This window comes from Anguilla anguilla, chromosome 8 (assembly GCF_013347855.1).
Source record: "Anguilla anguilla isolate fAngAng1 chromosome 8, fAngAng1.pri, whole genome shotgun sequence".
NCBI classification, from domain to species: domain Eukaryota; kingdom Metazoa; phylum Chordata; class Actinopteri; order Anguilliformes; family Anguillidae; genus Anguilla; species Anguilla anguilla.
Window position 1 is genome coordinate 25,662,184 of NC_049208.1, and position 107,065 is coordinate 25,769,248.

Sequence of the window (107,065 nt, forward strand, 5' to 3'; positions counted from 1 at the left end):
GGGCAATTACACAGAAAAGACAAACTGCAGATTAGGCTTAAAATACCAATTTATTACTTTGCACAATAACACAATAATCCCTGCAGCCTAAAAAAAATTCTTTAAAAATGTCACAAAGCGATGCAGCAACTGATTGGGTGCCCTCATAGGAGGGGCCAGAGACAAGCTCCACCCCTCCACAGCAGGTCAGAAAGGGTACCTCGTATTGCTATTGGACAGTCACATAGCTGAGAACACTAGAAAAAACATTACAGAGTTAAACACCAGTATAGGGACAAATAAAATTACAATAAACATTGTCAAATGTATAGCAAACAAATCATTATATATATCAAACAGGGATTTTTTAAAAAAACATGCTCTCTTGAAATTGGGGCACAGAAAGACTGGATAAAAAGTTTCGAGAGGTAATCCCGTTGCCGTGGGCCCCCAGGCCAGGCCCAGCTGAGAGGAAGTGCGGATGTGCGGGGCCAGCAGGGCGGCGCCATAGCACAGGAGGGCCCGAGAGAGCGGCGGCGCTACGAGCCGCCCCTCCCCCGGGGCGCGGGGGGCCGGCCTTCGCGTTCCCGCGCGTGAATAAAGTACCTCGTTTGAGTTGGGGCTCTCACGCGAAGGCCGGCGCCCCGCCGACGGGTGGCCTGCGCCTCCGTTACTGACATGTGTGTAGGAATTTAAAAGAGGTCTTAGAGACTGGACAATATTGCTATCCTAAAACAGTCTCACTAATTCATCAACGTATACAAAAAATCTGAATCATTTTTCCTCATTTCCCGGCTCCATAAATAGTCTAACAGCTTTAGGACAATACTCTGGCATGCAGGCGAGCAAAGTCTAAAAGTTTCTTTTTTTTTTCCCTCAAAAGTCTAAATGTCTACTTCACCAAATGCACATTCCCACTGATTGATACAAGCAAAAAACAAGTACGGGGGTAGAAAAAGAAAAGAAAAACATCAATAGGGATCAGACCAACAGCCACGTCAACAGAAAAGAGTTATAGCTTCTCATAATTTCCAAGATTGACTGGGTTAATATTGCTTTGTAATGATGTGTAAGACTGGAATTATTGTCACTGCGCTGATTAAAAGATAGCGCCCCCTCAAATCTCCGTATGTCACGGGTACACAACCAAGGAACCGGTCCTTCACAGGACCAGGGTAAGAGCTGGGCTTTCACACTCTACCTGTGTTCCAGCCCTCTGCACGGAAACCCCACTCAGATCAGTGCCACCGTTTCAACAGGCCCGCCCTAACCCCGCCCCCCCGCCCTGTTACCGCGTGACCACACAGCCCCCGCCTCTCTGCCTCAGCTCCGCCTCCCAGCACGCACGCGCTCACCCCCCCGACAGGCAGGCGCTCAAACTCATTCATAGCAAACCTGCTGCTTCAAAGGTGGTTTATTACAAAAGGGTTTCCTGTGAGCCGCCCCCCCGTGACGAGGAGCGCGTGCCGCCCGCCGGCCCGCCACGGCAACCGGGAAGGCAGAGGGGGAGGGGCTTGTAGGGTCACGCCCAGGTGGGGGTGTCCCCAGGTCCTAGGGCAGTGCTATGCTTTGTCACCAGATTGCTGGTTAAAAAAAACATTTAAAAGAACCCCCCCCAAACGCACACCCTTTCATAGATTTACATGTTGAAATACACACAAACAGTAATTAGAAACACGCTTTATGCCTAGGATTCAAATCACTGACTACCACATGTGGTTCGCTGCCCCTCGCTCCCCACGCCCACTGCCAGCAGCCCTCACGTTCCTCTCCCAACCGCGATTGTCATTGGGTTTCCATTCTGTGACCCCACCCACAGTCACAGCGCAGGAACAAACCAGCCAATCCACACGCTCCTCACCGTAGATAGATAAACACTGTTCTAGTGAAGAGGAGAGCCATGGCTCAGCCCTATTTATCTATGGCTGCAGATTGTACAAAATCACCACTAGCACCTTACCCATACCCAGGGACTGCGAATTCACCAGGAACCAGAGGAACCGATGACAGTGTGTCGTTGGGGAGTGGGGAGGGCACTCAAAAGTGATGCCTCCAATTACAAATAAAAAACACATGCCTCCCCCCTCCCCCCCCCCTTCCCACCCTTTCAACTCAACAGTCACCACACCATAGCCTGGCCTGCTCACTACATCTACTTACAATAAAGAATCATAATAATACCAACAACAAAGATAATCTACTCTAACAACAGTTAAGATAGCCACAAACGTTTTATATTAAACTCTTACAAATCTGGTTTTGTTTTTATTTATAAATGCATAAAGGTAATAAAAGGAGAGGACCCTCCAGTTGTTAGTCTGGCCTCCCTCGTCAGTGCTGTAAAATGGGTGGAGACTAAAGGGATGGGGGCGGGCTTGGCAGGGACACACACCTCCTGCGGAAGGCCCGTCAGCCTGAGCCAATTCAAACAGGCTCCGCCCAAACAGTTGCACCGCCCCCTTTATCCCTCCCCCGCCGGCCCCCCGCCCCACCCTACACAGGCCAGAACACGGACGCCGTTACTGCTACACACAACCACGAGCTCCAGCGAGCTGGTGGAACTGTCCACTTAAATTTGTTTATATAGATGTGTATAATTATATATATGTATATAAAAACATTAAATCTGAGGCATTTACAGCAGTTAACTCCTAGACCTTCCTTTACAATTCAGTGGCCCGCCATGAAATGCACACGCACGCACGCGCACACACACACACATACGCGCAAACACGCACACACACACGCACGCACACGCACACACACACGCACACACACTCTCTCTGCACAAAACGGGAGACTAATAACGGGTGTGGATAAGCAGGTCACCTCGCTTGTAAAAGACAAGAAAGGAGAGTTAAAACACAATCACAAAAAAAGAAAATATATATATGTGTGTATATATATATATATGAAACTCATTATCAACCGTCTTCCCCTCAACATGCACAACCCAAACCCATCCACAAACCCCAACCCCCATCCCCGTCCCCATCCCCATCCCCATCCCCATCCCCATCCCCATCCCCATCCCCAGACAGTGTGATTGTTTGAGCCCATTTGAGCTTGAGGTAAAAAAGAAAAGGACAGTCCTGGTAAGCTGCTAGAATGAGAGCTGTCTGTTATACTGGCTCCCGTTTGCTCATGCTCAGTGTGATACAAAAAAAAACAAAAAACAAAGATATTAAACTTAAACTTAAAAATGGCTCAATGTGGTTTTTTTCCCCTCTGTGCATCAGAAACCAAGGGTCTCTCAGTGCCTCTGAGAATCCTGGGATTGCTGGTAGGAGGCGGCTCGACTGGGACCGGCCATTTCTACTGGACAGATGACCGGGTCCTCTGGCTTCGCAACCGCTTTGGTGCAGAGAGAGAGAGAGAGAGAACAGAAAAGAGAAACGGGCAGAAAGAGAGAGAGAGAGAGAGGGAAAGCAGGCAATGACAGAAAGGAAGATGAGAGAGAGAAGAGCACCCTCTGCTGGTGGTGTTGATCAGGCGAAGTACATGGTGTGCTGGGTGTCATAGTGAATCTGCACCGCCTTGGCCAGAGCCTGAGGATCCCGTCCATTACTCTGGCCCGAAACATGACTGCCCTCCGCACTGTGGAGAGAGAGAAGGGGGGAGTGTGTGTGAGGGGGGGGGGTGAGAGAGAGAGAGAGGGGGAGAGACAGGGGGAGAGAGAGAGAGAGAGAGAGAGAGGGAGAGAGAGAGAGAGAGAGAGAGGGAGAGAGAGAGAGGGGGAGTGAGAGAGAGAGAGAGAGAGAGAGAGGGGGAGAGAGAGAGGGAGTGTGTGAGAGAGAGAGAGAGAGAGAGAGAGAGGGGGGGGGGGGGGTGGCAGGGAGAACAGCAGGGGCAGAAAGTTGTAAAAACAGCATCGCAAACGCGAGACATTTTCCTTAAGGCCATGAAAGTGTAACCCGGTGCACCCCAGCTAGGCCCTTCAGCCACTCTCAACCACACTAAGACCCAGCCCCGGGAATAAAGCAGCGCTGTGTGGGGAAAGAGTGCTTTACTCCCGCGGGTGTGACCCCGCCCCCCCACGCCCCCCACACCCCCCACACCCCCCACACCCCCCACGCTCAGCGGCTCACCTGTCGTGGTCCTTGTCCACCAGGTGGTATCGGGCGCGGAAGGCGACGAGGCGGGCGTAGTAGGCGGGGGCGGGGATGGAGACGGAGCGGGTGCAGCGCACGTAGGTGTGGCACAGCTGGTAGGTGAGCAGCTGCAGCTCGTCCGCCGTGAAGCAGTTGTCGTCCCAGAGGACGTGGTAGTGCGAGGGCCGGCTGGTCCCCTGGGCAGAGGAGAGTCACGCTTCAGCAGGGCCCCCCTCTCAAACGCCCCACTGCACTACAGCACTCCAGACACACTGCACTACAGCACTCCAGACACACTGCACTACAGCACTCCAGACACACTGCACTACAGCACTCCAGACACACTGCACTACAGCACTCCAGACACACTGCACTACAGCGCTCCAGACACACTGCACTGCAGCACTCCAGACACACTGCACTGCAGCACTCCAGACACACTGCACTGCAGCACTCCAGACACACTGCACTACAGCGCTCCAGACACACTGCACTGCAGCACTCCAGACACACTGCACTACAGCACTCCAGACACACTGCACTACAGCACTCCAGACACACTGCACTACAGCACTCCAGACACGCTGCACTACAGCACTCCAGACACGCTGCACTACAGCACTCCAGACACGCTGCACTACAGCACTCCAGACACGCTGCACTACAGCACTCCAGACACGCTGCACTACAGCACTCCAGACACACTGCACTACAGCACTCCAGACACACTGCACTACAGCACTGCAGACACACTGCACTACAGCACTGCAGACACACTGCACTACAGCACTGCAGACACACTGCACTACAGCACTGCAGACACACTGCACTACAGCACTGCAGACACACTGCACTACAGCACTGCAGACACACTGCACTACAGCACTCCAGACACACTGCAGACACTCTCACATCACAGCACCTGCAGCTTCAGGCACACACCAGTGACTGGCATGCAAATCACAGGAGGCACCAGGCCAGCCCCTTAGTGCAGAGAGAGGGAACTGCACAAACGGCTCCACGTGCTGAAGACGAGGAGGTTACAGGAAGTGCTGCTCACCTGTATCCCTGCGTGGCTGCACAGGTAGAAGTCAAACTCGGAGGGGTGCGTGATGGTGCTGTCCACCGTGGTGCCGGCTGGAACGTTCCCGCTCTTACCCACCTGCAGGGGGCGACAGAGAGCGGTGAGCCGCAGCAGAGCTGACCCTCAGCACACCTAGCCTGTGAACAGGCGGCTAACTTCGCTAACACTGCAGCCCACAGGCCAAACTCAGTATAAAGGAGGAGCTACACTGCAGCCCACAGGCCAAACTCAGTATAAAGGAGGAGCTATACTGCAACCCACAGGCCAAACTCAGTATAAAGGAGGAGCTACACTGCAACCCACAGGCCAAACTCAGTATAAAGGAGGAGCTACACTGCAGCCCACAGGCCAAACTCAGTATAAAGGAGGAGCTATACTGCAGCCCACAGGCCAAACTCAGTATAAAGGAGGAGCTACACTGCAGCCCACAGGCCAAACTCAGTATAAAGGAGGAGCTATACTGCAGCCCACAGGCCAAACTCAGTATAAAGGAGGAGCTACACTGCAGCCCACAGGCCAAACTCAGTATAAAGGAGGAGCTACACTGCAGCCCACAGGCCAAACTCAGTATAAAGGAGGAGCTATACTGCAGCCCACAGGCCAAACTCAGTATAAAGGAGGAGCTACACTGCAACCCACAGGCCAAACTCAGTATAAAGGAGGAGCTATACTGCAACCCACAGGCCAAACTCAGTATAAAGGAGGAGCTATACTGCAGCCCACAGGCCAAACTCAGTATAAAGGAGGAGCTACACTGCAGCCCACAGGCCAAACTCAGTATAAAGGAGGAGCTACACTGCAGCCCACAGGCCAAACTCAGTATAAAGGAGGAGCTACACTGCAGGCCACAGGCCAAACTCAGTATAAAGGAGGAGCTACACTGCAGGCCACAGGCCAAACTCAGTATAAAGGAGGAGCTACACTGCAGCCCGCTGGCCAAACTCAGTATAAAGGAGGAGCTACACTGCAGCCCACAGGCCAAACTCAGTATAAAGGAGGAGCTACACTGCAGCCCACAGGCCAAACTCAGTATAAAGGAGGAGCTACACTGCAGCCCGCTGGCTAGGACAGGACCGTGTCCGCCGCACAGCGCCCCGGTCAGGGCAGCCGCGCAGCCCATGGGTGGAGCTGGGAGCCTCACCCGCTCCGCCTTGTCCGAGCAGAAGAGCCGGGTGTGATGGCGCTTCTGCACCACGATGTAGGTGATCCCCGGCCGGTAGTCCTCCTCCAGACTGATACACGCCTTCCTGATCGCTATCAGCTCCGGCCACGCCACCTGCACCCGGAGAGGGAGAGAGAGAGGGGGAGAGAGGTAAAGCAGATGGAGAGGGAGGGGAGGGAGGAGAGGGAGAGGGAAGAGAGGGAGTGGGAGAGGTAAAGTAGAGGGAGGTGAGGGAGGTGAGGAGAGGCAGAAGCGCAGCAGCAGATAGAGGTAGAGGGAGGTATGGGAGGTGAGGGAGAGGGAAGAGAGGGAGTGGGAGGGAAGGAGGTGGTGAAGGAAAAAGATGAGAGAGGGAGGTGAAACAGAGCGAGGTAGAGGGAGGTGAGCGAGGTGAAGGAGGTGAGGAGAGGCAGACGCTCGGACTGAAGGCCCGTGCCCCTCCCCCAGGCCGGCGGCCCACCCCGGCAGACCCACCTGCTTCATCTGGCCCTCGGAGACCCCGCCCCGGTAGTAGATGATGCGCGTGGGCTTGAAGCGGGTGGACTTGTAGAACTGGATGAGCAGCTCGCGCACCATGTTGGTCAGGTCCTGGATGACCTCCTGGCTGAAGAGCTGCTCCTGGGACAGGTCCTGGCGGGACGTCTGCACGCGCACCGTGGCGCAGTAGCGGCTGGGGTGCCCGTCCATGCTGCCCACCACCGCCGCGATCGAGGGCTTCTTCCCGTCGCCCGCGGGGGGGTGCGTCACGTCCGCCCCCAGGAAGATCACCGGCTGCTGGAACACCGAGGGCCTGGAGGGGGGCGGGAACGAGACGCTGTGACATCACCGTGACATCACAGCCTCACGCCTACCGATAGCATTCAGGGTCTTAAACGCGGCCTCAGGCCGGCGTTCTCCCCGCTGCCCCGCCCACCCCTCTCCCATGCCCGCCCGCGTGCCCACGCCCACCTCTGATGGGGCACCAGCACGTTGTTGATGCCGCCCAGCTTGGCGTTGATCTTGAGGCAGAGGTTGGACAGGGTCTGAGGGGAGGTCTTCACCACGTTCTTCACCTGGACGCACTGAGTGGCCATTCCCAGGAGCGTGTCTCCCACCCGCTTCACCTCGGCTGGGGGGAGGGAGAGAGAGAGAGAGAGAGAGAGAGAAACGCTTTGAGATTTCAGCAAACCCCAGAGCAAACCCAGGCCCCGCCTTTTCACCCCATCAACAGACAGGTCTGCTGCACACAGCAACCGTTTCTCTTGCAGCTCCATCCCAAATACACAATTACAGCAGACAAAAACAAACTCAGAGAAAAAGCAGAGAGATGCCTGGGTGGGACAGTATCAAGAGGATCAAAGTCATTCCATCATCAAAACATGCAGAGGTAAACCTTATACCCTTTCAATAATACTAAAACTAATTCATCATTAGCACCTGGGCTGCGTGAACATTAAAAGTAAGCTACCTCATCATTCCACAAGATGGCACTGCGCTTACTACACTCCTCTATTGGCCAAATCTTATTTCAATAATCAGTTGATCAGGCCAAGGTAGCTTTCAGGGACAGGTAGGCATGCGTCTGTGTCAGAGGAATGACAGCATAACCCTTAACGTGCATTCAGGCTGTCTTTACACATCCCCACGTCCCCCCTGCATTAGCCCTGCGGAGCACAGCTCCTCGCCCCTCACCGTAGACGGGAGTCTTCCCCGGGAGGATGACCACGATGAGCTGCAGCCCCACGTAGGACATCTTGAGGTGCTTGAACATGGGCTCCACGCTGTCGGCCCCCTGCGCGTACTTGCAGAAGCAGGGCTGGCCCTGGATGGGCATCCCCGCGTCCTTGGAGATCTTGCGCAGCTGGTCCGTGAAGCTCCTGGAGGCAGAAGCGCACGCGGGGCTGAGGCAGGGGAAGGGAGTGGCCCCCGCAGAGCTGGAACGGGGCGCAGCACACGCAGGGCGCACGCTAACGCAGCAGGCCAGGCGCTTAGCGTCAGTCAGCCAGCACAGGCACCACAGTGTGATACAAGCAGCTTCCTGAGAGCTGAAACACAGCCACGCCTCCCTGTGCAACCGCACGGGTCCTCACTCTCAGTCTGAGAGCATCTCAGCATCGGGTTCATCTGATAGCACTCATATCAACAGAGAGAGGCCAGGGGAAAGAGGGAGAAAAGAGAGGGGGAAAGGGGGAGAAAAGAGAGGGGGAAAGAGGGAGAAAAGAGGGGGAAAGAGGAAGAAAAGTGGTGGAAGGAGAGAGAAAAGAGGGAGAATGAACGAGAAGAGCGGAAAAGAGGGAGAAAAGAGGAAAAATGATGGAGAAGAGAGGGGGAATGCGGGAGAAGAGAGGGGGGAAGGGGGAGAAGAGAGGGGGAATGGGGAGAAGAGAGGGGGAATGGGGGAGAAGAGAGGGGGAATGGGGGAGAAGAGAGGGGGAAGGGGGAGAAGAGGGGGAATGCGGGAGAAGAGAGGGGGAATGCGGGAGAAGAGAGGGGGAAGGGGGAGAAGAGGGGGGAAGGGGGAGAAGAGGGGGAATGCGGGAGAAGAGAGGGGGAATGCGGGAGAAGAGAGGGGGAAGGGGGAGAAGAGGGGGAAGGGGGAGAAGAGAGGGGGAAAGCGGGAGAAGAGAGGGGGAATGCGGGAGAAGAGAGGGGGAAGGGGGAGAAGAGGGGGAATGGGGGAGAAGAGAGGGGGAATGCGGGAGAAGAGGGGGAAGGGGGAGAAGAGAGGGGGAAAGCGGGAGAAGAGAGGGGGAATGCGGGAGAAGAGAGGGGGAATGGGGGAGAAGAGGGGGAGAAGAGGGGGAAGGGGGAGAAGAGAGGGGGAAAGCGGGAGAAGAGAGGGGGAATGGGGGGAGAAGAGAGGGGGAAGGGGGAGAAGAGGGGGAATGCGGGAGAAGAGAGGGGGAAGGGGGAGAAGAGGGGGAATGCGGGAGAAGAGAGGGGGAAGGGGGAGAAGAGAGGGGGAATGGGGGAGAAGAGAGGGGGAATGGGGGAGAAGAGAGGGGGAAGGGGGAGAAGAGGGGGAATGCGGGAGAAGAGGGGGGGAATGCGGGAGAAGAGAGGGGGAAAGGGGGAGAAGAGAGGGGGAAAGGGGGAGAAGAGAGGGGGAAGGGGGAGAAGAGGGGGAATGAGGGAGAAGAGGGGGAATGAGGGAGAAGAGAGGGGGAAAGGGGAGAAGAGAGGGGGAAAGGGGGAGAAGAGAGGGGGAAAGGGGGAGAAGAGGGGGAATGAGGGAGAAGAGGGGGAATGAGGGAGAAGAGAGGGGGAAAGGGGGAGACGAGAGGGGGAATGCAGGAGAAGAGAGGGGGAATGAGGGAAAAGAGAGGGGGAATGCGGGAGAAGAGAGGGGGAAAGCGGGAGAAGAGAGGGGGAAAGGGGGAGAGACTCACTTGAGCAGGTCCTCTCTGCACTGCTTCTGAGGGGCGAAGCAGGCGACGGCCCACACCTTGATCTCGATGCCGGCGTAGAACTGCTTCCCCCTCATGTCCCACACGCCCTGATTAGGCGTGGCCACCGTTTTGTTCTGCAGAGAGAGTCCCTGAGCTCTTAGTGAACCCCACCGCTGCGCCCCAACACCAGACAGCAAACCCCACCCCAGCCCCCTCCAGTGCACTGCATCTAGAGACAAGCAACACCCAAACCCCCACCCCGCCCCCACCAACCCTAATCCCCCACCTCAGTTAGTCAGTCTCTAGATGCATTGCAGCAAGAGGAGAGTTAAACAGCAAATTAAAAAAACAGACCATGTACACATTTCTCCTAAGGCCCACACCCCATGCTGCAATCCCCACCCGCACCACACACACTGTATAAAACACCATATACGCTGTGCAGCTAACACTACAATTCTATCTCTGTTACAGTTAATGTCCATCATAAGTCTGACTGTACGCCACAGAAAGGCAGAAAGGAGCATTACACAAACACAAACAGGTGCTTTTTCAGTGACGTTGCCTGCAGCAGATGTGCTCAACTCCAGTGCTCCAGACAGGTTTCCCGTAGTTCGTTAATAATTTAATTTTGTTAATAAATTGAACGCGGACTTTTTTAGAGTCTGAAACGAAGGCGCTCGATAGGCGTCATTTGTGTGCTGGGGACACGTACTTCACCCCTGCAAAAACAGGAACCCTGCCCTGGAGAACCGGAGCTGAAATCTTCAGTGAACACCAGCGAATTACACATTCACACATGATAAAAATAGGATTACTTCTGTCGGGAGATTGCTTCAAATGCAGCACATAACATGCTCCTGCTCAGATATGTTAACATTACAGAGAAAGGACATGTTGCTTTTCTTTCCACATTCAAGATGCGCTTGCCTTTGATTGGGCGCACAAAGCCTGCCTCAACCAATCACAGACAAGGGTATATTGCATGCTTTCAGAAAAACAACACGTTCACAACACTCACAACCATCTCAGCCACACTGGGGAAATGAGAATAAGACTCCATTACCCACAAATCACTCCAAGGATGAGGAGTTGGCCAACGATGCGCTACAGTAAGAGGGCCAAAACACCTCCCTTTGTTATGGTTGGTAGGCTTGTAGAAATTTATTGTAAAATCATTAAGGGTGTGCAGACATGATGGGTATCATTTCGCCCCATGGAACGCACCATTAGACAGGACCATGGCCAGACCCAGCTTAAGGCTTCACTGAGGTGCTGAGAGGTAAAAAACTGAGGCTCCACTGCACACCACAGCCACAGCAGGACACTGTAGGGGTCACTGTGCCCGTTTAGGTTCTCTCAGCCTGGCCCCTCTCAGCCTGGCCCCTCTCAGCCTGGCCCCTGCCTACGCCACACGCACCGCCACAGCGCGGTCACCGAGCCCGGAGGGGCCGGCGGCGAGCCGCTGCGTGGGCGGAGTCTGATTCTCCTCCCCTGGGTTAGGTCATTCGCAGGCCCCGCCCCCCTCCGCCCGCCCGTACTCACCCAGCCCTGTGCCCCAGTACTCACCCTGCCACAGTCCCTCCCAGTGTCTGTACTCACCCGGCCCCCATACTGCAGCATGGGCGCTGGGAGGACCCGCCCCGTCACCTCCGTCATGTCGTTGTGCACAACGATGCCAAACTCCTTCAGGTAGGGGTCAGGCCCGCCCACCATGCTGTTGCTTTTGACCTGGAGAGGGAGAGAGATCGTAACAGACGCCATCTCAGTGACTTCTCCTGGGATTTTTAAACAACAGCCATTTAACAGGGGTCTGCGAGGAGCTAGGACGAGACGAGAGCCTGATCCCCACACTGGAGGAGTGCGTGTTCATCCTGCCTTCCTTACATCATAAAACCTTCAAAGAAACTGCAGTTTAGTCCATCTGGAGAGGACAGTGTTAAATGGTTGTAACAAAAGCTGGGATGACGGCCAGCCAAAAGTACTGTCGGCCTGTCGCAGTTCATCCTCCAGCCACAGGAGGGGGCAGCACTCACCAGCCGGCTGATCTCCTCCTGCCTGTCAGGGGCGGAGCGTGCGGTGGCTTTGATCATGGTGGAGGTTTGATTATCTGTTAGCTTCTTGATGCAGCGCTGTCCTGCCACAATGTTACACACCTGCCAACAGCAAACAAGCGCATCAGCAATCAATCACTTCACACAGCAGCTGAGTGGCTGAGGCCAAGCCTGTCTGCACACCACAAATCTGCCATGCAAAGCAAGGGGGTTCCACGTTTGAATCCTGAGCAGAAAGCTGCTGCTGTGCCCCTGTCTAAGGTACACAAACATACAAACTAGTGCACATGGATCCCAGGAGTGCATGGGGGCTTTTAGGGATAGCTTAGCTGACCATGGTCTATTCTCTTCAGTATGACTTAATGTATTCAACAGTGCTTGAAGTTTGAGGAGTACCGCTACATCTGAGAGTGCGCCAAGCCAAGCAAAATATTTATGAATGAGAGAACTCATATTGCCCCGAGCTCCATAAATCCAAGTTAAATTAGAAAGCTCTGTGTGAGCACAAGAACATGAAATGAAATGAAATGAAAATTAAAATTAAAAGCAGGCACGTCATATGAAGCTAGTGCTGGGTTAAGCAGCTAACGGCTACATGGAGGGCTCTCTCTCACCTCCAGGGGCAGGTAGGTGTGCTTCTGCTCCTGCCCCACCTGCAGGCAGGGCAGGTGGGGGTACTTAAGCTGCAGGCTGTACTTCTGTTTGAAATATTGAGCGACGGTGCACTCCATGGCCTGGCCGTTCTCCAGCTGCAGGGGAAAGCTGTGGGGAGACAGACAGGCAAACGCAGTCGGCACGGCGACGCAGAGACGGCCCACTTTGGCAGCGCCCCCACAAACCAGGCATTCCATTACCCTGAGGGGACCTCGTCACGCCAAGCCAAAACGCACCTTCCAATACACTCTATCCAATAAGAGCGCAGGGCTGGAAGAAACAGGCAGTGCTGCGATTTCAGAGCAAATATTACTGATATTACTGACTGTTATGTTCTTCTTGCACATCCACTCAAAATAATACCTGCCCGCAGCCATTTCCATCACAGATGAATGTCTATATGCAGGTATACCATCTTATCCCATCCTCCTGTCAGCAGTTTGCTCCTTGCACAGGTTACAGATTTATGAACGGCTCTGCTAATGCACTCCCACAGGGAACAGGCTGATATTAAAGTGAACAGAAAAGAGAAATGAATGGCACGTCCGCCATGCCCTGCTTGAGTGGCGGAGTGGAGGGAGCATTGCGCAGTGGGACAGGAAACGCGCAGGACGCTTGTGACCAGCAGGCTGACCGACGCGTTGGGACACTCACGTCTGATGGCTGGCAGGGCGTCGGGTAACATTGCACACGCGGTACTTCCTCTTCATCTGCCCGCAGTGCGTCACCTCCACCTTCAGACCTGAGCGGACATGCGGACACACACACACACACACACACACGGACACACACATACACGGACAGAGACACACAGACACAGACACACAGACACAGACACACACACACAGTGTTGGGGAAGTGAGAACGTGTTTATAATGACATGTTCCAAAAGCAGCAGTTTTAATAGCCGACACCCTTGTTTAATGTTCGGCACTCTGAATACAGAACACAAGTGCGTTAACAGTTATTTCCCCAAAAACAGTGAGAGACATCCTGAACGGAGGCAGGACAAAACGTCACACGTTACTGAGTGAAAAGGGAGAGTGGCAAAGATGATGTCACTTCCTGCCCAGGAGGACCACTTGAACCCCAGTAGCGCGTGAGAGAAGGTCTCCGGCCAGCAGCTTACCGCGGATCTCCTTGGTGAACTTGACGCGCTGCGAGTCGGTGAGCGGCTTGGTCTGCTCGTTGATGTTCTGGATGTCCAGCACTTCACACATGAACTCGATCACCGGCTGGGCCCGGTAGAACGCCGTCGCCGACACTGCGGGGAGGAAACGAGCGCGCGTGAGCCGCGCGTCGCCTCGCTGCACTGGGAACTCCGCTAACCAGCCCTGCAGCTCGTACTGCACAGGAGGACGCACTTACGCTCCCCTGCACTGTACGCTGCTCTGGCTAAGAGCACCAACAGTAAGGCAATATAATGCAGCAACGTAACACTAATCCAACAATTACAGAAAGTAATAATGCATTGTTAATGCGCCATAACAGTATACATCAACTCACCGTCAATGTTGAGCATCATGTTCCACATGGCAGGACGGACCGACTGGTGGAAGCCAAACCAGACCTCCCGCCCCCCACCTAGGGGGTGATAGTACCCCTCGGGCGGGGAGAAGAAGGAGCGGCCCACAGGGGTGTACCTACGCAGGAGGCGGATTGGAGTTATGACACCATTACCAAACAGGGGGTACAGCACAACCTCAGAGATATGAACACAATGAATGAATGAATGACTGTCACACTCCGGAAATGTTCAAAACATTGAAAATGCAGTCAAAACACACTGAGTTTGATTCCTTCCCATTTCAATTGTACACTTTCCTTACAGTAGGCTTATGTACCAACTTATCAAACCAGCAGTAATTAGTTAAACTACGCGGTTGTTCCCTGCACTTGGACCGGTACTTCTCTCTAGGGTTCTCGACACACTTGTTCCTGGCTACGGTTATACACTGTTGTACGTCGCTCTGGATAAGAGCGCCTGCCAAATGGCTGTAATGTAATGTAATGTAATGAGCACCCCATTAAAACAGCAATTCATTTTATTATCTGCTTCCCAGTGAGCTGGCCTACGTCGCACGCGGGAACTGATTTCATTCCGGTTTTATCTGATCACCTGTTACCCGACACCTGACCATCTCACCTTCAGCAATAGCATGGAGACACACCCTGGACCAATTGTAATGGTATTTTTTCCTCAATGGAGAGCATGACTCATTCCCATTCAGCCCTCACCTTTCTGCACCACTGAGAGGCAGGAGCGAGGGAAGCCATAACTGCTCCTGGCGTATCTGGTTTCGTAAGCGGTGGTGAAGCGGCCGTACCTCATGGAGGGCAGGTGTCGCGTGATGACGTCCAGCGCCTGCACCGAGTCCTCGGGCACCTCGTTCAGGTGCCCCGACAGCGCCTCCAGAAGCATCTGCAGGCTGACCACCGACACCCACTGCAGGGACACCTTAAAGGTCTGATCCTTACCCTCGCCCGGCAACGTCACCTCCAGATCCACCTGAGAGAGAGAGAGAGAGAGAGAGAAGGAGGAAGACAGGGAGAGGGAGGGAGAGAGAGTGTGAGAGAAAGAGAGAGAGAAGTGCAGCATAGTAACAGAACAGGGATAGATAAAGAAGGGACATAAAATAGAACAGAAATAAACAGGAGGCATAAAGGGAGCACTAACAAGCTGCCATCGGTGCGCCCCAGAGCAGAAGTGAGCGATAAGACTCTGACACAGAGCCACGCACAGCGTGAGCTAGCAGGGTAACAGCTCCGCGCCCCTTACCCTGTCCCGCCCGATAGGCAGCGGGTGGGCCGTGTACATGTTCCTCTTCCCATCATAGCCAGGCTGCCGGTCCCCAAAGATCTGCATCTTAAAGTGCCTGACCATGGTGTCCACCACCTCCCTGAGAGAGAGAGCAAAGTACACCAATTACACAAAGCTGGGACAGTAAAAAAAAAAACTGCCAATCCTTTAAACAGAGGGATGAACACAGCAGTCCTGTTCATGGCATCACGCTGTGAGAAACCCCACACAGACTCAATGCCCTGTCAGCGCTATGGGCGGCTCTGCCTATCTGCTGCAGCTGCCCCATCAGCGGGCCCACACACACCATAAAGCTCTGTCCACCTGCACACATTTCACACAGCGCTGCGCCCTCAAACGTGATCAAAGACACCAGCCGGCCAATCGCGCCATTCTGGACCGGTCCGCAAAGAGACATCAGTTAGACAGTCACTATGCACTGAGAGATAAAACAGCCAATCACAGAGACAGATCACAGCCATCCACGGCATCATCCATATCGTGGCTACATTTTGTTACACCACTTCAAACACTGAAGAATGCACAGTGAGCCAAAAGGTTCTGTGGATAAACAAACAAAACGCTAAATGTAAAACAGGAAAAACAGCGAAGCGTATGGTCCTGGCATGAGCCAGCTCTGCACAAGGCGGGGTCACAGACAGGGACACCCAGCATGGCCGCGCGGGGAGACTGCGGCGTTGCCCGGTTACCTGTTGACTCTCCGCGGGCGCTTCTCCGGCTTGATGTCGATGTCATAGTGGTAGACGTCGATCTTGGGGATCTGCACCTGGAAGTGATTGGCCAGCAGGCGGATGGGCTTCCCCACGGTGCCCAATCCGGGCCGACGCGGGGGCTGAAAAAGGGAGGGGGGGGCAGGCGGGCCTGGGGAGGATGACATCACACACATTAGAGTTAACCAGCAGCACAAAAACCATTAAAGAGCAAGACTCCTTTCCATGAGCAGGATCATGTGTGCACTTCACAGAGCTCAGGGTGGAGTGCAGTGGAGAACCAGGTTTGCACAGAACAAATAAGGATTTCCCTAGTGCCCTGAAACGGGGGCGGGGACTGACCTCCCCGTGAGGGCGAGGCCGCGCTCCAGAGCGCACGGCGGGAACAGAGGAGGAACCAAGTGACCTGGCCCCTGACACAGGGAGGGCCTGGACCAATAACCCAACAATGGAGAACAATGCTGACCCCCCCCCAAAGTACCAGCACACAAGCACACTCCGCCTGGCCTTTAAACTCTCAGAGCCCCCCAGACAAAGAGGAGTGCCTGAGACAGACAGCAGCGGGGCCAGCCTGGGGGCAGGTGGGGGCTGTGGGCACTAAGGCTAGGATTAGAGCTACATAGCGTTGCGCAGAGGAGCGGCCCACGTGCTCATCTTCAGCATCCAGGGTTTTTTCTTAGTTTAGTTTATTTATTTATTTGACGATTCACTTTAAAAGGACAATTACATGGTTGCAAACACCAATGGACATGCACAAAGAGCATCAAGGATAACACAAAAAGTCACAAGACTAATTTCCATTGTGGTCCTTGCTGCAGCTATGGTTCCATGTTTCCATGTTTCAGCCAAACTTTACACAGATCTTACACCCAACAACACAAGGAATGTTTGGAAGGGGAAGTGGTTCTAGAGGTCTTTCTCCCATTTGGCAGGAATGTTTAATGGCATTTACAGTTTAACTAGCAAAACAGTATAACTAAAAAGTAACAGATGGCCAGGCATGTGTTGTGTATTCGTTTATTAATGCGTGTAGAAGCACTGCTGAAGTGCTTCAACTGATATTTAGAAAAATTCACGTTTTCTCTTTATTCTGGGAAAGTGGAAAGTGAAAGCACTGGCAGCAGCTTCAATGCCACAGTGTCTAATCCAGGGTGAAAATCCCAAAGATCCTGCGCTGACCCAGGTCTGTGTGTAAAAGGTGAGATACGGCTGACTATGCCAGGTCCGTGTGGATGACAGTCTTTCAGACCCAACCATGGGCTCGGTCCATACAGGTTCAGAAGAGCCCTCAGCTCTGGATCAACTCAACACAGACACCGCAGTCCTTCAGCAGGCAACTTCCTCACAATCACAGCACAAATGAGCGATGGGCTCTCTCACATGTAAAACCCATAGTTAAAAAACCGATCTGGGCTAACTGCACTAACTGCCATTCTGAACATAAGCACGATGTGAAAGTCGGTTGTAGAGAGGTCACGAGCCACGAATACATGACCACCTGCTAGACAAGCAAACCGCTGGCTTCTATGGGCCGTCTCAGACTTTAGGTTGTGGAGTCTGATGGGCGCTTTGTAAACTGGCCAGGGGGTTGCAGGGGGTTCCGAGCCACCATGCAGCAGCACGCTCCAGTTAGCAATCGAGAAGCGAGAGAGACAAACCGCACATCACCCCCCTCCCCTCCCCACCCCACGGCCTGCATCCTTGTCCTAAACGGCGTGCTCCCCCCTCCCCCCGCCTCTCAATAAAACCTCGGCTTGCGCAAAAACAACAGAGCCGCAGCAGGGGGCAGGGGAAGACGAGGGGGAGGGGGGGGAGGGTGCGACGCGAGGTCGCCCACTTTCACCAAAAGCAGAGCGTGCTCTATATTTAACCCCCTCAGCTGCTGTGGCTAACTGGCGGGGGAGGACTGAAGCGTGCGTGTGTGGGTGTGTGTGTGTGTGTGTGTGTGTGTGGTCTGGGGTACACCAGAGCACCTCGCTCGCTCCCCAAATGAGCACTGGGTCTTTAGAGGGGGCCGCTGCACTGGCCGCCGCGCTGGCCCTGGTCTGAGGCACCTCGCAGCTCCAGCCAATCAGCACGCAGTTTGGGAGGCATGCAGGAAACGAGCGGGCTCAAGCCGCTCATCTGCAAGCAACTTCCTCATTGGCTCCAGCACGAGGCTCGTCCAACAGAGACGCAGATCCGGCAGCCTGGGAGGCCACGAGTTCCACACTCACAGTCAAAAACAAGGCCCTGAGCACTCTGTACCCACAGCGGGGACGCATCCATGCACAAATTTACCAACTCAGAAACCAGCATCGGAGAAGGAAAAAAAACATCTTAAAAAAGAGGAGTCGGCTGAAATGGACTCAAAGATCTTACCAGCTAATGAAGGCCCAAAATATGCTCGTGTGCTCTCAGAGGAGGCTGTACACAAATAGCAACGTGAGCGCAGGGGAGGCCGTGCTCTGTGAGGGACACAGGCTCTGCCTTTCTAAAGAGCTGCACACTGCACTACAGGCCCCCTTTCCCATCACCAGAGACCTGGATGGGCTCTATGCCAGTGACTCTCCCTCTCACACCTACCCTTGCCTTCAGACTGGCAGCAGACCGCTGTGCCAGCTGCTAATAAGAATTTACCGGTACGGGTTGATGCAAATTGTACATGCTTTAAGTGGAAATTCAATTTTTTAAATTATAGTAATAAATGGCTCTTCCTAATAGTCAATGTTCTTTAGAGAAAGGTAAAAACAAAGTGTCATACTTTTCCATTTTTTCTGTGACAATGGACTTACATGTGTATGTTTCCCCCCATTAAGAGCAGAATTCTTTTGAAAAACCCATACAAATTTGCTCATGCAATAAAGACCCTATTTAGTAGTCCTACGTCAGGACATATCCACATAAGAGTCCAAATCACATCTGGGTGACTAGGCATGCAGTGGCAGGAAGTGGGGAAGTTTGCATAAATCTCCCCTGTGATTTTCAGACTGTTAGCAAGCTAAAGAGTATTACTACTGCTGCGGCACAAACGGCAGGTATCAGTCCTGTTAGAGGAGCAGAAGCAAACAGATCTGCATAAAGATTCTCCAGTACTACGAAGAGAAGGAACACAGTGTCCACATCTGAGGACAACAGGCATTATCATGAATGACGAGCATGATACCACTTATGGAAATACACACAGGGAAAGCCGGGGAATTCCCAGATTGGATCAGCGCTGGATACTAAAACTGAAACCCACAGCTGAAATGAGCGCTCTGCCAAAGTTTCACAGTGTAATCATGAGGGGAATAAATACCACTATCACAAGAGAACGCTGCACAGCAGCTCCCAGAATAAGATGCAGGCGAGGCTGGAGCAGAGAGGGCCGCCGGACGGGCACGCGCTCCGGGAGAACAGCTCATCAAAAATTCATCGCCTGGAAGCGACGGAATCCGCGCCCGCGTTCCGCGCCAAGTGAACCAAATCGCACCTGTCGGAGGGGAGCAGCTCCCACGTCAGACGGCAAAACCCATCACGCCGCCCAACGGCGTGCGGAACCACAACGAGCACGAGGGCTTCCGCACGTTTCCTCACCTCGCCATCAACACTTTCCCAACCACAGTAAGAGCTCGGCATGAGAGGGTCTGAGTGAAGTGATGCAACAGCCAAAATTCAGCCACAAACAGGGCAGCAGCGTAAAGTACCACAATGGACCAAACACTGGAGTTTCCACTCTGGGAGATAGTAAGCTTTTCATGTGCTTACGCTCAGAGGTCAAACTAGATGATTCTCATCACAGAGCAATCGACCAAAATGCTGATGCCTCCCTGACAAGGGACCGAAAGACCTGCATTAAAACTGAAAACTTTGAATTTGAACAAGCTTGCGTAGAAACATACAGAAGGCACTGCGGGTACAGGTGCATGTAAGCATCTGCACAAATACATGTGCATGCGTGGGTGCATGCGTGGGTGCATGCACCTGCATCCCCCGCACCCTGCATCCCCGCACCCTGCATCCCCGCACCCTGCACGGCTTAAACCGATGCCTGGACGACCTCACGGTTATTAATGAGTCAGCAATGACGCTGAGGATAAGCAGTGCAGACACTTCAATCACCTGGATTACAGAGCAGCAGGTGAAGACAAGCCAATCACACAGCCCTCCTCATCACCACGAACACCGTCAACCACCTGCCCCACACAGATGATGACCTTTGGGAATGCCGGAAGTTACAGCTCACAATCACAATCCTGGATAAACTTTTATCCCCTTTCTTATCCCCCTTCTCCTTTTCCTTATGGCGATGAAGAACTGAAATTGGAGTGGGAAATGAATTCTGATAGAAATGCAAATGGTTTCCAGCAGCTGAGATTATTGCCGAGTTGAGGTGAAGCACTGACTTCCCAGGGGCTCAAATGCGGTTCGCTTTTCATTACACCAGAGGTGTTGAATGGGTTAATTGACTGGATGATTTGTTTGAATGGGTGAGTTCAGCCCTGGTCCTTGGCCCTGGAGAAAGCCAAGGCAAACCGAAAGAAGAGACTCAAACATCATTAGAGCCATCCAAGCAGGAATACGATCACATTCCCTCAAAATAAGCCCTGTGGTATCTGATTCTCTGTTCAATACATTCGTGAATTTACAAATAAAATGGTTAAAGCAGGAATTGTCTACCCAAATATTAGGAATAAATCAACTAAGCTGTTGCTTTTAATAGTTCGGCAAAAGTACATTTTAAACATCCGACAGTGACCATAACAAAAAAATGTAATGTTTAACTAAGTGATTTTCAGAAAATTAGCATCAAATGACAACACTAGACAATAAAGATGCTTCAGGTAAATACGTGTAAATTACATAGGAAATGCTACTGAGATGTATCCTACAGCAAACAAATATTCTGTTTAATAACCACAGAAGGCGCATCATTCTACAAGAACAACTCTGGCTTTAAGAGAGGAGACTAAAAGATTGCAGGTGCCTCCATATATTATTGCGTCTTGCAAACATTAATATTTGCGACAATTAGCTATCTAAAATCGCTCAAAATTATTACAAGGGATTTTATGTATTTTAAAATTCACCTTATTGACGTTTCAGATGAGGGCATAAATTTCCGCGCTTTCAGTTCAATCGAAACACGCATTTAGGCTACAATTGGCTACATGTAATTTAGGCTTGCGGGAGAGCTACCTAAACACTTGGACAGTATTTTAAAAATGGATGCAAAATAGCATTTTAAAGGTGTCGCGGCTAACATTTTTCCCCGACAAAGCTATTCGAGATCGGCAGCTAAATTACCGCTTAGCCTTAGCATAAACAAAGGGACTGTCATCTTCAGCACAGACAAATCCAAATAGTTAGCAATATTACCCACGCATCAGCATGGATAATCCAGTTGCAGAATGAAACAAGACTCTGTTATGGTCAAATTGATATTCCATAGCATAAATGCATATCTTTTAAAACCGGGACTACTGAACAGTTAGTTAGTCGAGTAACCTGAGCTGTACACGCAGAAGCACAAGTTAACAAGCAAGCAAACTAGTGCTAGCCATCTTGTAGAGAAGCTAACGCAGATTAAGTGTTTCAGATACGTGAGCACGCTGAATACACGCGGAGGTGCCTTTCAAGTGACAAACCCTTTCAAGAATTAAAAATAGCAAGCTACCTTGCTATAGCTAATAATAGTTCTCAGCGTTTGCTAACATCCTGTACGGTATATAGTCTAGTTAGCTAGCAACCGCTAACTTACCAACGTTTCTGTAGCGCCAATGCGGAAATGTCAGATATCTAGCCACGTTAACCAACGAAAAAATGAGTACTACAGATCACTTCAACTTGACAGCCGATGGAAGATCAAAATTTTTAGATCGCTAGATCGGTGAGTTTGCAATCAACCTACACAGGTAATTGCTACCCATTGTTATTGCTAGTGTCAGGAGTGAGTCATCCCCATCACTGTTACGTTAAGTAAAGCGATTTCAGATCACCAAAAAGATGCTCACCAAGTATCTAGCTAAATAACATTAAAACTATTTAATCAACTTTAGTTAATTGCATTAATTGAAGATTTATTAAACCAACGCTATCCAGTCAGGAAAACTGTCTTCTAATTGCAAAACGACATTTAATTAGCTAGCTACTCATTATAGCCAACTACCTAACTTTAGGCACGTTAACGTAAGCCAGTTAACATATCCAACGTCACCCGGATAAGTCCGCTTGATTTCGTGTCCGTTTAAAAACCCATCGGTAATGATAAACTTCTTCATAAACGAAAGACTCTTGTTTTGCTCGCCAACGATTATTCAAGCCATCTACGAGGAACGTAAAGGAAATAACCGACAAGTCGCGTTGCTAGATAAACGACAGCCAAAACACACGGAAGAGCTTCATTAAGGTTAAATCCCCAACAAGACACAATGCCGTTCGGCCAAAATATTAACTTACTGCACATATGGCTGGCTAGTTCCTGTCAGCTGTCTGCCGTTGAATATCGGTTGTTTAGTTAACAGTGTAACTAGGCAGGTTGCACGTTTCGTTTGTGTCATTAAGCTCTCGCACAAACAGGCCACTATATCCCTCATTTGTTTTCCTCCTCTGCCAACGAGGCCTTAGCTAGTTAGCCACATCCAATCCACGGCCCCCAGTGAGACAGTAACCCGAGCTTCCTCACCTCAAACACCACGGGGCTACTTCATTTGACTACCTACCGGGTCCGAGCGCTTCCATGGCCGAGGGCTCTCTCTCCGTCTCTGTCCCGGCCTGGCGGCTCCGTACCGACACTGAAATTGGCGGCGGTATCTCGAAGCTGAGCGGGGCTAATTTAAGAAATGGAAGGAATGCGAGGATATCCAAAGGTTGTCGGGGCTTCGGGGCGACGTTGTCTTCTATGTGATTTAAAGCAGGTTCTCACTGAGCATGCGCAGATAATTTCTGAGGAAGAAGTACGCTTCCCCTCTCTGCCCAGAATTGTTTTGCGCTTGCGCAGGCTGGGTTTGCACGAAGAAGGAAAAGCGTTTGCTTATTCCTAATAACAGCAAATGTTATATGGCAACGTTTAATAACGAGTATACATAAACATAAGCGTGCATGTATAGGTGTAGGTGTAATTTAAACAGTTAGGTTTGTTGAAGGCGCAACTTGAAAATTATAATGTTGCATTCATGAATATCATGAAAAACAACCTGTCAGCTAGATGCCATTACGGACATTTTGATGGCATTTAATCTACGTGATTAATGCTAGGAAGATATTGCCTTTAGATGTCTTCTGTGGACTGATTTATTCTATTGTGTCACGATAGTCAGGCTGCTGAGCCACCTAGCTTGAAATTATGGCCAATGTGAATAAGATGCACACTTTTGCACCACGTGTCAAGTGGATGAAAGCAAACACCAGCGACAAAACTGATGCAGCTTTGTCGACAGCGAAGTTCCATATAGACCCCACTGACTTAGTGCTGATACAGTAATGCCATTACGCAGTTAACACCAATTATTGTGTGACAGAACTACAAATGTAGTATTATTAATTCCACTTTAGGAAGGACCTTTTCTGTCTCAATTTAAAGAACTTTAATGTAATCGCTGATTCGGCTATCGAATTTGGACCAATCAGACTTGAAGCCCGGAATGTCGTACATGAAAACTCGACATCTGGTTGGGTAGAGGGTCAGATGGGCAACCAGAAAACCAATCATGATGCAGAATCTATGTGACTGACAGAATGAGTGGTAGGAAGATACAACCAAAGCGCGAAAGATTGAAAGTATTTTCGCAAAGAACAGGCGGGAGAGAGATCTTCAAGGGTTGTGTGGAAATATAGACTTCTTCTTAATGAGATGATTTCAAACTTTTAAAAGTATATTATCGGGTTTTATAAAGGGAGAGGGTACAGAAGCTGTTATTAGCCTGGGGTTTTGTCTTTTTAAATGAAGTTTTATTGCCAATAGAAGAAGCGGCATAAAGCTAAGGCGGACTGATGAGCCAGCTGCTCTCTCAACAACAACAGGTATTTTCGCGAGCTAACTGTTACTAAGTAGTTTCCTCCACGTAGGCGATTGCTTGTTCAACGTGTGACTAACGGTAGAATTACGTTATATGTAACTATTTTACAGTACTGTTCTGAGTGTTTTTCGCCTAAACCCGTTTGTGCTTCCGCGGTTGCGGAGTCGTGTATAGCTAGCTAGCAAGCTAATGACATTGCCGCCAGTTCTAGTGTTGAATGAAATGCTTTCTTATTGTGGCGCTTTTGTCTGTTGATAGCTGGCTGACTACATTAGTGTAACATTACAAAGAACATTGGACATTCTTAGTTATGGGACGTGATAGTGGGTGTCCAAAGTTTTTAAACGAGCGAGCTAGCCGACTTCGGCTTTGGCAGTAACCTAACACGGATATGATATCTAACTAGCTGACGTTAGTTAGGTACTTGATTATGTAGCTAACATTTGTCGAGCTCACTGGCTTCATAATGAAATGAAAGGACTACAACATGGTGTATATGTTAAACAGTAGCAAGTTATCGTAGCTAATATTAACTGAAGTTTAGCAAGTAAAGTGTTAGATTCTCTCGCTGACTACGAACAGTTACTGTATTTTGTTGTCAATGGTATACAGTTTGGCAAGGAAGACAATATGTCTCAAAGTGCTTATTCTGTAATTCCATGTTCCAAGCACCGTGGTATTGTGCCACAGACACGGGCGCTCAATACTATATGCCTTCAGCAGGGCCTTGCAGAGTCCTTTTGAGGGGCATCTGTTCAAAATGAGAAAAAGGGCGCACTGACCTCGAAAAACTCATGACACCTAGTTATTGTACAGAATATATTCTAGCGAAACGAATGAAAATAGGAAAAAGCGGCTCATTGGGCACTCGGGCCAGAAGGGGCAGACGCTTAGCATTTGACAAATAAAATGTAATGTATGTGCCTGGGATTAACGACCCTCTCTGTCTCTTGTCTGTCTAGGAGGCGGAGGTGGCAGTGGTTGAGACTGTGGAGGCACGGGAGAGTGATTCAGACAGCGGTATGGGCTCTCCACTGGAGACGGACACTGCTGGACTGACCCGTGGAGAGGAACAGCACGGTAATGAGATTTCCAATAGTCTGTGAGCAGATTAAACTGTGGTACTGGGAGAGACAGGGTCCTGTTTGTTTTTCAGATTCCGCCTCAGGTGAATTGTTGGTCATGTAAGATTATCGAATGGGGTTTTGCACACTCTGGATTGGTCTTGTTTTTATTTTAGTCATCCAAAGTGGACAAAATAAGGCTATCCCAATGTCCCTGTGCTGCCCAGCTTTGGTTCAGAGCTCATTTACATCTCATATTTTCCATTTCTGCATTTTAATTGGTGTATCTGTCCTTTTGTCATTGCATTAATTTCTCATTTCATCATGGGTTCATAAGTAGGAGTGTTTTAGTGAAGTCAGTCTGCAGCAATGTTATCAGTAAAGGGTCAATTGATGCCTGTAATGTAATTGAAACTGGTTTAAGGAATTCCAGTGTTCATTCTTTGTATATTCTGAATAGTGTGATATCGCACCAGTGTTTTTGTGAGTCCAACTTTGTGTTTGTGCTCCAGATTCGGACGATGATGAGGACATCACTGTGAACAGGAAGTCTCGTTGCCGGAAGGCACTACAAGATAGCGACAGCGAGGAAGAGGAAGTGACAGGGATGGCAGAGGCTCTGGTCCTATCGGAATCCAGCGAAGGGGAGGAGGGTGCCAGTGGGGAGGGGCAGAAGGGGGCCAAGCGAGGAAAGCGGGTTGTTCGTGCCCCCCTCGATAGCGGGGAGAGCGAGCCGGAGCTGGAGACGGCCAGAACGAGTCCTAAAGGGAAGAAGGAGGCCAAGAAGGAGCGACGCAGGGAGAAGAGGGTGAAGAACGTGGACCGAGTGAAGAGGAGGGACAAGCCCCAGGTGAGAGAGCGAGGGCAGCGGTGGTGCGTGTGCCTCTGCCCCTGCATCTCACAGCACCAATGAAACGCCTACATTTCACACCCTGCAGCTGGGCTGTACCCATCTCGGCTGACTGCAAGCCTACCCTGCTCGTTTCCCACAGGTCACCCCTGCCACCCGGGTCCTCAACGACAGCGGCTGTCTCCTCGGGGACAGTGATCTGTTTGACACGGGCCTGGAGGAAGAAGGGGCGGGGCTTGAGGGAGAAGAGGAGGAGTCTCTGGATGCCATCAGAGCAGCTATGAAGCAGAAGGCTAAAAAGCACCGGGTGAGGGCGGGGCTACCGTAACGGATGGGTGGGGTCCCCTGGCGCGTAACACGGTTCTGGTTCAGAGGCGCCAGGCTTACAGAATCTGCTTCCTTCACTTCCTCTACCATCTCTGCAGAGTTTGTGTTTAAATCCTGTGCCTCTCTCCCCTAACAGCCTGTACTGGAGGAGGAAGAGGAGGAGGATGAGGAGAACTTGCATAAACCGCAGCGCAAGGTAACGCGTGCGAGCACACTGTGTTTGACTGGAGATGTAAACACATTCACGCGGTTGTTTGGTTGAGTTGGCGCAGGTGGTGATTGCCTGGGGCTTTATGTGGATCGCTCTTTAGGCCCGCCCTAATCCCGCCGCTCTGGTCCTGCAGCTGCTCAGTCGATGTTAGTAAAGCGAGTCTCTCTCTGTGTCTCAGGAGAGGAAGGCGGCCCTTGCCAGTAAGGAGGCCATGAGGCAGCTGCACAGCGAGAGCCAGAGGCTTGTCCGAGGTCAGTGAGTTTCCACTTTTCCACTGCGTTTCTCTCGTCCATCTGAGCTCCTGTGTAGCGCTCAGTCTTTACTCATCCCACCCCTCCCTCAGGGTTTCCTTTTTATCTTTCCACTCTTTTTCTCCATTCTTATGTTCAGTGATTGAAAGAGGGCTTTTGTAGAATACAGCGCAAGCTGTTTTTTCCCCCTAAAATAGGAAAGTAGTGCAAATGGATGACTATCCATGTCCAATCATGTAAAGTGATGTCTGTTTGTGTGTGTGCGCATGCATGCGTGGGAATGTGTGTGTGTTTGTGTTTGTTTCTCTGTGGTGAATCCTCTCTGCTTAGTCTGAAGTAATAAACAAGGTTATGAAGCCCTCACTCTGTCTCTCTCAAACTCCCCCAGAGTCCTCATTGGGGTTGCCCTACCACATGCCTGAACCCAAGACCATCGACCAGTTCTTCAGGAGGAGAGTGAGACCCGCTGGTCCTGCCATGGCTCTGCTGAAGTACGTGTACATGCACGTGCACACGCCCACACAGCACATGCACCCGCCTATAGAGCACGTGCACACGCCTATACAGCACACACCCACACAGCACGTGCACACGCCTATACAGCACTGACCCACACAGCACGTGCACACGCCTATACAGTACATGCACACGCCTATACAGCACAGAGCCACACAGCCCTGGCACGCGCACGCACTACACTGGCACGCGCACGCACTACACTGGCACACACCCTTCCCATTAACCACTCTAATTACCTGTAGAATTTCCCTGTGAATTTGCTTTCTTTCTCTGAAATGAAAACCCTGTATTTAATCTGTCCTCAGGTCCACAAAGTACCAGGATTGCATTTTAGAGGCAACCTCTACCCCTCAGACCAATCAGAACCAGCACAAAACGGACCATCCATCAACTGTACCTGAGCCCTCCCCAGTATCGGGGGCTGAGGAGGCAGGCCCTGAGCCTCCCGCCCCCCTGCAGAACGGGGAGGGAGCAGCGGCAGCCCAGCCTGTGCAGGAGGAGCGCCCCCTGCAGGCAGACGAGCAGACTGAACCTTCGGGCTCAGACGCAGACAGGGGCGGAGCTGAACTCTCTGATGTGGACCAGGGGGCCGCTCCCCCGGCACAGAGCCCTGCGAGTCCCGCCTCTCCGGGGTGCGAGGAGGCTGGGACCGAACCCGAGCCACCAGCCCCACAGAACGCAGGTTCGACAGCAGGACAGGGCGAGCCACCCGCCCCCCCTGCCGCATCGGTTGCCCCGTCCTCAGCGGGTGGACCCAGGGCCCGGAAGGACAAGCTTGCCCGACTGCGAGAGCTGGGACTCGATCCTCCACCCATCCCAAAACTGTGCGCCGATGAAGGGTCCTTCATCCACCTGGAGCCTCCGCCGCCCAACCCCGGTGAGCAAATGGCCCTCACCCCTGGAGCTGTGCTGCAGGTCCCAGCTCACCGCCCCCCCCCTCCCAAAAGCCTGTGCTGCAGGTCCCACTCCCCCAAAAGCCTGTGCTGCAGGTCCCACTCCCCCAAAAGCCTGTGCTGCAGGTCCCACTCCCCCAAAAGCCTGTGCTGCAGGTCCCACTCCCCCAAAAGCCTGTGCTGCAGGTCCCACTCCCCCAAAAGCCTGTACTGCAGCTCCCACTCCCCCAAAAGCCTGTGCTGCAGGTCCCACTCCCCCAAAAGCCTGTACTGCAGCTCCCACTCCCCCAAAAGCCTGTGCTGCAGGTCCCACTCCCCCAAAAGCCTGTGCTGTAGGTCCCACTCCCCCAAAAGCCTGTGCTGCAGGTCCCACTCCCCCAAAAGCCTGTGCTGTAGGTCCCAACTCCCCCCAAATACCTGAATGCAGCTGAGCCCTCAGCCTGTCCACTTGTGCTGCTTGTGTCAGTATAGCCAGAGGGTAAATAGTGTCAGCGCTCTGTATTGGACCCAGCCAAGGAAAACTGTGTGTCTGCAGGCTGAACTAGCGCCACAGAGGCTCTATCACTACTGCAAGCCCAGTTTGGCTCCTCGTCTCATTTCACATGTATGTGGAACACAAGATGAGCTTCTGTGTGTTTGCCACATTTGGGCTGTTTTCCTTTTAAGCGCTTAAGGGAGCTCAAACCTTTATGACCGCAGGAGAAGGTGTGGGGCTGTGTGCGTCTGACTCTCTGTCTGTCTGTCTGTCTGTCTCAGCTCTGGAGGCCCTGAAGCAGCGGTTCCTGCGTCACGTGCAGCCTGCTCCCCGGCCCCGAGGCGAGCGCACCGTACAGCTCAACGTCATCCGCAAGGAGAGCGCCCCCTCTGGCCAGGAGGAGCTTCTTACAGACGCCGTAACGGTCACTCTCACTGAGGGAGATGAGGAGGTGGTCCACAGCAGGCCCGGTAAACTTTTGTGCATGTGGACACATACAGACGCACATACACACACACACACGCACAAACACACACACACACACACCTGTGCGGCAGTTAGACCTGATAAGTACTTGTGTGCAAGACAGTCTCCCAAGTCGAGACAGCGCTCACAGACGCCTCTTAGAAGCTTATAGTGTGTAAATCGGGTTTGTGTGTAAAGCGGGTGTGTGTGTGTAAAGTGGATCAGTGTGTAAAGTGGGTGTGTGTGTGTAAAGTGGATCAGTGTGTAAAGTGGGTGTGTGTGTAAAGCGGGTCAGTGTGTAAAGTGGATCAGTGTGTAAAGTGGATCAGTGTGTAAAGTGGATCAGTGTGTAAAGTGGATCAGTGTGTAAAGTGGGTCCGTGTGTAAAGTGGGTCCGTGTGTAAAGTGGGTGTGTGTGTAAAGTGGGTCAGTGTGTAAAGCTGGTCAGGGTGTAAAGCGGGTCAGTGTGTAAAGTGGGTCAGTGTGTAAAGTGGGTCAGTGTGTAAAGCTGGTTTGTGTGTAAAGCGGGTCAGTGTGTAAAGCGGGTCAGTGTGTAAAGCGGGTCAGTGTGTAAAGCGGGTCAGTGTGTAAAGCGGGTCAGTGTGTAAAGCGGGTCAGTGTGTAAAGCGGGTCAGTGTGTAAAGCGGGTCAGTGTGTAAAGCGGATCAGTGTGTAAAGCGGGTCAGTGTGTAAAGCGGGTCAGTGTGTAGAGCAGGTCGGTGTGTAAAGCGGGTCAGGGTGTAAAGCGGGTCAGGGTGTAAAGCGGGTCAGTGTGTAAAGCGGGTCAGTGTGTAAAGCGGGTCAGTGTGTAAAGCGGGTCAGTGTGTAAAGCGGGTCTGTGTGTAAAGCGGGTCAGTGTGTAAAGCGGGTCAGTGTGTAAAGCGGGTCAGTGTGTAAAGCGGGTCTGTGTGTAAAGCGGGTCTGTGTGTAAAGCGAGTCAGTGTGTAAGGCAGTTTCGTGCGCAGTTCTGATGGGACCCCGCTGTGCGCAGGTGAGAAGCTGACGCTCCTGAAGTCCCGTCTGCAGCAGGCCATGGCTCTGCGCCGGCAGGTGGAGAGGGAGCGCAGGGTGGCCCTCCATCGCCTGGACAACGAGGACTGCGAGGAAGAGGAGGAGGAGGAGGAAGAGATGACCGATGAATCTGAGGGAGAGGAGGAAGAGGTAACGGAAACACACCGTGTGCGTCAGGTCCACAAGCACAACAAATTTTGAACAAAGCATATCTGCAATGATTCCAAAAGGCCCCTTGGCTTGGTGTTGATGTCACGTTTACATCAGAAATATAGGCCCTGGACTAAACAGGCATTTTTAAAATGCAAAATAGAAGGGGCAGTCTTAATTCATAATTCATCACTCACAAGTCATAATTCAAAGGCCAATATGATGTAATGGAGTCCTCAAATGAAAGCACATATGTCATAGTTAGCGGTCAGAAATGTGACACAGTTGATCATAAATCATAAACATAATCGGTTTAATGATAAATGCTATTCACAGACTAGAAGATTACGTCTTTACGTGCGTGATTAATAATGAATGTACTCATCTGTAATAGGCTGTATTAAATGGAGTTTATCATCCCGCGTGTATCCCACAAGCTTGGTTCTGACCGCCCGCTCCCGCCCGTGTCAGAGTAAATGTGCCCCGGTCCTGCTGCAGGGCTCTGTGGGGCTCTGCTCTGGAGCTCACTTCCCCCTCTCCACAGGGTGTGGATGCGCTGCTGGGAGGTGCTGGAAATGGCCAGGCGGAGGAGGAGGAGGAGGAAGAGGAGGAGGAGGAGGCTGGTGGCAGTGAGAGGAGCCCCTCCCCTGCACCCCTCAAGGAGCCGTCTCCATCCCTGGAGCTGCTGAACACAGACGGGACTCTGCTTCTGTTTGCAGGCAGCTCCTGCTCCCGCACCGGGTGTGTGTGGGTGTGTGTGTGTGTGTGTGTGTGTGTGTGTGTGTGTGTGTGTGTGTCTGTATCTGTGTGTATATCTGTCTGTTTGTGTGTGTCTGTGTTTGTATCTGTTTGTGTGTCTGTCTGTCTGTCTGTCTGTCTGTGTGTCTGTGTTTGTGTCTGTCTGTGTGCAAGCAGCTCCTTCTGCAGTTTGTGGTAGTAATGGCATATTTTCACTAGAGGGCAGAAGTGTCGTGCCGTGTTTGCTGATGTTGTCTCTCCCTCAGGGACGGGGTAAGGAGGACTGGGCCCGGAGGGCGAGAGTCTGACGGCAAGCTGGGTGAGTGAAATAACCCTGTACTGACTTCCCTGCTGTGTTACAGTGATGCTGATGATTCCTGAATTTGTTTGGAAGTAATGGCACAATCTGTGCTGGCAGTGTACTGTATCCACAGAAAGCTATGATCGAGAAGTGGCACTGCGCATGCACACGCATGAGCAGGCACAAACGCACAAACGCACACACGCACGTGCGCGCGCACACACACACACACACACACACACATACCTTACAGGCTGTGTTGTTTCCCAGAGGAGGACGACTCCCTCACATTGGCAAAGGACAACAGCCACAACAGCAGCTTCGAGTTGATTGGCTCCATGATCCCGTCCTACCAGCCATTCAACCGAGCAGCAGGAAGGGGCGTGTCCGCCGGCGCGTTCCGCTCCCCCTCACCCGGGTTTTACAGGCCCAGCTTCCTGGGTTCCGCCTCCAAGGTGAGTGACGGCCCCTTAATTCTTCAAAGGAGTAACGAACCTGAGTTCCTGATTGGTTGGATTACTGTCACACCTGGCTATGTGTGTAATTGGTGTGCAGTAAGTTGTCTTAATAATAGCAATTGATATATTTTCGAAAGAGTTATTGTTTAAGTCTTAAAGGTAAGATACTGTGAGAGTAAGCATTAGAGGTACTAACTGAAATGGAGGTGTACAGATCTGATCCACAGTGCGTTGGCTGGGCCCAGCTGAATGCTGAACAAGTGCCTGTGGCCAGCTTGTCCACTCTTGTCTCATGTGACTAGAAGTGTTTATTTCTTGAAGACTGAGTTGAAAAGAACAGGTTTTAAAGGGCAGTGCTGGTACACATGCAGGGTCAAGGAGTTTACCTTTGCCATGTACTCTGGCAGAAAGGAGGGACACGTTTGTTTCTGCTAACGGCTCCTTTCTGCTAGAGTGCTGAGTAATGATTTTAGTCACAAGGCCACACAGTCATTCTTGTTACTACAGAAATATTGATGTATTTATTTTTTACTTCAAAGTGAAGCCATTATGCTTAATGGCCAAGTAGTGAGTATCACGTGATCACATTTGGTAGTGTTAGCACTGGCTACGTAGCTGCATAGGCCAGAGTGGGCAGGTTTCAGAGGGGCAGGGGACCTTCACGTCAGGGAATTTCCTGCCTGCAGGATCCCCCCAGCCCTCTGCAGTGACCCCCGCTGAACCCCTCCTGCTGTGTCACAGCTGCACGCTGTCCATCAGCAGGGACAGTGCTGCAGCAGCACACTCATGCGCTGTGGCAGGTGGCTCCAGTCTGAGCGGAGAGGGGAGCTCCCTGTGATGCCCTGTAGAAATGAAATGGTTACGTGGTTAATTGTGTTTGAGAACAACCTGGAAGGCAGCTTGTAGTCAGAACGACTGCCTCAAACCAGCACACATTTGTGTGAAACCCATCTTACTGAAATCTGCAAATGCAATCAATATCCTTTTAGTTTGACGGCTACAGTATGTCAGTACTCCAAAAGTTTTTCCTTTTTTACTTGATCTGCATGAAATATTTCAGCTACAAGCCCCCTTCATGTCTGTCTGTGTTTTTGTTTTTCTTGGTTTATTTCTTGTACTTCCCTCCTCTGTTCTTAGCCTCACAGTGCAGACAGAAATAAAGGGTCTTGTGATTCAGCTCCACATGAGCTCCAGGCCTGTCCTGTGAGGAACACTCCCCACATTCAGGCTTTGTCTGTTTGTGTTCCCAAAGCATGTGGCTAATAGAATGGAGCCATAGTAATGCAGGAGTACTCCATGTGCAGTAGAGTAATGTCAGTACTCCATATGTTATATAGTAATGTAAGAACATTCACATCCAAACACTCACATGTGCAGTATAGTAATGTAAGAGTATGTGCGGTACAGTAGTGTAAGTACACTCACATGTACTGTAGAGTACTGTAAGTACACTCACATGTGAAGTAAGTAATGTAAGAACACTCACATGTGCAGTACAGTAGTGTAAGAACACTCACATGTGCAGTAGAGTACTGTAAGTACACACATGTGAAGTACAATAATGTAAATACACTCACGTGTGCAGTATATTAATGTAAGAACACTCACATGTGCAGTACAGTAATGTAAGAGTATGTGCAGTACAGTAATGTAAGAGTATGTGCAGTACAGTACTGTAAGTATACTCACGTGTGCAGTAGAGTACTGTAAGAACACTCACGTGTGTAGTATAGTAATGTAAGTATACTCACGTGTGCAGTACAGTACTGTAAGTATACTCACATGTGCAGTACAGTAATGTACGAGTATGTGTAGTACAGTAATGTAAGTATACTCACGTGTGCAGTACAGTACTGTAAGTATACTCACATGTGCAGTACAGTACTGTAAGTACACTCACGTGTGTAGTATAGTAATGTAAGTACACTCACGTGTGCAGTACAGTAATGCAAGTACACTCACGTGTGCAGTACAGTACTGTACGTACACTCACGTGTGCAGTACAGTAATGTAAGAGTATGTGCAGTACAGTACTGTAAGAGTATGTGCAGTATGTGTAAGTACACTCACGTGTGCAGTACAGTACTGTAAGAACACTCACGTGTGTAGTATAGTAATGTAAGTACACTCACGTGTGCAGTACAGTAATGCAAGTACACTCACGTGTGCAGTACAGTACTGCAAGTACACTCACGTGTGCAGTACAGTGATGTAAGAGTATGTGCAGTACAGTACTGTAAGAGTATGTGCAGTATGTGTAAGTACACTCACGTGTGCAGTACAGTACTGTAAGAGTATGTGCAGTACAGTACTGTAAGTACACTCACGTGTGCAGTACAGTGATGTAAGAGTATGTGCAGTACAGTACTGTAAGAGTATGTGCAGTATGTGTAAGTACACTCACGTGTGCAGTACAGTACTGTAAGAGTATGTGCAGTACAGTACTGTAAGTACACTCACGTGTGCAGTACAGTACTGTAAGTACACTCACGTGTGCAGTATAGTACTGTAAGTATACTCACATGTGCAGTACAGTAATGTAAGAGTATGTGCAGTACAGTAATGTAAGTACACTCACGTGTGCAGTACAGTACTGTAAGTATACTCACATGTGCAGTACAGTAATGTAAGAGTATGTGCAGTACAGTAATGTAAGTACACTCACGTGTGCAGTACAGTAATGTAAGAGTATGTGCAGTACAGTACTGTAAGTACACTCACGTGTGCAGTACAGTAATGTAAGAGTATGTGCAGTACAGTACTGTAAGTACACTCACGTGTGCAGTATCCGCTGTGTGGCTGTGAAGTGACGCCTGGTCTGCTCTCTCAGAGCTCAGGGAAGCTGTCGGATCCCTCGCTGTCCCTCTCCCTGCCAGTGGAGGACTCTCAGGACCTGTACGCCCCGCCCTCTCCCGGGGAAGCGACCCACCTGGCCGGGGACTCCCAGGGCCCCTTCTCCCTGGAGGACGACACGCACTCCCAGCTGCTGGATGCCGACGGCTTCCTGAACGTGGGGCCCCGGGCGGGGCCCGGCCAGTACCCGCCCCGCTCGCATAAGCGCCAGCTGCTGCTGGACAGCCTGGACGAGAACGCCATGGATGCCAACATGGGGGAGCTGCTGGGGCTCTGCTCTGGAGGATTCGGCAGCAGGCCAGAGAGCAGGGCGAGAAGCCAGCCTGGGGAGACGCAGGGGGGCACTATGGGGGAGCTCCTGGGGCTCTGCTCTGGAGGATTCGGCAGCAGGCCTGAGGGCGGGGCGAGAAGCCAGCCTGGGGAGACACAGGGGGGCACTATGGGGGAGCTCCTGGGGCTCTGCTCGGGCAGGTTCAGCACGCAGGCGGTTGGGGTAGACGGTGGAGAGGGCGGGGCCCTGGGGACAGCCACACAGAAGGGACCGAACGAGGACGCCTCTGAGGGGGACATGGACCAGCTGGCTGATCTCTGTTCCGGAAAGTTCCCCAGCCCAGGTCAGTCTTGTGCCTGTTCTCTGACTGTGCATGCGTGTGCATATGCGTTACTGTGTGTGTGTGTGTGTCTGTGTCTGTGTCTGTGTCTGTGTCTGCGTGTGTCTGCACACACTGAGTTTGACTCTCTGACTCTCCACACAGCTGCCTCCCCGTCAGCTGAACCCAGACGTGCTCCATTCTCCCCTGAAGAGGCTGCAGACAGGTACGGTTTGGTGGGCAGGGCTCTGTGGGTCCTGGGCCCGTGGGTGAGGGGGATCCACTCTATCCTGGGCCCGGCGGGTCAGGCTTGCTCCTGGTACACTCGCGTTGGCATGGCCTGCAGAATCTCTGCTGGGCTCAGTGTGATGAAACACACATGGGAGGGGCCCAGTGTTCTTGGGCAGGGGTGCTGTGTGTAGCTGTGACCTCCACAAGAAACAAGTGCTCACACTTAATTTTTTTTAGGAAGGAGAACCGTGAGGAAGAGGAGGAGGAGGAAGAGGCAGATGCAGAGTTCCACCTGCTCTCGGACGTGGGCAGCATGAGCGGCCAGGTTAGGGTTGGGCTTTTTAAAATCTGGTGATGTATACTGCCACGGACATTAAATCAGGTATATCTTAGGAAAGAAACTGCAGTATTTGCCCTTAAAGTGTATCAGTGGAAATGGTGGCCATTCCTTCATCTCTGCACTGGCGCAGAATATTAGAATGCCCTGAACAGTCACAGAGAAATTGGGTCTGATCTGAAACCTGTGACTGAGCCGAATCTGTCCACAGGAGGACAGCGAGGAAGAGAGTGATGAGGCAGATGGAGAGGACGCGGAGGAGGATGCTGAGGAGGAGGAGAGGGCAGCGGTGTTTGGCCCCCGCCCAGGGAAGAGGAAGAAGATGTGAGTGGAGACAGAGCTCTTAGCCCTGTATATAGCAGCATACTCCAAAACCCCAGTGCTTCTCACTCTGTGTGCTGACTGAGACCCTGTACTGCCTCGTGTATATGTGCATGTGGGTGTGTGTGTGTGCGCGTGTGTGCATGTGCATTTCTGTGAGCATAGGTGTGTACATATCTATGGCTATAGGCATGTACTTGACTGATATGCTCTCTCTCTCTCTCTCTCTCCACAGGCGCTTGGCAGAGTTTGTGGACTCTGAAGCAGAGCTCTCTGGCAGCGATGTGGGCAGTGATGATGAGGAAGAAGGAGGGAGTGAGTACGAGGAAGAGGAGCTGCAGGAGGATCTGCCATCAGATGAAGAACTGCAAGACCAGGTCAACAAGATCCACATGTGAGTTCACTGCAAACGCGGACACACGCACACACTCTCCTTCAAACAAGCACACACACATACATATGCACACACACACATTCTCACACTCTGGCACGCACTTACACACACTCGCATACATATGCGCACACACTCACACACATTCTCTCACACTGGCACGCATTTACACACACACACACACACACACACGGTATCTGACCCGGTCCCCTCCTCCCTCTCACAGGAAGCAGGTTATGGACGACGACAAGCGGCGCCTGCGTCTGTATCAGGAGCGTTACCTGGCCGACGGGGACCTGCACTCAGACGGGCCGGGCCGAGCCCGCCGCTTCCGCTGGAAGAACATCGGTGAGCCGCCGTTTGAGGCTGCCTGCGCTCGGCCCGCTGCGATGGACAGCGCTGTGTGCCTGACTGAAGGCACTCGTTCACTCTCACATTGCCAGCCAATGTTCTGGAAGGGTTTGTGTGTTTGTTTAAGCTGTGGAGTCCCAGCCTGTGATTTATTGAGTTTTGTGTGTGTGTGTGTGTATGGTTTCCCCCTAAGATGATGCGTTTGAGATGAACGGGCCAGATGAAGAAGGGGATGAAGAGGAGGAGGAGGAGGGAGAGCTGGAGCAGGCGGAGCTGCAGAGGAGGAGGGAGAGGCAGGAGAGGGAGCAGTGGCTGAGAGAGCAGGTCTGTCCGTCTGACAGTGAGCTTGTTTCCCGCTTTTCTCCCTCTGCACGTGAGCAGCGTCGTCACGGCGCTCTGCGTCTCGTCCGTCCGTCCGTCCGTGTCTGACTCACGCCTCTGATCCTGCAGTCGGAGGCGGCGTCCAAGAAAGGCGAGGAAGCTGATGATGATGAAGAAGGGATCGCGGAGGAGGACAGCCAGTTCATGAAGCTGGCGAAGAAGCTGACTGCCAGACAGCTGCAGCAGAAAGGTGGGTGGGATTTGAGAGAGTGTTTTCAGAGTGACCGGTTTTTTGGAGAGCAGCAGTGGATTTCTCTTCTCGTGTTGTTTCTTTCATTTAGTTCTGCTGTTTTGACGGCATTTGGGGTGCCTTCACTTTTAAATCTTTACAAATAAATTGATCTCACAGATGCACCAGGTGTACCCCTGCAGAAGACTGCCCCTGCTCACACCCCCTTCCAGAGATCTCAGTCCACTCTGGTTAGTGCTGGTCCCAGCGCCACACACACGCACATACCCACATACCCTTCGCCACTCTTCCCCTGACCTTTCACCCTGCTGGCCCTCCCCAGGTGAAGAGGGGCTCCCTGCTCAGCCAGCCCCGTGCCGTCCTGCAGAAACTGGCCTCCATTTCTGAGGGGAACCCCTGCGCCCCCCGCAGCTCCCGCGGCTTCCTCTTCCAGACCCTGTCACCGGAGAAGGAGGAGGCAGCCAAACAGCGCCCCAGCCAGCAGGTACCTCACGCCATGCCATTCACATTGGCCAGTTGCATTACCATGTTTGTCCACAAGATGGTGCCAAAGCCTGTCCTTTGATTGGCTGGGTCATAGCAGCGCCACACTGCACTGGAAAAAGGTTTCTTTCCTCTCTGAATTCAGGATTTATCCTCCTGCTCCGCTGTGTAGTGCTTTGTGGATTGGTGCGTACCGGGGAGTCTAATGTAGTGCCAGTAAATAGGTGTTGTTTATTTTGGTGACCCCATTGGCTGTAGAATATTGATCACATTAGCTTCTCACATGGGGTCTAAGTGCTTTTTGGCTGGATGGCTGTGAATGTATATGCAAGCTGCCCGTGGGGGCTTGAGTGTGGGCAAGCATTTCAGTCAAATCCAAATAGTGTATTTTACCACCACTTAAGAACCTACAATTACAGTTAAAATGCACAGCAATTTTCTGAAAGGTTGTCTTGTATAACAAAGTTATACAAGTCACATCATAATGCTGATGCCAGGGGCTCCCTGTTTAACATTTGTAGTACAAACACAAAGTAAGAAGTAGATCAGCACAGATATTAACTTTTAAAGGAACAATATAACATTTATTTGGTGTAAGAATGTATTTGAACTTGCTTACTTTATTAAGCAGGTAGCATGTCTAGTTACTTAGTCTGTGTAGCTTTGTTTGTGAGTTTGGCTGGTGCTAAATTAAAAGAAAGTAAGCTCAGATTGCTGTGGCTAAATGGAGGGCATGAGCCACGCTATGGCGCATATAAGTTGATTGGTCGTATCAGGCTGTCACATCGACCATCCTCATAGAATCGGGACAATAAATAAGTCTGGATTAAGCTTTTACTGGCCGATACCACCCCCGTATTGGGCATCGCTGAGCTGTATAAACGGAGTGCGTGTGGAGCGTTGGCTGTGTACGTCGCTCTGGATACTGCAGGGCTGAAATGTGAGTGCAGACGGTGACGCAGCGCTTGTGTTTGCGCAGGTGAAGAAGAGGGGACCGGGAGAGGCTCTTGCTCCCACTGCCAAGAGGGCGTGTCCCGAGGGCCCCGGGAGACCGGCCAGGCCCCAGAGGAGCATCTTCTGTTACCTGGAGAACTGAAGGGGCCCCTACAAGGGACCCAGGCCACCGGTGAAGCCTGCATACCCGCCCTCAAGTCCGCACACTTACACACATCTCCACCCCTCGGGGCAGTGGGAAACTGAGGGCTGACTGTATTTTTAATCATGTAAATACTACGCATCTGGTTTGCTTCTTTAACATTTGTATTTGTATTGAAATTGTAAATTAAAGAGTATCTAAGAAGTCGTTTCGGTGTTATTTTTTTGATAAATGTAAGCTGTTTGTGTGTCACGCCCAGCCCGGATCTTGGTGTGGAATCATGGGAGGGGTGTGACTGCAGGTGGCCATGTTTTCCTCCCCCCTGCGCCCCCGTCATGCCTCTTATACTTCACTCTTAATGTCCGTCAGTGTAGATAAAACCAGGAAACTGTTTTATGGAATGGATGAGGTCACAGTCTTAAATTCTGTGCGGGAGAAGGGTTTAAGGCGTTCAGTACGCATGTCTTGGGCACGTGCGCACATGCTACATTAATCCTGCCGCCCAAGCGTCTGTTGCCCAGGTCTCAGGCCATTAAAGGTTATCGGTGTGTTAAACACAGAAGTTCGAAATGCACGGCTCTCAGAAGGGGAGACGGTGGATCGCTTAGACTCGGCGTTAGTGGGTATTTTACAATACCAATTTGCATCCATATTTGTCCCCCTTTAGTGTTGTTTTTTTTTTTTTCTTCACATCCTCGCATCTGTCTCCGGCGCTTCCGCGTCCCGCTCGGAGTTTGGATTGGGAAGATGGAGATGATTTTGCATGTGAGAGGGCCGGAGGCAGGTGACGTGTTTGATGTATTTTTCATGTGTTAAGGCTGCTATGGAACTGCGGGGAGAATGAGGGGAGGGATAGACGGCTCCAGGGTACGGCACTTGAATGGAGACGTTGTTGGAGCGAGTAGAGAGGAGGGAAGGTAACTGCTGTTCTGCCGGCAGCGATGGCTTGTCATGGGACGGGGGGAGGGGTGTGCTTATCAAGTCTGTCTGATGTCGCCCTTCTAACTCCCACCACGTTCCCCAATCAGAATCACGGAAGCAATGAAACTGCAGCCCTGTACATTCGTACTGGGACAGTCTGCCGTCACATCGTGTGTATAAACATTCATAAAAAAATAGGCGAACTGTTGCGGTTGAATGGATTTCTCACAAAAATTAGCCCGTTAAATGTAATGTAGTCTGTGTCTTAGCCTAACTGATACGTTTCCATCGGTCCACACATTAAGTGCTACAAAACATGTGAAAAGCCGTTAGTGGTGGAAGCCCTACAGTCATGATTCATGTTGCTATTTCCCTCCTTATCGTCGCCAGTTTCCCGTTCAGCAGTCCCTGCCCTGTTTAGGAAGTGAGTCAGGTGATTGGGGTCTGTCAGAGAGAGAGAGAGGAAGAGGAAGGGGGGGCAAAGGGAGCGACAATGAGAATAAACATCACCTTAGAGGGTCGATCGGAGGAGGAGGGAAACAGGGCGGGCGCCGTATCTTGTTTTCAACGAAAAGCAGACTATTTACGGTAAGACAAGGCCCTCTGTGCACGTAATGCAGTCAATCTTCGTTTTATGTAATCGGTCAATAAAATAAGGAATCCTGCGCTAGTTTTGGTTCGCCTGGGACGAGCATTGCGTTTAGACCGAACGAGAAGAGGCGAGATATGGGGTGAGACGACATAGGCTAACGCCGCTCAGCTCTTATGTAATGCCAGTTCCAGAGAGATGAATCAATGTATTAGAAAATAACTTGCGATTATTGCCTCGATTTGTGTATTGCAGATGTTTTATTATGTTTGCTCTCATTGCCGTTTTTAGTTATATTTCCGATCTCTGAAATCGGCATGAATAAGAATAATTCTGTTTTCGTTTCAAGCACTACCAGAATGAGACTCCGGACAGCTATGGCTTTAGGGCAGAGGATTTGCATTAAAAATGAACATGTTGGAGTCGGCCTAATACATTGGCTACAGTACAACCGTTGGACAGCGCAACAGTGCATCAGTCATACAATACAATACAAATCGTGGCAGTTAATCGGATAATTCATAAATGTACATGCATAATGTATACTGGGCTAACACTTCCATACTGTAGGCTACAGCTGAGCAGATTCATAAAAGCCTCCAAAATATACGCTGTTTGTTAGCTATATTTTTTCATTGTAGGCCTTTACTTTTAAATCTCCATAGCCATTGTACATATTTGTTGCTCTGTATCTGATCGTGTTTGCAATATTCTGGATACGGCGCGATGAGCTGACTCCGTTGCTGAGCGCCGATATTTTTTTCATGCCTGAGGCGCGCGACCCAGTTATGTCTGCAGCTGTCACAAATCTGTGGTTGCTGTCCTTCAGCACCACGGGTGCGCGCAATATCAAACGGAGAACTGGGGATAGGGGATAGGGCACGACGCCGCAATTCAGGACACAGAAAGTGTCTGCAGCAACGACGAGAGCTTCGTGAATACTGAGATGTAATTACCCCCACTAACGATATACACCCAAAATGAAAATTAAAAATGTAAAGAATATTAAGTCTAATTGATTTTCAGAATCTAGGCCTCTTTACCTTTGTTTAGCTGAGGAGTATCTCTGTTCATTTTGTGAGGGATTCTTCATAAGCGAAAGGGAAGTTTACCGTACACTATTTTGTTTCCTTTCTCTTCATTGCTTTGATAGTACAACAGTATCTCACTCAAGAGAAAATATGTTCGGGCTTCAACAAGATCGACCCATGAACCCCGTGTTTGGCAATCAGGAAGCAGGCAGTGGGCCCTCCTCCGTGTGTCTCATCAGCAACAGCCAGCAGCGGGGGAACAGGAAATGCGAGAAGGACGGCAACTTCAACTTCCTGGGCCAAGAGAATGACATTCTGGCCGGAGACGAGAACCGCAATCAACTGCGCTCGCGGGTCCAGACTGCGCCGGGACGGGACGGGCACTTTGGATCCGGCGCGCTCTCTCCCCTCTCTCGCCTGCCCTGCTGGAGTCCCCTGGAGCCTCTGCCGGAGATAGAGAGCGGGGAAGAGGGCAGAGTGCCCCCTGAGGGCGCGGAGGGCAAGATGGAGGAGGAGACAGGGAGAGGAAGGGAGGAGGAAGAGGAGAAAAAAGTAATATTGGAGGCGGAGGAGGAGGTGGATTACGGGGAAGGAGGAGAGGTGAGGGAGGAGGGGGGCGAGTGGGGGGACAGCGACTCTGAGTTTGAGTTGAGTTACAGGTCCAGTGGAAGCTCTTCCCCTTTGAGCACTGAGAGCGGCGAGGGGGCGGGGGCCGGGAGGTTCAGCAGCGTCTGGGACCGGATCTGCGTGGGGAGCCCAAGAGCGCAGGAGCAGCCAGCAGGGGGCGTGGTGAACGGCGGGCCCGGGGACGGGGAGGGAGAGGAGGAGGGGGAGGAGGAGAGGGGCTGTAAGAGTCTGAGAGGGGCTGGTGCACTGACAGAAGCCTCCTCAGACTCTGACACAGACCTCTGCTCCGATCTGCCCGAGCTGCAGGAGGCCGTCTGGACCCTGCGCGACCGCGAGAAGTTCAAGGCAAGAGAGATGGAGAAGCACCAGGTCCAGCTGACCATGTACCGCCGCCTGGCCCTCCTCCGCTGGCTGCGCACGCTGCAGAGCCGCGTCCAGGAGCAGCAGAACCGCCTGCAGTCCAGCTTCGACATCATCCTCACACAGAGGAAGGAACTGCTGCGACTGGGCGCTGCCACGGCCAGCCAGTCATAGAGAGGAGGCAAGGAGGAGTAGAGAGATGCAGATGCCTCAGTCAGCCAATCAGAATGGGGGAATGCAAAGGCAGTGTCATATTCTTTGGATAATAGTGTTGGCTAAAAGAGCGATGATTGCTTTGGGGTACAGTGCAAAAATGGAAATCATTCCTGCCTCTCACTGTGGAGGAGTTTCTCCTCAGATTTGTTCCATATATTTCTGTTACTCTGTGTCATATTGTCAGAGTTGCTTGTCCAAACCTTTTGGTTTTCTAAGAATTCTGTTGTTCTTTCACTCTTAAGCCCCCTCTCGCAATAATGAGCTTAAATCTCGAAATCCTTGAGAATCAGGGATGTGGGTTGAATGTCTGTCGAACTCTCCCAGGCTTCCTTCCCTTTGCATCATCTCAGTGTGTACATAAAATATAGCATTGTATTAACTGTAAAGTCTATTCAAAATGTGAAGAGCAAATAATTTTAAAGAATTGTTTATGGATATGGAAATGTATTTGTCTCCCTCCTTCTTTGTGATATAATAAAATATTGTGTAACTTCTTTAGCCTGTGTGAGTTTGTGGGTAGCTATACCTCATGCACTCGTTGAATAGATTTAGCCATTTAGACAGAATGGTTAAGACTCAATAGGTTTGGCAATTAATAAATAAATCCTGGATCGATTCTTTGGGGTTGATACGCGGAGTAGGCATTGCTTCTACATGGTAGCGTTAGCTACAAGCTAACATCCATGGAATTTGTAGTTTTCATCAAGTCATTGTTTTAATACGCACAGGAATACAGTATGCCACATGTAATAGTTTTATCACCGTAATGTCTGCAACAGTCTGAGAATGGCAGCATCGCAAGAACACAAACTTTTTCAACGAGCCAATCGGGAAAATGCAGAACAGCGATTGAGTTACTAGTAGATCTAAAGTATTAGTGCGAAGGTTAATCAAATGGTAGGGTTAATTTATTTTGTAGCTTTAGGCTATAAATGTTACATAGCGATCTTTAGTCTCTAAATTTGGAGTGCTGTTTATCGCGGAGTTTAGATTCATGCCTTCATGCCATTTAGCTTCTGGTTCTTGACTTTTTTTGTTACAATAGTTTCTTTAATAAAGGCACAGAGTTCGTTTGTCTTGCTCTCGTCACACGGTAGAAGAAGCCGTGGTGGGGGAGTGGTGACTGGGTGTAAAGTGTGCATCAATAACGGAGGGTTCAGCGCTGTGGATTTCAGCGCCCGAGGGCAATGAGCTGCTCGCCGGGATGGGTGCGCTTGTGTTTGTGTGTTCACAGAGATACCGGCGTTGGACGCCTAATCCGTAGTCTGAGCTGGTCTTTAGAGGCCAGACTGCCACTAGGCCTGATCCCAGGGGGTTCTAACAGCCGGCGCCCCAGGGCCGCACGCCGCTTCGGACCCAATACACAGCCGCCAGTCCGGCCGTGCTGCAGAGCCAAGGCCCCGGGGCGAGTAGAGGATAATCCGCGGCTGTGGCTCTGAACTCGAGGAGCATAGATAGCCTACCCGTTTACTGGCGGCCCTGGACGCTTGTATAACAGTGAGACTGATATTGATCTGTATAGCTACAGCTTTGGAGCAGGGAGAAAAAAACGTCAAAGACCGATGCGAGTAAAACTATAATAGTCTAAATTCACGCTTCAATCACTGAGTTACCACACAGAAAAAAGATAATGCCTACCATTTGAATGTTCCCAAATGCTCCCAAAATCATCGTATCAGAGCGTTGAAGGGATTATCTTTCAACCCTGTGTTAAATTTGCAGCTCATTGCCATCTTTAAGACAGTAAGACATATACTATAATATTAATAAATACATTGATTTGTTGCGTGTTGACCTGCGCAATAACCAATAGGCTATTAAACATACTCCCATGTGTTAAGCCTATTGCCAACCATATGTTTTAATTTATTTATATTTTTATTTGGTAGTAGTGGATGTTCTTGATCGAAGATAATTGTAGGTTATTGATATAATGTTTGTTTAGGTTATGTTGTTCGGTTTACAATTCTTAGGTATTGTAAAAGTTTGTGGAAAACATTTCAAGTTTTCATTTCTTCAGTTGTGGATTTTTTGACAACGTAACATACCGAGTCTTCACCCTGAACACATCTCGCAGTTCCTAAAGTGGCACTGTATAATAGGCGCGCCTCGCGAGGGGGCGACCTGCGAGTCACACGCAGCAGAGTGTGACGGAGACCCTGCTGGGCGCGAATCGCGGTGACGGTGTCACAGCCGCGCCGCCCGGGGAGACGTGCACACACCCGGGATGGCCGCGGGACGCGCCATGCACTGTCTGCCTCCAAAAACTGAACTGCTAATTTTGTTGAGAGAGGGAAAAAAACAGGCGTAGGAAACGAGTTTAGCGCCGTTTGCGGCATTTTTCAGCGAAATTATTGCTGTCAAGAGAGAGCCGAGAGGTGCGCACAGCTGTGGTTCCAAAGGTCTCCAGCCATGCTTTTGACTCAACTTCGACCAAGGCCCACCGCTTCCCATCATTGCCTTTTTCGCATCCCACCATTGTGACCCATGCTTGGGTCAAGAAGTTACGTCATAATTGGTTAATTGGGTGCAGTTTAATTTGTGCATTCAATTCAAACCTTAAAGTCGTGTGAGTGTGTACTAAACAGCTTGCATTACAGTGAACTGGATGTGAAACCTACATGAAGTATAGCGTTATAAAGGCAAAGCCAGTAATCGTAACAAAACAATTAAAATAATAGCTTACACACGACAATCTATTTGAGTAATTAGTTTGTGATAGTAAGCAGACAGGCTATCTGTTAGAAACGTGTCAGAATAGAAACGTAAACAGCCTCCGCCTTCTCAACAACAGTAAAACAAGCCTAATCGCTTGAGAATTTAAATACTAGTGAGTAGGCAACGCCTTTGTTTATACATTGCTTTCAGTGATATAACGGAAATCTCGATCTGATATCTGAATTCAAACCGAGACGGATACAACGAAAGGTGATAAACGGCAAGGACATGAGCTCGGACAATGTGCTTTTGAACGCTAGAGGGCGACACGTTGCCACGGTCTGGGGAGGTTTGACTGACAACCAGCCAGACTGACTTATAGTTCTTCGTTGCAAACACTAGTGGGCGAAGTAGCTAGAAGGGTGAAACTCATAAAAAATGTTCATTATTACTGGCCGTTTGAAGGTGTTACACATTTCCATATGTATTCTCTTTCGGGGATCTGTTAAAAGCCTTACACTTAAAATGGGAAAATAAATAAAACTATAAGAAACACACATTTTAAAGACATAATAGTTGATGTACAGTACTCTGAGAGATTAGTGGTACCAAACCACTCTATGTAACCTTTTTGTCATCTGACCCTAGCTCTTTCCACCCCAGTCTCTCTGCTTCCCTGTGACTCTGTAATACACTCCCTCTGCTCTTTCAGCTTGAGCAGCCCTCCCTCCTTTCCCTCAACCTGCTGTGTGTACCGGGAATTTTCCCTCTCTCTGGACATGCCGAGCACTCTCCCTCGCTCCCTCTCTCCCTCTCTCCCTCTCTCCCTCTCTCCCCGCCTGATGTACTGTGACAGTGTGGATTGTGCGCTGGCCCCCAGCGGTCTGTTGGCGTGGAAACAATCAGCTTTGACAGGAAGAGGGGTGGGGGGGGGGGGGGGGTTACTGCGGCCTGGGGCCTTTGCATGATGAACCAAATAGAGAGATCTGTCTTGAGAGAATGGGGGGGGGGGGGCAGGAGAGAGAAAGAGATAGGTAAAAAGATGAAAAGGAGAGAGAGAGATTTAATTAGGTAAAAGCAGTCACAGAAACTTGATTGTTGTCTTAATATGGTTCCAAGGGTGACCGTGTGTGCTCATTGAGTGTATAGCAACACCAGCACTATTCAAATGTCAGATTATACCATTAAGAAGAAGCATGCTGGGGCCATGCTGAAGAGACTTCATGTGTGGGATCATTTCTGCAATCTTCTTTTTTATCTCAGATGTCATTTCCCACTTAGCTAGGACAACAGACCTATAATAATGAATACATTCATTCATCTGTCACGGTTGTTATCGTCCGCTCATGTTTTCATAAGGACTTTTGCACGTTTATTAGCTGATCATATGTAGGGTGATGAAGTCACATAATATTTAAGGCTACAATACATATGCCATTCCAGCCCACATCTCATATTTATATTACTACCTAGCATTAAACTTCCCTTTCCTATCATGTACACAAGGTATGGCGAAATAGGTTTATGTTGTCCTATAACAATGTTGTAGCTATGTTTTTTTTTAGTTTTTGTTTTTACATGAATTCCAATTATTCCCATTAATTAGGTCAATTCAGTGCGTACACTTTCCCCATTTAAAGAATGTAACGCTTCTCTGATCATCACAATGTCACAGGTTCAGAGTCAGGGTGGGACATAGGCCTAATTGTACCATTAAGGAAACCAGGTCTCGATAACCTGATTTTACTCCAGTAAAATATTCACCTGTAAATTGACAAAATGTACAAACGTAAAGCGCCACGGATAAGTGCTTGTTCTGCGTATACATTATGTAGCCTATCTCAAACGGAATGTTTCAAGGGGATCGTTTTAATGTATTTTACATGGCTACTTAAGGAATCTGAAAGAAATATACGAAAGGGTATATTTATACCGAAGTGTCTCAAAAAATGGTTTCAATATTGGTCTATAGTTGAAACTTGTCTTTCCCCTGACACCCTCTACGTCTTACCGTTTAAAAATTGTGGTGCTGACGAATTCGGGTGACAAAGCCTGTTGGTCTGGGCGGGTTCAGCTGCCTCGCCTGCTTTAACCAGCTAATAAATATGAAAACAGCGGGTTTAAACTTTTATTCGTTCACTGCCTGAAAGGATTATACCATTCTATAGAGTCCCATGTAAATCCTGAAACCTCATAATGCCAAATGTTGTCTCATAAAACTGTGTCGGACAATGGCACAAGAAAGGAGGCTTTTTCACGCATAAAGGGTTTTCACAAGAGCACATTGAGTGCAGACCCGCCGCGCCACGCCCCTGGATTATTTTGCTGTCCGTGAAAGCGCGACTTGGAGCGGCAGGTGCGTGTGCCAGGCACGGGGGTCGTGAAGTGGGGGAGAGGGCTGCTTCGAACTCGGGCAGCTGCCGGGAGGAATTTGTTCAGGGGTTGTCACTTCCATTTATTTTGCTCTCTTTCACCCCTTCAGATGAAGTGATCTCTCGTGCCCAGGTTCCCCGCACGCCCATTCCCAGTTTAGAGGAGCAAAGCGCCGCTAAACGGTGACACCCGGCGAACAATAGTGACAGAGGGTTGCAGTCCCATCCCGTCTCAACACCGTGAAATTGTGGATTAGACCGAGAAGCAGTCCCGCTGACACCGGCCTAGTATTTTTCACATATGATAATCAATTGCTAAACTTCTGGCAAGTTAAACAAATACCCAAGTTAAGATTTTAACACCAGCGCATTCTGCTCCTTTATGCTAAATCCCTATTTTTCTTGATCGCTGCTGTACAGGCCTATATAAAAACTTTTGTCTGTATGATCAACACACACATTGGTATGATAAGACCTCTCCAAAATAAATCAAATAATAGTATGTTACCTGTTAATAGATACATACACATAGAATGTAAAGCAAAATTGAGCATCCACAAAATTTGAGTGAAAAATCCGTAAATGTGATGCAGAATTGTGAGTCTTTCTTTGTACCTACGAAGTGTGTGTGTGTGTGTGTGTGTGTGTGTTATTAAGGGGTTTTATTATGTGGATGGAGGCTTTAATTCAGCCCAAGGGTTCGACTGCCCCCCCATCACCACTACCACCACCACCTCATTCCCTAATCTCAGTAGTTCAAGACCAGTCTCCCACTCAAGCAACTCTACCCCAGGGCAATGGTTCCTTAATCCTCCAAAACTCAGACATGAGTCCCATAGGGTTTTGGCACAGACACACACACACACACACACACACACACATACACACATAAAATATTCCAACTATAACAGCAGCACTGCTCACTCCAGTAATTGTAGGAAAGAGCATTGCGCCTCCTCATTCCGCAAAAGATAATGGGATAATTCCTGTTTATTAATCTCAACTCATTCAGGAAATTGAATCCAGGCAGACCATAGAGAATATGGGTGGCAGTTATATCAGACTATACTTAAACTCAGACAATTTATCCACAAGTCCTTACTTTCACTGTTGTGAGTCTTCAGTGTGCTGTAAAGGCATCAGCACATGCACAATGTATGTGATCACCATTTATCAAGGCCTTCTCAGCTGAAACAACCTATAATTTATCACCGCAGAAAAAGATAGACGCACGGAGTCAAGTTCTAAAGATGATCCAGTCGCCCATTCATTAAACTTTTATTCAAAGTGTCTCAGAAATTCAAAAGGCCCAATTACACGCATTGCTTTTCACTCGGGCAGTTTTGGGTGAGGATTGCTTGCTCAAGGGTATGTCGGGCATCATTACAGTGCGGTCACCAGGGATTCAGCCCTTCTCTCATCTGACAGACAGAGACCAGTGCGCTGGGCCACATTGTCTGGGACACACTTAGAGATGGGGTGACTGGATGGCAGACGTAAATGACAGACAGACAGACAGACAGACAGACAAAGAGAGATACCCGTTTTTCTCCAGAAGGATATAAAAATGTGTGTATGTGTGTGTCGTGGCGCGTGTGTGCGTGTTTGTGTGTTAGTGTATTAGCAGTCAGAGCACTGTGGCCCAGAGGCGATTCCTGTGTGCGCCAGCAATAAAAGGCAAAAGAGAGGAAGTGAGATGGGTGGGGGGTGAGCCAGGGTTGGGGTGGGGTGGGGTGGGGTGGGGGGGGGGGGTCTGTGAGAGATAGGGAGAGGGGGAAGGAACAGGGAAACAACCAGGAGCACTTCGAGCTCCTTCACTGTCATTGCACCCAGATCACGTCCCCGTTGGGCGCTCTCTCTCTCTCTCTCTCTCTCTCTCTCTCTCTCTCTCTCTCTCTCTCCATGTGAAAAGAGGAGAAGAGCATCTTTGGCAGGGTAATTAAGAATGGCCTCTAAACACAGGAGTACAGCAGGAATGTTCCAGATGAAAGTAAAATGATTAAAATAATTACAGGCTCAGAGCTGATGAGCTGGAGTGCGGGGTGGCCGCCGGACATTTGTCTGTAATTAGTTAATTAATCTGAATGCAAATGATGAGCCCTAACGAAGCCAGTCAGGCTGAACCGAGAGAGAGGGAAAGAGAGAGAGAGAAGAAGAAGATGAAGAAGAATGTAAATTCACAAACGAGTATCAAACACCCAGCTTCATACCTTTCTTACACAGGCCAATACGCAGTTACTACATAATATACATATAATATTGCATTGACTTATACCTGAAGACAGCAAACGCATTCACTTTTTGTTGGAGTGTACATATATGTGCGTGTGCACATGCACACATACGCACACACACACACATGCACACAAACACACAGCATGGCAAATGTGCTCAGCCGTAGCCATGCTACCATTGCAAATTCTATAATCTTTGCAACACTATCAAATTTGCAACACTATCAAATGCTGGAAGGTGCACCTTCGGTGAGTAAATTTGTGAAATTCCCTGTGAAATGTGCCTGCTTCAACTGGGTTTAAATTCTTGACATTACATCCATTATAGTGATGAGCCTGGTCCTTTCAAGTTTTCAAACATTCACAGCGAAGTAACATTTGAAAAGGTTTCCAAAACATTACACTGTAAAAAATGGTTATAAATTTACAGTAAATTACTAGCTGCTAGTTTTAAATTTTAAATTAATTTTCTTCATGGTAATTTACTGTTAACCTATTCACAATTAAATGACAACTGTACACTGTGATTCCACAGTAAACAAGACCATGGATCACTGTGATATTGCCAGGGCCACCAGTTTGTCTCCACCCTGTGACCTTGAATGTCAATGGTTATCCTCCAGGGACCCCATAGGCCCTCCAACAGCACAGTCAAATGACTAATTGAGTTTCTTACTAAAAATTTTTTAAAAAACACAATTAGATGGGGATAGACAGGAAGGGAAATGAACATGGATGGAAGTTCAAATGTTACAAAACGCATGTCTTTGAGCCAGGCTTTCATCGTTACTCAGAACTGGAATAGCACAGCAATCGATCAGTTAAAGCAGTTCATTACACAGTTAAACTCAGGCCACCTGGTTTCTTGGGTCTGAATCGGTTGCTGATCTTAAGGAAAAAATAAAAACCTATGGCTCTTCAGAACCAGAATTGAGTATCACTGCAGTAAAAAGAAAAATGCAGCCATATAAAGCAGGGGTGTCCAATTTTATTTGAAAAGAGTTGGTGTAGCTGCAGGTTTTTGTTTTGCCCAGTACTAAGACACCTGATTCTACTTACGACCACAGTTATTTAGTTGAATCATGAATAAAAAAAATTTTGTTTAACTTTTTTGTGCAAGTTAAATGTTACATAACCGCTCTCATTTTAATTAGGGCATTTCCCACTGCTTCTAACAAAACCTATCATGCCCTCGTACAACACTTAAAAATACTGCAGAATCCATCCATTATCTACACACGCTCATCCCGGGCAGGGTCGCGGGGGTGCGGGAGTCTAACTCAGCATGCATTGGGTAAGAGGCAGGAATAGGCCACTAATCTATCGCAGGGCACACGCCATTCACTCACAAACTCATACCTATGGGAGGAAATCCAAACAGACACAGGGAAAACATACAAACTCCACACAGACAGGCCCAGGCCAGACTCGAATCCAGGAAGTGACAGTGCTACCCACTGCATCGTGCCACCCTATACTGCTGTATGTCCACTAATCAAACTAAAATGAGTTGCTTGTAAACATCGCCGTCAACCATCATCTGTGCTTAATTAGTAGCAATTAGTTTATCAACTTAGATTACTGAGTTGGCGCAAATGGGCTAATTGTTTGAGAAGGCGATTAATAAAGAGACTATCGTGACCACTAGCTGGCAAAGTACAATTTGAGAAAACAAGAGGAGACAAACTGGTGGCCCAAGATATAGCTGTATGCTACTGTAGAATTTCAGTAATCATCTGTATTTTCACATATCAGTTGTAAAAGTAATGCAACTCAGTAGCCAGTAATTTACTGTAAATCACAGTTAATATTGTTAAATACTGTAAATTTGAAAATGTAATGCAATTTATAATAATAATAATAATGATAATAATAATAATAATAATAATAATAATAATCAATCAATCCATTTTTATTTGTATAGCGCTTTTATAGCTCTTTTATAGTGCTTTCGACAAAGGAGCTTTGTCACAAAGCAGCTTTACAGAATAATAATTAATTGCATTTACATAGGGCTTTTCTCACACTCTAAGCACATTACAGTGGTTAGGGGAAAACTCGCCTCAACCACCGCCACTGTCTAGCCACTACCTGCATGATGCACTGCAGCAATTTTGCACCAGAACGCTCACCACACATCAGATGAGGTAGAGAGGAAGAGAACTATTTTTTAGCCAAATAATCTTTAAAGACCACAGTGAGTCAGGAACTCAGTTTAACATCTCATCTGAAAGACATTGTCTCCGGTCACTGCACTGGGGCATATTCTACTAGAGGGAAGATCACCAGCAACTGGCCTACCAACACCACTTCCAGCAGCAACTTTCCTAGGATGTCTCCCATCCCAGTACTAACCAAGCCTACTTTTGCTTAGCTTCAGCCATTTGGCTGGAGCAGGGTGCATGGTTGTATGGCTGCAGAGATTTTACAACACCTTTTCTAATTAGGTACATTAAAATAAAAACAAAGACATCCATTTTGGATATTAAGTGGTTTTTTATACTACTAAAATTTATTTGCTTGAAACTTAGAACCATTGATTTCACAATAAAATGCTGATTGTAATATTTACTGAGAAATATTATTGTTAAATCTAGCAAAATCAGGTAATTTTAACAATGTGTTCTTAACCTCAATGTAATGTCACACAATTTAAAGTTTGTTTAATGCCATGTTGTCCACATGCAACAAGGAGGAATATTATCAGAGGAATGTTATTGATCTATTTCTGATTGGGATGTCTGGATTTGTATTGTTCCACCTCACCTCACCTTGTACCATGGTCAAAGCCATGATACTATATTATAAAAATAAGTACATGAGTAATATATAACGCACATTATACTCCTTTATATTGTAGCAGCCAATGTATTAAATTTTATTCCGTGTTTTCATTATTGCGGAAGCAGTAATTCAAACAAAACGGTGTTGGGATGTTACAACACTTATCTTTTCGGAAAAGATTATCTACTGGTGACGTACACATAGGCTATTAGAATTGCTTGTGTAGTTTAAAATCGATTGCTGGAATTCTCTGTTCACATTACACTGCGCGCATAGACATAGGCCTACTCGTTGGTAGCCTATGAAATGCTTAAAGGCAATTTAGAAATATTGAACCAAAAAAAACAGTTTGTTCCCCAAACAATAAACATTGAATAACCCTTCTTTTCAGTCTGCACATCAACGTTTAAATTAAAAACGAATCCGCCTTCTCTTCCTTCATTTACAGGTCTTGGGGCTATGCACCTTGCTGCTGACACTTATCTGATTGTAACTTTTCCCAGCTGTAGAGATGTGTTCTTGTCATTTTAAATCCATTTTTGTAAGTCGCTCGGGCTAAAATAATTTTGGCTGTAATGTAAATTATCTATATTGAAAATCGCGTTGGTCTGGAAAGTACGGGAAGTGCGGTTTGCTACCCTGTCACGTGTAGCTTCTGTCGGCCTCATACTCGTGTGACGTTATCATTGTGCGCCGTTGCTCATATTTGCTGTGTAATATATGCGCTGAAAAGGCTGGGGTTTCGGAGGGACGACAGAGATTAAAGAAACTCGAAAGAAATTCATACATTAGCCTACAGTTGCTTTAAACTCGTTTTGAGATTAACAGTATGGAGTATTTGATCGGTATCCAGGGGCAAGACTTTGTCTTGGTAGCAGCAGATAATGTTGCGGCCAGCAGCATAATTCAGATGAAGCACGGTATGATTGAGCTAACGTTAGCTACTTCGCTAGCGAGAAAGAAATGTCTCCATGTTATATTAAATTCAGTACTGAAGTAAAATAGTTTCTGAAAGCTGTGGAAACTCTTAACTGCAATTGGAATAGCTGTAAAAACGCGTGAACCTGGTTTGTTGAGTTAAATAAACTCATAGCTTGAAACTAAAACTGCTAACGTTGGCCAGCTAACTATGTTTGTATGTGTTTCACTCTCTATGTACAGTTTAGCTTTATAACAGGCCAGCATTAGTTGTCTTAGCATTATTTTAGATTCGTTTGCTTGCTATTGTTCGTGACTTTATTGGCTGAATTAGTCTCTATCCGTAACTAGCCCATTGTAGTTTACTCAATGACTTGGTGGTTAAATAGAAAGTGAAAGTGACACATGGGAACTCATCCCAGTGTCGACGTTTTACTATTCCTTCTTAGCTAATATAGAAGTATCCTTAATCCTGTATAATGTGTCTAATATGCTTCCGTATCGAGTGTGGTTTATTTACATTCAGAATTTTGGCAAATTCCATAGATTTTTCCATTGACTTACTGTTGGCAGATGTGTACTCAATGTGTACTTTTTTTGTTGGTTCGTGTCAATAAGTAATGTTAATCTCAAAAGTGCATGGTTTTTTTTTCTTCTTTTACAATTGTTTAATGTTATGTTTAGCAAAAACTGTGATTCCTATACATGTGCACATCGGCTGTGTATGAGTATTGCTTTATGTAATGACACACTTTTATGTTGCTGTGCATGTGGCCTGCAGACTATGACAAGATGTTCAAGCTGAGCGAAAAGATTCTGCTGCTGTGTGTTGGAGAGGCAGGCGACACCGTGCAATTTGCAGAGTACATTCAGAAGAATGTCCAGCTCTATAAGATGAGGAATGGTGAGTCCCCCTTCCTGTGGTTGAGTATGACATCGTTTGCTGAGAGCCTATGGATCTGTAGCGTGTTTTAGCCACCAGACCGACCTCAAGCCTGAACGGCATCTCTTTCCATGTGGTATCCGTGATTGAGCTAAAGGAACGCCGTGGTTGTGTGGACCAGGGAACGGGAATACCGCTTAGTCATTATTTTTAGTCCCTATGGTCTCTGCTCCTTATGACATACCCGGCATCTTCCTTTCTATCAAATGGAACAGGCAGTGAATGATTCTGAAAATGACATGTGCTCAGCAAATCTATTTAATTACTGTTGCTGTTATGTATAGTAAATTGCTGGCCCTCAGTTCATGCTGTATCTGTGATCTCATCTTTCTCTCTGTCTGTTAGGTTATGAGCTCAGCCCTGCTGCCGCTGCAAATTTCACTCGCAAGAACCTCGCAGATTACCTTCGCAGTCGGGTGTGTAAATCTGTCTGTCTGTCTGTCTGTCTGTCTGTCTGTCTGTCTGTCTGTCTGCCTGTCTGCCTGTCTTGTCTGTCTGTCTCAAGCGATTCTACACACCCGTCCGTCTGTCCTAGGGGAGTCTCGTATTGGAAACATAGCGTTCTCTTTGAATATTGTTCTAAATATTTGTAGGCCTTATGATTAATTAGTTTTAATATTAGTTTTTATTAAGAGACTGGGTATGTAAAAAAAATCCCTGGTGAGAGTAAAAGTTTTTTAGGTAGGTTCTGTTAATATCATATCGCAATTTAAAATACATACTCTGTTGGAAGTGTGGGTGCGTACGGCGAGTTCTGGCTCACTGTCTTTGGCATTGTCAGTGTTTTGTGACTGTGCCAAATGTACCACTTCAGTCTCTAAGCAGTACCATACCTGTTTCTACCCTGTCATTTGACACATCCTTTCCCAGTCTAGTGAGTGAGTGAGTGAGCGAGCAAGCGAGAGCAATAGAGAGAAAAAGAGAAGAGGGAGAAAGGGTGCCAGATCCCAGGTCCCTCTGTCTTCCCCCACTCCCTCTGTCATGGTTGCCGTGAGTCAATTTGTTAGGACACGTGTGGCTGTTGCCTGTCACAATAGCAGGAGGGGGAAAATAATTACAAAAATAATTAGTGTACGTGACGAAGGCTGGCTGACGAGGTATCGTGAGACACCGGGTGGCGGTGCGGGGGGTGCCTGGGCGGGTGCGGGGGGGGGGGGGTCCCAGGAGTCCGCCTGCTGCCACCACAAAGAGCGTGAGGAGCTGAAGGCTGCTGGTGGCGGGATTTACCGGCCGCCGCTCCGCTTGCTGCTCACTGCTGCTCCTCCGTGTTGACCTGGCTGTTCTGACTGACTCCTGTGCTGAAGGGCAGACACGTTGCAAACAAACATTCTACTAGGTCACTTGCAGGATAAGTATACTTAAGCAAAGTAAATTCTAATTCCCGTCATTTTGTAGTAGTCTCCATGCTCCGCGGTGCCGTGGTTCATATCATGAAAACACAGTAGGTCCTCTGTTGTTTGTTCTGGTTAGATGTGCAGGTGAGGTGCTTGTCACAGGTGAGGTTTGTTGTTAGAAGCCAGGAGTGGGTGACGTACGTCTCTTTGGTCCCCATTGCCTGTGTAGGTTAGAGAGATGGATCTCTGTCTGTGTACCTACAAGGCGTCCAGCACAACAGGGCCCTCCTGGCTCCCCTGGAGTTCAGAGCTGGGGCCCCTGAGCGACAGCAGTGAGCCGTGCGGATTAATGCGCTGCACTCTTATCCCACTCCACCGCCATGTCACACGCTGCTGCAACCCCATTGGTGAAACCGTGGATGATTTACCCGCCAATCAGCAGAGGGTCACAAACAAAGAAATTATCTGGATTTTGAATATGTTCGTGTGCAATAGTTTTTGCCCCTCATCGTGGACCAGTGTTCAAGTGCAGGTCCCAGCTGCACATTTGGGTGCGCAGTGTGTGTGTCTGTATTGTTCTGTTCAAATCAACAAATCAAGCAAATCAACAATTAATGAAAGAGATTGAAAAGGGAAAATGAGTTAAGACTGCATAACTGAGGCTAGGTAAGGTCAGGCTTTTGACGTGAGAAGTGTCCGCCTCTTCTGTAGATCTGTGGACTGTGTGGTGTCTATATCCATATTTCTGCCTACATATGTGTATGTGTCTTTAAATGATGCCATTTTAGTACTTGAGTTTGTGTGTGTGTTAAGCTGACGTGCAAGGCTTAACCGGCGTGTGTGTGTGAGAGAATGATGGTCTATCTGTGTTCATAACTACTGTGCGTGTGCATGCATGCGGATGTGTGTGTTAGTGCTTGTCTTTCTGTGTGTGTGCATGCGTGCACGAGTGCTGATCTTTCAGTGTTTGTAACTCTGTGTGTATATTTGTGTGTGTGTGTGCACGCGTGGGGGTGTGTGCACGTGAGTGCTGGTCTCAGTGTTTGTAACTCTGTGTGTGTATATACGTGCGTGTGTTTGTGTGTGTGTGTGTGTGTGTGTGTGCGCGCGCGCGTGTGCGTTGGGGTGTGTGCATGTGAGTGCTGGTCTCAGTGTTTGTACCTGTGTGTGGTGAGAGTGGGAGTTCAGGTGTGGGGTTAACGAGCATGCTGCCTCTCTCTCCCGGAGGTGCAGGTGAAATGAGGGGGAACTGATTATGCTGCTGATACTGTGACACTGTAACCTGTGAGACAGGTGCAGGAGGCGGGGGTGGGGCCACCGGGGAGGGACCCAGGGGGTCTTCGATGAGTTCAGACACGGGCCCCTTCCCCGCCCCCCAAGCCTCCTGCCACCCCGCCCCCCCCCCCCGGGGGTTCAGAGCAGAGACAAGCTTCCCTCACGGCCCCACAACAAAACACACATTCAGTCACAGAGAGCCTGAGGCTGTGGGGGCTGAGGTACACACAGAGCTGAGGTTAAACTCCCTCTCCTTCAGGCAGACAGAAGCCACAGCCGGCCCGTTCTGTCATGGGCCCATCACACAGCTAACAAGCATCATTTGGGGTCCTGCTCATCAGAACACTATTCATGACCCACAGACTGTAAAATAACTCCACATTATATGTATGAGACACTTTCCACAGACATTCACAACAGCTTCTGCAGCTATATGCACAGTACTGCTTACTGTGTACATGGAGTTGATTGACGTGTTCAGAAGAGTTCCATATTTGAACGTGCGTCGGGCTTCATCTTTAGAAGGGGTCTGTTCATTAAGGGGGTCACTGGCTTGGAAAGTGTAGGATCCGCTGGTCTACGGGGTCTACCTGCCAGTCATTCGCCATTTTTAAGTCCGATAGATGGAGGGAGGGACAGGGTAGTGGACTGCAGGGAGGGATGAATGGGCAAATTGATGGATGAGAGAAGTGGAGGAATGGGGGGGAAGAAAGGCTGGTGGATGAGTGAAGTAGAGGGAGAGCATGAGATTGACGGAGAGGAAGAAGACCGGTTTGAAGGAAGAAGAGTTTTAATGAGACCTTGGCGTCACTCCAGGGCAGAGGGTAGGGGCGAGGTGGGGGGGTGAAAGCAGCGGGGGGGGCTGTTTTCCGGCAGATGTCACACTGCCGGTGACACCCAAACCTCCCCCCCACCACCCCAGACCCCTGACACCCACCTCCCTCACCCCACATCTCAGCAGTTTCACACCCCCCCCCCCCCCACCCCACACACACACTTTCTGCTGCTGCTGCTGTTGTTGTTGTTTCATCTCTCATTTTATTTAGTTTAAAACCAGAGCTGTTAATGAGAAACTGTTTCTTTAGTGTGTGTGTGTGTGTGGGGGGCGGGGGGGGGCTTTCGGCTCCAGCCATTCAGCGGCTGAGATGGGGATTTTGGCTGTGCCTGTGCATGTCTGTCTGTGTGTGTGTGCGCCTGTGCGCACGCGTGCGCGTGTCTGTGTGTGCATGTGTGTGTGCGTGCGCGTCTGTGTGCGTGTGTGTGTGTGTGCATGTGTGTGTGTGTGTGTGCCTGTGCGCACGCGTGCGCGTGTCTGTGTATGCATGTGTGTGTGCGTCTGTGTGTGTGCATGCGTGTGCGTCTGTGTGTGTGTGTGTGTGCGTATATGTGTGTGTGTGCGTGCATCTGTGAGTGTGTGTGCGTATATGTGCGTGTGTGTGCGTGTGCATGTGTGTGTGTCTGTGTGTGTGTGCGTGCGTGTGTGCACGTGTCTGTGTGTGTGTGCCTGTGTGTATGTGTCTGTGTGTGCGTCTGTGTGTGTGTGCGTGTGCGTATATGTGTGCAAGCGTGCGTGCGTATATGTGCGTGTGTGTCTGTGTGTGTGTGTGTGTGTGTGTGTGTGCGTGCGTGCGTGCGTATATGTGCGTGTGTGTCTGTGTGTGTGTGTGTGTGTGTGTGTGTGTGTGTGTGCGTGCGTATATGTGCGTGTGTGTGTAAATCATGCATCGTAGGCCCTGTGGATACAGTAAGCCGTGACCGTGTCTCTTCTGTGTGAACACAGTGCATGTTAGGTGTCGTGGGTTGACCCCTGTGGTGTGACCTCTCCCTCCTGCAGACCCCGTACCACGTGAACCTGCTGCTGGCCGGCTATGACGAGGCCGACGGCCCCGGGCTCTACTACATGGACTACCTGTCCGCCCTGGCCAAGGCCCCCTTCGCTGCCCACGGCTACGGAGCCTTCCTCACCCTGTCCATCCTGGACCGCTACTACAGACCCGGTATGGGCCTTTCTGTCTCCCTCTGTCTGTGCCCTTCTCTCTCTCCCTCCGTCTCTGCCTTTCTCTCTCTTCCTTCCTGTCCTTGTGTGCGTCCCCTCCTCCCCGCATCTTCCTCCGACGCGCTCTTCGTCTGAGCCTCTGAGGCTTTTTTGGCGTGACATGTTTGACGGTGCTGTGATGAAGATGGCGTGCTGTCCCTCTCCCAGGCATTGCGCATGCAAATTCTGCTTTATTGCCTCGGCTGGAAGCGCCAGCGTTGTGCAGTAATGCACTGCAGTGGGCCAAAGACAGGAAAGCGAGGGCGAATGCAGACATGCACTGAGGGACGGAAGACTACAGGGAGCAGGGCTAAAGACTGCACGGAGGAAGAAACTGATGAACTGCGTTTGTGTGCCTCAGTGGTTTAACGGCAGCTCTCATTTCCCCAGCAGTGACGTGATGTGTTAATATAAAAGCTGCTCTGGCTGCGTACGCTGCGCAGGTACATGTTAATATAAAAGCTGCTCTGGCTGCGCACGTTGCGCAGGTACATGTTAATATAAAAGCTGCTCTGGCTGCGCACGCTGCGCAGGTACATGTTAATATAAAAGCTGCTCTGGCTGCGCACGCTGCGCAGGTACATGTTAATATAAAAGCTGCTCTGGCTGCGTACGCTGCGCAGGTACATGTTAATATAAAAGCTGCGCAGGTACATGTTAATATAAAAGCTGCGCAGGTACATGTTAATGTAAAAGCTGCTCTGGCTGCGTACGCTGCGCAGGTACATGTTAATATAAAAGCTGCGCAGGTACATGTTAATATAAAAGCTGCTCTGGCTGCGTACGCTGCGCAGGGACATGTTAATATAAAAGCTGCTCTGGCTGCGTACGCTGCGCAGGTACATGTTAATATAAAAGCTGCTCTGGCTGCGTACGCTGCGCAGGTACATGTTAATATAAAAGCTGCGCAGGTACATGTTAATATAAAAGCTGCGCAGGTACATGTTAATATAAAAGCTGCTCTGGCTGCGTACGCTGCGCAGGTACATGTTAATATAAAAGCTGCTCTGGCTGCGCAGGTACATGTTAATATAAAAGCTGCTCTGGCTGCGCACGCTGCGCAGGTACATATTAATATAAAAGCTGCTCTGGTTGCGTACGCTGCGCAGGTACATGTTAATATAAAAGCTGCTCTGGCTGCGTACGCTGCGCAGGTACATGTTAATATAAAAGCTGCTCTGGCTGCGCAGGTACATGTTAATATAAAAGCTGCTCTGGCTGCGTACGCTGCGCAGGTACATGTTAATATAAAAGCTGCTCTGGCTGCGTACGCTGCGCAGGTACATGTTAATATAAAAGCTGCTCTGGCTGCGTACGCTGCGCAGGTACATGTTAATATAAAAGCTGCTCTGGCTGCGCACGTTGCGCAGGTACATGTTAATATAAAAGCTGCGCAGGTACATGTGCACTGATATGTTGTTGTGCTCCGCTCAGCCCCAGGGCTTTGGCATATGGCTACACGCACGGCTGCTGTTGTGGCTGCAGGTTCCTCTCCTAGCATGACTGGCACTTTTCTGCACCCAGTCATGTTTAACAGGGGTGAGGGTACTGGTGGTCCTCTCTTCTCCTTTTCTGCCCATACTTTCTCTCTCTCTCTCTCTCTCTCTCTCTCTCTCTCTCTCTCTCTCTCTCTCTCTCTCTCTCTCTCTCTCTCTCTCTCTCTCTCTCTCTCTCTCTCTCTCTCTCTCTCTCTCTCTCTCTCTCCCTCTGTCCCCCCCCCCCCCCCCACCTGCTTCTTTCTCTCAGGTGATTTGTTTCACGTCGGAGGTAGGATGTAGTGGTGTGGCTTGTGCAGTGTGTGCTGATGTTAAAGCAGTGCTGATAGAGAGGCTGTCTCTGTGCCTGTGCAGATCTGACCCGGGATGAGGCGATGGATCTTCTGAAGAAGTGCGTGGAGGAGGTGAGACTCGTCTCCCATTACCAGCTACAGCTGCCTTTGGCTCTATCACATTACGGCTGCCATTTTGTTGTTTCTCTAGATTGCCTTTTTCCCCACCCCCGACTACCTTTATTTCCAATTAGCTTCTAATGTGCAGCTTTGAAGGTTCAAATGATAAGAATCCTCTCTCTATTCATTTATGTTAAAAATGTATTGTTGAACTTGTGTCTTTATTTCAAGCACAAATATGTGGTGTCATGGTGGCCACATTTACAACAAATGTCAGTTGTAAATGTAGTCATTTCTGAAGTTAGAAAACCAACAGGCAAATTATTTAATAACACAAAGAGTTATTTTTTTTAATGTGTCATTTTTAAAGCCCCAGAGTAAAGTCTCTTTTCAGTTTGCATATCTCACTGAGTGCTGTTACTACAGGCAGCTGGCTGCAGTATTCCTGACCGGTGTTCAGTTATTGACCTCTAGTCAGTCCATCTATGTGTCTGTGTGCCAGCTGCCAGTGTGGACTCATTACCCACAAGCACACAGGGACACTCCTCAGTGTAGTTAAGTGCAGATATGGGGGAAAGCTGTGGAGAAATGACCAGACCTGTTGACTTCCTGAACTGTATTGTCCTCTCTTGATATTGACAGAGAAGATTCAAAGCTAAAGAAATCAGGTGTCCATAATAATAAAAGTACTCATGCCCTACTTAAAAATGACATTGCATAATGTTTATGGTTATTCTGCAGTCACTGTTATTCAGTGACTCACACAGCTACAGCTGAAGTAAAGGACTGATTCACATTGCACAGATAGAAGTGAAGACTGTTAGACGTGTCATCAGTTGTCATTATAGGCTGCAGCTCACTCTCTTTGCTTTTTCCTGGGTGTTTAGGGAAAGTGTCGAGCAGCACAGTGGAGAACATAATTTTAATGATAGTTTCTGTTCTCATTCTGTATTCCTTTATCTCTCCATTTTTCATGTATCATAAGTAAATTGTCTCTCTTCCTCTAGCTGAAAAGGCGCTTCATCCTGAACCTGCCCTCCTTCAGCGTCCGTCTGATTGACAAAGACGGCATCCACGATCTGGAGAAGCTGCCTCTGGCCCCCAAACAGCCCTGACCTTTGACCTTCCAGTAGAACTGAGCATTGACCCGCCCAGAAGCCCTCATCCTCTTTTGTACTAGATATGCGTTTCATGAGACTCCCAATAAAAAAATGCTGTGCTTTGCTGCCCGACTGCCTACCTTTCTCTGTGGTCATGAATTTGCGGTTGACAGATTCTGTGTGAAAGTTCTGTACAGCAGTGACCCAGGCAGAGGTTTCTCCTGTGTGGGGGTCAAGGCTCAAGGGAATAGGTACTACAGTGGATCCGTTTCCTTGTGCTTCTGTCTGTCTGTTCTGTGGCGTTTTGCTTGTCTTGGGTCATGGACACAGCTGAACTCTTACTTGTCTGTCTGCGTGTATGTGTGTGGACGTGTGTACCTGTGCATGTGCTAGTTTTCAGATGTGATTGTGTATGCGTAACGTGCAGTGTGTATGCCTGTATAACGTGTGTGTGTGTGCGCGCATGTGTAGGAGCGAGCACGCGCACGTGTGTTTGCACTTGGTATGCGTGTGTGCAGACTCCCTCTCCTCCACACAGGTGATTAATAAACATTAAACAGTCCCTCCTCTCCTGAGCACACCGGAATCTGACGGGAAGAGGAACATATGTTTGCCTGGAGGCAGAGGGGGAGAGGTAACATCCCCGCTGAGTGACGGAGAGGGGAGGCGGGGGCTGGATCACGGGTTCGGGGGGGGCCAGAGAAGACGAGGGGAACAGGTAGGGTGGGTTGGAGCAGAGGAGGGGAGGTACTGCGGCAGATGGGGTGAGGGGGGGACGGTGCATCTCCGAACTTCACAGCTGCCCGTGTCCACGTGTGTGACTGCCGAGCACGGGCATCTCCGCTGTGAAACCAGCACAGCGCAGGTTTGAGTCTGAGGCTCAGAATAGGCGCATAGTTTCTGCAGCATGTCTAAAGGCTCTCTTGTGTTGTATTGAGCTGACTGGTGCCTTTGTCCTGAGCTTTAGGATATTCACTGAAGCAGCTGAAGATATAAAGCATGTGCCCTACTGTGGAGTCTGATCTCCAGGCCTCTGGGTCACAATAAGCACTATTACATCAGTGTAGCCTCACAGCTATCTGAAAATGAGAAAATGGCCACTTGAAATAACTCCTTATTGCTAAGGTATATTTCACATTGAACAAAAATCAGCACCTCCAGATTTTACTGAGCTCTTTGTACATACTTAAAAACTCCTTTTATCCCGTCATTTCCTTGACTCTTTTGGCAGTGACTCCAGCAGGAATATTTCTGGGGAATAACTTCATTGGGCTGATGTGTCCTACATTTAGTGCAGTTTGACCTGATGTCTGAAGAGCGGCAACATTTCCAGATTATTTACATTTCATATAGAATGCCAAAGTGTTTTCCACAGGTGTAGCAGCAGTACACCAGGAACGAGATTCTGGTATAAAAGTGATTTTATTTTCACGCAGCTGTTACTATTAACAGTGTCACAAAGTAATAAGTATGCACATTCTTTTTTTTTTAAAATCGGACAAAACGGTATCCCGGATATTTTATTTTCTCCCCGTTTGACATCCCAATCCTCTTTTCCTCGCTGCAACATCCTTCATGAGTTCGGGAGAGCGCAGACAGGCACCTGCTCTCTGGGGCCTGCGCCACCAGCTGCCGCTTCTCCTTCGCTGCGGAGGGGGCGCGGTGGTGGGGGGGGGGTGGACGCGATAGCGGGGCTCCCGGAGGACCGGAGGAGGCGCCTTCGCGCGGGAGGGCCCTCTCTGCCCGGGCGGCAGCGCCAGGCACGCGCGGCCCTGCTGAGCTAGCTCTCGCAGCCAGGGCACGACACAGACCTCGGGGCGCGCTGCTCACCTGAAAGCCGACGCTGCAGCGATACGCTGACTCCGTGACTCAGCCACCCTGTTTCTACACGGTGTTCTTCATCCTGTGTGACTCCAGCTCAAAAATGAACTGGAAGTTTCATGTAAGAATATGTGGATAACCAATATTGTAGCACCTGGTACCGAGCAGGACAAGACATGGATTCATTCTTTCTAGACAAAGAACAGGTAACAACAAGGGCATTCTTTAATATATTACATTTATGTCATAATACAATTATAACAACAATAATAATAGTAATAATAAATGATACAAGTACAAAACAACTTTTTTTAGAGAATGGTACTACCCCTAAAATACACTTATGTACCCCAGCTGAGCTGCCAGAAACCCTTTTCACAAAATAAATCTCCACCACATGACCTTCTCCCCCAACACACGCACATATATATGCACACGTAACATACACACAGGATAACATGCACGCCTGCCTGTTCTGAGGTATCAATGAAACATCCTCCACTTGTTAAACAGCTGTTATGACATCATCAATGTGGGCCAACAAGGCAGGGTGGGGAGGGGGGCGGGTAATTAGGTTATGTGTTTGCTGCCACTGTGGGGCCAAGAGTTCAAGTCCCACAATTGGGCTGTGCAGGCAGGAGGGAGAAACAGTAGTGCAGCTGTGAATCCCGTCTGAGAGCAGGAAGGGGGCGCGAAGGGGCCAGAAAGATAAATAAATATCGCTCCCCCATCGAGGAGGGGCGCCAGAGTGGGGGAGTCCATTTCTCCTTCGTTGGGTAGGGGGGGGGGGATGCTACTTGCGATGCTTGAGGTCCTTGTCGTGACCCTTGCCTCCCCCCTCTCCCTTGTCCAGCAGTTTGATGGCCTCCAGCAGGTAGCTCTGGAAGGCAGAGAGGGCGGCGCAGATGGCGGGGGTGCCGAAGCCGTGGGTGAGCAGGCTGAAGTGGGTCAGGTTGCCCTGAATGCTGGGCTCCAGGCAGGGGGTGGGCCTTCCCGCACCCAGAGGCGACCGGTCCTGGGACATCAGGTCAATAAACTCCTTGCAGACTTGCCTGTGGGTGAAGCATTTACAGCATTTGTATCAGACTAGCTAGAAAGCCATCATCGACCATGGACAGGATCGCTCGGATGAGTTTAACGTTTTTTGAACACGTCTGTCTGTCTCCGGCACCTTTTGTTGATGCACCGGAATAGCACATTCAAACCACAGTTTCAAGCGTCTGACATGCATTTAAGACCGGATATGTTGTTTTTTGTTTGTCTGTTTTTCTAAGCATTTAACATCTCTAACATCTCATTATGAGCCATTAGCATGATACCGATCTCGCTAGCGTTGCTGTGTGATTACACACTCCCAAACTCACAGCAACACTTTTAGCCACTTTGAGTGGCATGAGAGAAGCGCGGCAGAACGGTCCGCTAGATGCAGAGCTGCCTTCGCCATGTCTGAGTTCAGAATGACACAGGCACATACACTCACATCGATAAAGACCAAACAGGCTGGGAGAAACAGCCGTGTTTTGGGATATCGCCCGAGAGCAAACGCCCCAAAGGTTTTCAGCATATGTAAACAGAAGACTAAAAAAACACAAGTTTTTCATTAATGATGTAACGGTGATAAGAAAAAAGGTAACTAACGAATGGAGAGTGGACGCTGCAGTATTGCTGACGCAAACGAGAGCAAGTAATTAAGCAGCAAAAATTATTTTAATCCATGTCCAAACTGGGACATTCATATTATCATTTGAATACGTGCCCTGATGATGAGACCCAGCACGTGCGATAACTCTACATTTCAGGAATGGTAGAAGGGTTATGTTACATGTTACAGCTGATGCAACAAAAAAAAAGCACTACTGTCCCATTTTAGATTCAATAATAAGAAATGTCTATGATTTATTTTGATCTCAAAGAATGCAAACTGAAATAGCAAAAATATTTATTTGCAAGTAATGTTTATAAAATGTTATTAAAATGTTTTTTACTAGCATGGCTGTTTTTTTTTTGTTTGTTTAGTTTTTTAATGCAAGTGGGTTATCAATTTTTCACGGAAGATAATTTGTTTCAAAACTTTATAAATGTTAAAAAGATATATATATATATGTAAAATTATTTTAATAACTGAATTAATTGCCATGAATACATTAATAAACAATACAGCTAATCTTTAGATGTGGGCTACAAAAACTGAATAGCGCTTGTAGGCTAAAAAAGAGACATATATTTTGAGAAATGACCTGGAACCTGTTTTATTATTCATGGTAAACAAGGTGGGCAATTTCAGGATCACCTATTGGAAGCATATCTGATTACATCTCTACTACCATTCCAGTTCTGCACTTATATACAAAATATATAAATATATATAAAATAATGTTAGCAGTGATGGGAAAATAAATGTTCATAACCACTCTTCCTGTGTTACCATAGAATTATTTAAAATAACCTGATCTCTTTTAAAATTAAGATTGTTTAATGTAATGTCATAAAGGCACTGCAATATTCCAGGCAGTAATTAAAAACTTTTATTAAATAAATAAACTAAATCTGCTTATGAGTGAACCTAACTTCTATTGGAACGCTTCTTAATAATGCAATCAGAAACATTTATGACTGTTATCAGTTTAAAGGTAGGGCCACCAGGGCTATGCTGTATCATTATGTATATTTACCCATAAAAAGATAAACACAGCCAATTAAATGATCAATTAGTGAAAATAAAAATAAAAATGTACACAGCATTTTCTTTGTATGAGATAATGGTTGTGGCAAGAAATTAATCATACCTCACAGCCAACTATACTAGTGTTTTATATTTTTTGCAAACTGCAAATGAAATGATCTGTATTTTTAAAAAAAAGATTTATTATTGTACTTCCATTTATGTTGTTTTTATTTTTTATTTGCTATTGACACGGCAGATCCCAGTAAAGCTCATCGGTGGTCAACGGTGCTATATTAATGGGATTCTATGACATTAAATAACTACCAAAAAAATAGATTAAAAGACATATTTTGGAGCAAAGGATATCATAAAAGGTTCTCATAAAATCATCACGAATCTAATCAAATAAGCCGGTGCCCAGGTGTGCTTATTGTGTATCTATATGTATTTGATTAAGGTTGTCCCCTCATTTAAAAAAATAATAATAATTTGCTCTGTGCCAGTCACTTTGCTAATTAATGTTGCATGCATTTCTTTATTTTGAAAAATGGTCTAGTCTAAAAAGGATAAAAGATACATGGAAACTGTTTCCATTCTAATACTTAATTTAGAACATAACAGGACCTCTGTCTTCATGTGGGGCAAGCATACATGTTTGGATGTGACTGGAGCTCAGTTAAGGTATGTGGCTGGATGTAGGTGGAGCTTATTTAAGGCATGTGGTCTGCTGTGGGTGGAGCTTAGTGAAGGAGTGTGACTCGACGTGGGCGGGGCCTTACTTTGTAGCCAGCAGCATGCTTCGTCTTGCGTGCAGCTGGTCCGGGTCACTCTGTCTGCAGAGATACTCCGCCATCGCTCTAGCCGGGAACTCCGTCTCACACACGTAGCCGAAATCACGGGCCAGGTGCACGGCCTCACCTGAGGAGGGAGGGAAGGAGGAGGGACATGAGCCTCAGATGAGAGATTAGGATGTTGTGTCTGAATGTGCATGCATCAGGGCATCCATTCACAGGTGTATATGTTTCGGTGTCATTCTGTCTCACTGTGTGAGTTGCTCCCTCTGCCCATCAGGGTGACAGTCATCATGCCTGTCAGTCAGTCGCAGACTCACCCTCCACCAGCGCGGTCAGGAGGGTGACGTTGGCCGCCTTGCGCCGTCCAGCAGGGAGATTGAGGCCAATCTTTTCTAGACGCTCCCTCAGGCAGCGACCGCCATTTTTTGACTTGGCTCTGTGGAGAGGAAGCATAGAGCTGGTGAGTACACCCATAAGTCAGGTCTTCCGAAATGTTTTTACCAAACATGTATCCTCTATCTGTCTTCACTTCCTCTGTCCTCTCCCCACACTCTCAATCAGTGAGGTATTGGACAGTGAAAAGAAGTGGAAGTCTCATTGTACTTTATGAACACACGCTGACTTTCCCAATCTCTCTCTACTGTTAAGTCGAGCAAAATAGAGACGATGCATTTTTCAAGGCTTACAAATGAATTCAGATGTTTTTCAGCCTACATAAAAGCTTAATTGAAACCTACCAGTCTGTAATTGCATCAAACAAAACTTAACTTTTTTCTACAGGAATCATTTCTCATACAGCTCATTACAGTCTGATTAACTGTCTTGGGATGTGAATAGAAAATATTTATTCTTCAATGTGTGTATCACAATTTCTGACATTAGATGACCTTAATAAAGCCAACTGGCGTTAAACGTGTCTAATTAAGAACTGGCAGCTTGTAACAATTCACTAATAATTGGAATGAAAACCAGCAAACACAATGGGTCCCAAGGACCGAGTTTGGGAACCACAGCCATAATGAACAGACACATAGCTCATTACAACCTCCTCTGAGTATAACTGGTTTCACAGTAGTAACCATACCCCCCACCACATGGTCAAAACACATGGAAAAATTCCATTGTCCTGTCACTGGAACACACCTTTACTTTCCTATTCCCACTCTCTTCAACACGTCATGCCTACATGCCTCCATTCTCACCTCCTGACCCCCACCCTAAACCAAGCACATGCACCACCCTCCCCTCACCTGCGCAGGACTCCCCCCAGCAGGGAGGCGTTCAGGCATTCGGGCGGGGCCAGCCTTCGCTGCACCTCCCCCACCGTCACCTTGTACTTGGAGGTGGAACTGAGGAGAGACAGGCGTCCCGGGACCGAGCAGAAGACCTCGGCTGGGTTCGACACACCCCCGAGACCCAGCCCCTCCTTGCTGAGGGAGAGGGCCGAGAGGGCTGACCCATTCAGCTTGGAGGGCACAGGCACTGGAGGAAGGGAGAAAGGGAGAATGGGAGGGGTTGATTATTCATTTTTAAATTCCGTTTGTTGCATATAATGAAATGTCTAATAAGAAGTGTCTGTAGGTGTCCACTGGTGTAAATCAGACTATTCGTAATGGTCTGCTTGCTTCCTTCCTTGAGACGGTTAAATTAGAAATAATTTTCAACTAAACTAATACAAGACAACTATTCAACTTGAAACTTGTCGTTAATAAACTCGGTTTCATTTGTACGTTCATTTGTCCCCCAGTTTTTCCCTGTTACATCGCTTCTTTAAACGAAAGTTCGTTTTAACAGATTATCTTGTGTTATCATTGTCTCCGTTACCTATACATTTACGTGCAGTGTGAACAAAAGACCGAGTGTGTACGAACCAGTTTCTAACCCTTCCACTTCTAACATCTAGCATTTCCCAACAGCACACGCGCGCGTATGCCAACGTGTTCACACAGGCGAATTCCTGGCATCAGTGCAGATAATATATTACGTTATTTTGATATTTTTTTAATTTGCATTAAATGTTCAATGTAGCCGATATTTATTCGCAGTGGGTGGTACGCGATTACCTACTTCAGTCCCGGACACAAATGATCTCATACTCTTCCGCTCTGAGCTAGGCCCTTCTCTAAACGCTTTCTACATACGCGGTTATTCATGTAGGCGTACTTTTGTTCTTAACCGGAAAATCTTCACCAGTGAATTCGTTGAGCCTGTTTCGGCCCTGCTTACACCTGGCATTAACATGTGTCTCGTATTCAGATCGTGGAGCAATTCTTCGTACGTTATATATTAGTTATAGGCTATGTAGCGTCAGTTATTTTTAAATTACAATTACGAAGCCACACCGGGTATCTGGTATTTTTCCTAGACATGTGCTTAATCCGCTCCGCGCCCACGTGATAGAAGTATGTGAATTGGAGACACAATTGCATTTAAACTTTTACCAATGTGGCCGAATGACCACCAGCTGAAGTGGTTTAGAGAATTCAGATCTCCAATGTGTCTCGGGTGCATTTACACCTGTATTCTTAAGTGGTTTAGCCCGATCTGCATGAAATCCGATTATCCAGAATGTTAATGACAGATGTAAACAGATGTATCCAGGCAAATTGCCACAGTGTGTAAACTACTAGTGCACCCTACAAAATGTACTAAGTTAATTAGCTGTAGGTCTATATTTCATGTTTAACAATGACAAATTATGTGAAATTTGTCGTAACATTCATGAAGGTGAATATTTACTTTTGCAGTACTTATTTACAGATTACTTTTCCATGGTGTGAAGCAGAAAATACAGTGCTCAGGCATCCCTGCTGGCCAAAAGGTAAGATGACCAGCACAGGCACAAACAGCATCCCTCATTCTTCTCTTTCCCTCTCTTTGGCTGGTCTAATGTCAACATCTCTCACATGACTACATGACTATGACCTCGTGACTATAGATGGTCCATAAGAAACTGCCTCCAGGGTGTGGAAGGGTGTTGGAAGATATACAGAAGCAAAATAGTTGTTTGCTCTTTTCTGGTTTATTCATCTGCAAGTTTGTTCATATCAGCGTACTGCATAAATTAATGTGCCGTTGTACATCACCCAAACTACCCTCAGCACACACACACACACACACACAAACTCTCTTTCTCCCCCTCTCTCTCTCTCTCTCTCTCTCTCTCTCTTTCTCACCTTTCTTAATGACAGAGTGATCCAAGATGCCCAGGGCTGACCCCTCCTCCATTACCTGTGGTGAACATAAATTGTGTCATTAGTGCCAGTGATTTGTAAAGCACCTCAATCTTGGCTAGTAACAAAGGGTCCACATTGCTCCAGTATTTTTCTCTTTCTGATCCAGTCCGGGTTCTACCCAGGTGAGAAAAAGCCCCTCCTCGCTGGGGCAGAATAACCACAGCAGCTCTTCAGTGTAGTCTGTACGGTGGACACAGATACAGTCCCCTGCAGAGTGGTATTTTGAATAGCAGTGTGCAGAACAAGGTTCCGGACAGCAGCACAGCGGTCAGTTAAGTGTGGAGCAGTGGGCAGGGCAGCGGTGTGAAGAAAGGCACGGTTCTGGAGTTTAGCCAATGACGTGGGGATCGCAGCAGGGAGGTGTGAAACCACAGGTGCACCCTGATTTAACCCTGTACAGGTTTGTAGAAATTGTTTTACTCGAAACAATGGACATTAAAATGTTTGTGGGATGTAGCTGGGCTAAGACGTTAATGAAAACCGGATTTATGAACATTAATGAGTGATTCAGGAAAGAATGCTCATGTTTTATAAACATATCAGACAAACGCTGAAATGAACATAGTTCATAGTAAATTTAAAAAAGCACTCAGCCAATTAAGGCTCAAAATCATCCTCTGCAGACTACAGTCAGGGGTTCCACTGGTCCCCGGAGCATTTACTGGAGCACACGTCGTGTTTGTTCAGCTTCCTGCATTTCACTTAAGAGTTTCAAGTACACTTGTTCATTTTTACTGCAGCTGCCTACATCCATAGACCAAATACAAACAAGTGTAGCCTATCTACATGACTAAATACTGTAAAAATATATTTTTTATTATTGTTAATACATTTTATTTACTTTTTTTCAGGATATGTTTAAACCATTGGCTAAAGAATGTGAAATTACACCATCTCTTGTGCTTTGTTATTTGGACATTCGCCATATTTGTACATTTCGGATGAATACATTTCTGTTCTTGCACATTTCGTGCAGTTGAGCAAGTCTAATATGTGAGTGTTTCAATTAACTAGTTTAAAAAGGAACAGGAAAAGCCTGAACTATTACTCATTTAACTCTGTGCTACTGGGGCCAATATAGTGAGCACATCCTTCTGCTTCTTCATTTTGACACAATCGTTCCATGATAATAATTCCATAATCATTAGGCTACACTCTAATCCACCGGCGTGTATCTAGAGTTTTCTGACATATTTTGAAGGAAAATTTACTGGGTTCTGGGTATGCAGTGAATGTGTTAATTAAAATTTTGGTGTTTAGGTAAAAAAAAAGACATTTTTATTAAACTTTTGAAAATATTTTGTTGTTTTAGGTGCATAACCTAATCATAACATGAGAAGGATGGTCATGTTGTAATTTCAGTTGCAAATGTAGCCTACATGCTTGTTTCGGCAAGCTATGGGTTTTTTGAGGATGCTCTATTCGTAAAAAAAAATTCTAATAATACAATTATATAAAAGCTAAACTTAAATTACATTGACGCAATTATATTTACTTAAGGTCAGTTTTGTGTGTGATATTCATAGGTTATTTTGAAGTAGATAAAAAAAGTTAATTCCTGTCTTTCGTGTCTATAAACAGTTTTACAACAAAGGGCAACGGGAAAAGATTCGACGATAGTGGCCTTTAAAATAGATAATCGACCAAAATCGTTAAACTTAAGATATTAGTATAGATTAGGCGAATGCTACAGAACAGTCAGCAAGGAATTAATTTTAATCTAACAATTTGCAATCTGGGCGACGTATTCCTGAATCACTGTACAGGAACGGTACGGAATCGGTGCAGTAATGCAATAGGCTACAGAAAGTGACAAACGCATGTAGGATGCCAGGTGTACACGCGCTACTACATGCTCCTATAAACCAACAGCCGCTTTGAATTCGAGCCTCTTTGAATTTTAAGCCAGTGATGACCATGAAAAATAAAATCAGCATTAAAAATCAATGCCTTGTTATATGTTATATATACTACATCTTTTTTTCTAAATACACTTTTATTTTGCGTTGTCTTCAAATTCATTCAACAGAAAAAAACGCAGCGTTATACACATTTGGTTAGGTTAGATTTGTTTTTTATTTATTTTCCCTCTTTTCGAGCCATAAAAGAATTGTTTTCAACAATGCAATGTACTGGCAATAGCAGATGTGGTGTTTCTTGAGCAGCCATAAATATTATTAATACGCATGGTTTCGAAAAAGAACACGAAAAAGAACATAGCGCACAAAGAGTACAAGAACATACGAAGAGACCCACCTGTATGTCGTCAAGACTGTGATGACCGACTGCATGCATTCCTAGCGGTCCCTCTCCAAGCGCGGTTGCCCCCTCCCCTAGTCCATGGAGAAGTCGCGATACACCGGGGTACTCCCGCCTGGGGTCAAGGCTCAGTGCCCGATGAGACTGCGATAAGAGCCCAGCCTCCTCCTGCCGAGACCGCTGCGAGTGCCATGCTGCTGACTGGTGCTGATGGATGGGATTGATGGACGGATAGGGGTCCGGTAGGTGCGGGTACCCGGAATCTTGGCTCTGGGAGTACGAAAGCGAATGCTGTGGGTAAGGCGGAGGGAAGTAAGGAGGCTGGAAGTCGGAGGCCGGTGTATGGCACAGCGGAGGGGCCGACGAGTAGGCTGCTTGGTTTAGCGAAGAGAGCTGTGAGAGCCGGCCGCTCGGTGTGGAGCCGGTCAGTCCATCAGCTCGGTCCTGCATAGACAAATGCAAGGAGTAAGTGAAAAAAAGGCGGCGGTGGAATTATTTTGATGAAATTACAACACTAGTTTCCACATTAAAAAAAACTGTTAAATAACAATTCTAATAAATGAGTAATAGTAGTAGTAACAACAACAATAATAATAATAATGACGACGATGAAAACAATAACAACAAAGAAGATGAATGTATTGTTTTCTGCATTGAGCACAAAATCGAACAGCAAAAATAACAAAAAAAATCGTTTAATTCTAGAATTAAATTTAAAAGATCTATTGTTGTTGTTTTTTTTTCTTTTGCTTTTTTTTTAGTCGTTGAGTATGCTGCGTTGTCTTTTTCGCACCTTTGATTTATTGTGAATTTTTATGAACGCTAAAGTTGGAACACCGGTCGCAAAAAAGAAAAAAAAACGTTTCATGTTCCCATGTGAAATAATAGTATAGGCTATTTCAGTATGCTATTTTTTCACATGGACTATTTACATTAATATGTCGTTTAAAATTAAATGGTTAATTGAAACAAATAATTAGACATTTATAAGTTGGTTGAATGAAAATATGGCTCCACTTCAACTGTGTTTAAAACGTAGCTACGTTGCGCAGTCCAGTCATCAGGTGTTCTGTGCATGAAGCAATGGCTTTCATCGAGAGTTGAAGTACTATCCATATTAAAAGAACAGATATTTTTACTTTTATATATTGGCAAGCTATTATTTTTTTAGCACGTGGAACTAAGCATGACATTTTTTTCTGACATCACACTTGTTTCTATTAATTTGTTATAAGATGTTTTAATGAAAAGCTATGCCTCATATATAAAATATTGTAATTATATTAGCCTGTATTATAATTAGCATTTGTTGGCAGACAGTAAATTCATTTTAAAGATATATTTCGATTTTGATAATAGTGGAGGAACAATGGTGATATCTAGGTCACTCAGATCAATTCTGTTGTGGAACAAATCAAAAGCTATTAGGGGACACACAAATTCACAATGTCAGCTCAGTGTACAAGGACTAGCCTCTTGAGCATCAAATCCATTAAAACGACGTAAGCTCTACAACCATAATTCTGCTGTGCTGCTTTCATGGATATTTTAACGGTTTCAATAGAGTACTCGGTATACTTCAAGAGAAATCAGAAAAATATTGTACTCTGAGAAAAGATAGGGCAAATCCAAAATGCAATTGTCCTCTGTCCTCGAAGGTCAGGACACTATGCGCCATAATTAATCACGTCGATGAAGTTGTTGCACAATTTTCCCTCTGCTTGTCCGAGCAGACTCTCAAGGCAGCAGCAATGAGCGCGAGCGCCGCGGTGACAGTGACCGCAGTGACAGCCGTAACTTCTAGCATGTGTGCACTATCAAGTCCATGAAAAGTGACACGGGTACCCGAGCGCTCAAGATACGCACTGACTCAGTAGGTCAGATATGGTCTTATCGGAGTAAGGGCGTGGGGACTCACCATTGTCGAGTACGTGTGGACCAACATCAGAATGATGAACAGCCTATAGGCTACAGCTAAAATTCCGGTTCTGGGTGGTTGCTTGCAGTGTCCTCACAAAACTCCTGGAAAGCTACGATCCAAAACTCTTTTGTTTGTTCGGAAGATCCATGAAGGTACTGTATGAATATTTATTTTAATCTCATATCATACACATACAATTCAACGCGCAGCTGTGAATGATAATGGTTGCGCAAGTTAGGATGCGAAAGTGTCCTCGATATGCTCCATGCGCGCTACTTATAGTTTTTTGAGCGCGCTCCATGGTACACATAACAGGGGAGGGGGCGGTGGTCTAACGTCCTTAAAGAGACAATCATTCAGCCATTCATTTTTCACTTGTTCATTCGTCACTAATTCATCTTTTTTATTCATTCCTTCCTATTTTTGTTCTTTGCCTATATTTATTTGTCATTGTTGTTGGGATACCGTTTAGGCTACCAAATAATGTCTGTGATGTTTTATTCTTGATTTTGCACTGACTTTAATTTCAAATGAGACAGTGATCAGCGAAAAACAATATTTTCATTGATTCCACCGAAAGTTATTGTCTGTAGCGCATGACTTTTGGACAGTTAGAGCACGATATACCGAGCGTACATTAATAAAAAAAAATTTTTTTAAGTTTGATTCGTAGACAACCTAGGTTCACCCAGTTTCTGTGCCGATTTCCAATACGCATAATGATACCCATTTTTAAAAGATGTGTTTTGAAGAAGCCTAGTGATTTTAAATCATTGTTCTTTATATTGTCGCGCACTGTTGTTCATTGAAAGCAACAATTTAAATGAACTGACCATGAAAATTTTTCTAAAGTTTTTAATAGCATTTGTCGTTGAATTGAAATAATGTGCTAATCACACACGTGCAACATGAAATTGCTCTCACCTGCAGGCAGTAAGGCTCGGTCTTCGTCCGGGATTTCCAGAGCATGACGAGCAGAACAGAAGTCGTGGTGAGTCTCGGAATTGGGTTGCTGGAATAAGATAAGAGGACCACAGCTGTGTGGCCCAGACGATGGTGCGCCTGGTGGTGCTGACGAGAGGAAATAAGTAGAGTGAGTGTCTCAGAGAGGTACAGGAGTTTTGTTGATGACAAAAAAAAGAATAGAGGGGAGGGGTGGTTTATTTGGGTGAGGGGTTGGGGTGGGAGGGTTTAGTGGGGATGAGGATGTGGCTGTGAAGTGCTGTGATTGATGACTAGAATTTAAGGAGCACGTGTCTTCGAAGTCAATGTTATTTTTAATCATTCATGAAGTGAAATGTGTGTGCTACACGTTTAAAAGTTTATTGCTCTATGACAGACGTAAAAGGCAACTCGCTACATACAGCGACGAGACCCTACTTCAGTTATTGTTTTATCAATCGCCGAGTTTGTGAAAATATCGTATGAATAGTGGAATTTTTCCAGTTGAAATCCTAGTAAAACTTCTATTTTGAGCATCAAATAAAAATAGTATTCAACCATGTATCCTTGCTTATGTCCGAGTCTATTACACATCCAATTAACTTGGCTATACTCCGTGCGCATCCGTGGTTATTCGACAGATGTAGTTGCAGTTGGTACGCCATCTGGCGGCCACTGTACAGTGATGATCGTTTTATTTGCACAGCGCGAAATAGATGATGTGCGTTAAAATTTAGCCGTTTCAGATGTATTTTTGAAAAACATTTTTAAGAACCGACTCTCAGCAATATATTTTCGGTCCATGGTATCGTCGACGTATTAGTGCTTTACTTGAGAATATCAGGCAAATGAGATTTGACACTCGTAAGAGCTACCTTTACTTCTTTGCTGTTAAATGATTTTGTCATCAGCTCATGGGACGCCGAAAGTCCCCGATACTCATGACGCAATTGAAGAGCCATCTTCTTCCGGTTTGTGTTTCCAAGGGGCTCAGATCTGCCAATCACTTTTATTTTGGCGACATGTCAGTTCTTAGTAGCACAGCATTAAATTCTATACTGCTATAGTACGCCTCATAAAATGAAACAGCTTTTGCAACATATTTAGTTAGATGTGAGGACGCAGTGTGTTATATGATGCTATGTTCATTATATGGTTAACTAAATACAACTGACATGCATTAAGAATACATAAAATACACTGTACAAAGCAAGACTCAATATCTAGGCTGCATATGTATGCAGGCTTGTCACTATCAGCAGCACCCATTCCAATATCATTAGAAAATGAACTGGGATGAAATGCAGCAAACAGCAGCTGGATGTCTAGTATTAAACTGTACAAGAACTGACACTCCAGATAGTTCAGCACTGAGGCCAAATCAATCTTTATTGATGCAAACGTACTTTCTTTCTCCACACAGAGTCAGTCAGATTTTATTACAAGGAATACAAAATATCTGCAGTGCCAAATGTTGGCATCTCCTTATTATCTGTCAGTGTCCTTTTGAACATGTCTGTGCATTTGTGCATTTGGTGAGTCAGTCTGCCAGCGCCCCCTGCAGTCGGACCATGCTCTGCAGCGTTCCTCTGTTCTCCACCATGACGGCACGGATCTCCTCTCTACAGAGTGGGCACTGCTGCGCCAGTGAAACAAGCGCCTCCTCTAGCGCCCCCTGGGAGTGGGCATCAGGCAGCGCGCTGCAGGACGCCAGCAGGGCCAGGGTGTCTGCCAGCCAGCCGCCCTCCCTGGCCACGGCAGCCAGCCAGGGCTGGGCCTGCACGCAGCCGGCGAGCGCCTGGAGCCCCAGCCTCCACAGCTCAGCCGCCTCCTCCCACCACTCCGCCCACACCGCGCTCACTTCAGCCGCCCCCGAGCCGCCGCTTAGGGCCCCCCCCAGGAAGCGCAGGGCCGCGGTGAAAAACCGCCGCTGAACCAGGTCTGCTGGACCTGGGGGAAAAACAGGGGCCCAGGAGACAGTGTGAGGTCCCCACACAGAGCAGTGTCTGCCAGAAAGGCTTACTCATTCCCCAGACTGCTTACCCATAAACACTGTTTAAAAACTCTGTACTCACCTTTGGAAGCAGGTTTCAGCCTGCCAATCATCAGTCCCAGCGTGCAGAAATTAGCTGCAAGGACGAGTAGGCGTGGCTTGTGCAGGAGGACAGGAAGTGCATCGCTCAACAGAGATTGGAGAGAGAGAAAACATGGATCCTTCCTGAGAGAAGGAGACGCTGGTTGGCATTTCATTTTTCCAAATCTATTCCATTTCAGTTCAGTTAGTCAATTCAAGGTAAATCATTTTCATACCACATATGCCTTGTGTATACCTTACACACAAAACAAACAAATAAATAGCAAAATACCTCATTTATTAAAACTAACACATCATAACACCATATTAAAAAGTGTGGCAGCAAGCCCATGGGGAGAAGGCGGAGCCAGTACCTGACTCTGTCTGCCTCTGTGATGGCGAAGTTGAGCAAAGAGGAGCAGGCCGTCTCCATGCTGGGATCACGGGTCCCGGCCCCGCCCCCTCTGCCCCTCAGGGCGCCCCAGCGACGCTCCAGGAAGCCCACCAGAAGGGCCGGGGTGTCCAGGCCAAGCAGCACCTGCCTCGGCCCCTCTTCTGCTGACAGGTGACACAGAGCAGGAAGCAGATATCTGAGAGGGAGAGAGAGAGAGATACGATAGATCATCTTTATTTTATACATTACAATGAATGTGACTGGATCTTCAAAAATAATTCACAAAATAGTTCTTACATACTGACTGAATGAATTTCCATGATCCTACACTGTCAGGATCATTCAAGGGCAGGTATATGGAATGGACAATGAGAAATGTTCCTAGAACCACAAATTGCACATATGCACCACTTTACCTGAAAGCATCCTCGCGTGACCAGGCCCCGCCCTGTGTGGCATCACTCACAGACATCTTTGACATCCAATCAGACAGGCCCTTGTCAGGACCCTCTCCTTCCAGATGTCCTTTGGCATAGTTAATGAGGAAAGGCAAGAGGGCAATGACTTCCTCTTTGAGACAGGAAGTTTCCTCTGCCAACCAGGCACAAAGTGAGCGAAAGGAGGCAAAGAGGAAAGGGTCACCATGGTGACTTTGACCAACCTGCAAAAACAGATTACAAATCAATGGTCTGTGATTTAAGCGTCTGAAAGCTATGTTTAAACTTGTTTTAAATCAATCAAGTCTATCCTCCAACCTGCATATTACACAAAGGGAACCCGAGTAAACACAAAACACATTTTAAAATGATTTCATTTATTTAATGAAAAAAGTTATCAAACACCCATATGAAAAAGTATTTGCCCCCTTAAACTAAATAACTGGTTGCACCACGTTTAGCAGCAATAACTGCAACCAAATGCTTTGGATAAATTGAGTTCTTCCTGTAGTTGTGGTGCAGTTTTGATCTTCCTTGTCTTTTCCTGATAACATTACTGCTCATTAGCTGGACCCTTCTGAGTGTGTACTGACCACTGCACCTGGAAATCTTAAACTTCACTGAAGTTTCTTGAAACTTTAGTGCCTACTTTACTTACACTGCATGCCACTGGTATAAGGGCTACCAGTGGTTTAAAAAATACCCCTACCTCCCTTCCACCCCTCCACCCCCCACTTTGGAAAAAGATTGGACAGACTTCCAATAATTTGTTTAATTGTAATTAAAGCCAAATGAAGCTAATTTGAGGAGTCATGTCTAAGATTAAGTAAAACTAATTTTTTAGTGTTATTCTAGGTAGAAATTGAAAAAAGTTTGCACTTCCGTTTGTTAATGAATAAATACTCATGAATTAACTAAATTGTTCTCTACCAAACTTTTTTTTTTTTACCCACAGGAGGCCTAATACTTTTGGCCTGTACTCTATATGCAGACCAATGTGGATTTAGGACCTTGCTCAACTGTAAAATAGCAGAAAACTGCCAGGCAATTTGTAAACTTTGATCACAACCCCAACACCTTAGCATCTAAACTAAACTGTCAGCCTGCATGCCTAATAAAAGCATGCATCTCACCTGTTGCAGATAGTAGATGACTGCAGAGAAGGCTTCCTCCAGGACCCCCAGAACCTGCCTGCTCTGCTGCAGACTCAGTCCAGAGATGGCAGTCTGTGGCTGGGCAGTGTCTTGGACCAGGCCCTGGCTGCAGGCCTGCTCCATGGCAGCCTCCATGATGCGGTAGCAGGCGGAGAGCACCTGCTGCTGCACAGGGGACAGGTGTGTGGCGGGATATTCCTCCAGGCCCATCCGCACTTCCACACAGGCTCTGTTCACTAGCAGGCAACAGAGCTTCGGTGGACCCACTAGATCCCAGCCATACAGGTCCAACAGGCAGGCAGACAGTACCAGAACTGGACCGAGGTGGACCGGGGTGATTTTGGCCTGCACAAAGGGCCCGAGTGCCCCCCACAGCTGGCTTACAATCGACCTGAGGTCCCCGCTCTCTACCACAGTGGCAGAAGGGGGCAAGAACTGTGGCACCCGGGTGCACATCTCCAGCCGGTCCTGTTGCGATGCCTGGCAAAACTCTGCAGAGACAGCAGTCAGCAGGGACAGGAGCTCGGCGGGGTGTTTGCTCCAGGCCGAGGGTCGGACGCGGCTTGAGAGCAGGTGGCCAAGCAGCGGCAGTCCCTTCTCCCGGCTGAGGGTTTGATTCTGATCCACAGCCCTGCATAGTGCTGGCACCGCCCCTCGGGACAGGAGCTGCTCCGGGCCCCTGGCCGAGGCGCACACCATGCTCAGGACCTGGTAGCAGTCCGCAGCCAGGGCCTCGTCCAGACCTGCAGCCAGGCCGGGAGGTCGCGCAGCTGCCCTGCCCACACCTCTGCTGGGGCCAACGGACCCCTCTGGACTCTGACGCTCGCCTGGCTCTCCAGGGTTTGACGTGCTCCCATTTAATTCAGGCCCTTCTGGGTCTGTGTGTGGTTCAGCCCCCCGTCCTTGCAGACCCACACCGTTCATGCGATTTTCCTCTGAAGGCTGACCCTTCTCAGACTCCTGGCCTTGTGGCTTCCTATGAGGAGTCCAGCCGGGCCCGTCTGCTAGCAGGCCTAACAGCAGTGGAATAGTGCTGAGGAGCTGCGGCTGTGTGGCCATGTCCTGGTCAGTGCTGAGAGCAGCCAGGAGGGCAGTGCCCAGGGACAGCAGCTCTTCGGCAGGGAGTCCTGAGCCTGTGCCTCCCTGCACTGCTGTCACCAGCAGGCGTGCTGGTAGACCCAGACCTACCGCCTCAAACACACGCCTCAGTGTTGCACTGTCCAACTGATTTGCTGGACACACACGTGTGATCTGAGGACAAAGGGCAAAAGGTGCAGACAGGTGAGATGTGTGTCAATTCCAAAATAAGAATAGTTCTATGAAACGTCAATGGAAGCTATAGAAAAAACACTTTCAATGTACTATGAAACATCATTGCAATCACTTTTCAGAGCTCTTATGAACAGCCAATTAGAAAAATTGATAACATCAGATCGAAGGAAATTATACCAGAAGCAGCGCAGCCAATGTGTGGCTGTCGTTCTTGGCGTGAGTTAGCGCGTGCATACAGCGTTCCAGCATGTCTTGCTGGGCTTGAGTCAGGCCACTGTAGGTCAACCTCCGCTCGGGGTCTGGAGAGCCAGTGCACTCATGGCCCATATGATTCCCAGTTTCAGCCATCGTTTACAACCTGCCATACCGACACAGTGATCATCAGCACGTGATGGCAACACACAAGAGATCATAAACAAGCCCCTAATGCTCTCATGTCATGTTAATTAACATAGTTGCACTTTGATCCAATAAGGAAACGCAGACATCAGATGCGTAAAACATAGCTAGCTAACAAAACTAGCATATCAAACAGACATCACTGGCTACCAAACCTATAAAACTGTCACGGCTCTACAAAACTTAGATTAACAGACGTTATTTTGCTCACGTGTAGTTACAACTGGACTTACCAAGCAATGTTGCTATATAATTTCCTTGCAAACCCTTAGTTCCAGGCTAACTATCCATGTAACCTAGCAGGCTAACGGTAGTTCGTTAACGTTAACTAGCAAGAATTTCATTTCGAATGGCAATTAATGTGCGGTCTAATTAAATCGATTAGTAGTAATCAGTAAATATCAAACGGTTGAATATAAAAAACAGATTCAATTGATTGTTTTAGCTAATTGGTAGTTCGCTAGCTAACACACATGTAGCAGACAAGCTACTCACTGTAACCAGAACGATTTGGCCTTAGACCTTAGTTTGAACCAATCAACCGTTCTTATACTGAACGACAGGCCAATCACAACAGGTCGTCTTGAGCACGATGAACGCCATTTTATGGATTGTTTTAAATTGACCGTTCTGTAGGGATAAGAACGAAAACCTGTCAAATTGAGGGTCATCAAAGCCTGTCATTGGTTACATATTTATGAATTTGTTATGTCCAAATTACAGAGTGTGAAACGCATGCATTTTTATACCACACCCCAGATCAAATGGTAGCAATTTCTAGGCTAGCTTAATTCACTTAAAGCACTCGCTCGAGAGGACGGATGGCACTGCGGGGCGGAAGTGGCTCTCGGACTTTGCTTAGGTTTGTTTCCGAGTTAGAAGAGCAAGTCGTGCGAGATTCTGACCCAGATAGCCAGTCCCACAGAGAACTGCGATCTGAGAGTCATTCGGGCCGCAGACCCGGAGCAGCTGTGTTTTATGGAAAGGTGAGTTGTCACCAGCAAAGATTTATGTTGGTTGGGACCACGGACGGAAACGTTTCTAGACGACCGCCTTTAGCACAGAGTGATGACTTATTTTAGCCGCGTATGTAATGCTTGATATTGTAGGAGGACAAGCAGCTGTTAGATACGGAGGTTCTTAAACCGGGCGATCCAGGATTATACATAAATACATGGCGTTGACAGACACGCTCCTGTCCCGGGTATTGATCGAAGACATGTCTGTACTCTGTGCATTGATACGGTTGCGTTCCGTGCGTCTGTTAAGATTCAAGAAAGTAATTAATTTCGATTTCCATTTTTTTTCTATATGCCTTGCTAGCTAGCTAAATTAGCAAATTGTGGGCTATGTATTTTTTGTGTGTATAGTCCTGTTTATTTCTGCTGACTTGTCGTAGTGCAGTTAATTATTTCTTGTCACTGTTGATGTTATTTTTAAACGATTCTCCTAAAGGAGTGGTGATATGTATGGATTGGTATGTCATATCAGTAGTGATGCTAAACGGTTGTTGTAAGAGCTGGCTAGCCAGTCATAAATCCGATTAGCTGTGGGATTGAGCATCAGTGTTTTACATAGTCATTAGGTATTTATACATCCTTCCAGTTTTTACATGTAGTCTAGTCATTGGTCAATTATAATTAGACTAAAGGAGAATGCTGCCCTGTCCATTGTAATATAAATTAAGAAATGTCACCTGTAAGCACGATGATGTTCTTAGATTATCATTGTGTGTGGATGTTTCGCAGTTCTTGCCATTTATTTATTTATTTTCTTATTGCAGCACCTTTTTCTGGGATAGAGGACATGGCCAGAGAAATGCGAACATTTGGAAAGAACGGAAAAGGCCGACTTCAGTGGGGAGCATTTATGTAACCAGAGTACTGTGCGGACCTGTCTCTCCACACCAGCCAGCACTGCCGAGTGTGTTTTTGATTAACCAGACAGAGAAAGGGGAGGGAAGGAAGAACAGCGCTTAGGGGAGTTCGTCAGCCCGGATCTAAATGTTTAGACCCGGAGATCTCTGTCTTGTTTTCTTAAGTACTGGAACAAAGCTTTGGTGCAGCCGGTGTCCGAGCCTCCCTGCTCTGGGTCATAATCGGTGGTCTGTTGGTCACATGGCAACGCTTGAGTTCACCTGTGTGCTGTCAACACGTCACGCCACAGCTTGACATCTGCGCAGCGAACTTCCGAGTACTCTTCAAGGAGAAAGCTATTTTTAAAACAAAATATGGTTGTCACTATATAGCTTTTTATGTTTTGTTTTTACGATTCTCGTCACACCCAAATTATTTGGAAGTCCACGTTTTCCCTATCTCGAGACTCATTTGCATTTTTCAGGAGGGTTTTTTTTTCTTTTGGTGCTTCGGACGTACTCCCGACTCGTTTCGGTCTCGTTTTTGGACTGACCTGCACAAAGGAGTGCCGCGACAGCTTGCAGGAATGCGGAGCTAAACAATGCCCTGCGCATCACACAGGTGGGTATATTCAGCTAAATTTAATCCAGGATTATTTGGGTGCTAAACGTGGCGGTCCTCACATTGGCTATGTGAGTTTGGTGCCTCGTGTTTAGGGTCGGAGAATAGTGATCTGGTTTTCAACTTAACTTTTTACACAGCAGTAGTAACTTTTAAATCTTCATGAGGGCAGTTTGATTCATTTATTTTGGCAGTAAGGACCATGTCAACAAGCCGCGAAGGGCGTGCTTGTGCGTGAGCACGTGTATTTTTGCTGGAGGGTACTGTAAAAATTCCAAATTTTTATCATTCTGAATGTGATTAATTGCGTTTTTGTGAACTTTAGTCCCCATTGCGCTGTTGTTCAGTTCCAGTAATTGTGTGAGCTATGTTAGTGTGAATTTTTATCTGTTTTATGCCTGTTTGTTATTGTTATTATTTTACGCAAGTATCCCTTTAATTTAACCACTGAAATATTAATTTAGAAAAATTATGGCTCTGTGTCAGACTGTGACGGTTTACCAAGTGTGTAGCTCTGTAATGTGTACCTGACTCCACAGCATTTTACAACACTATGGTGTGTTGTGGGCCAATGTGGCGTTTTAACTTAAACATGCCTTTTCTGTTAATGCAGATGTATATAGTATATCACTTATTTGGCACCTGAAGGCCATGCTGTAGTCCAGTGGTTGGCATCATATTTAAGTCGTGAGTTCATAGTTGAACATTCAGTACCAATCCCGCTCATGTAGATAAATATGAAAATACACGGTTTAACTTCATTACAAAGATAAGCTGTTACCTGTGCTGGGTTGTGTAACATAGCCTAGCATGACCTGAGAGAATGAGGAAATGCATGTTTTTTTTTTCTTCAATTTTTGTTTCGTTTTTCTTTTTTCATTTTATTCAAGATTCAAGAACTAAAACAGTGGAGGAGAGAGAAACCATTTCACCTAGCCTAACGCCTGGAAGACCTGAGAGAAATAGTTTGGTAGATTATCGTTTTTACACAGGTGTTCGCTTCTTATCCATATCAGTATGGTGTATTTACCTTTGTGTCCACTCCAGGGCTGGTATTGAATGTGGCACTGTAACCTTAAAACTAAGTTCTTTGTTCTTTTCTGTAGCACTAAAATGCATACAATTACGATATCTAGTGAAAATGAAACAATGGCATTGTCAGAAATTAAATGGTTACACCACACTACATTACATTTATTAGGCAGATACTTTTATCTAGGGCGACTTAAAATCTTGGAGCGACAGAAGCGTATTTGCTTGATTAAAACGTGGAGACTGAAGGCTCATCATTGAACATGTAAAAATGTCAAGCTTAAGCCCTCGCACTCAAAATGTTCCCATAAGTGGTGCTCATATGCAAATGTCTGCACCCAGTCAGACGAGAGCACATGAAAGCCAGTTGTTACCTATAGGCCAAATGCTGGCTCGTAGTTTTGTATTAGTGCAGAACTATGTTCACATTTCTTTTGTGATGGCCACATTTGCATACTATCGGCACAGGATAATTCAGGGTTCCTCCCTGTATGACAAGGCTTCTTGAGCTTCTGAAGACAATGTTGGGTGCAACTGAAGCAACAAACCAGAGGCGGTCAATCCTGATTAGGGGGCTAGAGTAATATAGAAACGGGCAGGCACAGAGATGTACTCTATGTACTCACAGTAACTCTGTGGGTATTTGTGGTTACTGGTTCAGTGTTGAGTTCACTCGCATGGTTTCCACTGTAGCTTTATCCTGACATTGCTGGTCCAGCCAGGCTTAGACACTGCTGAAGAATTTGTTGAGGGGCTTGTTTGCTTAAGGAAGGGTTCGTTCACTGTTTATAGATCTCCGTTGACGCTGCTGATTGTGTGTTATGCCTGATTTGCTTCCGCTTGTAACTTCCGTCCCACCCTCTGCTTCCATTTGTCCTCGCTCTCTCTCTTTCTCCTCCCCGCTCCCTCCCTCCTCTTTCTCCCCTAATTTCCTCCTTGTTTGCAAATCCTTGTACTGAAGTCAAACAGGTATTGCTTGTATTTCTGATGCCTAACAATCACAAATCTGCCTGCCTTCTTTTAACAGTGTTTCACAATATTTAGTTTGGTTTCTTTTTTTGTTCTGGAGTCAGCCTGTGCTTTCTTTCCAAATTTGGACTAGTTGACATTCGTAAAGCTGTGCCATTGGTGCAGCTATCCCCTGGTTATTTGTGGGGATCTCAGACTTGCTTGCGCGTCCTCAGAAATGTGCTCTGGTGCTCGCTGCCTCTCTGCGGTGCACCAGCTGAGCCGCGCGGTCGCTGCAGGAATGCGCCTTACGAGCGGCCGCCGCAGGCAGACCGCAGGCACGCCGTGGTTGGGAAGAGCCCCGTCCTGCAGCCATGACGCTTTGCTAAAATACATATTGCCCCGCAGCGCTCCTGGCCCGAGTCTGTGTGAGCAAGGCCAGGAGTCGCTTCCGACACATGGGGCGCGTCACGGTGTGTAGGCCTTCCCTGGTCCCAGAGTGCCCCTGCAGGCCCAGTTAACCTCGTGCATTAATGATCCATTGCATAGCTGGAAATATGCATAGTGGGACCTGCATAGAGCTAGGTGGGCCAGAGCTGCCTATGTGGGTATTCCCAGTTGGGTGTGGTGGTTCAGCCCAAGGTACATGGGTGGGCCTTGATACTGTTTAGGCGGCCGTTGTCCACCTGTGCCTACATGGTCGGTTTGAGGTATGTGGTGTTTGTATTGGCATCTTCTGCATAAATTGTATTGCATTGCAGCTGTCCTCTGACGTCTCTGCTGAACAATAGATTCTGATACAAGTTCTTCCTCTTGTACATTCCTCTCTTAGGTCTTTGATCTCAGTGGAAAATGTCCGGAAAAGCACGGCAGAGCCTGATTAGTCAGCGCCTACCTTACTGGGCTTGGCTGCATCAGCTCGTCCTATCACTGATCTGCCTCTGCTGCTTGGTCCCTCCCACAGGTATGTGTCACATGAGTTCAGAACTCTGCCATGTATATGTCTCTTATCACAAGGTGCGTGCGCTCATTTGGGAGTTGGTTTATTATTGTATGTGCGTCTGTTTGTGTTTGTGCTTCTAAGCTGTTGGTTACTGTGTGAGTGACAGATGTCTGATCTCTCAGTGAGGACAGTGTGTGTGGGACAGTAGGGCTTTGTGTTTGTGGTAGTCGGGTAAAGAGCAGCCACAGAACAGAGCAGCAGTGTGCGCCTACTCCCAAGGGGCATTACCGCCATTGTTTGAGGGTAGAGTTTGTGTTCTTTCGAAAAACTACTCTATCCCTTAGCCAGACCCACTGTAACAGTGACGGCTGTTTGCTTGGGGATAGACCTGAGCTTGTGTGCACGGGTGTTAAAAGCAGGCGATCACAGCAGCCTGGGTTCCTGTGTCCTGCCCCGTGTGTTTTTGAGCTGCGGTATCCTGGCCATTGTGCTCTGCTCAGGTCAGACGTGCACGGTTCTCTGCAGCCTTGGAGATTAGAGACCGGAACTTTGTTTTGTCAGAAGAAGGTTGAACTTCCCTCTCCCTCGGCATACTGCCAGGTCTGGGAGTTTGCACGGGACAGCACACGTGATTTATTTATTTAAATTTGTTGATCTTTTGCGTATTTCAGTTTAATGGCACATCTGCTCTAGAATGGTGTGTTTGAGGATAGAAGCTGTTACACTTTTCTGTGCAGACCGTCATGTTGGTGACACTGGTATATAGCAGTCTCTGTACTACACTGTGGAATTGTAACTGTGTGGAAAGACCATAATTTGACCCTTTGCCCCTTCACACCGCTCCCCAAACCCCCCAGAGACGGTGTAGTATGAATGGTATGTTTTCCTCTCCCCTTGTTCGTCTCTTAGGGGTGAGTGCTGGCGTGTGCAGGGTGACCGGGGGGGTGCTGGGTATCCACTGGAGCAGCGTTATCGGGCTGGGATGGCGCCCCCTGGCGATGGAGAAGGCCAACGAGACGTGCTGGGAGGCGTGCTGCCTGCAGCCGGCCTGTAGCGCCGTGTGGAGCTACGCGGGGTGCTGCGTGCTGCTGGGCTGCTCGCGCCCGCGCCACTGCGCCATCACCGCCCTGCCCCACCCCCACGTCCAGGCCCTGGGGCTCCTGCAGCACGTGCCCAAGGGCGCCCCGCCCAAAGCGAGGCTCCGGCGGGCCGCGTCGCGGAAGAAGGACGGCGTGACCCTCAGCCAGCAGGGGGCGCAGGCCAGCCACCCTCACCCCCCGAAGGTTGGTCTGTGTGAGCCTCTCTTTACAGATCGCTGGCAGATTTGTGTGCCTCCTCGTTTGTGTCCGTGTCTGAAAGGAAGCGCGGTTTCAGTGGTGTGTGTACATGGTTTGTCTTTCGGCAGGGCGTTTCCAAAGACACTTCAAGCCAAGCCCCTCCGGTGACTTCGGCCAATGGTGTGGCTCTCCCCCTGACGTCCAACAAGACCCAACCTCAGCAGACCAATTCGAGCGGTGAAGCGGCGCTTCTACCTTTTGCACAGCAGAACTCGACATTATCAACTGGAACCATGGATACGCCGCTATCCAATAGTAGCAGGAGTTTGCCAACCGTGGCCCCGACCACCCATGTCCCAACTCCGCCTACTCAGGCCAGTAAGTCAGTAAGCTGAACATCTAGACTAAAATAAAACTGAAGCTTAATGTTAACCTACCAGGTTCTGGAGAGCAACCCCTTTGTGTGTCGGTGTACATTTTGGTGACCTCACACCCACATTTTAATGTCGCACTATGCTATTTGCAGTGTGTACTTTGCTGTTACTGTGATGGATTCTGTATCACTGTTGTTAGTTTTAGAATGAATCTTAATGTTCATACTCTTTAAAATGGATGAATGCTTGCAGTATTATTATATGAATGTTGTAATGTGGTAGCTTTAATGCCCTGCATTTTATTTTGACCAGCGCGAGAGTTGGTGGTGTCTGCAGGGAACAGTGTGGAGGTGACGCTGCCTCGAAACGAAGTGGAGCTCAATGCCTTTGTCCTGCCAGCACCCCCTGCAGGTACCACTCTGCCATTGACCCCATGGCCCTCTGTACAGCCACCTCATAGCTTCAGGAGAACACAGGATCTTTTGGGCTTTACAGTGTCTCTACACTGTCCTAGTTACGTTTTACAGCCGTATCCTGTTTCAGGACTATGCCTTGTAACCTCTGCTTCGAAACAGCTTACCTAAGCAGAGGAGTCCAGTCTGGCCACTTGTATAATTTATTGCATGGACCAAAAGATAACATTTGGAAAAACAAATCCAATTTGAGACAGTTCTGCTGTCTAAACTTGTGAATGTCTCTGCCTCAGCACTGCATACTATAGCTCCTGTCTGTGACGGAGGGTGTGTTACAATCGCTCTGTGTCTCAGAGTTGTGTTTTATAGCCTCTGTGTCAGTTCTGTGTTGAAGCTGCCTGTGTGTCTGAAGGCAGTCAGGATTGTACGCAGTGTTGTGTTTCAGGACTGCGTGTGATAAGCTCTGTGTGTGGTAGGAACGGACTACACGTTTGATTGGCGGTTGATCACGCACCCTCGAGACTACAGTGGAGAGATGGAGGGGAAACACAGTAAAACACTGAAACTAAGCAAAGTAAGACCCCCTGTTTCTTCCATCCCTTAATTCTCTCTCTCTCTCTCTCTCTCTTTGCAGAGTAAAGCTTTTACATTTAAAGACATTTACTGGCAGATTTAATGACAGTCGATAATCCTGGGGTCGTGGATCTACAGAACTAATTCTTTACCGTAATTTTTTTACTAAAATGCACTTACAGTGTTTGACTGACTTGTGACAAAAATGGATAACCGATAACTTGCAGCTTTTGTTCTTTAGAAGTGTTTGATATTTTGGAGGGAAAATCAGTTGATTCTCAGCAGTCCTGCGGAACGCTTAAATAGGCAGTATACTCCAAACGATGTGCAAACGTTTTGAAAATGAACCACCGGTGAACACGTCCGTGAACACTGTGGGCAGTATACTCAAAATGAACTTGGTGTACTTCATTTTCATGTCACTCCAAGCTGCTTGCTTCCTAGCATTGCAGCATTGATTTATGGACCCACTGTGACGTAATTTTATTAATATTACGAAACCATATGTTGCAAAACTATTTTGTGGAAATAAAGGACACAACTGAATCAATTTCAACAGTTGTATTTATTTTACATTATAGCAGTTTTGTTATATAGTCTAAGGGAAAAATGTCATTTGTATCAAAGCTTTGTTCATTCTGTTGCAACTGAGCAATAGCCTGGTGAAGGAGAGAGCGACACATTCGCTTAACCAACCAAGATAATGCTCTCAGAATCAAGACAATACTCTCACAGGACAGTAAAGCAATGAAGTGAATCAGAAAAGAAAGTTGAATTCTGCTCCTGGCTGGTGAACCGTGATACAACAAACCATGTGATATTTGAATGGACCAATTGCCAACAGACGGAGGTCTGCAAACTTGCAAACTGCTTTGGAAGAGTTAGTGCTGGGGGCGTGCACACACCTCGACGTTCAAACTGACGCCACCGCCCCTTTTTGTTCATCTCTTGTTTGAGAAGGCTCGTTTCAAACGAAAAGTTAGATTTCCTTTGGAGTACACTGCTGCGTTTTGTCAGTTACCCATGAGCTTTGCCCTGAGACAGCGTTTTGTTTCCTTCGCTCCCAGCTGACCGTTGGGCTGTATGAGTTTGAGGTGCTGGTGGATGGGGACGGGGCGCACGGCGGAGGCTACGTCAACGTCACGGTCAAACCAGGTGAGGGGCGGCTGCTAAATGCCATGGCCACGAAAACACAGTACTGCTGAAGCAGCATATTTAAAATGTGCATGTACATCGCTAATGGACAATACATGTTAAATAAATGGATAAATTTGCCAAAGAAAGGATAAAAACGAATTAATGCACACTAGCCCTTTAGTGCCTAAGCATTATATATGCATGTCAAAACCATTCCAATGCTGTTCATATGCCATATTGGATGGAGTGGCCAAGCAGCAGAGATTCTTAACTGGTGTACATTCTTATAATCATAATCCTGCCATAACGCAGACAGGATCAGTGTTAATGGGGACTGTGACCTGCCGTAATGCAGACAGGATCAGTGTTAATGGGGACTGTGACCTGCCGTAACGCAGACAGGATCAGTGTTAAAGGGGACTGTGACCTGCCGTAATGCAGACAGGATCAGTGTGAATGGGCAGAGCTGCCCTGTGTGCTCTATGCAGCTGGGTTGCGTGCTCGCTGATCAATGTGAGATATTGAAGGGATGTTCCGGCACCACCCTCTTCATCTGTTTCAGAGCCACGCGTAAACAAGCCACCGGTTGCCGTGGTTTCCCCGAAGTACCAGGAGATCTCCTTGCCAACCAGCTCTACGGTGATAGACGGCAGCCGTAAGTACACTTGGCTTGTGGGCAGATTGTTAATATGGCACAATTGGTAGCTTGGCCTATAATTACACTTGGTTCAGTGTCCAGCAGAGCATACGCATAGAAGCAGGGGTGTGTGATGCACAGGGAGTCGTCAGGTTAAAATTCAGTTTTGGGTAAGTGACCTGACCTGCACAGGACTGTGTTGGCTTGAATAGGTGTGTTGCGTATGGCAGTGATACTGCTAAAGGTGGTCGGTGTAACACAGTGTACTCGTTCCTCCCTCCCTCTATCAGAGAGCACGGATGATGATAAGATTGTGGCGTGGCGCTGGGAGGAAGCCAAAGGGCCGCTGAGGGAGGAGAAGGTGTCGGCCGACACGCCCATTCTCACGCTCACCAACCTGGTGCCTGGCAACTACACCTTCAGGTACCCCTGCCCACCGCCCCTCTTTCCTCTCCTGTCCTCACACCCACCCAGTTTCCCTCTCTCCTCTGCTCTGCCTCTGCCTATGCATCACATGACTGTTATTCTGCTCTCTCGCTCTACCTCTTTCTCTCTGCCTCTCTCTCACCTGAATTTTAGGCAGGTTTTTGAGTTTTTTTGGGGGACATGGAAAAAACAGAAGCACTTTTATTCTTCTTTACAGCAATGGTGGGACTTTGCAAAAGTACTGATTAAACAGCTGTATACGCAGTGCATTCTCGGTCTTTTGTAAGACATCACACAATCTGTGAAGGCTTTAGAGACTGAAATAGAATCCCTTCAAACTTTGGTTGAGACCTCAAGAGAAAGAGAAGCGGTTCAAGCTCTCCAGAAAAAAAGCCTCTGGTTGAAAGTATAGCAGAGGTAGATGCCCAATCAAAGTCCTTTTTTGGACAAGAAAAGAAAAATGGTCAAAGTAGATGTGTTCAATGTTTGAATTCTGCCACAGCTGCAGTTAGAAGAAGGGCAGTGGAGCTCTACTTGAGTGAATGGGCAGAAGTGGCCCAAGGTTTTCCATGATGGACTTCCAAACATACATGTAGATGGAGAACTGGGGGGGGGGGGCTTCTGTGTCAGCAGGAACTCTACACAGCACTGCAGGGCATGGAGAGTGGGAAGGCTCCTGGAATTTATGGGCTGCCTTCAGACTTTACAAGGCTTTCTGCCAGGTGCTGTGTCAAGACTTGTTAGCTGTGCGTAATGACAGCTTAAATAGGGGAATGTTACCGTTGAGCTGTAAGAGAGAAGTTGTAACATTGCTAGTAAAAAAGGACAAGGCTAAAGGTAAAAACTGGAGACCTGTGGCATTACTCTGCACAGGTTATAAACTCGTCTCTAAGGCTCTAGCTAACCGGTTGAGAGATGAGAAATGTGATGGGGCAGATTATTGGGGCAGACCAGAACTATTGTGTGCCTGGCAGAACAATCACTGATAAAACTGCTGTTACAACGGGTCAGAGACATGCTGATGTGCTGAACAGTATAGTTAATGATTTCAAGGTCATCTCATCTGCAGAAGTTAATTTGGGTAAGAGTGAAGCAGTGCTAGTGGGTGAATGGAGAGGAGGGCTGCCTGCTCTGCCAGGGGGCCTACAGTGACAGCATGGTGGGCTGAAGTATCTGGTGTTTTTCTGGGAGACCATAAATGACACCATCGTGGAAAAACACTGGAAAGGTGTCCTGGAAATGGAAGAGTGCCGTCTGAGGGAGTGGAAATGGCTGCTACCACACACGTCTTATCGAGGGCAGACACTAGTAATTAACAATCTGGTGGTGGCAGCTCTGTGGCATCGCCTGGCGTGCATGGACCCGCCTCCCAGGGTACTGGTGCGAGTACGGGCAGTGGCAGTGGACTTCTTTTAGGACTGATAACACTGGATCCCCCAGAGTGTCCTGTACCCGCCTAAGGAGGAGGTGGGGCAAGGGCTAGTGCATCTGGGGGGGGGGGGGGTGGCGGTGGGGGGGTGGCGGGGGGGGGGGGGGGGGGGGGGGGGGGGTCAGGTTCCAGTTCATTCAAAGAGGTGGAGGAAGTGTATATGGGGGTATGATCCGGGACGGAGTGATGATGGAGTTTCGGTATTACAAAGCAATGGTGAACTTTAATGTTTTTCAGAGTATGTGGTGTTATAAAGGTGCTTTATGTTCAGTGGAGGGAGGTTAACATTTTTTTGTGTGTTGTTTTCTCTTCTTTCCGAAAGATGTGTGTTTTTCATATGATCTTGGTTTAGTGTTTTGTGTCTTTGTTTTTATTTATGTAAAATGTAAAATTCTTGCATGTCTCTCTCTCTCTCTCTCTCTCTCCATCTCTACCTGTCTAGTTTGACAGTGACAGATTCTGATGGAGCCCAGAGCTCAACTCAGGCAACACTGTCAGTCAACAAAGCCATGGACTACAGGCCAGTGGCCAACACTGGGCCCAACCAGGTCCTCACTCTGCCACGCAACTCAATCACTCTCTACGGCAACCAGAGCACAGACGACCACGAGCACCTGGCCTACGAGTGGTCGCTCAGCCCAGAGAGCAAGGGCAAGGTGGTGGAGATGCAGGTACGGTGTGTGTGTGTGTGTGTGTGTGTGTGTGTGTGTGCACGTGCACGTCTCTGCGTGTGTGCGTGTGCACATGTGTCTGCATTTGTGTGTCTGTGTGTGTGTGTTTGAGAGAGAAAGAGAGAATGTGTGTGTCTATATCTGTGCATGCATGTATGTGTGAAAGGGAGACAGAGAATGTGTGTGTCTGTATCTGTGTGTGCGTGTGTGTGAGAGGGAGAGAGAATGTGTATGTTTGTATCTGTGTGTGTGTGTGTGTGTGTTTGAGAGGGAGAGAGAATGTGTGTGTCTGTATCTGTGTGTGTGTGTGTGTGTTTGAGAGGGAGAGAGAGAATGTGTGTGTCTGTATCTGTGTGTGTGTGTGTGTGTGTTTGAGAGGGAGAGAGAATGTGTGTGTCTGTATCTGTGTGTGTGTGTTTGAGAGGGAGAGAGAGAATGTGTGTGTCTATGGCATTCACTGAGATTCAGCACTGCAGCCTCAGGAAATTAAATAATTCAGCCTAGCTTCAGAATGCAAATCTGGCCGTTTTCCAAAAAACTCTGTGTTCTGAAATAATAACCCCAATCTTTCACAAAAGTCACAGCTTGCATCCTCCTAACGGTGGCAGGATTGGTGTTTCTGGCAACCGGGCGAAGTGCTTTGCAGCACCCTGAGCTGAGCTGTCACATTCTGTCTCTCCAGCTCCCGAATAAAAGCAGCAAACCCTCTACAGACTGCCTGTCCCGATTAATCACACGTTCTTTTGTGCTGTTAGCGGATGAGAAAGTTAAGCTTCTGAGCCCTCCTGGCGCAGTTAAAACTGAGTAATAATATCACAAAACGCTTTACCTAAATGGAGCTGCAGCCTCCGTCTGATATAATTTAACACCTTTATCAGCCGGCGAGGGACAGATGCGGTCCTCCTCCTCTTCCTCCTCCTCCGCTGGTCTCTTGCAGATAAAATGCCTGTGCTCCACTGAATCATCCACTGAGCAGCACCTGCACAATAAACTCCCTGCAAAGGAACGGAATTTGAAGTCTCCGTCTTCAATATAAATCAAATGACAAAACAAATACTTTCACACTTAAGTATGACTAGGCTCACTGCAAAATCATATTCATAAGGAGGAAGGAAGTCTAAGAATGAAAACAAATTGAAGCAGTCTTGGCAGGAAGCAGCTGTGCGGATTGAGCTCTGAGCCTCACCAGAGCTCAGCTCAGCCTTGACCATAAAAGTCCACAGTATTTCATCGCATCACTGGCCGCATAAATAATTGAGTACAGAATCAGATCAGTATGTGTCCCAAAAAAAGGCAAGCAGCCATTTAGCCACCCTGACATCAGCACACATCCCCCACAGGCAACGTAATGCAGAGGAAATGACCACAGTCTGCAGGCACAAGCTGGTCAGGAGCCTAAAAGAGGACTCTGCAGAGCCCGTGTGATTCTGGGCATTGGAAATGGAGGTGCTTGTCACTTCACGTGTTTGTGTTTCACAGAAACAAATGTGTACATACGGATAACAAATCTGCCCAGGCCAAGAACCTGCCAATAGAGCCTTTTGAACTGTGCGTGCCTGTGTGCGCGCATGCTCTTGCTCTTGCTCTTATTTTAGTGGCTCGAGGTTCCTACCAGCGCAGGGTCTGTGTTCTGTGTGGGTGTTTGACTGTGTTTCTGTGAGTCCAGTGTCCTGCCAGCGCAGGGTCTGTGTTCTGTGTGTGTGAGACTGGCTCTCTGTTTCTCCCCTGCTCCAGGGAGTGCGGACCCCCATACTGCAGCTGTCAGCCCTGCAGGAGGGGGACTACACCTTCCAGCTGACCGTCACCGACTCGGCTGGACAGCAGGACACGGCCAAGGTCACGGTGATCGTCCAGCCGGGTGGGTGTGCGCTGGGGGATGCAGCACATGCATGTCTGTGTCCACGTTTGTGGGAAATGGTTCCAGAATGTTGGAATTAAAATTGAGCTTTATTCAATCAAAGAGAGAAAAAAAAACACAATTTAATTTATTACTATAATGTTTGGGCCCTGTTTTAGGGGGAGACTAGCCCAACACTATCTATCTGTTTATTAATGTGAGAACAGGTGGAAGGAAATATGTGGAGTCTGTGGCATTTCTTCAATTTGACCTGACATGAAAAATGTAGAGTACTGCGTGTGAGGACCTGTGCTCTCACCCCCCAGAGAACAACAAGCCCCCCGTGGCAAACGCAGGGCCGGAGAAAGAGCTGACTCTGCCCGTGGACCACACCACACTGGACGGGAGCAAGAGCACCGATGACCAGAGAATCGCCACCTACCAGTGGAGCCAGGGCAAGTCAGTACATGCATGTTCATATATATACATATATACACACACACAGGGTCACACACACACACACACACACACACAGTGTCACTCACGCACACACACACACACACGTACACACAGGGTCACACACACACACACACACATACACACACAGTGTCACTCACGCACACACACACACACACACGCACACACAGTGTCACTCACGCACAAACACACACACACACACAGTGTCACTCACGCACAAACACACACACACACACAGTGTCACACACACACACACACACAGACACACACAGACACACACACACACAGACAGACACAGTGTCACTCACACACACACACACACACACACACACAGACACACACAGACACACACACACACAGACAGACACAGTGTCACTCACACACACACACACAGTGTCACTCATGCACAAACACACAGACACACACACATTCACACACACACACACAAACACACACACACAGTGTCACTCACAAAATCACAGAAACATGCGGGTGTCTCGTGTGGCGTAGCCCGTAGAGTGCTTTCCACATGCTCATTGTGAGCCGTGACATCGGCGGTTCGAGTCCGACCGCCAACCGGAGTTGCATGCCAACCTAGTTCTTCCTGTCTCCTCCTGTCTTCCACTGATCTGTCAAATAAAGCTGAAAAAGCCCCCCCCAAAAAACATACAAAATCACAGTAACGCTAACAGTGACTTGCACCTGCACGCACACACCCACACATGCACACACCTTCATGGAAGGCACACTTGCCTAGGTACACTCTCCTGCTCAGACCCAGGCACACACACACACTCTGTGTCGCTGCCGTAAGTTCAGTGTGCACGGCAGTTGCCTCTCTCTGACTGTGTGTGTGCCTCAGGGGGCCTGCGGGTGTGAAGATTGATAATGCGGACAGTGCCGTCGCCACGGTAACAGGGCTTCAGGTGGGCACTTACGAATTCAGCCTGACAGTGACGGACGAGAGGAAGCTGCAGAGCAAAGACACGGTTAAAGTCATTGTTCGAGAAGGTAAGCGTCTGTCTTTCCCATTGTCCCTTTCTTCACTTTGCCACATAACGGCTGTGTGCCTGTGCCTGTGTGTGCCTGTGTGTGCATCTGTGTGCGTGTGTGTGCCTGTGCGTGTGTGTGTGTGTGCCTGTGTGTGTGTGTGTGCACGCGTGTGTGTGTGTGTGCCTGTGTGTGTGTGTGTGTGTGTCTGTGTGTGCGCGTGCGTGCGTGTGTGTGTGTGTGTCACTCACTTCCTCTCCCTCTTATCAGAACTGGACCAGCCTCCGGTGGCCCACGTCCAGTCACGGCCTCCCATCTCCCTGCCAAATCGGACCGTAACACTGGACGGGTCACGATCCACCGACGACAAGGGCGTGGTCAGTTATCTGTGGACCCGCGATGACAGCAGCCCTGCTGCAGGGGTGAGACCTCCATACACGTGTGTTACAGTGATCTCGGTCCCTAGGGGAACAAAGTCTGGATCCACTGTGTTACAGTTATTATTTTATCCAGAAAATAAAGGCTATACTCAGTTGTTTGACAATTAATACCATGTACATTGCAAATAGGAGTACATACAAAGTCCCCTTTCAGAGGTCAGCTGCAATAATTTGGACCAGAGTGTGTAGAGGCCGACTAAGCAAAACCAGGAAATTATAGGCTCACATCCCAGGTGCTGCTGTACTTCCAGAAGAAGTGGAAAGTAGATGGAACAAGTTGGCCTTTGAATGTTCCAGTTGAGCTGAGCTGGAATTTATGAACACGCTGTTCCTGGAACTAGTCTGGGCTGACCTTGAACTGCTGCGTAAATGAATGGAATTTTTTTTTTTGCAAAGAAGGTTCTGACATGCAGGTGACATTATTTACCAGCGTGCCATCAGCAACAACAATCTTACATCACCCTGGCTAAGGCCATGTGCTGTATGCAACAAAAAAGAAAAAAGTGTACTGTACTGAAAACACACAGGACATGTGGGTCGATACAAGGAAGCCAGTCTCATCCTCTATTGTGTCCTTTACTTAAAGGATCTGTTTGGCTGTTTATGCATCTAAAGTACAGTCAGATGGAGCTCTGGGCTGCTTGGCAAAGGGGTAAACGAGTATGGGCCATGTGATAAGGGCTGTGCACGCCAGTAAGAAACCCCTCAGATACACCAAACGGCGTGTGAGGTCACCAACTGTAAGAAACCCCTCAGATACACCAAACGGCGTGTGAGGTCACCAACTGTAAGAAACCCCTCAGATACACCAAACGGCGTGTGAGGTCACCAACTGTAAGAAACCCCTCAGATACACCAAACGGCGTGTGAGGTCACCAACTGTAAGAAACCCCTCAGATACACCAAACGGCGTGTGAGGTCACCAACTGTAAGAAACCCCTCAGATACACCAAACGGCGTGTGAGGTCACCAACTGTAAGAAACCCCTCAGATACACCAAACGGCGTGTTGAGGTCACCAACTGTAAGAAACCCCTCAGATACACCAAACGGCGTGTTGAGGTCACCAACTGTAAGAAACCCCTCAGATACACCAAACGGCGTGTTGAGGTCACCAACTGTAAGAAACCCCTCAGATACACCAAACGGCGTGTTGAGGTCACCAACTGTAAGAAACCCCTCAGATACACCAAACGGCGTGTTGAGGTCACCAACTGTAAGAAACCCCTCCGTAAACCAGTGGAAGTATCTGAGTGGCGAAGGAAAGCGTGTAGCTTTACCCAGGGCTACTGGAACAGGATTCATTTAATGTTATCTTGATTAAATGACTCCAAAATATTGCTTTAACCTTTCCCCTGTGCTAAAAGTTATGAATAGACGGAGGAGACTGCTGTCCACCAGTAGTGTGGGTTTATACAAATCACTATCTAATTTGGTAGATGCACCTTATCCTGTGCAGCCTGCATAAATACATTTGTGCATCCTGTTGTGACACTAGTGTGTAGGCGAGTGACTGTGGGGTGCAGATATCCTGAGTTTGATGTATATGTTAGGACCTTAGACTGCTAGGTGTGCAGTGTTAATAGTCAACGAGGAATGCCAGGTTAAAATGAACAGTTTATTGTTCAGTGTGTTCAGTAATAATGACAATGTAAAATGGTGCAAAATGTGAGCGGTGAAATGTATACGTATATATACGTATATGTGCAGGGGACCATATTGACAAGTCTCCCCGAACCATTGCACTTCTCTCCTTGTATACAAGGAAAAACCCAAAGTCTTCAAATAAAGACACAGTCATGACAAAACGGTACAACAATGAATCCTGGTTGCGCCATCTCTAAGCATGTGACGCTGGGTTAACCTTTGTAGCTGAGGCGCTAACTTGTTCCCCATGACATCGGCTTTCCAACTATACAAAACATGATTACACTGTATTATGGGGAACCTAAGGTTTACAAATGCTGATCCAGTCGGATGTTTTGCAGCTGAGCACTGTTTCCTTATCACACCCTGCTGACTCGCTGACCCGCAATGAGTCATGGTCCGTCCTCTGCAACAGTCCGTTTTCTTTTTGGGTCAGATAAGAGGCAGACTTCTGTGAACTGCCCTACACCATATACGGTGAAAATACTGTGCTGTCTGTTTATTTACGGCACCGCTGTGTGGACAAAACACTGCGCCATTACCGTCCGACGCTCGATTAGCAGTGATGCATTTCATCCAATCCGGTCTGCTTTAAGATGCCTGAAGATGACATGATTGGTCGAAGTGCATCACTGCATGTAGTTGTAGCCAGTAATGTTTGCTCGCTGTCTGCCTGTGTAGAGCACTGACTGTGCGATGTTTTCTCATGCACTGTGATGCTCTGCAGTACGCAGATGGCATATTCGTTTCACTTTAGGCTGGTTGGCTGCATCTTAATTTATTATTGATCTACAAAAAAACTTTAGATACATTTTTGCCGGGGCTGACGGATAAGAAGATAGTTCAGTGTGTTATTTTGAAGTATATTTGTATTTAGGGTTTGTAACTGAAATCTGCCTGTCTGTGCTCTGTCTCAGGATGTGCTCAATAACTCCGACCACCAGCCAGTGCTGTTGCTAAGTAACCTGGTGGAAGGGAAGTACAGCTTCACGTTGACCGTCACTGACAGCAAGGGCCAGAGCAGCTCCGGCCGAGGCACCGTGGATGTGCGACCAGGTCAGTGCGTCCTTCAGCCAGGTCACTGAGCACACAGCCTCATGGGCACGGATAGCAAGCATTCATTACATGCACATTATACCTCTGTTCTACATACACGCACATACACACACGACACAAACGCACGCGCAGATCTACTGCACTCATACACCTTCCCTCTTACATAAGTGCACATACACTACACACAATCACCTCTCTCTCACACGCACACACATACCCCTCTCTCTCTTGCACTCACGCACACGCACCTCTCTCTCTCTCTCTCACACTCTTGTACATACACACAGGTACCTTTCTCTCCCTCACACTGTCTCTCACAGACACTCACACTCACACACACACACATGCATCTCTCTCTCACTCTTGCACTCATACACACACCCCTCTCTCTCTCTCGCACTCACACACACACACACACCCACACCCACACACATGCACCTCTCTCTCTCTCACACACTCTTGCACACACACACACACACACACACAGGTACCTCACTGCTCGGTACTCTCTCACTCTGGTGTCTCAGATGTTTGGGAGAGAGACCTGGTGGAGCTGGTCCTGGAGGTGGGCGTGGCCCAGGTGTCCCGTCGGCAGAGAGACATGCTGCTCCGGCAGGTGGGTGTCCTACTGGGCGTGCTCGACAGTGACATCATTGTCCGGGAGGTGACCGCCTTCAACGAGCACAGGTAAGACACCTCAGAGTCCCCCCCCCCCCCCCCCCCCCTTCCTCCATTGGCTATCATTCCCTTAAAGCAGTAGTTCCAAAACAATCAAGTGAGATCTGCACTGAAATGATAGAGCGTCTAGTACACAGAACACATTCTATAAAAGCATGGGATTCACAGCATTCCTTATTGATTAAAACCAACAGCTCTGACTACCTCAGCACAGAACCACACGAGCACAACAGTGGCCTGAGCATCTTAATTTACACGTTCAGTCTCCTTTAGATAGTACTTGCTGTTTGGCATGTTTGAAATGAATGATAAAAAAACGGTCTCTGTAATACATACCCAGGTGCAGTGTGTTGAGTGCTGGCTGTGTGTTGGGGTGCATGTGCCCTTGTGTTTCTCCTGCGTGAGCCCTCCCTCTGTCTTCTGCTTCCTCTGTGGCGTCAGCACTCGCATCGTGTTCCTGGTGTCCGGGGGTCCGGGGCGCCCCCCTCTGTCCGGGCACAGCGTGGCCGTGGGGCTGCGCAACAAACTGCGCAAACAGAAGAACGACTTCCTGATCTTCAAGGCGCGGAGCGTGGACACAGTCAGTGAGTACCGGCTGCCCGGGTGGGGGGGGGGGGGGGGGGGGGCTGGGCGCTGGGGAGGAAATGAAAGCGTACTGACTCTCTATCTCCCTCACTTCCTCTCCATCTGTCTGTCTTGCTCCATCCATCCCCTCCGTCCCAGTCTGCCAGCTGAACTGCTCCAGCCACGGAGAGTGCGACCCTTTCACTCGCCGCTGCGTCTGCAAACCCTTCTGGATGGAGAACTTCATCAGGGCCCAGCTGGGCGACGCGGAGAGCAACTGCGGTGAGAGGCCCAGTCTTGCGCGCTGCCCTGACGCTCACTCTGACATGGGGTGCTGACTCTGGAGCAGGAGCCATGCCGAAATGCACAGGAACAGACTCGTTCTAAAGCACGGAGGCCCTGAGGCTCTTAATATGAACTCTCTTCCTCTCTTTTGAAGAGTATGGACTCCTTTGGAGGGATCTGGGAGGGTGTAGTGGGTCTGCTTTCCCCTGTATGCAGGAAGGATTGTTGGCTATTTCAAGTGTACTTATGTTGACATTTTCTGAGGCTGTCGGGGGACTGAATGTAAAATGGGCTGATTCATTACTCACAACATGTGGGTGAATCCCTTTAGTTCTCAGCTTGAGCTCTTATTGTACTGCAGCCAGTTGTAAAGACTGAGTGGCAAATGCAGTTTTAAATTCAATTCTTTTTCTTTCTCTTTCAGAGTGGAGTGTTCTGTATGTTACTATAGCGTCCTTCATGATTGTGGTTGCCATAGGAACAGTTGTCTGGGGGATGGTGTGCTGCTGTCGCAGGTAAGGTCTAGGGGAGGCTTGGCTGTTTTTTCCCACTTTGTGAATGTGGTGTGTGTGTGTGTGTGTGGACACCTGAAATATGTGCTGAAATATGGGTTGGCCCCATGCCATGCATTGTTTACTTTACAGTCTGTGGAGTAATGTAGTAGGATGTGTGTAACGTTGTATAATGTGTGTGTGCCATGTTATGGATTTGTTGTATAATGTGTGTGTGCCATGTTATGGATTTGTTGTATAATGTGTGTGTGCCATGTTATGGATTTGTTGTATAACTGTGTGTGTGTGTGACCAGGCGGAAGAGCCGGATGCGCAGGAAGAGCCGCTATAAGATGTTGGAGGCAGATGAGCAGGACAGTCTTGAGCTGCAGCCCCCACGAGCTGGTAAACACTACCACACACACACACCCACCCACACACTAACAATCACACACGCACGCACACACACACACACACCCACACACTAACAATCACACTCGCACACCCACACACTAACAATCACACTCGCACACCCACACACACACACACACCCACACACTAACAATCACACTCGCACACCCACACACTAACAATCACACACGCACGCACACACACACGCACACCCACACACTAACAATCACACACGCACACCCACACACTAACAATCACACTCGCACACCCACACACTAACAATCACACACGCACGCACACACACACACACACACACCCACACACTAACAATCACACACGCACGCACACACACACACACACACACACCCACACACTAACAATCGCACACGCACACGCACAGACACACCCACACACTAACAAGTACACACAGACACACACTAACAAGTACACACACGTGTACAGGCAGTCTCAAATGACTCCACAAGCCATTGCCTGCAAAGCCTGAACATGCAGTGATTATAATTGATGATTATAGATTTCTGAATGTAATGACACTTATCCTGCACTGACTGCCCGGTGCCCCCTCTGTCGCCGCCCCGCAGGCCGCTTGAAGCCAGTGCCTGTCCCCACTTCCTCCTCCCTCATGCGCTCCGACTCGGACTTGGACAGCGACGACGGGCGGGGGGGCAGCGCCTGGACGGAGCGGGAGAGGGGCCAGCTGCTGCGGCCCCAGAACGGAGCCCTGCGCAACGGCCTGGGGCCCCTGAGGGCCAAGAAGCAAAGGGAGGAGTTGCTATAGCAACCACATCAGGGGACGAAACCCCGCCCCGCTCACCGCGCACAAACCTCACGCCCCTCACGGACAGCGCTCCGACACGCAGGGGTTAGGCATGGAGGGGGTGCGTCTGAGCCACTGGGGATTCAAACCCCCTCCACCCCACCCCCGCCTGCCTCACCTGGCCCTCACTAAGCCAGTACCTGAGAGACTTCACTCCACCCTGAGAGACCTGGAGTTATGTGAACGGGGCACAAACAGAGACTAACCCCCATGCACCTCTCCGTCTGTGATGTACAGCCCTGCACCCCAAAATCACCACGAATGTATCCCCATACCCACACAGGGTGACACAGGGGCTGCTGCCCCGCCCTGCACCTCACAAACGGGGACTCCGCACCCCAGCCCCTGTCCCGTGAAGCGAATTAACCGGAATCTTGAAGGACTTGCTCCCTGTCTCTGAGCCCCGAGGCCCCCCTCCGCTCCTGAAACTCAGGATTCCCCTGCGCGCTCGGACGCAGCGCAGCACCCCCCAGCTCTGACGCTGGCGCACAGGGCGAGAGCACAGGCAGTGGGCTCACTGTGAATACTGGAGCCAGCAGCCCCGAAATGAGCCTGTGTGTCTGCGTGTGCCTGTAGCAGCAGGCCGGTCAGAGTCAATCAAATCTCCCTTAGGCAGCTCTCAGCCCCGTATGTCAGTGTTGGAGGTGGGAACATTTGCTGGTGTGTTACAGCAGAGAAGGATCATGGGAGATTGTGTTCTTGTGGAGATGTGGATCACATGGATTACACTGGAAGAACTCACTGGATGACACTGGACTACACAGCGCCGGAGCCCCTCCCTCCCTCCCACAGTCCTTGTGACGTGGAGTGGGGGGGGGGGGGGCAGCGCCTCTCACTCACCTCAAAAATTGCTGGGTCCTGGCAAAACCACCTTGAGTTTAGTTTGTTTTTACCTGTTTTTAGCCAGTAATTTGGTTTCTGATGCACTTTGTGTCATTTTTATGACGTTGCTCTGTCTGTTGTTCTGTCCTGGTCTGTCTGGGTGTGGACTGAGTAATGCTGATCCACACGGATCATTTTGTGAAGGAGTTTCAGTTCAATTTATCGTCAGGCAGACATTCAGACTCAATTCCCCACATAGCTCCTCTGTTAAACCTGCCTGTCTGGTTTCTGACACACTGCGTTGTCCCAATGTAATTAGAACATTAGATGAGCGTTACTTGTACTTCTTACTCAGACCCCTTGTGCTATTGTGCATGGTCCTTATCGATTTGTTACTTTTCCAGCCTACATTACACCACTGACGTCAGCAGAGCACTCTGCAGTCTTGAGTTATACCTTGTCTAGCTTTGGCAATGGGGGATCTTGGTCGCATTCAAGGTCACATACTTGTTTTCTGCTTCCTTCAGTGCTCAGGAGGGCAAGAACCATGTAATGATGTTGCCTTACCTGCACTACTTCCTGTTTGCAGAGCTTCCTCTTAAGTCTATACCAGACATACATGGGTGTTGTGGGAATTGGAGTCCCAGGGCCTTGGCTGTCAGACAGCAGCAACCAAATGAAGGGATTCTCTTCTGATTTTAAGGCTCGTTACTAATGTTGTGTTTCTTTGTTTGATTTTATTTTGTTTTATTTGAAGGAATCCTTCTGTTCTGTGACTCTATCTGGTACAACTGGATTACCTGTAAATTAAAGGGAAATATTTAAATACTTGTCTTTGTTTCAAATTGTGTTGACTGATATTGTGTGTATATAGGTTAGAATGCACATGCAGTTGGGCTAGTTATTGGTATATATATGTTTTTACTTCAAGCTAATAATTGCCAGAGTTGCCTGTCCTCTGCATACTGGTTTTCCTTCTGACCACAGTTGCAGGCCTGGACTTGTAACAGGCTGTTAACCTTCACTCACCTTTATTATCTATTTTGTGATGATTTGTGTTCTTATGCCACATTCTGTCTGAATTAGCTATACATGCCATGAATTAATGCCCCATAGTCACGTCCCAGGGCTTTAGATGAACTAATGTTCTCATTTTATTTTTTTATTTTTTGCAGTGTTACCTGTGTTATGGGAATAAGATTGTACACAAAGTTAACAGCCAACTCTGAAGCATCAGCGATGTCTTTACCTGCTAATATTTGGTACCCACTTTCTACTCTATTCCGCAGCCCTTCTTCAGTGAATAACATTGCAATTTCAGCACACAGGAAATGCTTACATGTGGCATAAAAACCCTTCTTAAGTCTGGGTGCTGTTGCAAGACACAACCGGTTTGGTCTTTGTAGAATATTTATTTTGAATTGTGAAGGTTTTATAGGGTTAATCCTCATAAAGCAGACTGACTGCATATTTCGTGTGGAGGAGAGTGAGCTCAGAGAAAGGCATCATGCCTTTGTTATGGTGCATTCAGCAATGCCGCTAAAACAAACTCCTAATCCAGGAATCCTGGAGGGCCGGTCTGCATGTTGGTTTTTGTTCAAACCAATTACCTTAGTTTTAGTTTTCTGACAGTCCTATGAACTGTGCTGGTTCACTCCTGTACTTACAGTCTGCAGCTGTGGCTGGTGCTTATACGAATGTCAGATGAATAAATGAGCTAATTAAATAATTAAGAGCAAAAATTGGCACAAAATCCTGAGAGGGATTGGCCCTTGTTGTGCACCCTTGCCATATGATTACAAATAAAGGAAAAAAAAAGTCTTTGTCCCAAACATTATGGAGCTCACTGTAAATCTAGTCTTGGACCTTGGAGCATTGATCTGCTTTCTCTCCTGCACTCTCACCTGCATCATAGTCTTAATCTCTTTACTTCTTTAATGTTTTGGCTGGCCTCCTTTGTTCCTGCCTTTCTTCTAGCTGCTTTGTTAAGAGTGGTGGGGGGGGGGGGCATGGCCTCTGCATCCTCAAAACATACCATTCGGAGACCTTGGATTTCGGCATGGTGCCAAAACAGGCAATGTGTTCTCAGAGCCATCTGCCTCACGTGGTTAAACCCTGCATGGACATATTCACATTTCCTTGGATTCAAGCAATGTTTAATTCAGATTTGCGTTCAATTTACTTTCCAGAACATATAGGTATTCTGATAGGTTGGGTTTAATAAAAAGAAGTTCAAGTCACTTGGTGGAATACAATAAATCATACAGAAAATAAATCATTTCAATTGATCAAAATTATGCTTAATTACTGCATCTACATATGCTCTTGTTCAAACATTATAAAGCATTAAATAACCACACAATCAAATAGGTCAAATGTGAAGTAATTACAAAGCACCACTAGATGGCAGCATGGTTGTCAGATTGGCACATGACATTCAGCGCAACATCAAATGTAAAGATACATGTCACCACATCATATCTGTGTGGAGCTACAGTCATTCAAAAAGTATATTTGTTTTGAAGAGTGAGTGTCTAAACTTGACATGAATAGCCATTCTCGGCATGAGTTCCCCAATAAAGCCTTGAGCATGCCAGCTTGATTCCCCCTAAACTATGCACCAACCTGAATTTTGAAGCCCCTTGGCGGACCAGTGAAACATTTAGCCCTGCCTTTGCTTGAACTCCCCATTCATTAAGAA

General features: G+C 48.0%; 7 protein-coding genes across 15 annotated transcripts; 4 read left to right on the plus strand and 3 right to left on the minus strand.

Annotated features, from left to right (window-relative positions):
* Positions 1 to 3,204: 3,204 nt before the first annotated feature.
* On the minus strand, positions 3,205 to 22,814 carry ago4 (argonaute RISC component 4). 2 transcript variants are annotated; one of them, XM_035428632.1, is made up of 18 exons: positions 22,607 to 22,814; positions 15,903 to 16,074; positions 15,172 to 15,292; positions 14,720 to 14,901; positions 13,899 to 14,035; positions 13,522 to 13,656; positions 13,047 to 13,134; positions 12,353 to 12,500; positions 11,721 to 11,840; positions 11,287 to 11,415; positions 9,685 to 9,818; positions 7,988 to 8,172; positions 7,265 to 7,424; positions 6,791 to 7,106; positions 6,296 to 6,430; positions 5,131 to 5,232; positions 4,068 to 4,267; positions 3,205 to 3,576 (listed from the first exon to the last, which is right to left on the minus strand). In XM_035428632.1, exons 1-18 carry the CDS (start codon positions 22,623 to 22,625, stop codon positions 3,468 to 3,470), a joined length of 2,592 nt encoding a protein of 863 aa, XP_035284523.1. In that variant the 5' UTR covers positions 22,626 to 22,814; the 3' UTR covers positions 3,205 to 3,467. The 2 variants fall into 2 exon arrangements, with proteins under 2 accessions (XP_035284523.1, XP_035284522.1); XM_035428631.1 differs by having other exon boundaries at positions 11,254 to 11,415.
* On the plus strand, positions 21,755 to 39,046 carry LOC118233210 (claspin). Of its 3 annotated transcripts, XM_035428630.1 has the most exons (25): positions 23,651 to 23,906; positions 24,865 to 24,982; positions 25,479 to 25,816; positions 25,959 to 26,123; positions 26,280 to 26,339; positions 26,533 to 26,605; positions 26,994 to 27,096; positions 27,430 to 28,001; positions 28,774 to 28,962; positions 29,949 to 30,118; positions 30,663 to 30,859; positions 31,123 to 31,175; positions 31,428 to 31,612; positions 34,446 to 34,752; positions 34,846 to 35,082; positions 35,224 to 35,284; positions 35,527 to 35,614; positions 35,838 to 35,950; positions 36,183 to 36,341; positions 36,565 to 36,686; positions 36,883 to 37,013; positions 37,140 to 37,260; positions 37,420 to 37,490; positions 37,583 to 37,744; positions 38,723 to 39,046. In XM_035428630.1, the coding sequence occupies exons 1-25, from the start codon at positions 23,877 to 23,879 to the stop codon at positions 38,837 to 38,839; spliced, it is 3,942 nt and encodes a 1,313-aa protein (XP_035284521.1). In that variant the 5' UTR covers positions 23,651 to 23,876; the 3' UTR covers positions 38,840 to 39,046. The 3 variants fall into 3 exon arrangements, with proteins under 3 accessions (XP_035284520.1, XP_035284521.1, XP_035284519.1); XM_035428629.1 differs by lacking the exon at positions 23,651 to 23,906 and adding an exon at positions 21,755 to 21,774 and having other exon boundaries at positions 34,446 to 35,082; XM_035428628.1 differs by having other exon boundaries at positions 34,446 to 35,082.
* Positions 39,047 to 40,108: 1,062 nt separating this feature from the next.
* LOC118233052 lies at positions 40,109 to 43,081 on the plus strand. 2 transcript variants are annotated; one of them, XM_035428378.1, is made up of 3 exons: positions 40,109 to 40,348; positions 41,503 to 41,980; positions 42,314 to 43,081. In XM_035428378.1, exons 1-3 carry the CDS (start codon positions 40,254 to 40,256, stop codon positions 42,539 to 42,541), a joined length of 801 nt encoding a protein of 266 aa, XP_035284269.1. In that variant the 5' UTR covers positions 40,109 to 40,253; the 3' UTR covers positions 42,542 to 43,081. The 2 variants fall into 2 exon arrangements, with proteins under 2 accessions (XP_035284269.1, XP_035284270.1); XM_035428379.1 differs by lacking the exon at positions 40,109 to 40,348 and adding an exon at positions 40,368 to 40,491.
* Positions 43,082 to 53,314: 10,233 nt separating this feature from the next.
* On the plus strand, positions 53,315 to 62,261 carry psmb2 (proteasome 20S subunit beta 2). Its single transcript, XM_035428157.1, has 6 exons — positions 53,315 to 53,551; positions 54,331 to 54,453; positions 54,838 to 54,908; positions 58,936 to 59,098; positions 60,987 to 61,036; positions 62,032 to 62,261. Exons 1-6 carry the CDS (start codon positions 53,461 to 53,463, stop codon positions 62,137 to 62,139), a joined length of 606 nt encoding a protein of 201 aa, XP_035284048.1. The 5' UTR covers positions 53,315 to 53,460; the 3' UTR covers positions 62,140 to 62,261.
* A 1,885-nt stretch (positions 62,262 to 64,146) lies between these two features.
* On the minus strand, positions 64,147 to 75,918 carry tfap2e (transcription factor AP-2 epsilon). 3 transcript variants are annotated; one of them, XM_035428462.1, is made up of 7 exons: positions 75,745 to 75,918; positions 72,897 to 73,343; positions 70,581 to 70,635; positions 68,655 to 68,880; positions 67,722 to 67,840; positions 67,390 to 67,528; positions 64,147 to 64,997 (listed from the first exon to the last, which is right to left on the minus strand). In XM_035428462.1, the coding sequence occupies exons 1-7, from the start codon at positions 75,787 to 75,789 to the stop codon at positions 64,739 to 64,741; spliced, it is 1,290 nt and encodes a 429-aa protein (XP_035284353.1). In that variant the 5' UTR covers positions 75,790 to 75,918; the 3' UTR covers positions 64,147 to 64,738. The 3 variants fall into 3 exon arrangements, with proteins under 3 accessions (XP_035284353.1, XP_035284352.1, XP_035284354.1); XM_035428461.1 differs by having other exon boundaries at positions 68,655 to 68,886; XM_035428463.1 differs by lacking the exon at positions 75,745 to 75,918 and adding an exon at positions 74,818 to 75,156 and having other exon boundaries at positions 68,655 to 68,886.
* A 1,204-nt stretch (positions 75,919 to 77,122) lies between these two features.
* On the minus strand, positions 77,123 to 82,102 carry ncdn (neurochondrin). Its single transcript, XM_035429127.1, has 7 exons — positions 81,726 to 82,102; positions 81,271 to 81,451; positions 79,801 to 81,072; positions 78,647 to 78,891; positions 78,211 to 78,426; positions 77,838 to 77,980; positions 77,123 to 77,712 (listed from the first exon to the last, which is right to left on the minus strand). The coding sequence occupies exons 2-7, from the start codon at positions 81,439 to 81,441 to the stop codon at positions 77,303 to 77,305; spliced, it is 2,457 nt and encodes an 818-aa protein (XP_035285018.1). The 5' UTR covers positions 81,442 to 81,451; positions 81,726 to 82,102; the 3' UTR covers positions 77,123 to 77,302.
* Positions 82,103 to 82,149: 47 nt separating this feature from the next.
* Positions 82,150 to 105,194, plus strand: kiaa0319l (KIAA0319-like ortholog). Of its 3 annotated transcripts, none has more exons than XM_035429124.1 (22): positions 82,150 to 82,478; positions 83,276 to 83,969; positions 86,782 to 86,913; positions 87,802 to 88,175; positions 88,298 to 88,547; positions 88,856 to 88,954; positions 89,433 to 89,530; positions 90,597 to 90,684; positions 91,229 to 91,321; positions 91,594 to 91,726; positions 93,601 to 93,829; positions 95,564 to 95,687; positions 95,993 to 96,125; positions 97,006 to 97,154; positions 97,404 to 97,555; positions 100,137 to 100,275; positions 100,803 to 100,962; positions 101,395 to 101,537; positions 101,677 to 101,799; positions 102,227 to 102,317; positions 102,610 to 102,698; positions 103,307 to 105,194. In XM_035429124.1, exons 3-22 carry the CDS (start codon positions 86,802 to 86,804, stop codon positions 103,501 to 103,503), a joined length of 2,976 nt encoding a protein of 991 aa, XP_035285015.1. In that variant the 5' UTR covers positions 82,150 to 82,478; positions 83,276 to 83,969; positions 86,782 to 86,801; the 3' UTR covers positions 103,504 to 105,194. The 3 variants fall into 3 exon arrangements, with proteins under 3 accessions (XP_035285015.1, XP_035285017.1, XP_035285016.1); XM_035429125.1 differs by lacking the exon at positions 82,150 to 82,478 and adding an exon at positions 82,558 to 82,771; XM_035429126.1 differs by lacking the exon at positions 83,276 to 83,969.
* Positions 105,195 to 107,065: the final 1,871 nt, after the last annotated feature.

Bases quoted from the DNA above. Each gene is read 5' to 3' on its own strand.
- ago4 (XM_035428631.1), bottom strand. The intron at 14,036-14,719 runs GTACGGCCGCTT...CCTCCTGCGTAG, and splicing joins CGACACCTGCCCTCCATGAG to GTACACCCCTGTGGGCCGCT. The intron at 3,577-4,067 runs GTGAGCCGCTGA...CTCTCTCCACAG, and splicing joins GTGGACAAGGACCACGACAG to TGCGGAGGGCAGTCATGTTT.
- LOC118233210 (XM_035428628.1), top strand. From the start codon at position 23,877: ATGAGCCAGCTGCTCTCTCAACAACAACAG. The intron at 25,817-25,958 runs GTGAGAGAGCGA...CGTTTCCCACAG, and splicing joins AGAGGAGGGACAAGCCCCAG to GTCACCCCTGCCACCCGGGT. The intron at 26,606-26,993 runs GTCAGTGAGTTT...AAACTCCCCCAG, and splicing joins GAGCCAGAGGCTTGTCCGAG to AGTCCTCATTGGGGTTGCCC.
- LOC118233052 (XM_035428378.1), top strand. From the start codon at position 40,254: ATGAGAATAAACATCACCTTAGAGGGTCGATCGGAGGAGGAGGGAAAC. The intron at 40,349-41,502 runs GTAAGACAAGGC...TTGCTTTGATAG, and splicing joins CGAAAAGCAGACTATTTACG to TACAACAGTATCTCACTCAA. The intron at 41,981-42,313 runs GTGAGGGAGGAG...CCCGAGCTGCAG, and splicing joins ATTACGGGGAAGGAGGAGAG to GAGGCCGTCTGGACCCTGCG.
- psmb2 (XM_035428157.1), top strand. From the start codon at position 53,461: ATGGAGTATTTGATCGGTATCCAGGGGCAAGACTTTGTCTTGGTAGCA. The intron at 53,552-54,330 runs GTATGATTGAGC...TGTGGCCTGCAG, and splicing joins CATAATTCAGATGAAGCACG to ACTATGACAAGATGTTCAAG. The intron at 54,909-58,935 runs GTGTGTAAATCT...TCCCTCCTGCAG, and splicing joins CAGATTACCTTCGCAGTCGG to ACCCCGTACCACGTGAACCT.
- tfap2e (XM_035428461.1), bottom strand. From the start codon at position 75,789: ATGCTCTGGAAATCCCGGACGAAGACCGAGCCTTACTGCCTGCAG. The intron at 73,344-75,744 runs GTGAGAGCAATT...TTGTCTATGCAG, and splicing joins CCGAGCCTTACTGCCTGCAG to GACCGAGCTGATGGACTGAC. The intron at 70,636-72,896 runs GTGGGTCTCTTC...TGTTCACCACAG, and splicing joins ACAGTCTTGACGACATACAG to GTAATGGAGGAGGGGTCAGC.
- ncdn (XM_035429127.1), bottom strand. From the start codon at position 81,441: ATGGCTGAAACTGGGAATCATATGGGCCATGAGTGCACTGGCTCTCCA. The intron at 81,073-81,270 runs GTATAATTTCCT...CTTTGTCCTCAG, and splicing joins CATTGGCTGCGCTGCTTCTG to ATCACACGTGTGTGTCCAGC. The intron at 78,427-78,646 runs GTAAAGTGGTGC...TCTCCCTCTCAG, and splicing joins TCACGCGAGGATGCTTTCAG to ATATCTGCTTCCTGCTCTGT.
- kiaa0319l (XM_035429124.1), top strand. From the start codon at position 86,802: ATGTCCGGAAAAGCACGGCAGAGCCTGATTAGTCAGCGCCTACCTTAC. The intron at 88,955-89,432 runs GTACCACTCTGC...TGTGTGTGGTAG, and splicing joins CCTGCCAGCACCCCCTGCAG to GAACGGACTACACGTTTGAT. The intron at 93,830-95,563 runs GTACGGTGTGTG...CCCCTGCTCCAG, and splicing joins GCAAGGTGGTGGAGATGCAG to GGAGTGCGGACCCCCATACT.